Source organism: Rhinopithecus roxellana, chromosome 11 (genome assembly GCF_007565055.1).
Source record: "Rhinopithecus roxellana isolate Shanxi Qingling chromosome 11, ASM756505v1, whole genome shotgun sequence".
Taxonomy (NCBI): domain Eukaryota; kingdom Metazoa; phylum Chordata; class Mammalia; order Primates; family Cercopithecidae; genus Rhinopithecus; species Rhinopithecus roxellana.
Genome location: NC_044559.1, coordinates 2,422,159 through 2,555,752, shown reverse-complemented (window position 1 = coordinate 2,555,752; position 133,594 = coordinate 2,422,159). Strand labels below are relative to the sequence as shown.

The 133,594-nt window shown below is 46.3% G+C and overlaps 3 protein-coding genes across 7 annotated transcripts; all 3 read left to right on the top strand.

Annotated features, from left to right (window-relative positions):
• Positions 1–32,259: 32,259 nt before the first annotated feature.
• On the top strand, positions 32,260–89,850 carry CHAT (choline O-acetyltransferase). Of its 5 annotated transcripts, XM_030940949.1 has the most exons (16): positions 36,267–36,361; positions 37,481–37,652; positions 39,675–39,777; positions 42,886–43,077; positions 43,657–43,775; positions 45,236–45,289; positions 48,651–48,831; positions 50,786–50,963; positions 69,596–69,765; positions 72,892–72,992; positions 73,873–74,001; positions 76,279–76,401; positions 79,468–79,609; positions 79,750–79,812; positions 87,382–87,519; positions 89,525–89,850. In XM_030940949.1, the coding sequence occupies exons 3-16, from the start codon at positions 39,742–39,744 to the stop codon at positions 89,792–89,794; spliced, it is 1,896 nt and encodes a 631-aa protein (XP_030796809.1). In that variant the 5' UTR covers positions 36,267–36,361; positions 37,481–37,652; positions 39,675–39,741; the 3' UTR covers positions 89,795–89,850. The 5 variants fall into 5 exon arrangements, with proteins under 5 accessions (XP_030796808.1, XP_030796809.1, XP_030796806.1 ...); XM_030940948.1 differs by lacking the exons at positions 36,267–36,361; positions 37,481–37,652 and adding an exon at positions 32,260–32,358; XM_030940946.1 differs by lacking the exon at positions 37,481–37,652.
• SLC18A3 (solute carrier family 18 member A3) lies at positions 33,411–35,878 on the top strand. Its single transcript, XM_010382843.2, has one exon. The coding sequence runs from the start codon at positions 33,900–33,902 to the stop codon at positions 35,496–35,498; it is 1,599 nt and encodes a 532-aa protein (XP_010381145.2). The 5' UTR covers positions 33,411–33,899; the 3' UTR covers positions 35,499–35,878.
• A 19,436-nt stretch (positions 89,851–109,286) lies between the features above and the next one.
• On the top strand, positions 109,287–127,418 carry C11H10orf53 (chromosome 11 C10orf53 homolog). Its single transcript, XM_010382841.2, has 3 exons — positions 109,287–109,446; positions 123,643–123,762; positions 124,431–127,418. Exons 1-3 carry the CDS (start codon positions 109,350–109,352, stop codon positions 124,493–124,495), a joined length of 282 nt encoding a protein of 93 aa, XP_010381143.1. The 5' UTR covers positions 109,287–109,349; the 3' UTR covers positions 124,496–127,418.
• Positions 127,419–133,594: the final 6,176 nt, after the last annotated feature.

Below are 133,594 nucleotides of genomic sequence, written 5' to 3'. Positions count from 1 at the left end.
TGTAATTGATGAACGGCAGTGACACATCATTGTCACCCAAAGTCCACAGTTTACATCAGGGTTCACTCTTGGTGTTACATATTCTATGGGTTTTTGTAAGTGTATAATGGCATGTACCCATCATTACAGTGTCACACAGTGACACAGAGTCATATCACTACCCTGAAAATCCGCTGCGCTCTGCCTGTTCATCCTTCCCTGCCACCAACCCCTAGCAACCACCAATCTTTTTACTGTCTCCACAGTTTTGCCTTTTTCTGAACATCATATGACTGGAATCATACAGTATGTAGCCTTTTCAGAGTGGCTTCTTTCTCTTACTAATATGCATTTGAGGTTTCTGTATGTCTTTTCGTGGCTTGGTAGTTCATTTCTTCTTAGTGCTAAATAATATTCCGTTTTCTGGATGTACCACAGTTAATCCATCCACCTACTGAAGGACATCTTGATTGCTTCCAATTGTTGACAATTATAAATAAAACTGCTATGAACATCCATGTGGTAATGCTTTTTCAACTCCTCTGGGTGAATAGAAAACTAAGGAGCACAGTTACTGGGTTGTCTGGTATATTTAGCTTTGTGAGACACCACCAAGCTGGGCCTGGCACAGTGACTCATGCCTGTAACCCCAGCATTTGGGGAGGCTTAGGTGAGGGGAAGGCTCGAGGTCAGGAGTTTGAGAGCAGCCTGAAATCAATTTTTTTTTCAAAAAGGAAACCACCTGTATTAAACCATTCTTGTATTGCTGTAAAGAAATGCCTGAGGTTGGGTAATTTATAAAGAAAAGAGGTTTTAATTGACTCACAGTTCTGCAGGTTATACAGGAAGCACCACCTACTGGCACCAGCATTTGCTCAGTTTCTGGGGAGGCCTCAGGTAGCTTTTACTCATGGTCGAAAGCAAAGCTGGAGCAGGCCCTTCACATAGCCGGAGCAGGAGTAAGAGAGAGAGCGGGTGGGGGAGGTGCCACATACTTTTAAACAACCAGATCTCATGAGTGCTCACTTACTATCACTGAGGACACCACCGAGCCACGAGGGATTCACCCTCATGGTCCAAATACCTCCCACCAGGCCCCACCTCCAACACTGGGGGTTACAATTCAACATGAGATTAGGGTAGGTAGGACATATATCCAAACTATATTACAAACAAACTGCCTTCCAAAGTGCCTGTTTTGGCTGGGAATGGTGGTTTACACCTATAATCCCACCACTTTGGGAGGCCGAGGCGGGCGGATAACTTGAGGTCAGTTCGAGACCAGCCTGGCCAACATGGTGAAATCCTGTCTGTACTAAAAACACAAAAATTATCCTGGCATGGTGGCACAAGCCAGTGATCCCAGCTACTCAGGAGGCTGAGGCAGGAGAATTGCTTGAACCCGGCAGGCAGAGGTTGCAGTGAGCCGAGATCACGCCACTATACTCCAGCCTGGCAGACAAAGCAAGACTCCTTATCAAAAAAAAAAAAAAAAAAGAAAGAAAAACAAAGTACTTGTTCCATGTTGCATCCCCACCAGCAATGAATGAGAGTTCCTGTTGATCCACCTCCTCACCAGCATTTGGTGTTGCCATGTCCTGAAGATTTGCCATCCTAGTAGGTGCATAGTAGTCAAAACCAGATTTTGAAATGAAGTAACAAGGAACATATTTACCCTCCCATTTGGAACCATAAAAGATCCAGTCAAAATGTATGAAACCATGGACTTCAACACTTTGGACATCAGGCAATGAAGGACGGGAATTCCTGAGAGGCGGGAAAATGAGATGAGCACTAGGTTCCTTAGCTCAGCACCTTGAGAGAGTTTCTAGCCTGCCAGAGGTGGGGCGGGTTGGGGGTGGCGCCAAATAGAACTGGAAGACTGGTTTGAGAACATGGAGCTGAGAGCCTGGAACAACTAAGCTAGAGTTCAGAGGACAGGGAGCCAAAGAGAGACTGAAGAGAGCAAAGAGAGAGGTTTAGAGCATTTAGCAGAGTACTGATCAGCATGTGTGTGTAAGGAAATCACCCAGCTATGGGGAAGGAACTCTCCAAAATGATTAGAAGGAGCAATACGCCCCGCTCACACAGACAGCAATAGTGCCTTTTCCTACTAGACTGACTGGAAAACCTCAGAATTTCACAGTAGGAGACTCAGGAATGTCTTGCCTGAGTAGCGCAAAATTACTGCAAAATAATCAGTAGTGCAAAAAGATCAGAGACTAGGCACTGATACACACCCACCAAACAAATCATAAATCAAGACTTAAAAGATCAAGCTGTCTCTGAATAAATTAACTGCATTCCAGAACAAAGTTCTAGAAAATTTATAGGAATGGAAAATATTCAGCATCCAGTAAGGCAAACTCTCTCTTTTTTGACATCCAAAAAAGAAAAGAAAAGAAAGGATTACCAGGCATTCACAGAGGCAGGAAAACATGACCCATAATTAGAATAAGGAAGTTATTTTTTAAAAAGACTGAAGTCAAATTCCTGAGATGAAAACTACTTTCATGGGATTAATGGGTGGGATTAATGGCAGAATGGGCACTGCAGAAGAAAAGATTATTGAACTTAAAAACATTACAATTAAAACTACCAAAAATGAAGAGAAAAATAAATTTTAAAAATAAAAAGAATATCAGTGAGTTTTAGGGCAACTTTAAGCATCCTAATAAATGTGTAACTGGAGTCTCTGAAAGGGCAGGGTCAGGCAGAAAATATTTGAGAAATAATGGCTGAAAAAATTTCCAAAGTTGACGAAAACCATGAATGCACAGATTCATGAAGCTCGCCAAACCCCAAGCTTAAGAAACATGAAGAAAACTATACCAAGGCTTTTTGTAATTGAATTGATTGCAGTGAGCCATGGTTGCGCCACTGCACTCCAGCCTGAGTGACAGAGCGAGACTCCGTCTCAGCAACAACAACAACAACAACAACAAAAGCAGTGATAAAGAGAAGATCTTAAAAGCAACCAGAAGAAAAAGACATGGTATGTACAGAGGACAAAGATAAGGACAACTGTAGCTTTCTCTTTGGAAACAGTGCAAGCAGAAACACAGTGGAGATATCTTTAAGCACTGACAGAAAAAATAATAATAATTTTGATTTCTAAACGCCCCCCCCAAATCTTTCCAAAAGAAAAGTGAAATAAAGACTTTTCCAACATATGAAAGCTGAAAGAATTCATCATGAGTAGACACAAACTACAAGAAACAGTAATGGAAATTCGTCAAGCAGAAGTAAAATTATACCAAAGAGAAATCTGGATCTACACAAAGAACTGAAGAGCATCAGAAATAGTGACTACATGGGTAAATGTGTAAGACTTTTTTATTATTTAATTTGCTTTAAAATATAAATTGTTTAAACAAAATAATGGCAATGTATTGTGTAAAATGTGGCAACAGCATAAAGGCCAGGGGAGAGAGTACCGTAGAAGGTTCTTAGAGTTTCTGAAACACAGCATCATTGGCATATTGGGCCAGATAATTTTCCACTGTGAAAAACTATCCTGTGCATTGTATGATTTTAGCAGGATCCCTGGCTTCTACCCACTAAAGGCCCCTAGACTCTGCATATCATCAACAATCCTCTGGAAGACAAAATTGTTCCCAGCTGAAAATCAGTGCTATATGTGGAAAGGTTTAATATCACTTGATGATAGATGGCGATAAGTTAAAAATATACATTGTAAATTCTAGAGCAAGTACTAAAACAATGAAATAAAGAGATAATAGGCCAACAGATAAAACAAAATTGAGAATTAGAAAGCATTCCATCCAAAGAAGGCATAAAATGAGTTTAAAAGGAATAAAGAGCACATTAGATAGGATACACAGAAAACAAGGAAGGGTGACAGTCTTAAACCTAACCATGTTCAAAAAATCACATTAGATGTATATGGTTTAAATACCCAATTAAAACATAGAGAATGTCAAACTGAATAAAAAAATCAATACTAAATGACATGTTGCCTGAAACAAATGAACTTTAAATATGAAGACAGAAATAGATTAAGAGTCGGGATGGAGAAAAAGATATATAACACTAACACCAGTCAAAGAAAACTACAGTGGCTGTGTCAATATAAGATAAAGATTTCAGAGCAAAAAATAATATTAGGGATGAGGAAGGTCATTTCATAAAGACAAAAGGGTCAATTTCCCGAGAGGACATAATGATAATAAACATGTATGCCTGTAATAAGGGAGCTTCAGAATCATGAAGTCACAAAGTAAAAGCTGATAGAATTGTAATGAAAAATAGCCAGATCTACAGTTATGAATACTAATATTCTTCCTCAATAATTGATAGAATAAGCAGACAGGAAATCAGCAAAGAAATAGTAGAGTTGAATATTCTCAATCAACATGACCTGTTTGACATTTTATGGAATGCTCCATGGCAAAGTGTTCTTTCTTCTTCAGTGGCTGCAGAACACTTACTAAGATATTCTGGGAAACAAAATTGGTCTCAACAAATCTCAAAATATTCCAGTCATATAAAGTATGCTCTCTGAACAAAATGGAATTGAATTTGGAACCAATATCAGAAAGATGTCTGAAAACTCTCCAAATATTTGGAAATTATATAACAAACTTCTAAATAATCTGTGGGTCCAGAAGAAATCAAAGAGAAGGTAGAAAGTATCTTGAATTTAATAAAAATGAAGGCACAACATATCAGAATTTTGGGGATGCCAGTAAAACAGTACCTAGTGGGCAAGAAAGGTCTCAAATCAATGACCTCAGTTTTCATTTTAAGAAAGTAGAAAAGTTTAATATGGGTCAAATTAAATTCAAAGCCAAAGAAAAGGAAAGAAAAAGGATCAATGGAGAAATCAATTACCGCTGAAAACAGAAAAACAGAGAGAAAATAAAACCAAAAGCTGGTTCTCTGGGGAGATCCATAACCTTGGTAAACTTCTAGCTAAACTGATCCAGGAAAAATGAGAGAAGATGCAAATTACCAATGTTAGAAATAGGAATGCTGATATCATTGCAGATTATACAGGTATTAAAACAATAATAAGAGAATATTATGAACAATTTTATGTCAATAAATTCATGACTTAGATTAAGTGGACAAATTCTGGACAAATTTTGGCTACATTTCTGCTATTGCCTTATCATCTTTCAACTTCTAAATGTTGGAGCATACAAGATTGCCATGTTCTGTTTTCAGCCCAACCAGCAAATAGGTCCCCAAAAATCACAGGGAAATTTGAGATGAAAACATAAACACAACATATAAAAACTTATGGGATGCAAAAAACATAGTGCTCAGAGAGAAATGTACAACTGTACACACCTACACTAAAAGAGAAGAAAGATATCAAATCAACAACTTAACTGTGTGCATTAAATAACTAGAAAAATCAGAGCAAACCAAACCCAAAGCTAACAGAAGAAAGGAAATAATAAATACAGAGCAGATGAAACTGAAATGAAAAAACAACAGAGAGAATCAACAAAAGAAAAAGTTTCTTATTTGAAAGTAAAATATTAACAAACCTTTAGCTAGACCAAGCAAAAGAGACAATGCAAATACTTAAAATGAGAAATGAAAATGGGTACGTTACTACTGCTTTACAGAAATAGTAAGGATTACAAAATGATACTATGAACAGCTGTTGTATTAGTTCATTTTCACACTGCTATAAAGAATATCTGAGACTGGGTAATTTATAAAGGAAAGAGGTTCCACAGTTCCACATGGCTGGGGATGTCTCAGGAAATTTACAATCATGGCAGAAGAGAAAAGAGAAGCAAGTACCTTCTTAGAAAGGTGGCAGGAGAGAGAGCGGGTAAAGGGGGGAAGAGCCCCTTATGAAACCATCAGATCTCGTGAGAACACACTTACTATCATGAGAACAGCATGGGGGAAACTGCCCCCTACGATCCAATCACCTCCCACCAGGTCCCTCCCTCAACACGTGGGGATTACAGTTCGAGATGAGATTTGGATGGGGACACAGAGCCAAACCATATCAATTTTACACCAACAAATTTGATAACCCGAATGAATGGAACAGATTGAAATTACCAAACTATCAAAACGGGCTCAAGAAGATCTCACAACAACAATCTACATAACCAACAGACCTATAAGAAGAAAAGAGATTGAATCAGTAATCAAAAATCTCCCAAAAAAGAAAAGCCCAGGACCATCGCCATATACACTAGTGAATTCTATAAAACATTTTAGGAAGAATTAATACCATTTTTCAAAATCTGCCACCCAAAATAGAAAGGATACCTCCTAACTTCATTCTATGAGGTCATATTTATCCTGATACCAAAGTCAAACAGACACCACAAGAAGAGAAAACCACAGATCAATATTCCTTATGAATATAAATGCAAAACTCTCAACACTAGTAAACCAAACCCAAAAGCATGTTAAAAGAAATATACACCATGGGCCGGGCGCGGTGGCTCAAGCCTGTAATCCCAGCACTTTGGGAGGCCGAGACGGGCGGATCATGAGGTCAGGAGATCGAGACCATCCTGGCTAACACGGTGAAACCCCGTCTCTACTAAAAAATACAAAAAACTAGCCGGGCATGGTGGCGGGCGCCTGTAGTCCCAGCTACTCAGGAGGCTGAGGCAGGAGAATGGCGTGAACCTGGGAGGCGGAGCTTGCAGTGAGCTGAGATCTGGCCACTGCACTCCAGCCTGGGCGACAGAGCAAGACTCCGTCTCAAAAAAAAAGAAAAGAAAAGAAAAGAAAAGAAAAGAAATATACACCATGACCATGTGCAATATATCCAAGGAATGCAAGAATGTTTCAACAAGAAAATTAAGCAATGTAATAAACAACATTATGAGAATAAATGGGGGAAAAAAACCACATGATCATCTTAGTTGATGAAGAAAATGCATTTCACCAAATCTGACACCCTTGCATGATAACAACACTAAGAAAACTAGGAATAGAAGGGAGCTTCCTCAAAATAATAAAGGGCATTTATGAAAAAAAACAATGGCTAACATCATAATGATGATAAACTGAAAACTTCTCCCCTGCTGTGGTTTAAATGCATGTGTCACTTTCAAATATATATGTTGGAACTTAACACCCAAAGTGGTGATAATAAGAGGTGAGATCCTTGGGGTGATTAGGCCATAAGGGGTCCAGTCTCATGAATGGGATTAATGACCTTATGAAAGGGCTAGAGGGAAAGAGTTTCTCCCTTCAGCTCCTCCCACCATGTGGGGACACAGCAATTCTCCCCTCTGGACAGTGCAGCAACATGGCACCATCTTGGAAGCAGACAGTGAGCCCCTACCAGGCACAAAATTTGCTAGTGTCTTGATCTTGGACTTCTCAGCCTCCAGAAGTATAAGAAATAAATTTCTGTTCTTTATAAATTACTCCATCTAAATTGTTTTGTTATTCTAGCTTGAATGGACAAAGGTACCTTCCAAATCAGCAACAAGACAAGGAGCACCTTTTCGTCTCCCTCGTTTGCCACCTCCATTCAGCGTTGTCCTAGAATTTCTAGCCAGAGCAAATAGGCAAGAAAAAGAAATAAAAGTTATCCAAGTTGGAAAAGAAGAAGTAAAACTATACCTATTCATAGGTGACATATTCTATGTATAAGAAATCCCAAATAATCAATTTTTGAAACATACCAGAACTAATAAATGAATGCAGCAAAGTGTAGGATACAAGATCAACACGCAAAACTCAGTGGTATTTTCAACACCAGCAATGAACAATCTGAAAAGAAAATTAAGGAAACATTCTGCTATGATTAAATGTTTATCCCCTCCAACACTATGTTGAAACTTAATGCAACAGTACTAAGATGTGGGGCCTTTAAGAGGTGATTGTGTCATGAGGGCTCTGCCATTAACCACTAATAGGTAAATAGGTTAATGACCCACAGGGGTGGGTTATTTATGACGAGAGTGAGTCTGTTATAAAAGCCAGTTTGTCAGCTCTAGCTCCCTCTCCATGTGATGCCCAATGCTGCAGCAAAACTCTGCAGAGTCCACACCAGCAAGAAGACCCTCACCAGATGTAGCCTCCAGAACAGTAAGAAAATCCAGCAATCCTACTACTAAGTATATATCCAAGGGAGATGAAATCAGTGTATTGAAGAGGTATCTGCACTCTCATGTTTATTGCAGCACCATTCACAATAGCCAAGATACGGAATCAACCTAGGTGTCCATCAATTGATAAATGGATAAATAAAATGTGGTACAAATACACAATGGAATACGATTTAGCCATAAAAATGAATGATATTCTGTCATTTGTGATGACATGGAGGGACCTGGAGGACATTATATTAAGTGAAATAAGCCAGGCACAAAAAAAACAGTACTGCATGATCTCACTCAAGTGGAATCTACAAAATGTTGATCTCATAGAAATAGAGAGCAGAAAAGTGGTTACCAGAGGATGGGGAGGGCAATGGGTGGGGAGATGGAGAAGAAGGTACGAAGTTACAGTTAGATTGGAGGAATCAGTTCAGGTGTGCTATTGCACAATAGGGTGACTATAGTTAACAATCATATATTGTATATTTCAAAATAAGAGGATTTTTAATATCCTCATCACAAATAATAAATGTTTGAGGTAATAGATTTGCTAATCACCCTGATTTGATTATTGCACAATGTATACATGTATCAAAACAGCACATTGTGCCCCATAAATATGTGTGATTATTATATATCAATTAAAAATAAAATGCATCTTTTAAAAAGTACTATAAAAGGTCAGGCGTGGTGTCTCACACCTGTAATCCCAGCATTTTGGGACGCTGAGTCAGGGGGATCACCTGAGGCCAGGAGTTCAAGACCAGCCTGGCCAACATGGCAAAAACCCGTTGCTACTAAAAATACAAAAATTAGCTGGGCGTGGTGGTGCGTGCCTGTAATCCCAGCTACTCAGGAGGCTGAGGCAGGAGAATTGCGTGAACCCAGGAGGCAGAGATTGCAGTGAGCTGAGATTATACCACTGCACTCCAGCCTGGGCAGCAGAGTGAGATTGTCTCAAAAAACAAAAAGCAAACAAACAAACAAAAGTTCTATAAAATATAAATCTATTTTCTTTATAAATTACCCAGTCTCGGCCAGGCGTGGTGGCTCACGCCTGTAATCCCAGCACTTTGGGAGGCCAACACGGGTAGATGACCTGAGGTCAGGAGTTCCAGACCAGCCTGGCCAATATGGTGAAATCCTGTCTCTATTAAAAATACAAAACATTAGCCACATATGGTGGTAGGGGCCTGCAGTCCCAGCTACTCGGGAGGCTGAGGCAGGAGAATCGCTTGAACCCAGGAGGCAGAGGCTACAGTGAGCCAAGATTGGGCCACTGCACTCCAGTCTGGGCAGCAGAATGAAACTCCATCTCAAAAATAAATAAATAAACAAACAAATAAATAAATTACCCAGTCTCAATTATTCAGTTATAGCAACAGAAAACAGACTAAGACAAATTTACAATAGCATCAAAAAGAATAAAGTACCTAGGAATAAATCTAACCAAGAACGTGTACAACTTGTACACTGAAAACTACAAAAACATTTCTGAAAGAAATTAAAGAATACTTAAAGAAAAAAATTTCCATATTCAAGGATAATTCCTAAGATGGCAATAGTACTCAAAATTATCTACAGATTCAATATAATTCCTATCAAAATTCCAATGGCGTTTTTTGCAGAAATGGAAAACCTGATCCTAAATTCACATGGAATTAAGGAGCTCCAAATTGCCAAAGCAACCTTGAAAAAGAAGAATAAAGTTCAAGGACTCACACTTCCTGATTTGAAAACGTTCTACGAAACTACAGTAATCAAAGGATTGTGGTAATGCCAGAAGTGTAGACATTTATACCAGTGGAATACAATTGAGAATCTTAGAAATAAAGATATGTCTATGGCTAGCTAACTGATTTTTAACAAGAGTGCCAAGACTATTCAATGGGTAAAGAATAGTCTCTTCAACAAAATGTGCTGAGACAACTGGATATTCACATGCAAATGAATGACATTTGAGCCTTACTTCATATCATGTATAAAACTTAACACAAAAATGAATGAAAGACCTATAAGAGGCAAAACTATACAACTCTTTGAAGAAAACATAAGTTAAATCATCATGACGTTGGATTCACATTACTTTCTTAGATATGACACCCAAAGCATAACAACAAAAGAAAAAATTGACAAATTACATTTTATCAAAATTAAAAACATTCATGTTTCAAAGGACACCACCAAGAAAGTGAATACAGTCCACAGAAGGGGAGAAAATATTTGCAAATTGTATCTCTAATAAAACTCTAGTATCCAGAATATATAGAGAACTTCTACAGTTCAATAAGAAAAAGACAGACAACCCAATTTTCAAATGGACAAAGGATTTGAATACACATTTCTCCAAAGAATACATACAAAAAGTCAACATCATTAGTCATTAGGGAAATGCCAATCAAAACCACAAAATGGCACCACTTCACACCCATTACAATGAGTACAATTTTTTTAAAACTAGAAAATAATAAGTGTTGGTAAGGATGTGGAGAAACTGGAACACACATGCATTGCTGGCGGGAATGTAAAGGGTACAGCTGCTGTTGAAAGCAGTTTGGTAGTTGTGGACAAAAGTTAAATATTAAATTTAAACTCAGTTGAACACAGACACAAACAACGGTCACCAAGTCCCGGAACATGTTGTGTGAGCCCCTTGAGGCATTCGTTCAGCACTGTTTTGGAGAAATCTCTATTTCAATCTATTCCTATATGTTAGTTATTGAAAAACAACAGATGATCCCAAAAACAAGTTGACCTTTTTGTGTTCCTTAATCCCAGTCACCAAGGTCCCTCGTGACTGGACCTCACACCAAACAACTCGTTACAAAAAGAGCTGGGGTCCCAGACCATGCCGAAGCTTCATGAGACCTCTCCTCGTCTGTGAACGGACAAGTGGCTGACTCTGGAGCCCAGGCTCTTGCTTCCCAGTCTGGTGGTGAATCCTCCATAGTCTGGTGAGTGTAGTGGCTAACTCTGGAACCCAGGCTTTTGCTTCGCGATCTGGTGACGAATCCCTCATAGTCTGGTGAAGGTAAATATGTATATATCTTTTCCCTTCTCCCCTTACCATTGTAATTTGCTTATTATATCAATTTGCTTATTATATGATTTGTTTATTACATCTGCATTGCCATTTACATGGATTAAAGGTTGTTCACCCTTAAAGGTATTGTGTGTGTGTCTTTTCTTCTCCCCTTGCATGTTTCCCACACAGAACAGTAGTTCCTCAAAAATTCAAATACAGAATTTCATATGACCTAGTAATTCAAATTCTAGTTACATACCCTGAAGAATTGAAACTGGTACTTAAACAAATACTTGTACACTAATATTCATAGCAATACTACTTGCAATGGCAAAAGGTGGGAACAACCTAAATGTCCATCAATGGATGATGGATAAACAAGCAGTAGGGAGTGGGGATAGAAAGTGACAGTCTAATAGATACAAAGTTTTCTTTGGGGGTGATAAAAATATTTTGCCATATTATGGAGGTGTTGGTTTCATAATATTATGAACATACTAAATGTCACTTTTAAATGGGTTCTTTTATGTTATGTGGCTTGCACCTCAATAAAATATCTATCTGGCCACCAGTGGCTCACACCTGTAATCCCAGCACTTTGGGAGGCCAAGGCAGGTGGATCACCTCAGGTCAGGAGTTTGAGATCAGCCTGACCAACATGGTGAAACTCTGTCTTTACTGAAAATACAAAAATTAGCTGGCGTGGTGGCAGGCGACTGTAATTCCAGCTGCTTGGGAGACTGAGGCAGGAGAATCGCTTGAATCTGGGAGGTAGGGGTTGCAGTGAGATTGTGCCATTGCACTCCAGCCTGGGTGACAGAGTGAGACTTCCTCTCAAAAAATAAAATACAATATCTATTTAACATTTGATTATATATTTTCTAAAAGATCTACTCTTTTGCTGTGTGGAGAGTTGTATTAGTCAGGATAGGATAGGTTTGGTGCAGTGTGATCAAATAAATCAGGATATTACTTTTGGACATTCAAATGTGAAATGTTATAAGCTATCATAGTGTAGCTGTTGAATAAAAAACTGAATATACACTTGTTGGAGTTCAAGAGACAGGTCAGGCTGCAGAAAAAAATCAGGAATCACAGCATTTAGATAGTGTTTAAAGGTATAGGATTAGGTGAGATCACACTGATAGTGAAAATAGGTTGTTGTTATGAGGTCATCTTGAGTCAGTTTTGGTAATTTGTATGCATATTAGTCCATTCTCACACTGCTATAAAGACATACCTGAGACTGGTTAATTTATGGGAAAAAAAAAAGGTTTAATTGGCTCATTGTTCTGCAGGGCTGTACAGGCTTCTGCTTCTGGGGAGGCCTCAGTAAACTTACAATCATGGCAGAAGGCAAAGAAGAAGTAGACACATATTCACATGGCTGGCAGGAAAGAGAGAGCAACGGGGGAGGTGCTACACACTTTCAAACAATCAGATCTTGTGAGAACTGTATCACGAGGCAGCACTAGGGGGATGAGACTAAACCATTAGAAGCCACCCTCATGATCCCACCAGGCCCCACCTCCAACACTCAGGGTTACAATTCAATACGAGATTTGGGTGGGGACAGAGAGCCAAACCATATCAGTATGTGTTCCTTTCATATGGGTTATCTAATTTATTGGTGTGCAATTATTCATAGTATTCTCTTATAATCCTTTTTACTTCTGTAAAGCAGTAGTAATGTATCCATTTTCATTACTGATTTTAGTTATTTGCATCTTTTCCTTTTTTTCTTAGTCTAGCTAAAGGTCTGTCAATTTTGTTGTTCTTTTCAAATAATGTTTTTTGTTTTGTTGATTCGCTCTATTGTGTTTCCAGTCTCTATTTCATTTGTCTCTGCTCTATATTTATTATTTCATTCCTTCTGTTAGCTTGGGTTTGGTTTGCTCTGACTTTTCTAGTTATTTAATATATTACAGTTAAGTTGCTGATCTCTCTCTGAGTGCTGTTTTTGCTGTATCCACTACATTTTGGTAGGTTGTGTTGATATTTTCATCCATCTCTAAGTATTTTCTATTCCTCATACTTTAGACGTATCTATTGCTTAAGAGTACATTGTTTAGTTTACATGTATTTATGAACTTTTCAGTTTTCCTTCTGCTATTGAATTTTAGTTTTATTCCACTGTGGTCAAAAAAGATATTTTGTATGATTTCAAGCTTTTTAACTTATTGAGAGTTGCTTTATTACCTAACATGTTCTATTCTGGAGCACAGTCAAGTGCACTTGAAAAGAATGTGTATTCTTCTGTTGTTGGATACAGTGTTCTGTAGATGTATGTTAAGTCTAGTTAGATCTTTAGTGTTGCTGAAGTCCTCTATTTCCTTATAGTTTTCTATTCATTATTTAAAGTAGATATTCAAAGTCTCCAGCTATTATTATGGAAATATTTTGCTTTTTGATACTGTTAATGTCTGCTCCATTTAATTCAGCATTCTCTTGATTGATGTGTGTATGTTTATAATTGTTATATTAATTCTTCTTAATTAATTGACCCCTTTATCAATGCATAATGACTTTCTTTGTCCCTTGTGATGATTTTTGACTTAAAGACTGTTTTTTCTGATATTAGTGTAGCCACCCTAGTTTGTCTGGCTATTATTTGCATAGCATATCTTTCTCTATCTTCCCATGTTCAACTCACTTGTGTGTTTTGATCTAAAGTGAGTTTTCAATATATAGCTTTCAGTTGCATTGCGTTTTCTTAAATCACTCTGCCAATCTCTGCCTTTTGATTGGGGAGTTTAATCAATTTACATTTAAAGTTATTACTGATAAGAAAGGACTTATCTCGGCCGGGCGCGGTGGCTCAAGCCTGTAATCCCAGCACTTTGGGAGGCCGAGACGGGCGGATCACGAGGTCAGGAGATCGAGACCATCCTGGCTAACACGGTGAAACCCCGTCTCTACTAAAAACTACAAAAAACTAGCCGGGCGACGTGGCGGCGCCTGTAGTCCCAGCTACTCGGGAGGCTGAGACAGGAGAATGGCGTGAACCCGGGAGGTGGAGCTTGCAGTGAGCTGAGATCCGGCCACAGCACTCCAGCCTGGGTGACAGAGCGAGACTCCATCTCAACAACAAAAAAAAAAAAAAAAAAAAAAAAAAAAAAAAAAGAAAGGACTTATCTCAACCATTTTACCATTTTTTCTGTATGTTTTACACCTTTTTTGTTCCTTATTTCCTCCATTACTGATTTCTTCTGTTTAGTTTATTTTTTGGAGTGTACCTATTTGATTCCTTTCTCATTTTATTTTCTGTGATATATATTATATATATATTAATTTATGTAATATATATTCTGTAATATATATTACACATATATTACAGAAAAGTAAAGTGTATTATATATATTACAGAAAAGTAATATATATTATATATATTACAGAAAAGTAATATATATTATATATATTACAGAAAAGTAATATATATTATATATATTACTTTTGCACCAACTGGTGCTATTCCACTTCTGGATCTAGAAGTCCCATATAGTTCCAGAAGTGGAATAGCACCAGTTGGTGCAAGCTCATAGCAACGGCCGTGGGTTTGAGCAGGCACTGCATGATACAGATGGGAGCCTGTGGGGTCTAGGAAGTTGGGCTGCCGCGAGGCAGTTAGCAGGATAGCATTCATTCCTGACTGTTCCTGCCTGACCCCACCCGGCCCTTACCCATTGGGTGCTCATGACCCCACAAAAGGAGGAATGGCCAGAGGCAGATTACAAAAAGGGACATTTTTCAGGCTTTGAGTTTCAAAACCTAAGAAGGCCCTTAGATTCTGCCTGCCACCATCAGGTGGAGCTTCACAGGGGAGGGAGTCACTGAAAGATAATCTTTGACGGATTAATAAGATTTCATGTACAAGGAAAACATGGTGAATAAGAATAAGGATTCCACCACCTCTCCTTACTCCACCACCAGCCTCCCATCAATCAGGAACCCATTACCAAGGCTATAGGGAAAACGAGAATTTGGGGGAACAACGAGAGAATAGATTTGAGTGGATCCCAAAGAGGGGGTCTTAAAAGTTGCTCACGGGCTGAGACGGAGGGAAACATAAGAATACAGGTAAGTCTGTTGGGTCTATGAGCAGAGGCAAGCTAAGCCTGTATCCAGGTAAGACTCTGGAGATGTAGCAGGGGTGTTCTCAAGAGAAATGGTTGCATCAAGTCAGCCATCATGGCTCATGCCTGTAATCCCAGCACTTTGGGAGGCCGAGGCAGGCAGATCACTTGAGGTTAGGAGTTCGAGACCAGCCTGGCCAACATGGCAAAATGGCATCACTACTAAAAATACAAAAATTAGCTAGGCGTGGTGGTGTGCACCTGTAGTTCTAGTTACTTGGGAGGCTGAGGTATGAGAATTGCTTGAACCCAGGAGGCAGAGGTTGCAGTGAGCCAAGATTGTGCCACTGCACTCCAACCTGAGTGACAGAGTGAGACCCTGTCTAAAAAAAACAAAAAAACAAAAAAAGGAAGGAAGGAAAAAAAGGAAGAAAGAAAGAAAGAAAGGAAGGAAGGAAGAAAGAAAGGAAGAAAAAAGAAAGAAAGGAAGGAAGGAAGGAAGGAAGGAAGGAAGGAAGGAAGGAAGGAAGAAAGAAAGAAAGAAAGAAAGAAAGAAAGAAAGAAAGAAAGAAAGAAAGAAAGAAAGAAAGAAGAAAGGAAGGAAGGAAGGAAGGAAGGAAGGAAGGAAGGAAGGAAGGAAGGAAGGAAGGAAGGGAGGGAGGGAGGGAGGGAGGGAGGGAGGAAGAAAGAAAGAGGGAGGAAGGAAGGAAAGAAAGAGAGGGAGGAAGGGAGGAAGGGAGGGAGGGAAGGAAGGAAGGGAGGGGGAGGGAGGGGGGAGGGAGGGAGGGAGGGAAGGAAAAGTTGCACAGACATCTAAGCAGAGGGAATCTTAGGCAATCTCTCAATAGAAGAATTCTTGAGAGCCAAAATCAGCCCAGAAGGGGCAGGAAGGTAGCCAGCTAGACCTTAAAAGGTCACGAGGTCACACAACAGGGATGAAGGAAGCCACCCTCCCCACTCCATGACATGCACAGACAAATGACAACAAGAAGCAGAAGCCCTCTCTTCTCCAAATTCCAGCCTCAGCTGTAAGGGAAGAGAGAGGATCCTGTGTTGGCCAAGATTCCTGCACCTCATCAGATTTGGGGTTGGAATTAGAATTTAAAAAGATTTCTATTTCCTGCATCCCTGAGTAGTGACTGCAATTTCTGCTCATTGCTGTAGAGTGCAAGACAGGTGGTAGAGGCAGATGTGAGAGGGTGGAGGCAGGATGTGCACTGGAGAGAAAGACATGGTGGGGCAGACAGCACCAGATCTTTCAGACTCCGCGGTCAGTGCCTCTCCAGAGTTATGCACCTCTCAAGGTTCCCACAGCCTGTTGGGGTGGGGTGTGGCAGGAAGGGATGCTCTGAGCATCTGTTAGGCTGACATCTGGTCTCAGCTCTGAGTTGCAGAACGAGAGCGAGGCTGCCAAGACCTTTTTGTTTCTTTTTTCACATTTCCTTGACCTAACAGCAAATGAATGGATTAATGCAGTAAAATAACCAGGAAGTGACCACTCCTGGCTCATCTATCCATTCATTCAAGGAACGATGTCCCAGGCAGCAGTATAGGGAGGTGCTGATTCATCCTGGCACCACCAGGGGGAGCTTCACAGAGGAGTGATTCATTGAAAGGGGAACCTTGAAAGGTGAACAGGATTTCATGGACAAGACGGGGTAGGGTGAGTGGCTCTACATCCAGACACGTGAGGAAAGGCTGTTGGGTCTGGAATCTGGACAGAAGGGCCATAGCCCATTTTCCTCTGTGTTCCCATCACCCAGCAGAGAAATCGACCGAAGGAGGACAGATAGTCAGATAAATGGGTAAAGGAGTCAGTGGATGGATGGTTGCACTATGGTTATTTCAAGCAAGGTGGAGAAGAATCAAGAAACACAAAAAGCAAGTTCAAGTCTATAATACAGTCAGCCGAGGTGCCAACTCAACCTCATTTCAAGCTTGCCCTTCTGTGTGCAATGCCCCGCTCCATGGCTCAGTGTGATGAGCTCCAGCTGAGGCCGAGAGCCAGCATGGTGTGGTGGATGCACAGCCCTCAGCCCAGCCCAGCCTCCCCTCCACCCCTTGCACCATCACACCCAGCCCTGCTCAACTCCGCGTGGATCTTGAACTGGTGGACTCCTTTCATATGGGCCGTCCCTCCTCCTGGAAAATCACTGCCCTCTCCATGTCCACTGAAGTCTGATTTATTCTTAGATCCATTTGGGGACCCAAAAGGGAGTCTTCACTCTGTTGTATGGGTGCCCCCTCCCTACCACTGCCCAGCTGTTAAGGGATTGCTTCTCTGCCTTTGTAGCTGTTCTCTCCTCTCCCCTCCAGAACATGTGGGGTTATTCTACTTTTCCAGGGATATTCGGCTTAGCCATCATTCCTTGGGAAACCTTCCCTGATTCTCCCACACTAGAGGAGTTGCCACTTCCTGGGCGCTCAAAGAACAATCTGCATTTCTCACATTCAAGTGTCTGTCCCACCACACCCAAGTCATATCACTCTGAGTGGCATGGCCAGGATGTGGACAGCAGCTGGTCTGCGATGAGGGCCCAGGCACTCAGTTAGTCAGTGACAATGCTCTCTGCCTTATCTCCAAGGGCCAACAGGGAGCAGGCGCTGTATTGTCAGCTGCCCCACAGTCAGCCTGCACACAAACAACCCCCCGCCCAGTGGCTTACTGCAGGGTACAGTGAGCTGAGATCACGCCACTGTACTCCAGCCTGGGCGAAAGAGTGAGACTGCATTTCAAAAAAAAAAAGAAGAAAAAAGAAATAATCAATACAAAATACAGTAGGTAAATAATCACAGATAACATTTTTAATTGACTAAACCATGGATAAAGTAATAGTTCATAAAGAAAACTTGCAGAAGCAGAAGTTATATTGGCAAAATTTGACATGCATTTTTAAGGTCCAATGGATAAATCAAATCTTCACTGAGAGACCTATAAGAAAGATAATTTATCCTAGTGAAGATACTTTCAGTGAAATAAAAATTAAAATGAACAACCAGAAGAATGGACGCAATTGACGCAAACCCGAGAAAGAGCACGTCATTCTCAGGAATGACCAGATGGTGGCAGCAAAGACCAGTGATGGAATCAGCCCAGTCACGGTTCTGGAAGTGTGGTCTTCCCACCAGCACCGGAAAGTGTAGAATCATCCCAGGCAAGAACAAACAACAGCTGCTGCAAACGTGTTAGAAAGGCAAATCCCTAACCCACTGAATCAGTAACTGCTAGGAGTGAGGCCCAGCAATCTGCATTTTGAGAAGCTCCCTGGGTGATTCTGGTGCACACTCAGGTTTACCCAAGGGCAGTTAAACCCTGCAGCCAAGCTCGGGATTATGTTCTCCAACAGTAGCAGATGCTACTCCAGGAGTTGATTATGTGTTTATTTTACCAAACAGTTTCTGCCTAGCCACTAAACTGCTTTATTTGAAAGAAACAAAATACAGGCAGCTCTCTGTGAGACTCAGGTGCCTGCTGCAGTCAACCTTGAGTCCAGTCTGAAACAGGTACAGGCAGGGTCTAAGCCCCGTATCTGCAAGAACAGCCCTGAGGCTGGCCACCCTTGCCCAGCTGTCCTGCTGGCCTGGGCACTGTGGCCGCTGTCTCCACCTGTCTCCTTTCCTGCCTCTTGCTTCTCACATTGATTCCCTGGAGCTGCTAGTTTTCTGTTGGTCTTGGGTCTCCTTTTGGGAAGAGATCCCATAATCTACCCTGGGGAATGGGGTTTGCATTTCTGGCTCTTGGCTCCTCCCAGCCCCCCGCACTGGAGGTCAAACGTTATGCACCACAGAGCTCTCTTTCCATGGGTCCCTAGCTGATAAATTAGAGGAAAAACCCAAACTCGGCCCTCTTACTCCACCAGCTCTGTCCTGGTTCCTCCCACAACAGGGCGAGTACCCTCAGTCACACCCCATGAGGGTGTTCCACCTGGGATGCCTAGAGGTAGGTGAAGAGATGACGACATGACCCCAAAGCCTTAGAACAGAAGTCTGGATACAGCAGCTGACAGAGCATGGGCTGTGGAGAACAGATCTGGCCCAGTCTCCGTCTGTCACTTTCTGCAGGGTTCACCCAAGTCACCAAATGTCACCAAGACTCCATTGCTATTGAGGCCTCAGTTTGCAAATCTGTGAAATGAAGCCAAACCTACATTTCTCGCAGTTCACTAAATGAGCAAGCATGTAAATGCCCAGCACAGTGAGTCCCACATGGTAGGGCCCCAGCACATGGACATCCTTCGCTTCCCTCAGGAAGCAGTAAGTTTCCTGTGCCTCGCAGTTTAGAAACAGAAAGGGCCCCCCATTTTGTCAGAAACATTGTGGAGCATAGATTACAAACTCAAATGGCTACAGGATGCAGGAGAATCACAGAAACCAGTGCTGTAGCTGGATGGGGACTATGAGAAACGGGAGGGTGTGTGCCTGGTCTAAAGGGCTCAGTGGGGCTGCTACCAGGCTGGTATGGGGCCTAGAGTCACCAGACTTTCTTGTTTTTCAAGAGAAGCTGGAAATGTGGATGTGAGTGTGAAGCCTTGGCTACAGCCCGCCACTTCTGTTCTACTGGATTGTAGCAGAGGGGACCCAGGCCCAGGTCCCTCCTGCTGTGGCCTGTTGCAGCTGGCACCTGGGAGTCTCCTGGGCTTTGCAGCTTGACTCCAGCACCCACTTACAAGAGATCTAGGAGCCTCTTCTCCATCTGTAAAGGGAGCTACTCATCATACTGACTTCACCAGTGCAATGGCAGTTGTGAAAGGACTTTGAGACTGCATCCATAGTGGGGCCTTCCTGTCAACCAGGGAGAGCAAAGTGCATCTGATAAGGACCCCCAGCGAGGCACCATTAGAGCCCAACATGGTCAGGTTTGTTACCTTGATACAATGAGAGAGACTGCACACTGCACACCAGGGAGCATGGAGCATCCCCCAAGAGGAGTGACAGGCCACTACAGGATGGGGGGAAGGGCGGAGCCCAGGGGCAGATTTACATTAAACAGGGCTGTAGGGAAGGGCTCTGCTGAGAGATGGACCTTGGCCCCTGTGCCCCTGGAAGCTACAAAGTTAAGATCAGTGTGGAAGGTTGTGTCTGAGGCCCCTTACCTGGAGTTCTGCAGCAGGGTTGGAAATGGAGGCTGTTTCTCTGAGCCACAGTGATCCCCTGACTCGGGTCCTCCAGAGACGACTGGGAGGTCCCATTCTCACTTAGGATTCCAAGCAGCCCAGTCTCTGGCTGTCTAAGATTTCAGAGAAAAAAGTTTCTCAGCACCTCATCCTCTGTGGTTCTACAGATGTGAGGTCCTAACAACAGTAGGTGCCCCTCCAGCACCGTCCAGGTTTCCTCTCAAAGTTGCATGCAGCCGGCTCAGCCCACTCCCTCCTGCTCCTGCTGCTGTGAGCAGCCACCCATCTCTATTCCCCACCTCCTCAAATGTGCCCTCCACCTCTGTGCTTTCCTGGATCTCCTTTTCTGTGTTTGTTTGTTTTGTTTTGTTGCTTTCTGTTTTTCGGAGACAGGGTCTCTCTCTGTCACCTAGACTGGAGTGCAGTGGCGCGATCATAGCACACCACAGCCTCAACCTCCTGACCTCAAGTGATCTGCCCACCTCAGCCTCCCAAAGTACTGGGATTAAAGGCATGAGCCACCATGCCTGACCAGGATCCTGGCTTTCTCTGGGGACACCATCCCTTTCCTGCCCTCCCTCTGGGTTAATTCAATAGCCCCTCCAGGGTCTCTGAGTGCCAGCACCTGCCACCTCCAGGTCCCCATCAGAGGGGACCATGTATCCCGACTTGGCTACATATCATGGAGTGGATGGTCACCCAGCTCCAGTAGAGGCAGAGAACACCCAGAGACCTCCTCTGCATTAACGCGTGGGTCTGTGGGTGTGCTTCTCTCTCCTCTCCCCCTTCCTGAAACCAGCAGAGAGTCAGACCCAGGAAGCGTCCCCATCTCTTCTCTCATCCTCCTGCAGGGTCCTCAGGCCCTGCCCCACTCCAGCCAGCAGCAGGTGCTGGGCCCACATGGCCAGACTCCCCCTTCTTTCCAGCTGACATCCAGCTCTGTTTCCTTACCCACCCCCACTTTTTTACTTTCCCACTTGTACCTCGTGTGGCATCCATTCCAGGGAGGGGTTACAGAGAGTAAACATAGTCCATAACCTATGTCACACATCAGATGGCGACACACGCTGGAAAAAAGTAAAGCAGCCCAGAGGGCTAAGAACTGCTGGTTTGGGGTTTTAGACAAGGCCATCCTGGAAGCCTTCATTAACAAAGACAGATGGCAAGGAGGTGAGGGAAAGAGATAGCAGATGGGTTCCCTTCCGGGCGGAGGAAGGGCCCAGGCAAAGGACCTGAGGTGGATAGTGGGGTCTGCTGAGGAGCCACTCGGAGAGGTGAGGGCAGGGGAGGGCCCGGGAGGGAGGGACGACACTGCCAACCATCACCTGGCCGTCACTAAACGGGTTGGCTGGGATTCCACCTTAGCTTGTTGGTGTTTTAAAAGTGATTATCTTAAAGAAGCCCCATTCACAGTAGGTGAGGTGAAGCCCAGCGTCGTGCTTTTAGATGACATTTGGCTTTCTGCACTAAGAGGTATAACAATTGTTCTACCTCTACCTTTTGGACCAGTAATTACGTATCTGGTACTGTATCCTTAAGATAAGCCCAAACATCAGATCCCTCAGCTTGATCCCTTTCATTAGCCATGGGAAGGCAGGTGACTTCCTGGGCCTGGCACACTTCCCCTCCAGTCCCCAGGGCTCTGCAGTCCTACGTCCCCCTCCACATACCTGGTCTCCCATCTGGACCTGAACGCCTGTCTGGGGTGTGGCCTAGATCTGCCCCCACCAATGCAGGAAAAAGTCATCTTCCTCACCCTTCTTTTCTAAATGCCTTCAGTCCTGGGCCAGGTGCCTCTCTGACATCCCTTCTAATGGGCTCTAAAGATGGGCCTGTCTGACACAGGAGAGGGGACAATTTGGGCCAGCCTCTCCCTCCTGCCACAAGTAGCAGGTCTTATCTGGAAGTCCTCATGTGGGTATAACCTGGCCCCAATGCCTGGTCAGTGGGTCCCACCCCTCACCATAGATGGCTGAGCAAGGCTACTCAGGGCCAGGCCTGGCCCAGCTTGTTTCCCTCCAGCCACCAGGGGAAGGACAGTCTTTCTTTGAGACAGGGTCTCGTTATCACCTAGGCTGGAGTGCAGTAGTGGGATCATAGCTCACTGCAGCCTCCACCTCCTGGGCTTAAGGGGTCCTCCCACCTCAGCCTCCCAAGTAGCTGGGACCACAGGCACATGCCACCACACTTGGGTGATTTTGTAGTGATGGGGTCTTGCTTTGTTGCCCAGGCTGGTGTCAAACTCCTGGCCTGAAAGTAATCCTCCCACCTTCAGCCTCCCAAAGTGCTGGGATCAGGTATGAGCCACTGTGCCCGGCCTGAGGCTTTCTGAGTCGATCAACCACCGTGCAGACTAAACACTGCACAGGGAGTCTGGAATCTGCTCCTTATCTGGGGTCAGATGAGAAGAATGTCCCAGGTCATGCAGTCTGCATCCAGATGGCAACTGAGATGTTCAAATGAGGAATGGCTCCTGCCCGTTTATCACTCGGTCATTTACAACCATGGACGACCCGCTCTGTGCCTGCCTGGCAGCGAATGGAGCCCACCAATGCTCAAACACATCTCACTGGGGCCTCACAGCCCAGGGGAGGCAAGCGTACTCCTTTATGAAAGATACATGTATGTGTCATCAAGAATTAGTTTGAAACTAGCTTTAAATGCAGTTTAATTAATAGCATCTTAATTACCCAGGAAAACAATGCTCTGGTAATTCTTCTTGGCACTCAAAGCAGACCATGTTTTCAACTGGGTTGGAGTGCCTGGTTGATCGGCCCCACAGACATCCCCCTACACCTGTTCCCCACACACCTGTGGGATGCACACAGCTGAAGGCTACACCTGAATTCCTATCTCTAGCTACAAAGTCTCCAAGTCCCTACCATCTGGAGCTCCAGGCCTATCCAGAGGACACCCGTCCTCTGCTCAGACAGCCATGAGTCAGGCCTTCCTGCAGAACTTGACCAATATGGCCAGTGGGCCAGAGTTAGGGTCTGTCAGGGATGTCCGTCACACCTGTCCACAAGGAGCCAGTTCTTCCCAGCACGAAGTAGGCCTTTACCCAGGCCCCTTCCATGACATCACCAGGAGTCTGGGATCTTGTCCTCTCAGGCTGTCAAGTCAACAGCCCAGACTTTTTCTCTCATGGAGACCTCATCTTGCATGTGGATACTGTGTAGGCTACCAAGCTCCCTCAGATGTGTTTTAACATCCTGTATCTCAACAAGAGAGAATCAGAACTCTGGTCACTTAGCTTCCTGAGACATCCTTCAAACAGAGCCACCTTTTGTACGTTCCTTCTGCATGGGTCAGGCATGGAACTGGGTGCTGGGACACAGTGATGACACATCTGAGAGGGTCACAGACCATGTGTGTGATGCACTGTCGGAGTGTGATCACAGGTAATGATGGGGCTGCATTGTCTGGCGGCCCACTCTTCATGCCCCAGGACTGCCCACGTGACCACCATTCCTCCTGGATACTGCTCTGGTGTCCTCCCTGCTCTGTTGGGGTGCGACAAGCTACCTGTCCAGGTCCTAGCACAAATCACAAGTGAGGTAACGATCCCAATACCCCTCACCTCAGCACAAGCCCACTGTCCCCTGGCTCCTGCAGAGGTGAGAGGAGGGCTCTGGGCAGAGCCACCTGCAGCTGAGACTGGACCCTGCAAGGGAGGGTAAGTGTTCCAGCTCTTTCATCCTGCCGCTACTTCCCAAAGGTGGGGAGGAGCTTGAAGCCACCCCTGAAGCCACTCAGTATGGCCTCCTGTGCTATGAGTCACCCAGCCCCTGGAGCCCTGATCAATCATTAAAGCTACATTCATGGGGACTCAGCACACAGGCTCTGGGGCCACCTGCCTGGGTTCAGATCCTGGCTCTGTCACTTCCTAGTGGTGCAGTAAATTACTTCATCTCTCTGTGTCAGTTTCATCACATATAAAATGGGAGAGAATAATAGTATGAACATGATAAGGGTGTTGTGAGGAGCTTCAGGTTATAAAACCAAATTAGTGGGTTGTGAACAGCATTTAACAAATAAATGAATAAAAGAGCATGCCTCATTTCAGAGAGGTTGGTATGCATGTGTGGCGCAAACCATTCCAGGTGTTTTTCTGCCTGAGGTCCCATTGATTGGGCTTGGGAGATATGAGATGGATTCAACACAGGCCAATAGCCCTTCATGACAAGGCCGGGGTGGAGGCATGTGCATGGGGGCCAGCACTCGCCTATGTTGAGGACCCCACTCTGCTGGGAAAGGAGGAAAGAAAACACAGTCAGCAGTGGGACCAGGACAGCAGGACACATGTGTCCTGGGAAGGCACCCTTGTGTGTGGCAGAGAGTACAAGGACTACACACCCAGGGCCTCAAAAGCCAAGCTGCACTGGTACATTTGACCCCAGGCAATGAGAATGCAAAGCAGGAGAACGACCCATTAGACAACTATCTAATGAGTTCCTACTATGGGGAGGAGCTACGTTTCTAAAGGTTGACTCAGGGAGCAGTTTGGGGAATCAGAAGCTGGTGTCAACACTGGGTGAGGGGATTTGCCAACAGGTTACTGCAATAGCCCCAGCAAGAGCTCATAAGGACCCAGGTCAGAATGTCTGGAGAAAGAAAAGATAAAGGGTGCCCAACCCTCTGTACTTGGGGCTGAAAGGACCCCCTTACCCAAGGGAGGACACCTGCATTGACCCTGCACACAGGTCGGAGGGATTATGGAAAGAGAAGGCCACAGAGGAACCCCTCAGACCTCCAAGCACCAAAGCCATACAGCCAAGTGGATGAAGAACTCATGAGCGTGAGTCAGACGGCCTGTGTCTCGGCACATTACTCACTCGCCTGTGCTGCCAATTTTCAATTGATAAAATGGGGCCCAGAAGAGGACTGACCTCACAGGGGTGTTCTGAGAGCGAAAGCTAATGACAGTAAAAGGCTTCCGCTGCGTCTGGCACTGTGACATCTCCTGACCTCTCTCTCTCACATTAGACTTGCCTAGACACGGCAGTGGCTGACAGCCTGGGAAGACACACGTCATTGAAACTGGGGGACTCTGCAGGCGCTGCTGCTCCTCTCTGGACCCACCCTGCAGTGACCATGCAAGCACAGTGTGGGTGCTCCTCAGGGCTCAGCCTTCCCACCAGACGGGGCCTCCTCCTATGTCTCCCCTGTCTGCATCCAGGAGCCCCTCTCAGCAGGCGCCTGTTTACTTCAAGATAGATGATTTTGAACCCATGGCTTCATTAACCAAGCACACAAGGTAGATAGTTGCTATCTACCCATCCAGAACAATTGGCTCCTAAACAAGCTTGTCCACTGGATTTTCACTGAGCCCTCCTCTGCCACTGTGTGCCAGGCACTGGGATATAGAGCAGAGGCACAGCATGTGTCTCCATGGGCATCCTTCCGAGGCAGTCCCCAGTGCACGACCCCACCCTCCCTCTGCCCTGGTGTCCTAGGAGACCCCTGCACCAAACCTACACTTTTCCAGTCTGAAAAAGAAAGTGACCTGGCTGATCAGTGCTGACCTTTCCAATCATGACAAGCTTTGGAATTCAGGAGAGATGGCTGGCAGCCTTCATCTGTCTCCTTGGTTTTCCCAGCAAAGCTAACTGACTATAAAATGCAGTTTCCCTTAAACATCTGTTCTGCCTACCCAACTAGTCAACCAGGGTAGCTATTTCCTGGTCTCCCTAGGGTGTGTCTGGAGTGTTTGTCAAGAATACTTCGACTTCCTTCTAAGTGTCCCTCCATCCACTCAGAGCTCAGTAGAACTTTGACATAATGAGAAAGCCCTAATTCTTTTCAAAACTGACAAACAGGCTTGTTCCTCCATTCCACAGCTCTTGATTTAGGGTGTTCTGTACCAGGCAGTGAGCCTAGCCACCTCAGCCCCTACCCTCAGCGCTGCACTCAGGGCAAGGAAACCGCCATGTGAACACATCCCCACCATGCAGTGTGATGAGTACAGTAGTGGATGCGTGGTCATAACACAGAGGGGTTGGTGGGGGTGGGACACAGTTCAATTAGAACATAAAAGATGAATAGGAGTCATTCACATAGGCAGGAAGTGGTATAATTTACAACAGGATTATCTTACATTACAAGTAGTCTCATTCCATTCATACCAAACCCTACAAGGTATTGTCAATGCACCCATTTTATAGATGTGTAAGTAAGGTTTGAAGAGGTTAAGTAACTTGCACAAGGTCAGAGTTAGAAACTTGCAGAGAAGGGACAACTCTGTAAGATTTTTTAACTAACAGACCCTAGACCCAGAGCATGAAAGTAAATTTGTTCAAGGTTAGATAGATAGAAGCTGATGGAATCAGGAGTCAAATCCAGGCATCACATTGAGAGCATGGAGGTGGACAGATTATAGAGAATCTTTTATGTTGAGAATCTGGACTCTCTCATTGATGATGAAGAGGCTCTGAAGGGTTTTAATTGATGCAGCAACCTCACATCCACTCTAATTCATCCAGCCCAAGAAGTATTAGCCATAGAATCTATTAGTGAAGAAGTAGCAGTAATTTTCATCCACAATGTAAATATTTTGGGAAAAGACATTCTATTTTAAAATGTTGAGAAAAAGACTAATAGAGAAACGAGTAACAGGCAATTCTCAAAAGAGAAAATACAAATGGCCAATAAACATAAAAAGGTACTCAGCCAATTAAACAATTAAATGATTAAAATGATAATAAATACCATTTTTTCTCACGCTAGATTGACAAAATGGAAAAAGACAAAACCAAGTGTTGGCATGAGTATGGGGAATTGTGTACAAACATCCGCCACTTACACGTGGTGTGACATGATTTTTCAACTTTGCAGTGGTGCATTCAGTAGCAACCATACTTCAGATTTTGAATTTTCACATTTTCCAGTCTAGTGACATGCTGTACCACACTCTCAAGATGCTGGGGCAGAGGCCACGAGCCACAGCTCCCAGTCAGCCATGAGATTATGAGGGAAAACACCCAATACTCCATGATTTGTGACCAGATGATTTTGCCCAATTGTTAGCTAATGGAAGATTTTTGAGCATGTTTAGGGTGGGCTAACCCCAACCCCTTTGTGTAATCATGTTCCATACATTAGGTGTATTAAATGCATTTTCCACTTAACAATATTTTCAGCTTCCAGTGGGTTTATCAGGACATATCTCCATCATAAGTGGAGGAGGATCTGTACTTCCATATGCTGTTTGTGGGAGGACAAGGGAGATACATTTATACCGCCACTTTACAGGGCCATTTGGAGATTTAAACTTTAAAATGTGGAGACTGCTAGAATTGACCCAGCAGTCCCCATTGTTTTTGTATCACTTGGGGAAGCACCTCCATACAAGCACAAGGAAATCCACCTCAACACTGTTTAACACCTAGAAATCAGACCTGACCCAATGCCCATCCATAGCGGACAGCTGAAAACACTGGGGCATGTTCATAACCAGAAATACTCTGCAGCAGCAGCTGAGAAAATCCAACTATTTCTATGTAGGCTAAAGTGGATATAATGTTGAGTGGAAAAGGAGAGAAATACAGAATGATACACATATAACAACATTTATGTGAATATATACTTGTTTAAGTATAATGTCACTTATGTTAAATTTTATATGAGCTCATATGTATGTATGGAAACAAATTTAGAAAAGGTTTGGAAAACACACACCAACACAATAAGGGTGGTGGCATCTGAGAGGTGGCCACCACTCAGAACTTTCATGGTGCTCTGATTTCTATGAAAAGAATACATATATATATGAATTACATGATTTATTTTCATTCTAATAAATGTAGAGATGGATTTTAAAAACCACTGACACATCAGTTCCCATGCAAAATGCTATGGCCAGTGCTGTACAGAATGCCTAGCAAGCAGAATACAGATCTTGTCTGCAAGGGGCTCTGAGGTGTAGGGGAACACCTCCAACATGGTGTGGGATACATTTCAGAAGTGGAGTAGAAAATTTGTTTGGATGGGGGCATGTTCACAATGTATCAGGAATCAGGGAAGAATATGGCAACCAAGGAGATGCAAAGCTGGGCAGGAACCAAGGCAACACTGGTTGAAAGATGTGGAGGTAGGAGCTCCTGGGGCCTGTCAGGGAAGATGAAGATGGGAAGGGTGGGAGGCACTGTGGAAGGAAGGCCACCATGTGGGGAGATGATGCTGACTCCAGTCCCAGGCAGCAGGGGACCCTGAGAGGTCTGTGAACAGGCTGGAATCTTGCCTGAAACTTTGCAGAGGAAAGAAGCTTGGCATCCCTGCAGGGGTGGATTGTCAGGGTAGGGAGGCAAGAGACAAGTGAAGGGATTAACTGTCCCAGTGTGGGGGAAGATGTAGGATCTGGGCTGGGGACAGGTAGGGAGTGGTCTCAATGTAGGAGGGAAATGAATCTGAGACATTAATTGGATTGAGATGGAAAGAAAGTGGAGAGAACAGAAACCAAAGGGATTTGGAGGCCATGCTTTCAACAAATGATTCATAGTTAGTGTCAGGGAGCCAGAAAATAGCAAGTGAGCAAGGTCCTGTCCCTTGGGAGCTGTAGAGAGGAGCCGTGGGGCCCACTCACAAAGCAGCACCTGCAGTCTCTTTCCCTATCAAAGCCCAGCTATGTTGTACACAAAGCAAGTCTGGGTACCGAGGACGGGCTGGCCAAGGGCAGACAGGCAGGCACGTAGTCCTCTGGCTTCCAGCCACCAGACTCACAGGTTTCTGGGAAAGGCTGACTTGGGCCACTTTGTTCCTTTGAATCTGAGAATATATGACTGGGGAAGCCTAAATTAATTAAATGATGCTGAGGCCCTGAGACCCGCCTGAGCCAGTGCACAGGGGACAGGTTATGGAGGTCTGAGCAAACTGCACCCCCAGCCCCCAGTGCTGGAATCCAGAGAGGCTCATGAGCTTGATTGGAATGAAGCCTGTGCTTAAGTGCTTCCAGAGAGACAAAGAAATAATAAATCAAGAGCAGGTGCCCCACCCACACACTGCCATAACCAACACCAGCCTGCTTCTCCGCAGAAATACAGTGGTTTCACCTCTCTAGAACCAGATGTTTCAGGGAAGCAACAAATAGCAAATCCCTGGAACTGACATGGCCCCATGACCTTCTCAGAAATGAGGCCAGGTTGGGCTGGCACCTCCCTCCACAGCAGCACCCCCCCAACCCACCCAAGACCTCCAAACACCCCCTAGACCTCACCCAGGCACTGGTGCAGCATGGCTATCCTTCCACCCCTCCCAAACTCCCACACACCAGGACTCCCCCGTCCCCAGCAAGCCCCCCACCCCCAACATGGCACTGATCCAGCAAGGAAGAAATTTTAGTCCATCAGACTGTGGACAGAGTTGTATCTTGTGGATAAAATGAGAAGAAGGGTTGTCAGCTAGAAATCACCAATTTGTCCCGATCCATACAAAATAATAACAATTAAGCTTCTACTAGGTATCAAGCATTGGGCTAGACACTTTCAAGCGAGCTATCTCGCAGTCTTTAGCCATCCTGCAGCAGGGCCACATGGCGGCCGGGAGCAGGACGCTGGAACTAAATCACCTGCATGTGAATCCCATCTTTACCACTTGTGAGCTCTCTGACGGAATACATTACTTTACCTCAGAGTCTTTGCCTATAAGAAAGTAATATGAAGGTTGGTGAGAGAATTCAATGAGTTAATGCTTATCAAATGCTTAGAACGGTGCCTGATGCCTTATAAGCTCTTCTGTGTGTCTAGTAAACACGTTCCTTCCTTCCTCTGCTCATTCAACTTTCATTGAGTACCAGATATGAATGCTGCCCTAACAGCTGCTGTTTCTGGTTGAGAAAGGAGAGAAAAATGCTTCCATTTTCTCCTACAGGATTCGATGGGAAGTTCTCTGTTGCCTGCAAGTTATGCTCAGATAGAGGAGTCGGGAAAGGACTTTACCAAGCGTTCGAGTGAAGGGGACGCCAGAGGGGCGGGGTCTCCGTGTGAGGCTTCTTGGTTGTGGTGGGGCCAGGGCCAGCACCCTGGACAGCTCCCCGCAGCTGGCGGGGAGAGGCTTTTGCCAGCTCGTATCTCGGCTCAGACCCTCCGTAGCCTTTTGCTGCAGGGGGCCTCTAGCTTCCCTGCAACCCCAGCACCCCAGTATTTGGAGCCATGATGGACTGGGATGGTGGGGGCTGCCCTCTGATCTGGAAGTTAGAGAATGAGGGAGTTTCGTGTCTTTGGAGCCTCCTTAGGGAGCCAGCCCAGGACCTTCCTCCTCCCATGGGTCTTCATCTGCTCCTCACCCCTACACTGTCAGCGTGTGGCCACCTTGGAGATGGAGCAGCAGGAGCACAACGCAGTGCCAGGAATAGGGAAGTAGTGTAAGGACCACATAACAGGTCCCCCAGCCTGGATTTAATTCCAGGATCTGCTGCTGGAAGCTTGACCAAGCAACCCAGCATCTCCATGCCCAGCTTCCTCACCTGGTAAGACCAGGGGAATAGCACCTATACTGCATCAGGATTGCAGGAGAATGGAGTAAACAGCACACATAGTATTCCTGCCACAAAGCAAGTAATAAATGAGTGTGCCTCCTGCCACACAGGAACCGAGGACTGGAGAGCTAGTCATGAGCCCCGAGATAATTTGGCTTCATACTCAGGAACAGCCACGTGGGCCAGAGGGCTGGAGATGTGGTCTGCACCTTGAAGGCCCTGGGAAAATTTCTCTCCTCTAAGATTCCTCTGTTCTTCAGCCACTAGACATAAAAAAAAAAAAAAAAAAAAAAAAAAAAAAAAGTTATCCTTCAAGTCCTCCTCTCTTTAATCAGACAGGGAAAACAGCATGTGCATAAATAATAATTGTTTTGTAGGCTGGGAGACTGCCCCTTTAAGAGCCTCATAATGGGAGAGTCAGAAGAGCCCAGAGGTCTCAACCTCAAATGAATAGAGAACCAGCAAGTGGCATAAGTGTGTGAAGTCAGCTGGGGCAAGACTAGGATGCGCTGGAGAGTGTGCATGTACTGACTAAAGGCTATCAAATAAAATTTAAAATAATTAGCCCACTCCAAAGAGCCCTTCTGCAGCACACACTTCTGCTAAGGGCTGCAGTGAGTGGGCTCTCACCTTCAACCTGAACAAAGCGGAGCCTGAGGCTGGGCCCCACTGAGGGGCTGTGACTTGCCCAAGGTCATCCAGGGCCAGGCCTGTGCCCACATTAGGACTCTTTTCCTCCCTCAGACAGAGGGCACTTCAGCCACTGCAGAGCAGGTGCCAGCAGCCCTTCAGTGGATGAGTTTCTCCTCCTTTCCCAGGGTGACTGGGTGGGTGGAGGGATTGAGCAACAGGTGGCCAGGCTGCCCCCTCTCACCCTGACACAGTGGTCCCCATCCCCTCATCCCACAGCCATCTCAGGGACAGATGGAGACATTCCAATGTCTTCTGGGTCCTCCACCAACCCAGACAGAGCCTGGAATCACAATGCCCACCTAACCAGAGGGATCAGCCAACTAGCCAAGTGCCCCTCCCCACCGTGTCTTTCGTCTGTTCTTCACAAGACCCACAACTGAAAAATGAGGATAAACCGCATATTCTACACACTACAACAACATATCAAGTCCTTATACTGCTCTTAACTGTGTGCCCGGCCACCTTAGCAGTAAGTACTATTATTACTCCATTTTACAAAGAAAGTGAGGGACAGAGAGGCAAAGTAATTCCCTGCAGGTACGCTAATGAGTACATGACAGAGCTGGGAGCCATCCTGGTTGTCTGCCTCGAAAGCCCACACTCTTTGCACTGCATCGCGGCACTTCCTGCGGGTGAGGGGCACGATGGGAGAAGCATCTGCGTCTAATGCTGCTTTGCTTTTGAGGCCAGAAAAATGAGAAGGCTCCCCTCTGACTCTGGAAGAGAGAGGCAAACTGTAATCTCAACAACACAACCCCCACCTCCAACCTCAGCCACCCTGGAGCCTCTCTCCCGCCAGTCCGCCCACTGGAACACGGGCTCCATGTGCCATCCAGGGTCAACGCCGCTCTGGGGACGCGTCAGGCCCAGCGCACAGCCTGGGCAGCTCGGCCTACCAGCTGAGCACGGGTGCCTCAAGGGGTGCGGCCCTCCCAGAAGGAAGGTGAGTCTCCCTGGAGCCTCTGACGACAGCGAAGTGGCTGGGCGCTCTCCGGGGAGTGGGCGCGGCACCCAAGAAGGGTTTCTTACAGTTCCAAGAGAGGACCCCAGCCACAGTCACTCCAGAGCCCACTCGGGGCTTGGAGGAGGCTCTGGAAAAGGAGTGATGGGGAGTGTGCAGAACAGGGGGCGGAGGCTGGCAGGAGCCGGGGGAGGGCTCGGTCGGGTGCGAAGAGTGCCTGGGAGGAGTTAGAGTGGGGAGGGGGTGCGGCGGCGGGGAGAGAAGAGGCGGAGCTGGGGGACCCGACCGCTAAAGCGGAAAGGGGGATTCCAGGCAGGGGCAGTGTGGCCAGGCAGTGCGGGAGGGCGGCAGCGGCCAAGCTGATATTCGCGACCCCGGGTGGGGGCGAGGCAACTTCTGCCCTCAGTCCCCACAAGCTCCCGGCCGGGATTCGCTGCAGAGAAATTCTGCGGAGGGGCCGGTGGGTCAGAGCCAGGCCAGGCAGTTGCTGAGCCTTCCCCGCCCCTCCCGGCGGGTGTGTGTGTGTGCAATGGGCCAGGGGGCGGAGTCGGAGAAAGGGCTGGGGGTGTCCGTGTCCAGCGCTCCTCCGGACGCGGCTCCACAATCCAGCTGCGAGAACAGATGGACGCAGCGGCGGCTCACCTCGGGGGCTTCCTGCCCGCTGTGCGCCAAGGTCCAGGCTGAGGCGGAGATCGCCAGCCTCCGGCTCCCGCCTCTCTCGAGGGGCTGCGAGGAACAGGCTGCCGCGCCTCCCTCCCCAGGAGGAGAAGAGTGGGCGCTGACCCCGCGGGTCCTAGAACCGCGGACGGGGGGCAGGCAGGGGGAGGGCAGAGGGCCGGCTCCGGGCGCGGAACACCCATCCCAGGGGCTGGTTCAAGACTTCCGCACCGAGACCCCTTCCTGGGCCTTCAGCCCTGGAGCATCTGGGGAGCGGACCCCTGTCCTGCCACGCCCCGCCCCCGGCCCCCGCCCCGCCGACGTCGCATTAGCATGAGCGACGCAAGTGGCCGGGGCACCACTCGGGGGCTGGGACTCGCCGCGTCACAGCCCCGAGTGGAAGGGAAAAAAAAAAAGAGGAGGCGGCGGAGGAGGCAAGAGCCGACGCGAGGGGAGGGGAGCGCGGCGGCGGGGCTAACGGGCGGGCAACCGGGCGGGCGGCAACAGCATGCCCCTCAGCCAGCGCGGGCGGCCTCTCAGCGCGGCGGGGGCTGCTCTGGGCGCGCTCCCGGCACAGTGCGCCCAGTCTCCGGCCCCGGCCCCTCATCGCGCCCGCCTTCCCGGCCGCCCCTGAGCCCAGCAGCCGCGGGTCCCGGGAACAGCTAAGAGTAGCAGCAACGCCTCGCCGGACGGAGTCTTTTCCTTTGCCGGGACGCTGGGCCATGAGCCCCGCGGCCACCTGAGGCACTGGGGGTCTGTTCGGCCAGGACCGCCTCCCCGAAGTACCGTGCCCTCGCCTCCGCACTGCGGGACGCCAGCGCTCTGCCCTGGCGGAGGCGTCCTCGGAAGAGCATCCGGGTGGGGGCATGGAACCCGCGGAACCTGCGGGCCAGGCCCGGGCGGCGGCCACCAAGCTGTCGGAGGCGGTGGGCGCGGTGCTGCAGGAGCCCCGGCGGCAGAGGCGCCTGCTGCTGGTTATCGTGTGCGTGGCGCTGTTACTGGACAACATGCTGTACATGGTCATCGTGCCCATCGTGCCCGACTACATTGCCCACATGCGCGGGGGCGGAGAAGGCCCCACCCGGACCCCCGAGGTGTGGGAGCCCACCCTGCCGCTGACCACTCCGGCCAATGCCAGCGCCTACGCGGCCAACACCTCGGCGTCCCCGACGGCTGCGCGGCCAGCGGGCTCAGCCCTTCGTCCCCGCTACCCTACAGAGAGCGAAGACGTGAAGATCGGGGTGCTGTTTGCTTCCAAGGCCATCCTGCAGCTGCTAGTGAACCCCTTGAGCGGGCCCTTCATCGACCGCATGAGCTACGACGTGCCGCTGCTCATCGGCCTGGGCGTCATGTTCGCCTCTACGGTCATGTTCGCCTTCGCCGAGGACTACGCCACGCTGTTCGCCGCGCGCAGCCTGCAGGGCCTGGGCTCAGCCTTCGCCGACACGTCTGGCATAGCCATGATCGCCGACAAGTACCCCGAGGAGCCGGAGCGCAGTCGTGCACTGGGCGTGGCTCTGGCCTTCATTAGCTTCGGAAGCCTGGTGGCCCCGCCCTTCGGGGGCATCCTCTACGAGTTCGCCGGCAAGCGCGTGCCCTTCTTGGTGCTAGCTGCCGTGTCGTTCTTTGACGCATTGTTGCTGCTGGCGGTGGCCAAACCCTTCTCGGCGGCTGCACGGGCTCGGGCCAACCTGCCAGTGGGCACTCCCATCCACCGCCTCATGCTGGACCCCTACATTGCCGTGGTGGCCGGTGCGCTCACCACCTGTAATATTCCCCTCGCCTTCCTAGAGCCCACCATTGCCACGTGGATGAAGCATACGATGGCGGCTTCCGAGTGGGAGATGGGCATGGCCTGGCTGCCGGCCTTCGTGCCTCATGTGCTGGGCGTCTACCTCACCGTGCGCCTGGCGGCGCGCTACCCACACCTGCAGTGGCTATACGGCGCGCTGGGGCTGGCTGTGATCGGCGCCAGCTCGTGCATCGTGCCCGCCTGCCGCTCCTTCGCGCCGCTAGTGGTCTCGCTCTGCGGCCTCTGTTTTGGCATAGCCCTAGTCGACACAGCACTTCTGCCCACGCTCGCCTTCCTGGTGGACGTGCGCCACGTCTCAGTGTATGGCAGCGTCTATGCCATCGCCGACATCTCCTATTCGGTGGCCTACGCGCTCGGGCCCATAGTGGCCGGCCACATTGTGCACTCGCTGGGCTTTGAGCAGCTCAGCCTTGGCATGGGTCTGGCCAACCTGCTCTATGCTCCCGTCTTGCTGCTGCTCCGCAACGTGGGTCTCCTGACGCGCTCCCGTTCCGAGCGCGATGTGCTGCTTGATGAGCCACCGCAAGGTCTGTACGATGCGGTGCGACTGCGTGAGCGTCCTGTGTCTGGCCAGGACGACGAGCCTCGCAGCCCGCCTGGCCCTTTTGACGAGTGCGAGGACGACTACAATTACTACTACACCCGCAGCTAGCATCCCCACTCCTCCTCCAGCCCACCCACCCGCCTTGGGTCAACGCGGCTGCTCTGCAAGCCCACGGGCCAGCTCTGGCTCAGGGCCCACCTCCTCCAGCCAGTACCCCAGCCCCTCCTCAACCTTGACTTCTGCTCGAATCCCCTCCCTGTGACCCATTCCATATCCCTTTCTCTCTTGTCCAGTGGGGCTTGGAGCACCGCGCAAGCAAAGCCATCGCGCTCCTTGCAGAGGTGATGAGGACCCCGAGTCCCCACCTGTGTCTCCCCTGTGTAGAGCCTGCATCTGTCTGTCCTTCCTTCCATTGCTCTCAGTGCCAAACTTGGGCCGCTGCACAGCGGTGCCTCCGCCCAAATCAATAAACCGTGTCTGTCCCAGGAGGCCGAGTCTCTTTACTGGTGGGGGGTGCGTGGTGGGGCGCAGGGCCAGAGCAGAGGGGAGGGTGAACTGGGTCTCCAAGTCCCAAACCAGGCCTGAGCCAAACTAACACGCAGGTGCCTGTAGCTCTTTTTCTACCTGGAAAAGGGGATAGGAAGGAAGCAAACCCAACAAAGGCTGTCACCCACGATCACCAAGGAGCACCACGCTCCCGTGGGCCCAGGACAGATCCTCCTTTCCAGGCCCAGGGCAGAGCCCGGGGGTGCCACCTGGAGTAGCCTGAGGACCTGCTCCAGCTGGGCATGCCAGGCCCCGCCCTTTGAGGACACGCCTCAAACCATCCACAGAACTCTGAGGCGCCTGGGCTGAGCTTCCCTTCAGACCAGAATCCCCGCCCCGTTCAGGCTTTGAGAAAGGAGTAGGAGCCGAGCATTCCAGCAGAGGAAGAAAAACGGCCCATCTTTTAGAGTCTGACGGCTGGAAATGTGTGTATGATGTGATATGTGTGTGTTTATTAGAGAACTAGGCTCTGTCCTAGGAGGAGTTGAGGAGCCGTGGTCGGTGTTTGCTGTGTCCCTGTCAGTTCTGAGGGTCTGAGTCTTGAATGGAGAGATGCGAGTGTGCGACCTGGTGCCAACCCCCACTGCCACCCTATCCTGAGTGGGAGCAGCGGCCCAGGACTGTCAGGAAAGTTTCCCATCCTTAGTCCCAGCCCTGAGAGCCTCAGGCCAGCGTTTGCGCAACACTCCCTGTCCCGAAGACCGTAGTCTGATGATGGAGGCAGAGTCTTCCCATCCCAGCGTGAAGAAGCGGCTGGTCAGGGTCGCCTGTGTGTTTGCTGCCTCTGTGGGGGTCTGCTCTGCTGTTGTGCGCATGTCTGTCCTCGATCTGCGAGTCGGGCTGTGTGTGCCTGGGCGGAGTCTGCCTTTGTCAGTCTGTCTGTGCTGTTTGTGTGTGGGGGTCTCTATCTGGGGTGGGGGATGCTTTGGTCTGAGAGGAAAGTCTGCCTCTTGCTGCAGTCCTTAAGCATCCCCAAGTCTGCCATTAGGATTGTCCCAAGTCTGTAGCACCCACCTCTGCTCCCCACCCATAGTGCCAGCAGGAATTGGATGGTAACAGAAAGGGAAGTCCTGCGTGAACATTGAACCCAGTTATTGTTCCTTCTTATTATTTTGAAAGATGGTGTAGTAGGGTTTGAGACCGGCCTGGATGGTGGGGAGAGGAGGGCAGAGAGCAGAGACTTCCTCAGACCCAATCCTCTCCAGGACTCTGAGCAGCAGCACCCCACGGCTGGAATAATGGGGTTGGGGAAGTGCGGTGACTGGGAAATGGTGAGGTAGGGGCAGGGGGCGTGGGCGGGACAGTGTTCTGTGCTCCCTTCTAGAGCCTAAATTTGTTGCTCTAGTTCCTCCAGGCAGCCCTCCAGGTAGATTCTGGGGGCCGGGAGCTGGGATCCCTGGGCGGGAAGCGGGGGAAGGGATGGGGGACTGAGGACCGCGAAGAAGAGAGAAGAAGGGGGTCTTGGGGGAGGGAGGAAATGGAAGAGAGAGGAGGGAGGAGGAACAAGAGGAAGGAGAGAAGTGCAGCCAGCTTGCTTTCTCCAGTCGGGTGGCCGCGGGGTCCCGGGCGACGTCGGAGGCCCTGCCCGGAACCCAGGCGGCAGCCCCCACCCCCGCGCTGCGACACGCCCCCCACCCCTTCCGGCTCACACCCCCGCCCACACTCCTGAGTGGTGCGGTGCAGCGGCGGCCGAGGCAGCAGAGCCGAGGAGAGCAGGTGAGAAGCAGGGCTGGGCTGGGCTGGCGGAGCGCGGTGCCGGGAGCAAGGGCGGCGGTCGGGGGTTCTATCCAGGGACAGCACCGGGGCCGAGAGGCCCCAGGACTCGTGGAGTCCTCCGAGTCCTGCGCAGCAGCGGCCGTCGGGGGTCAGCTAGGAAGCTGCAGGATTGTGCTGCTTCTTTGCCTGGGCTTGGGGAGGCTTGACCATTAGGGCTTCGGGACTCCCAGCGCATGTTCTCACTTCACTTGGCCCAGCATCTGCTAAGCACTTTCTGTGTCTAGTCGGAGGGTCCGCGGGTCTGACCCGACTCGCCTGAATTGCTGGTTCGCAACCGCCTCTCCCGGGAGCAGGGGGTGGGGAAGAAGGATCAGCGGCTGGTGGCAAGTCTGAGCCAGGACATAGCCGATGACAGCCTGTGATGACCGGCCAGACTGGGGTTGGACCTTCCGGGCAGAGCAGGCAGCCCTTGGAAAGCCAGGCTGGCAGGATCATGGGTGGGAGGCACAAAACAGACAGACAAACAGACATATTCACACATACACCCTCTAGGCATCCGCCCAGTAGTGATGCAGGAAGAGGAGCTGGCAGGTGGGACCACCAGGAAACCATCCCACCCAGCTCTGCCCTCTTCTTCAAGCTCAAGGTCCCTGAGGCCTGACTAGTGTCTCCTGAATGTGGGGGTGGAAGGGTCCGGGCCAGAGCAAAAGGAGGCATTGGCTGCATTGTCTGCAGGTCCTTTTCCAACCTGAACTTGTCCTTGCTGTCCCCTCAAAAGACTGCCATGCTCTGGTGAATCCTCACTAGGATGCCACCTCTTTCACTTTGCAGTTGGGGGCAGTCCCTACGAATCCACAGCACTGGGAGGCCTGGGAACCAGCCAGTCGAGAGTGTCCCTGCACTGTGCCAGCAAGGGCTTTACATTCTCTGCCCAGCACTGCAAGGCAGCCCCAGGCTCCTCCATCTTTGGGCCTGGTTCATCCATCTTTCTCGACTCTCTGTTCCTGGCAACAACCCTGCCATGTGCCCATACGTGGGCCATGCTTGCCTCTGGGTAGGGGTGGTGGTGGGTGGGGAGAGGGGTGAGGAAATGAGCTAAACATCAGCTTTAGACTTGAGAGAGAATAGAGGGTGGGCTGGTGGAAAACATCAGTATGTGCCTGTGGAGGCTTAGGTTCAGGGGGATCTCAGAGGATAGCAACTGTGACCCACAGCCTAATACTAACAGTCTTTGCCCTCTTGGCCTGGCTCACTTCTACTGTACCTTCAAAATTAATCTGCCTCTCCCCAGACTAAGGCCGGTGACCCCTAGGGGCCCTGGCTGCCCAGCCTCCCTGCATACCTCCCTGGGCACTCCCTTGGCATCTACACTGGCAGCCTGCAGACCCGAGACTGCCTAGGTCACAGTCCCTCCAGCAGGCCCAGAGTCTCCCTGCCCTGGCCACAGGCCAGACTCCCAATTAGCCTAGATGCATCCTGGAGCACAGGGCCTTAAAGGCCTCCATTCACCCACACATGCATTCGTTTCCCTCAGCCCACCAACTGAGGAAATTCACCCTACTCCATACCAGAGATGTGGCCAGGCCCCAGAGATGAAGCCCTGAGCACAGTAGGTATGGTCTTACCCTTGAGAAGCTAGTGGGAAAGAGAGAGCTTGATCAGCAAAGCACTTATCTATTGGATTCCAGGCAGGAACAAAACCAGCACTCCGCCAGCAACCCCTGGTGGATTTGGATTGCCCTAGGGTGGTCAGCTGGCCTTGGGTGGCAACAGCCCCATGAGAGCAGACCCTCACTTTAGGAACCACTGTCTCCCATATGGGGGCCCGGAGAGAACACTGTGGTCAGCACATACAGCTGGAACTCGAGACTGGGGCCAGGCCTACAATGAGACCCCTATATACAGCTGTCAGGCTCTGGCCTCCTCATGGAGCTGGGGTAGGCGTCTGTTGGTGGGAGGTGGAGGGTTTGTGATAGGTCTATGTGGCTGCTGTGTTGATGCTTCTCACTTCGTGGTCCCCAGGTCCACACTCTGCATCCCTGGACCAGGACTCACCAAGACGCCCATCCTGGAAAAGGTCCCCCATAAGATGGCAGCAAAAACTCCCAGCAGTGAGGAGGAGTCTGTGAGTGACTTTTGGAGTCCTATCTCAACCCTGCTTTCCCCACCCACATGCCCTTGCTTCCAGAACAGTCCTGACTGGGACTGGCCCCCAGCATTTGCCTGGCCCCAGCCCTGCCCTCTACTGGCACGAGGCCCAGGCTACAGCCCTGCCCCCAGCTTGCTGAGGATCCCAGAAGGGCCTAGAGGGGCTGAGATGGGCCTCAGGGTACCAAGGGAATGCTAAGAGCTAAACTTCCAAATCCCTGGGCCAGCCTAGGCACTATCTTTCCTTTCAGGGCCTCTCTTCATCCCAGCTTCCACTTCTGATAGCTTTGAGCCCAGTGATTTTGCCTTAGGGTGGGGCTGAATTCCTACTCCAAGCCCCGCAAGTCCCAGCTCCAGCTGCTGTCACTAGTTCAGCCTGGGAGCCTTAGGCACCATGTTCTCCACTGGCCTGAGACAATGCCATCCTCCTTGGGCAGGCATCCTCCCTCCCACCCCAGCCAGCCTTCGGGAGGCAGAGCAGCACACCTGATTTCAGGTTGTTGCATGTTCTTCCCCTTTCCCACACTTGTCTTTTTGCCACCTTCTTTCCTGTTCCCCCTTCCCCAAGCCCTCATTTGAAACCCTGAACAGAATTTTCTGGCTTCTCCCCAAGAAGCTGCTCACTCCATTGCCCTGACCTCTGCAGCTGACAAACATCTATTGTCACCTCTGGTCCACTGGCATGCTTCTCCACCCACCCCATTGGGCTGTGGCTTCCTTAAGAGCAGGCTCTGTTTCTCCATCGTCTCTGAGTTCAGGCCAGGATCTGACTCACATGAACCGCACAGGAAATACGGAGTCTTGGAGTATTACCTGAGACTCCCAGGTCCAAAGACCCTCTTAGTACAGGGCTAGAAGTCTGGGAGAGTCTGGGGAGGATCCCTGGGGGAGCTGAGATGACTGAGCTGCGATTTCCTGCTTTATTCCTTTTTACCCACTGCTGATTCCCTGTTAGCCAGGCTAAGTCATAGCGCACTGTCAGAGCCTAGAAGAAGGCGGGCAGTGTCTGGTAGAGGCTCTAGCCAGACTTGTGGGCCCTTTTGGCCAGGCCATTAACTGGGCTGGGCTTTCTGTAGGTGCTCACCCACCCACCACCCATCACACAGACCACCCCCCACCGCAAGAGATGGAAGAACCAGAACAGCTGGGTTGGGGGCCCAGACCTGGCTCGCTGGGGTTGGGCAGGGCAGCCTAGGATGCTGCCCAGATCTGTCCTTGCATCATTCCCCAGGGCAGAAGCAGCCCATAGTTGGCATTGACACCCCACCCCTACCAGAGAAGTGAACCCTAGAGGCAGGATCAGACAGGCAGAGGGCCGCCATTCATCCATCAGCAGCAGGGGCAGAGAAGGAGGTGCTTTTAAGGGGCCCCTTCACTCTGCAGCCTACGGGGAGGAACCTTTACTGTCTCATGGAAACTCATCACTGCACAGAGGAGAAGCCCCTGAAGGAAGGTGCCTCACTGTCTACCAGCGTGTCCCAGGAACCATGTTGCAGAATTCTGGTCATTAGGGCAGCACTGAATTATGTCTCTCATCCAAAGCCATCTTTCATCCTTCCAAATCTCTCCAGGTCTGCCTCCCGCCCCTCAGGTCTGGAGATCAGTTAGATTCTGAAGCCCCAGCTGAGAACAGTTTATAAATTAAGAGTGACTAGCAGCCAACAATATCAATAACAGGACTATTTCATCTTAGATCCATCCTTCATGGCTTAAAAGCACTTTCACATGCATTAGGTTTTTAATCCTATGAGAGGGAGAGCTTACTACCCCCATTTTACAGGAGAAGAAATTGTACAATTTAAGCAATATTATTATAAGTTCTGCCTTCCTATTGTCACTGGCCAAGTGAGGGACAAGAAGAGGAAAGGAATGGGAAAGGGAGTGAAAGGGAAGGGAGAGAACGACCCAGGAGAAAGAAGCAGAGTGGACATGGAAGACTGATTTTAGCTCCTTGTCTGCCATCAGATTTGTATGTTACCTTGGACTAGCTGCTCCACTCTCTGGGACTCAGTTTCCTCATAAATAAATGGGAAGTCACAAAATTGAAGCCACACAGAAGCCTTCTGTGGTGAAAGCTGCTGGTAAACTGAGAGGCACAGCATGCGTATAGGAGGGCGGAGTCGGGGGGTTCTTCCCAGGCTCTAGCCACACTTTGGGGCCCCCAAAGAGTACGGGTTTCCTCTTGGGAATTCCTCTGGAAGTGTAAGACAGCAAGGTCGTAACATTTTAGATGTGCCTATCCGAGCCCAGTTGTTTCCCCCATTTAATTCTCTCTGTGTTCCTCTCAGGTAGGAATTATTATTTATGTCCTATGGATGAGGAGCAGAGGCTTGGAGAGATTCAGAGAGGAAGGACATTCACTGCATCCCCCCCACTGCCCCTAACACCCACATGAAACAGAATCCCCTGCCTGGATTTTATAAGTAGGAGGGACTTATAAGAAGCTCAGGGCATGAATCATCTTCCGAGGAAACCTCTTGTAGGATTCTAGTCGTTAGGGCAGCACTGAATTGTCTCTCATCCAAAACCATCTTTTATCCTTCCAAATCTCTCGGTAAGCGTGCCCGCTTCAGGTCCAGAGATCAATCAGATTCTGGAGCCCTAGCTGGGAACAATCTCTAAATTAAGAGTCACCAGTAGCCAACAATATCAATAACAGGACTATTTCATCTTAGATCCATCCTTTATGGCTTAAAAGCCCTTTCATATCTATTTGATCCTATGAGAGATAGGGGTTACTACTCCCATTCTACAGAGGAAGAAACTGAGGCACAGAGGGAGGGTGACTTGCCCAAGTTTGCAGGGCTGGTCAGTGGCAGGGTCAGGGTACAAACCCAGGTCTGTCTGGTGCCAATATCACCATATTTTACTTTACCCCTTGCTGGGGACAGAGCACAGTGAGGTCAGGGATGCCAAACTGAAACTTCCTAAATTCATAATTTTGCTGAGCTGAGCCCTAGAAATGGACAGGCCCCAGGGTAGAGAGCAACACAGGGGCAGAACGACACAGAGACTAGGGACCAGCCTGGGGACGGGTAGGGGCGCACATACGAGAGGCACAACGCCTATGAACCCTCTTCTCCAGGGGCTGCCCAAACTGCCCGTGCCCCCCCTGCCACAGACCCTGGCCACGTACCTGCAGTGCATGCGACACCTGGTGCCTGAGGAGCAGTTCAGGAAGAGCCAGGCCATTGTGCAGCAGTTCGGGGCCCCTGGTGGCCTCGGTGAGACCCTGCAGCAGAAACTGTTGGAGCGGCAGGAGAAGACAGCCAACTGGGTAAGAGGGGCAGACAAGGGACCCATAGAAGAGGGGCGGGAGGCAGACCTGGAGACAGAGGGATTTCGGTGAGAGGCAGGTAGGGGACAAAGACAGGGCAGAAGGAGAGACAAGGGACAAGGATGGGGGATAGGGGTGGGAACAGGCAGGTGGCATGGATTGGAGGACAGGAAGGGACAAGGATGGGAAACAAACAAGATGAGGAATGGGAAATATGGATAGAGAAAGAGGAGGACAAATCAGGGACAGGAATAGGGGACAGATGGGGACAGAGATCGCATCAGGAAAGAAGAGAGGGTGAAAGGCAGGAAGGAGACACCTATAAGGACAGGCAGAGGACAGTGATGTAGCACCAAGCCACCAGGATGGGGACTGGGAAAGAAGAAAGGAGACAGGAGGGCGCAAAGGTGAAGGACAGGCCCGGTGGACTGGGAAGCTCCTGGCACATACCTGGGGCTTAGCATATATTTGTGGAATGAATGAATTAATGCTCGAGTGAAGTGTCCTGATTTTCTCTCGGGGCTGTCAGGATAGGACTGTTTGGAGGGATGTGACAGCCTTTCCTGCCCTCCCTGGCAGGTGTCTGAGTACTGGCTGAATGACATGTATCTCAACAACCGCCTGGCCCTGCCCGTCAACTCCAGCCCCGCCGTGATCTTTGCTCGGCAGCACTTCCCTGGCACCGACGACCAGCTGAGGTGAGGCCTTGGTGCTCCTAGCTCATAACCTGGGGACCCACCCAAGGCAGGGGCCCTTACCCCAGCGCCAGCAAAGAAAGGCTGAAACTGGAGCCTCAGCTGAGCTTCCTGTGGCCAAATGCCCTGAGACAGTGGACGTCCAGGCCATCAGGTGGGGAGCAAGGTTAGGTGTGGCTGCACTCGAGTGACAATCACATGATCAGCCTTAGTCTATATTTATCTTGCAGTGGAATGGGCACTCATGGAGGTCATGGGTCCAAATATCCCCACAGTCTCCACCTGGCTGAGGCCCTGAGAGGAGGCGTGTGGCCCTGGACCACGCCAGTACTTGTCCCTGGGAAACACTGCCCCAGGCTGTCTGAGAGGCCTGTGCTTCCCTCCAGAGCCCGCAGCTCTAAACTGAGGCCCCAGAAGGCTGGAAACAATTCCTCCCTGCCAGCAGCCAGAGCCTGTGCCATCTGCTGTAATTTCAGAGCTCACTGAGCCGTTGGAAGGGCCTCTGGCCGCTGATGACGATGGAGGATGGGGGCAGGGAGAAAGGGTTTCCCTTCTGGAGTCTCTCAGAGTCTGATCTTAAGACCTGAGTGGGACAAATGGTGGGGACAGTTTAGAGGGAGGGCAGAGGGCAGGCCAAAGTGGCCCAAAGGCAAGAGGCAGGGCCCACCTCACCTCTGGGCAGGGCTTAGCCACGCTAGGAAGACCTCCCCATCCCACCCTACCAGCTGGCCAGCCTTCCCTCCCACTGTAGCTGGGGTCTCCCCAGGGAAGAGGGAAGGTGTGGACGGATGAATGACTTCTGAAAACAGTTCTCACAACTGCATCTGAGGAGTATTTTTGTCCCGGTGCAATTAAGCCAGGCCCAGCATCCCAGGATGACAGTTCCCGCTGCTTGTTTCTCCAGTGCCTTTCCCCAAGCACTCAATTTCCTTTTCCTTAGTACTGGAGGGTAGGGGGAAAGGACCAAATTACTGGTTTTTCCCAGGAGTCCTGCCCTGTCCAGCCCCAGGGCTGGCCTTTCCAAGGAAGAACTCCACCCTTCACCCTTTGCCCCTTCTGACTTGCTCTGTGGCCTCTCCTGGCTTCCGTCTCCCTCTCCGCTCCCTCTCCTCTTCAAGGTGATTCCAGCTTCCTCTCCTCTCCCCAAGAGCTGCTCCACCCCTAGTTCTCACCAAAGGACCATTTTGAATCCAAGGCTTGTGGTGGGCTCACGGCACTGGGCTGGAGGGCAGGAACCACATCTGATTAGTGTAGGAGCCACATCTGATTAGTGCACACAGGCCGGCATACAATGGGGGATCATAGAGTTTGGCAGTGGGGAGGAGGGAGAGAGAAGGGAGGGAAGAGGAAAGAGATGGAAGGGAAATGGAAGGAGGGAGGGGAGGCAGAATGGAAGGAGGGAGGGAGGGAGGGAGGAAGCTAGGCCCTGGGAGGAAAGGCTCAGGCCTCCCTTCTCCCTGCAGGTTTGCAGCCAGCCTCATCTCTGGTGTACTCAGCTACAAGGCCCTGCTGGACAGGTAGGACTGGGAGGGTGGTGCCCTGTTCCAGCACAGTCTGCCTATGCGTCCATCTCCCTTGCAGGGACCTTGTCTTTTTCCAACTCTGTATTCCCATTCCTGGCTCCTGGCACGGAGCAGGTGCCCCTGCCCTCACCCACTCCCCCACCATCAGGATGACCTTTAGCCCAGCTGGCCTGACTGTTAACTGTTCCTTTTCCTGGGGCAAGCACCATCCTTCCTTGATCTTTTAAAAATGCCCCCTCCCTCCACACATATGTGCACAGGTGGAGTGAATTCATTTGAAGCTGGTGAACACATAGGAAGGCGGGGAAGAAACAGTTGTTAGAGTAAGGTGATGGGAGTCCTGCTTTGCCACTTGGAGGAATGGTGTCTCCAGCCAGAGCCTCTGTGTCCTCAATCCCCCCAAGTTCAGTGGACACGAGGCTGTTCTGACAGATGGAGAGGGCTGCTAAAGCACCGCAGGCTCTCTTTGATTTTAGGAGGAAAGTCCCTCTCCTGGCCAAGCTTAGGAGAGCAGGAGGGTGTCTGAGAGCAGCAGGGAGAGTAAGAGGATCTGGAGGACCCAAGTCTCTCAATGTACAGACTATAAGGGCATTAGAAGCTGGAAGGAGACAGAGAGGCCCAAAGAAGCATCCCTTGCACAGATGAGGAAGCTGCAATGCAGAGAGGTTAAGTAACTCATCCATGGTCACACAGCTGGGTGGTGGCAGAGCAAGGAGGGGACAAGGGGCAAACTTCACTCTCTGTTCAACTTGACTCAACTCAGTCTTTACCTAGCCTTGGGACCGAGGCTCAGACCCACAGTCCCTCCAGGGTAGGGCTGCTCCCTCTGGAGAGGGGCAGGCAGGGCTCCCAGACTCTCAGGGTGGAGCAGCTCAGGCTGTCCAGGGCATTTCTGCACCACACGCTCTTGGGTGCTCTGCTCACTCCTCTCTAAATGCCATGGGTCACTAGGCCCCGGACTGCTGTCTCCTCATGGTGTGTCTTTGGTCTCTCCCTTCTTCGTGGACAGTGCTCCATTTCCTCCCAGAACTCGCCCCTCCAGCTCACTGTCCTGCCTATTTTCAAATAGCTTTGTCTCGCTGGGCCTGGGGACTTGGTGCCCATTCATCACTGACTGCCCCCCACAAGACTTCACTTTCCTTCTGATCCCAGACTTTCACATGTTTGTGTGCACACTCACACAAACACGAATACCCATGCATATCCACATGGAGGTTCCCATGTCCAATGACTAAAAAGGACTTAAGACTGGAACATTTTCCTGAGTGCCTGTTTTGAACCCTTAATTAATTAATTAATTAATTCACTTATTCACTTTGCAATGTAGTTATGCTGGGAAGATGAAGAGAAATAAGGCCTCATCCTCCCTTCAAAATGTCCTTAGGCTATTGGGCAAGATAGTCACATAAACAGACACAAAATACAGCTGTGTCCCTTCCCCTGAGTCCCACACTCGCTCATCCAAGCCTCAACCATCCCCACTGGGGTGTCTCTCAGTCATTACAAATGAGCCAGGAGAGCTTCGCCTCTCCCTCCCCGCTCCCCAACTCCTCCCATACCTTGTTGAGCCATCTCTGTAAGTGCACTGGCGCATGCCCTGTTGGTGAGTCTGGGAACCTAGAAGTCACCTGTGCGTGTTCTGCTTTCTCCCTTGCATCCTCATGTGACCCATGGTGCTCAGTTGTGGACATTCTCCCTCCCCACCGTGTCCCCAAGCTCCCTCCTCCCTCCCTGCTGCCCTCACTTGAGACATCACTTTCCTTCTCTGCCGTAGCCTCCTTCCTTGTTCTTCCTGTGACAACTTTCAGTCCATTCTCCCCATATAAGCAGGGTCAGTAAAACAACAAAATGGAAACCCAGTCGTGCCCCTGTGTGTTGAAGCCTCCCGAGGGCTTTCACTGCACCAAGAATAAGGTGATAGCTCCTCCCCACTGCCACTGGAGCCCCACAAGACCTTGCCTGCCCTCCTCTCTGGCCCTGTCTTCACTGGGCCTCAGCCCTACTGGCTTCTCTCTGCCTTTGACCAGTGCTTCTCAAGCTGCCTCTGGGGAAGAACCAATATATTTTCTTTCATTTTGTAAAATTTGTGTAAAACAACACAAAAATTGATTACTAGAAAAATGGTACAAAATATGAGACCAAATATTTTATTACAGGATTCAACAGACATAAAACTCCCATCACATTGCTGCAAACATTTCTGGGTTCAGGCATTACACCAAGTCATGGGTCAGTCACAGCATTTCAGTGCAATACTCATACTTTGAGTTGCAGTGCTGTGGGACATTTCACCCTTAGGGCTCAGCTCAATCAACCTGCCTCAGTGAGACTGCCCCTGGTCACCATCTCCTGCCCCTGCCAACACTCTGTCTCACTACCTGAAAGTCTTCTGTTCACTGGTTTGCTGCTTGTGGTCTACTCCCCACCTACACATCCCAGGAGCTGCACCCCCATAGAGCAGGAGCTGCAGTCTTATTTGCTGCCGTATCTCCATATCCCAGAATGGTGCCTGGCCTATACAGAGGATGTGCTTCACAAATATTTGTTGGCTGAAAGAGTGGAAGGATGGATGGATGGATGGATGGATGAATGGAAAGATGAATGGATGGTGGATAGATGGTTGGAAAGATGGGTGAATGGAAAGATGGATGGATGGTGGATAGATGAGTGGATGGTGGATGGATGGGTGGATGGTGGATGGAAGGATGGATGGATGCTTGGTGGATGGATGGGTGGATGGAAGAATGGATGGATGGTGGATAGATGGGTGGATGGTGGATGGATGAGTGGGTGGTAGGTGGAAGGAGGGATGGATGTTTAGTGGTGGATGTATGGTAGATGTATGGATGTATGGATGTATGATGGATAGATGGATGGGTGGATGGAGGGAAGAAAGGGAGGGAGAGAGGAAGGACAGGCAAAAGGCATACTCAGACCACAGGGAAAAAGAACTTCCTGCATTGGCCTCAGAAGAGCCTTCTAAAAGAGATGATAAAGGAGTAGGCTCTTGAAGGAGTTTTCTGAATAGAACAGTTGAGTTCTGGGGTTGGGGCAAACGCGTGCTGAGAGAAGATCAGCATAAGCAAAGATACAGAAGGCTAACTGGCAGGGTTTGTACATGCCATGCATGAGGCAGAGGTTTGGGGAAACTCTGAGGGTCTCCATGGGTTGTGGAAATGGGGCCCTCCACTACTTTAAACAGTGGAGAATTGAGCTCTGCATCTGCCACGGTGATGCAATTCTGGGTTCTGTGCCCCATTTTGGCTGATCGAGTTACAATAAAACCCATTCTCTGTCTCCCCTCAACCCCTGCCATCCCCTCATGGCTGCCTCCCTTCCTGCTCCTCTTCTTCAGCCACTCCATTCCCACTGACTATGCCAAAGGCCAGCTGTCAGGGCAGCCCCTTTGTATGAAGCAATACTATGGGCTCTTCTCCTCCTACCGGCTCCCCGGCCATACCCAGGACACACTGGTGGCCCAGAACAGCAGCATTATGCCGGAGCCTGAGCACGTCATTGTAGCCTGCTGCAATCAGGTAAGAAGTCCCTTGTCTTGGTGAGGGAAGGCACAGAGCATGCAGTGGCCATGCATTCACATCCATTACCTTCTCCGAGGGGGCTCAGTCTTCTTCCCTGAGTCACACAGGGAGCTGGGGCACCATGTCTCCAAAATGTGGTCCCCACTTCCAGTCAGTCCCATGTCTCTCCACCAGTTGGCTTCTAAGAATGAGAGCTGTCAGTTTGAGAATATCCTCACTGGACTCTCACTTCAGCCCTGATGCCCTGAGGGTCACGATCCAGACCTTCCACCTACACATCTATTCTTTTCCATGCAGTCACCCAGGCCCTGGCCTTTCTGGAGACCACACACAGGCAGACAGTGTTACAGACTGACAAATAGGACCTTTCATGTGCCAGCCTGTGGGCTCGGCACTTAACATGCATTCATCCCACTTAATCCTCACAGTGACCCTGCAGAGGGGGCCTTAGGATCTCCGTGAGACAGTTGAGGACATGAGACTCAGACAAGTTAAGTGGTCTGTTCAAGAATGGGAAGGACTCCTAGGTCTGGCCAGTACCCCAAGGTCAAGCTCTACCCCCTACAGCTCGGGTCCTCAGACTAGGTTCCACAGAGCCAACAAGGACCCATGGTTCCTGGGGGACAGGCTGAGCATGAGGGCTCCTGACCTCTTCCTTGGGCCCACTGCACTATATATTCCATATATTGAGCTTCACATAAATATTTCCTCTGACAAACAGTTTTTGTTTTTGCTTTGCTAAAACCCAGGTTTGGCAGCCATCCCAGGGACCCCTGTGGTACTTGCTCTACAATGTGATTTTGGGCTCACCTCACGTTTTCAGTAAGTTGGGAGCTCTGTGGAGCCCTGACATCTGAAGGCGGCTGTGACCTCTGTTCCTAGATTCGAAGGCCATCTAGGAGCTCTTGTAGCCCACTTGACACCCTGGCCATAGACCAAGGAAGTTTCCCCATCTTCATTCAAAAGTCAAGACAAATATTTCCCAGTTCCCACAGGCCACCATGTCCACCTCTTCCAGACATGCTCTGGGCCCCTGTACTGGACCAGGCCATACAGACACTGCTAGGGAGTTGGAGGGGAAGGGAAAACAAGGTACTCATGTCAGTCAGCTGAAAAGGGTATCTTGACCTGGATCTAGGAATAGACCCTTCACAAAGCCTGAGGCTCTAGCCTTCAAAGCTACAAAATGACAGAACCACAGGGCTGACATACAAAGCCCATGTAGGTACACATGTGAAGGTGCACACACACGCACACATGTGTAGGTGCACATGCACACATGGTGTGTGTTGGTGTTCCATTTTAATCTTCCTCTGCATATGATTGCTGGCTTGCTTTTTTCCTCCACTCGCCAGCATGTGTAAGGCCCATCACTGTGGCTCTATCTATTGCTAATTCACTCTTTTCGATGGCTGGGTAGACATGCCTCAAACATATACACCACAGTTCACTTAGCCATTCCCCTTCTGGAGAACAGTGAGGCTCTTGCTACCATTTTGCTGTTGCAAACAAGGTCGAGAGGCACATTCCTCGTGTCTTCCTGCACACACGGGTATGTTTCTCTAAACCTCAGGATAAAATATGCATTTATAAGTGCAATTGCTTAGTCATAGGTATGCACATTTTTAGTTTTGATAGACACTGCCCTCCAACAGTAGCTGTGCCAATTTATACTCCATTCCCCATAAACATAATGGATTCCGTGAACCATAAAAGCACATTTTCTTTCGGCTAAGTTTAATGTTGCCTTCTTTGATTGGGGGCAGCGAGGAATCCAGCACAGTCAACAGCCTTGGCTTGGTCCCTAAACTGAGACTGCTTAGAACCACCTAACACCTTAGGAACCTTGGGCCTGAGCATCCCTGTCCCAAGCTCAACTGTGAAGGCTGAGTGAAGGCCTGGTGCCACGGGTCACCCAACAAGTGACATGTTTGACCTGTTTACCCCACAGTTCTTTGTCTTGGATGTTGTCATTAATTTCCGCCGTCTCAGTGAGGGGGATCTGTTCACTCAGTTGAGAAAGATAGTCAAAATGGCTTCCAACGAGGACGAGCGCTTGCCTCCAATTGGCCTGCTGACATCTGACGGGAGGAGCGAGTGGGCCGAGGCCAGGACGGTCCTCGTGAAAGGTCAGCCGCAGTGCCCAGCACATCTCCATGCCCATCTCATGCTCGTGCCCATCGGCTTTTCCTCCTCCAGGGTTGGGCCAGGGCCTCATCCCCATCAGCCATAGTGCGGGAGCTCAGGGCCCACAGCATGTCCCGCAGCCAGCCACAGTGCCTTGCCACTGATGGCACCTTTTATGCCTTCATGTTCCATCTGACAGTATCTGGCTTTCTTGGTGGGACTAACTGGTGCTGGAACTAGGGGTGTCTGGGAATACTGGGCGGGGCAGGGGAGTTAGCAGGAGGAAGGCTGGCTGCAAGTCAGCAGGTGTGTTTTCCTGGTGGGCGGTGCTCACAGAGTGGCTGGGGGAGTCCTCAGATGGGGGTGTGGGATGGAGCCTGCCTCCGGGAAAGTGTCTTTCACCTGATCTTTCCATCCTGGGACTCTTTATCTTCAAGCTGCCCCTTATCTTGTGGCACTGTTCTTATGAAAGTCTCCAAGCATTCCCATAAGGAAGCCAGGAATATTCTTGAAAATTTTTCATCACCCTTCTGGAAACTACTTTTCAAATCCAAAGCTGGTCCTATTCCAGGAGCTGATGGAATGCCCTCCTTCCTTGCCCATGGTAGAGATACTGGAATGAGAAGCAAGACTTCTGTGAGTCTTTATTTGCCCCTCAGAATTTTACTGGGCCAGGTAATCTATTCAGACTCTCCACATCTGTTACTGAGGGCCCTGGGCTCGGGCTAGGGAGTATGGGAGACAAAGGAGATGAGGCCTCTACCCAGGAGCAGCCCCGTGATGGGAACAGGAAGAGAGGGCATGGGGAGGAGACTCACATCCAGGGGCATGCAGTGCTGACCCACTTCAGACAGGCGTCAAAAACGTGCTCCAGGACTTCAGAGAGGGAAGGGAGCCCTTCCGAGTGGGACTGTGAAAGGCTCTGTTAGAAGAGGTGGGAATGGAACAAAGCCCCATGGCATGAGAAAGGCTGGAGGGAAGGATGGTGCCCAGGCAGGCAGACCCACCCTGGGCAAAGCCCGCTGCCCAGCAGGGACACACCCACCTTACCCCCAGGGTGAGGAGGAGAGCAGCCGCCCAGTGAAGGTGGCCTGAGCCGGATGTACTGGGCCTAGCTGTCTGAAAACAGCCACTTGCATTTTCTGGTCTCTCTCTAGAAGGGTCTTCCCCCAGATCCAGCTGGCTCCTTGCCCCATGCAGTGCTCAGCCCAGGTGTCCAGCCTCAGGCCCTCCTTGGACATCCTTCCCACGCACTCTGTCCCTGTGGCCCGTTCTCTTATCCTGACTCTGTTGCTCACTCTCTGAGGACAACTTTGCATTTGTTTGACAGATGCTGATTATTTGCCTTTCCCCCCACCTCTCACCCCCTGCCTATAAGGTCAGAAGGACAGGGGCCTTGTCTGTTTGGTTTAATTTCTGAGAAACACAGTCGGGGCCCAGTTACATTTATTAAATAAAAGAGTGAAGGGTGATTAAAAATGCCAGGCCCCAGTCTTATTCCCCCACTTACCAATTAATTATTCTCTCATCCAATTATTGGGCACCTCCTGAATGCTGTCCTAAATAGGGGGCTGCAGGAACCAAAGAGGGGTGTGAGCGCTGACTGCCCTCCCGGACCTAACCTTGTGCTGAAGAATTAATAACTTAGCATTCCGAAGTGAGTTAATTCCCTCAGGAGACCGTGGTGTAATCAAATCCCACTCTTCTCCCCTCCAGGGACAGAGACAGGCATGAAAATAATCGCCTCTGCCTCCAGCATAGTTTCCACTTTATTAGCAGGCCAGGCCCAAGACACGCCCTTCAGGGCTGGCCGGATTGCCCCGAGGTCTGAGCGCTTGGACTGCGGATCAGAATTGATTTGTTAATGGCACTTGATCTGGCTTTCTGAATGGAAGTGCTGTTTCTGAGGGAAATGCGACAGAAAGGACGAAAGGACGGGACACACGCGCCTCCCCTTGGGTAATCTGATTAATCCAGTTAGCGTCAACTGTGTCATCTACACAACAGGAAACCGATTCTTCACAGATCCCCCCTCCCCAGAGCAGTCCTGCCTATGGAACAGAAACAGAGAGACCATTTACAAAATGATTTCGTTTTCCCAGTGAAAGAGTATGGCAGCTTGGGCCAGGGCTGAGAGTGAAGCTGGAGAGACCAGTGGGGTCAAGGCCATTGGAAGCGAGAACAATTCCTGGGCTTTTTATCCAAGCCATGAGTGGATGTTAGTGCCGTTTAGCAAGATGGGAAACAGGGTCGGGGAGTGGGTACAGGATGGAGAAATCATTGCCACACATGTTGGGTTCAAGGTGCTTGAGTCATCTGGGTGGAGACATCAAGCTTGATATATGTGTTTGGAACCCAAGGGAGAGGTCAGTACAGAGCTATAAATTTGAGAGCCATCAGCACATAAATGATCCTCAAAGTCATGGACCTGGGTGAGATAATCTAGAAACAGAAGAAGAGGGGGCCTGGAGGTCAGGTAGAGAAAGATGCAAAGGGGATTGAGAAAGAGCAGCCTGTGAAGTAAAGGAAAGCCAGAAGAGTCAGAGATTCAAGACAGAGGGAGCGGCCAGCCATGTGGAATGCTCTGGAGAGCTCGAGGAGTAACAGGATACAGAAGACCCGGCTTGGCAACCCTGAAGTTGTCACTGGGCTTACTGAGGGTCAGACTGGAGTAGCAGGAGAACAAATGGTTGCACACTAACAGAAGTGGTCCAACAGCAGAAAGAAATTGTCAATGAGGCAGTCAATGAGTTGAACCAGGGAGTATGGTTGACTTTTTCCAGACATTTTGATACTAAAAGGAACAGAAAAATGAGCGAGTTGCTGAAAGAGGATGAGGGTCAAGGGAGGTGTTTTTAGGAGGAGAGACAAATGTATGGAAGGAATTTAGTAAAAGAAATTGATGAAGAGATAGGACATAAATGGAGGGGTGGAATTCTTGCAAAGGCAAAAGGAGATGGAACTCAGAAAATAAGAGGCCTTTGGTTGGTACAGGGTGAAATGGAAAGCTTGCGCCTGAGGCTGCAGAGGTAGGAGCATGCAGAGGCTCCCAACTGGTACCTCCTGGTCTCAGATCACTACCTTGAGATAAGAGGCAGGGAGTTGGATTCTGAAGACAAAATCGAATGTGTGAAATAGCCTCTTGGAAAGTGGGAAAGAAAACTCGAAAAACTTGATAAGATTTATGGGCTATGTTGAGCTCATATATGAAGGTTCAAAGTGATACATTTTAGGAGAGGCTAATTAACATTGTTATGTGATCTTCCCCACCAATGCTCAGTTCCTCAGGTTAAGCCAGAGTTGGTGAGTGAAACTGGTGGGGATGGTGAAGGTGTGGCAGGGAACGGTCATGCTGGAATCTGAGCTGAGTAAGAAAGTGTGTTCAAGTCTGCTCAGGCAGCCATAACAAAGTACCACAGACCGGGAGACTTCAACAACAGACACTTGCTATCTTACAGTTTAGCAGGTGGGTTTCTCCTGACGCCTCTCTCCTTGGCTTGTGGATGCCACCTTCTCCCTGTGTCTTCCTGTGGTCTTCCCTCTGTGTGTATCTGCATCCTAATCTCTTCTTATAAGGTGACCAGTCATATGGGATTAGGCTTCACCCAAATGGCCTCATTTAACTTGTCTCTTTAAAGACAATTTGGGACAATCAAGACAATTCCATCTCCAAATACAATCACATTCTGAGCTTCTGGGAGTTAGGACTTCAACACAGGAATTTTGGAACGACACAATTCGGCCCATAAGAGAAATGAGGTGACAGACAGGGTAGATGACAGATGGTGAGAGTGTAGCAGGGCCAAGGGGTTTGGCTGTCTCAGTGACATGAGATGTGTTCAATGGGTATCAGAGGATGTGAACTAGAAAGTCAGGAATATGGTCAGAGTGTGAGATACTTGTAACTGAGACTTTAGAGGTGGTGGGCTCCTGGTAGGGAGAAGTTCCCAGATGTGATATTGGCCATGGGTGCAGGGGTGAAACTGTCAAAGGTGTGGAGGTGGTGGAGTTGGGAGAGGATGGAGTCTGGGTGTCCACATGAATGCTCATGTTACCATAACGATGATTCCAGTAGTATGGGGGAAGCAGGTGAACTGAGAGCCCAGACATTCATGATGGGGACCTAGGAAGAGACTGGCGCAGCACAGAAACAAGGGGGATGATGGTGATGGGGGGTAAAAGCCTAACAGCTCCAGCTCCAAAGCAAAGTGGGATGAGGGAGGGGGAGTTGTTTAGAAGCAGCAACAGGGAGAAGGAAACTGTCTACCCCACCTGGCCCTGGGGTGCATGAGTGTGAAGGAAAACAATAGCGTGCTTGAGAGGGTGGCAGGGGAGTGGGCACCTCAGGGGAGCAGCCCCTCGGTAAGTGTCACACTGCAGTTGAGGCAAAGTTGGGCGGGACACCTACAGAAGAGTTTAGCCATGCAGGGGAATGGCCTGTTTGAGACAGTCACGAAGGGCTCTAGAAGGAGGAAAGGAGAGGTGTGAGGACTGCGTGCACTTAGGGGACACATGGCCTGGGGAGTGGAGTGATGGGGGAGCCAGGGAGCCCCCAGGGTGGTTGCCCAGCTGTCGCTGTTGGGGCTTAGGTGCTTTCTGACCCACAGTAGTGTCCTAATTAACTCCATGGAATGGGTTGGTCTATTTTAGGGGAGCATAGCTCCCAACCCTCTCAGCTGAAGCCCTAAGATCCTGCCCCCACTTCCTGGAGCCTGGGTACAGGGACAGTGCCCATGGGCACAGAGTCCAGGCAAGCATTTGCTGGCAGGAGGCCTTGGCCAAGCTGAGCTCCTCTCAGCCTGTTGGGGGCCCAAAGCACCAGGATACACAGGCTAAACCAAAGCAGCAATTCAGACAGAGTCCTGAGGGGCTGGGAGGCCACGTCCACAGAGGAACTTGGGGCTAAAGCCAGGTGTGCTGAGGCCAGTGTGACTCAGCTCTGATTCCAGACTGGGGTTGGATGATGACATCAGGATTGTCTAGAGCATTCCTTAATAAAACAAAATAAAACAGATTCCCGGGCCCCAGTGATTTTCCAGAGGGACAGAGTGGGGCCAAGGAGTCTATTTTTATAGCACTCTGGTGTTTTCACGTGCAGCCCAGCCTGGGACCTGCTTATGCGGATATTAGCAGTGCATCCAGGTCCCCCTCTGTGCTTGCTCTGTCCTGGGCACCTTCTGTCTTTCGTTACACCTGTGAGATGGGATTTCATTCCCACTGAACCAAGGAAGAGGCTGCGTCTGTCTCCCTTAGGGGTGGCCGGTGGTGAAGCAGTGTCTGACACTGAAAGGGAGCGTCTGCCTAGACAGCCTGAGATCTGCAGTGCCAAGGAGGCTGGGTGGGATTCTGAAGACAGGCTTGGGGCCTCAGAGGGAGTCTACACACCCTATTAGGACCTCCCTCCCCACCGCCTTGAAGCTGTGGCCTTCCTGAACCCAGAAGGAGCCAACCCTTTATCCTGGTCTGGAAATTTAATTAGACATTCGGCCCCGAGTCTGGGAGACTACAGCACTTGTCAATTTGTAGGAAAAGGATGGCCGCTTGGAGAGCCCCCCAGCCCGCTAGCTTTCCCGGGTGCTGCTTTGAAGAGCCTGCGACCAGACCTCAGAGGCAGATGCTCTTCGTTTACACAGTCCCGTAAATATTTATCCCCGACAGTCAATTAGAGTTGAGCCACTGCTTGCAAGGAGGGAACTGACAGAAGGCGGCTACAGCTGCAGAAGGCCATGGTCATGGTTTACAAGAACCATTCAGGATGGGGGCATTTTGCTATTTACATATTGTCATCCAAAGCTAGGCATGTCTGCTGATTTTAAAACCAATTACACATTAGCACTAACAGCCTCTCTGATTTAATTGGCCCAGAAATACCTCCCGAGCTCTCAAGACTGAATGTGATTTTCTTGCTCTGGGAAGGGGCTGGGCCAATGCCTCCCTCCGTCAGTAGAAGAATGAAGGCCTTTGGGGACAAGAGCATCCAGGCAGGAAAGGCAAGTGGTCCAGGGCAAGAGGCCTGCATTTGACTTACCATGGCTGCTGTCTCCTGGGGCCTGGGGCCTGGGCTTCCTAGTCTATATGAAGATAGCAGTCTGCCCTGTGGGCAGGACCAAGGGGATGGGCTGTAAAGCAGATGGCCTGGCGCCTGGCACACAGAGGGTGTTGGCTAAATGGTAGCTCTTATTAAATTTGGGGATCACCCTGGGGATGCTTTGCCCAATGCCCACAAGCCCTCTGGAAAAATCTGGTGAACTTGAACATGAGTACTGTCCTTGTGGTCAGAGGCAGGGGCCCATGGGCCCTCAGGCTGCTTTGCTCTTTGCATGGAATCCTAATCCCTATGAACTCTGCAGTGCATTTTGCTTTTCCTGGGCCGTCCATGTACCACTCTCTGTGTGCACACACACTGGGCTCCTCTATCTTTACCTTCTCCCTGGTCACCATCTCTCTGGCCCTCGTTTTCCATTTTATGTGCAGTACAGTAATGTTTGGGGTACAAGACAGCTCGGAGGAGGGTTTTTTTTGTTTGTTTCTGTTTTTATATCTCCTGCCTTTGTCCCCCACCATCCTTTCTCCCAGTTCTGGAAGCATTACAGCTCTTTATATGCTCTGCCTTTGTGGGAAGAGTGGTTAGAACCCAGAAGAAAGAGCACTTCTTGTTTCTTAAGTTCTTTTTTTTAAATTAAATTATACTTGGCCGGGCATGATGGTTCACGCCTGTAATCCCAGCCCTTTGGGAGGCCGAGGTGGGTGGATCATGAGGTCAGGAGTTCAAGACCAGCCTGGCCAAGATGGTGAAACCCCATCTCTACTAAAAAATACAAAAATTAGCCAGGCGTGGTAGTGGGCACCTGTAATCCCAGCTACTCAGGAGGCTGAGGCAGGAGAATTGCTTGAACCCAGGAGGCGGAGTTTGCAGTGAGCCGAGATCGTGCCACTGCACTCTAGCCTGGGTGACAGAGTAAGACTCTGCCTCAAAAAAAAAAAAAAAATTAAATTATACTTATTTTGGGATAACTGTAGATTAGCATGCAGTTGTAAGAAGTAATACAGAGATCTCACATATACCCATCTTCCCCCAATGGTAGCATTTTCCAAAACTATAATACAATATCACAACCAGGATACTGACATTGATACAGTCAAGATATGGAACATTCCATCACCACCAGGATCCTCATGCTGCTCTTTTATAACCACAAGCACCTCACCCCCTTCTTAACTCCTGGGCAACCACAAATCTGTTCTCTATTTCAATAATTTTATTGCTTCTGGAATATTATATACACGAAATCATGTAGCATGTATGATGCAGGGACTGGCTTTTCTCAAACAGCATAATTCTCTGGATGGAGATTTATCCAAATTGTTGCATATATCAACAGTTTTCCTTTTTATTGCTGAGTGATATTCCATGGTTGCTAGGTATCACAGTTTCTTTCATTATTTACCTATCAAAGGACATCTGGGTTGTTTCCAGTTTTGAGCTATTAAAAATAAAGCTACTGTGAACATTTGTGTACAGGTTTTTGTGTGAACCTATGTTTTCACTTACTGGAAAAAAATGCCCAGGAATGAAATTTCTAGGTCACACCATAGTTGTATGTTTAGTTTTTTAAGAAACTGCTAAAATGTTTTCCAGAGTGACTGTACCATTTTACATTCCTGTCAGCAACATATGTATAATTCAGTTTCTATGCATCTTCACCAGCATTTGGTGTTGTCACTATTTTTTATTTTAATCATTTTGATAGGTGTGAAGACAATGTAATCCACCACATTAACAGACTAAAGAAAAAAATAACATGATTAATCAATACAGTAAAAGCATTTGGCAAAATTCAGCATCCATTCATGATAAAATCTCTTAGAGAACTAGGACCAGAAGGGAACTTCCTCAACCTGATATGGAACATCTACAAAAAGCTTATAGCTAACATCTTATTTAAAGGTGAAAGACTGAATGCTTTCCCCCTAAGATCAGGAATAAGAGGATACCTACTCTTACTACTCTATTTAACACAGTACTGGAGTTCTGGTCAGTGCAGTAAGGCAAGAAAAGGGAATAAAAGGGATACTGATCGGAAAGAAAAAAAATAAAATGATCCCTATTTTCATGACATGATTATGTATGTAGAAAATAGTAGCAAATCTACAACCCCAAAAACGCCTAGAATAAATGAATTCAGCAAGGTTGCAATATAAAAGATTAACGTACAAAACTCAGTTATAGTCTTTCACCTTTAAATATGATGTTAGCTATAAGCTTTTTGTAGATGTTCTTTATTAAGTCAAGGAAGTTCTCTTCTGGTACTAGTTCAATAAGAGATTTTATCATGAATGGATGTTGAATTTTGTCAAATGTTTTCACTATATCAGTTAATATAATCATGTTATTTTTTTCTTTAGTCTGTTAATGTGGTGGATTACATTGATTGATTTTCAGATATTGAACTAGCCTTGAATCCCTGAAATGAGCCCCAGTTGGTCATGGTGTATAATTCTTTTCATATATTGCTTAATTCTACTTGCTAATATGTTGTTCAGTATTTTCTGCATCTATATTTGTGAGGGCCACTAGTCTATAGTTGGTTTGGTTTTTTGTTTGTTTGTTGTACTGTATTTATCTTCTTTTGGTATCAGGATACCAGGTTCATAAAATAAATTGGGAAATGTTCCCTCCTCATAATTATATTTTTTGAAAGAGAGTGTATAAATGTGGTATCAATTCTTCCTTAAATGTTTGGTAGAATTCATCAGTGAAATTATTTGGGCTTGGAGATTTCTTTTTGGGGAATTTTAATGTTGCTAATTCAATATCCTTAACTCATTTATGCCTAGTGTTCCATTATTAGAACGCTAAGCTTGTGGGAATTATTTATATCCTACTGCTTAAGGTCATCACCAAGGTCTGATTTTTCACAAAAAAATTTGCAACCTCCAGCATAAATGGGTTAATAATTATAGGGCTATTCAAATAATCATAATAATCAATGCATTGTGGTAGCTTATACTTTTCAAGGGATTTCATGTAAGTTGTCAGATTTATGTGTATAGAATTGTTCATAGTATCCTCTTATTATACTTTTGATGTCTGCAGGATCTGTAGTGATATCCTGTTTCATTCCTGATATTGGTGGTTGTGTCTTTCTCTCTCTCTCTCTTTTTTTTTTTTTTTTTGTCAGTCTCTCTATAAATTTGATTGGCCTTTTAAAATAACTACCTTTCTTTTTGTTGATTTTTTTCCTGTTTTCAGTTGTATTGATTTCTGCTCTTTATTATTTCCCTCATCTTGCTTGCTTTGGGTTTTTTTCTGCTCTTCTCTTTCTAGGTTCTTCAGGTAAAAAATTATTGATTTGAGACTTTTCTGATGTAAGCATTTAATGCTATAAATTTTCCTCTCATCAATACTTTAGCTGTATCTCACAAATTTTCATTTGGTGTATTTTAGTTTTCATTCATTTCAGTGTGTTTTTTAAAATTTCCCTTAAAACTATGATATGGTTTGGCTCTAAATCTCCACCCAAATCTCATCTCGAATTGTAATCCCCACATGTCAAGGCAGGGACCCGGTGAGAGGTGATTGGATCATGGAAGCGGTTTTCCCCATGCTGTTCTCATGACAGTGAGTGAGTTCCCAGGAGATCTGATGGTTTAAAAGTGCTTGGCAGTTCCCCCCTTGTTCTCTGTCTCGCCTGCTGCCATGGAAAAAAGGTCCTTGCTTCCCCTTCTCGTTCTGCCATGATTGTAAGTTTCCTGATGCCTCCCCAGCCGTGCAAAACTGTGAGTAAATTAAACCTTTTCATTCATAAATTACCAGTCTCAGGTAGTTCTTTATAGCAGTGTGAAAACAGACTAATACAGACTCCCTCTTTGACCCATTAATTGTTTCGAAGCATGTTGTTTAGTTTCCAAATGTTTGGAACTTTTTACGTTATTTTTCTGTTACTGATTTCTACTTTGATTCCACTGTGGTCAGATGACACATTTTGAATGACTTTAATTCTTTTCAATTTGTTGAGGGTTGTTTTATGGCCCTGGATATAGTCTATCTTGGCATATGCTCCATGGGTATTTGAAGAGAATGATTGATGATATTGTTGATTTCTTGTACGTCCGTGCTGAATTTCTGTCTAGTTGTTCTAACAATTGTTGAGAGCAGTGTTATAGTCTCTAAGTACAATTGTGGATTTGTCTATTTCTCCTTTCAGTTCTGTTAGAGTTTGTTTAACATACTTTATGGTGTGCTTGGTACCGATGCATTTAGGGTTGCCATGTCTTCTTGGAGGATTTATCCTTTACTTCTATATAAATGCCCTTCTATGTCTCTGGTAAATTTTCTTTGCTCAAGTGTACTTTACCTGAAGTTAAGATAACCATTTCTGCTTTCTTTTGATTAATGTTTGCATGCTATATGTTTTTCCTTCCTTTTACTTATAACCAACCTATATCATTATATTTGATGTGCGTTTCTTGTAGACAGCATATAGCTGGGGCAATGTTTTATAATGTATTCCATCAATCTCTGTCTTCTAATTGGTGTATTTAGAACATTTACACTTTACATAATTATCAATGTGTTAGGGCTTAACTCTGACATTTTAGTTTTTGTTTTCCAATTATTGTTCTCTTTTTCTTGCCTTCCTGTGGGCTACATGAATATTTTTTAGAATTCAATTTTGATTTACCTGTAACTTGTTTAGTATTATCTGTTTGTATAGCTTTTTCTAACAGTTTCTATAGGTATTACCTTGTATATACATAACTTATCACAGTCTATTAGTGTTGAAATGTTACCAGTTCTAGTGAAGTGTAGAAAGCTTACCACCTTTTATTCTCCTTTGTTTATAATACACTTGTCTTAAATATTATCTCTGTATACATTTAGAACCACATCAGGCAATTTTATGATTTTTGCTTCAACACTGAAACATAGTTTAGAAGACTTGGAAGGAGAATGAAAATGAATTTATTTACTCAGATATTGACCCTTTCTATTGTTCTTTCTTTCTTCTTGATGTTCCAGTGTTTCTCTTTTTATCATTTCCTTTCTTTAAAAAAAAAACTTTCTTAGGGGCCAGCTGTGGCTGGCTCAGCGCCTGTAATCCCAGCACTTTGGGAGGCTGAAGTGGGTGGATCATGAGGTCAAGAGCTCAAGACCAGCCTGGCCAAGTAGAGACAAACCCTGTCTCTACTAATAACACAAAAATTAGCCTGGTGTGGTGGTGGGCACTTGTAATCCCAGCTACTCAGGAGGCTGAGGCAGAGAATTGCTTGAACCTGGGAGGCGGAGGTTGCAGTGAGCCGAGATTGGGCCACTGCACCCTCCAGCTTGGGCGACAGAGAGAGACTCCATCGCAAAAAAACAAAAACAAAAACAAACAAAGAAACCTACTTTCTTTAGCCATTCTTTCAGGATATGTCTGCTTGGGATAAATTCTCTTAGTTTTCTTCATATGAAAATGTTTTGATTTCCCCCTCTTCATTTCTGAAGGATATTTTTTCTTATAGAATTCTGGATTGATAGTTCTTTTTTTTTCAGTGCTTACAAAATATTACGGCAAGTCCTTCTGATCTTCATGGTTTCTGATAAGAAAAAAAAATCTGCTGTTGTCCTAGTTGTTTTCTCCTATAGTATATGTGTGTGTGTGTGTGTGTGTATACACATATATGGATGTGTGTGTATATATGTGTGTATATGTATATGTAATACACACACATATATGTGTGTGTGTGTGTATATATAATCATTTCTCTCTTGCTGCTTTCAAGATTTTTCCTTCGTCTTTAGTTTTCAAAAGTTTGACTATGATATGTTTTGGTGTATATTTCTTTGAATTAATCGTGTTTGAGGTTAACTTATCTTCCTGAATCTTTAGATGTGTGTCCTTTGCCAAATTTGGGGATGTGTTAGCCATTATTTCTCTGAGTCCTTTCTGCTCTGCCCTTTCTCCTGTCCTGGGAATTTGGTGACATAAACATCATCTTTTGTCTCAAAGGCGCTTACTCTGTTTCTTCTCCCCTAGTCTAATCAGTGTTGTTCTGTCTTCAGGTTCACTGATTCTTTTCTCTGCTCCCTAGGTTCTACTGCTGAGTCCATCCACTGTGCTTTTTCTATTGGTTATTCTATTATTCAGTCCTAACATTTCTATTTGGTTCTTCTTATATCTTCTATTTTCTTGCTGAGAATTTCTGTTTCTTTGTGGAGACCTCCTTTTTCTTTTATTTTTTTCATTTGTTTCAAATGTGTTAAAATTGCTTGTTGAGGCTTTTTTATGATAACTGCTTTTTATTTTTCTTTTAATTTTCATTTATTTATTTACTTACTTACTTACTTACTTATTTATTTGAGATGGAGTCTCACTCTGTTGCCCAGGCTGGAGTGCAGTGGCGTGCTCAATGCAGCCTCCACCTCCCATGTTCAAACTGAGATTATCCTAGTTCTTGGTAGAATGAGTGGTTTTCTGTTGAAACTTGGATATACTGTGTTATGAGAACTTGGGATCTAATTTAAGCATGTTTTAGCTGGCTTCCTCTGACACTGGTCCAGCAAGAGAATGGGGGAGGTTATAACCAGGTGGAGGTGGAAGCACAGGTTCCTCACTGGGTCTCTGTTGACACCCTGGGGGAGGGGGCTCCTTATTACTGCAGGGTTGGGGGGTGGGAGTTCAAGCTCCCTACATGGTCTCTATTAAAGCTGTGTGGGGAAAAGGAGGGAGGGCTGGTTATTGCCCAATGGAGATGGAAGTGCCAGCTTCCATCTGAGACCGTGCCTTCTCTGATACCCCCAGAAGTTGAGATGCCTCATTACTGACTGGTGATGGTAGACATCTGGGCTCTCCACTTGGCCTTTGCTGGTGAGGGTGCTGGGGGAGGGAGGGATGACACAGTTTTTCTCTATGGTGTTTGGCTGAAGTAGAACGGTTATTACCTAAAAGTTTTATGTCTTGCTGTTCTGATCCTTTGACTAGAGAGAGCAGGCTTTTGTTGATTGTTTGTTTTTAACTATACCCACTTGTGTTTTTACGTTGCTGGGTTCTTCAACTGCAAGTTGGATATTTTAGGTAAAAAACAAAACAAAACAAACAAAACCCCACAGTGTATTAGTTTGTACAGCTGGCATAACAATACCACAGAGTGGTGGTTTAAACAACAGACATGTATTTCTCACAGTTTTGGAGGCTGGAAGTCCAAGATGAAGGTGTCACAGGGTAGGCATCTACAAGCCACTTTCTCACTGTGTCCTCACATGGCCTTCTCTCTGTGCACACATGCTTGGTATCTCTTTCTCTTTTTATGAGGACACCAGTTCTATTAGATTAAGACCTTATTTAACTTTAATTATCTCTGTAAAGGCCCTCCCTCCAAACAGAATTACACTGAGAGCTGAAGCTTCAACATATGACTTTTCAGGGGACAAAATTCAGTCTGTAATACCCAGAGAATCTGCTGCTATGATGTTCCTTGGGTTCTGAGGTCTCTGGCTGGTCTGCCTTCTTCTCTCCATCTTAGAGTCTTCTTACTTTAGTTTGAAATAAAATGTCCAAGTTTTTAGCGGGAAGAATGGGGAAAAGTGTATGTTCCTGGAATCGGAAGACCCTCCATCCAGAGCTCTTGAAAGGGGCCTGATGTAACTCAAGTCAAAGCAGTTCTGTTTTGCAAGAGTGAGAAATAATTCTGTCTGAATTCTCACAGTCTCTGAGGACTGACAGCATAAAGATCACCCCCTAGGCCACAGAGTCGGGAAGAATATGAGCCGTGCGATGGCAGATTTACCTCCCAAAAGAAGAACGTACTCCTTCATCTGGGGAGGAAAGATGCTCAGATGGGATTGGGAAAGGTTAAGAAGGTCTAAGCCCCCGAGAAAGAGCCCAATTCATCCATCTCCTAGACTGTGAGAAGGAGGATGGCCATGGCATAGAAATCTGACTTGTGCTAACTCCTCAGGGAATAGATCACAGCAAGCAAAGGCAAGTGTCCCAGAGAGGGTGGTGTATGTCTGGGGGTACTTGTGCACAGTAGTGCACATTAAAGAACTGCACCTGAGTCTTGCAGCCCTGCACAGAGGTACCAGGTGCTGTTTTATCTGTGCTCACCAGAGTCTCAGCCCATAAGCTTCCAACCTCTAACGCTAGCCTCAGGGCTCCCCAAGGCCTCCTGGCCTCTGGAATTTCCACGCTACCAAAGCTGTCAACTCCCTCCTTGGGCGTGGGTGTCAGAGCGAGCTCCTCCTATTACTCAATCCCCATCTCTCACTGTTAAGCAGGGCTCCCTGAGGAAGATTGATTCACCACTTTAAAGGAGCCTCGATGTGCTCGATGAGGATGCCACAAGACAAATGGCTCCTGCCGTGCGCCTTCAGCCCGCTGTCCCGTGTTTCCATTACATTTGGGCCACAGTCATGGTGGATGAGCTTGGGTGTAGTGTTCATTTTCTGCCTTACATGGTAAACTTGTCAGCATTTGACTGATCAGCTACTTATATGCAGGGAGTTCATTTGCAAGGCCACCTGGCTTCCCTTTCTGCTGTCCTGCTCCCATTTCACCCTGTCTAATGAGCCAGGACCTGGTTCCTGTTGGGCAGCGCTGGGCTCCTGGGCCCTGCAGAGCCTGCACGTGATGGCAAGGCCTCAGTGCTTCCTCACAATCCGCCTCTCCTGCCTGGAGGTGACGAGGGCAGTGATGCCCAGGGAGCCATTCTTTCCTTGCATCACCCAGTTGAAAAGGAGTGTGCCAGGCCTCCACCCTCCTGCCTCGAGCCTGCATCAAGACCTGCTCCCAGCCACCTGGCTGAGCAGGCATGCTGTGGGCTGCCTCAGGAGCTGCAGTCTGCCCACTCCGCACTGGCTTTGGGGCTATTTTTAAGGAGCCCTTGGTGAAGGCAGCTACCAAGCCAGGGCTCTCAGAGTTCACCTGAGGTATGACCAACAGGGATGAAGTGTGCAGCATTCAGGCTGCCCATGGCCCCGGCTTGGCTGGCCTCCCAAGCTGCCAGGTATCCTAGACTCTGCTCTGACCAGATTGAGCTCTTCCACGATCCTTCAGTACTCCCTGTTGTTGCTGGCTGAAGTCACATGACTGAGCTGGGCATTCATAGTCCTTGTTGATGAACCTGAGCATTGGGGTTGGATGCCTGAGATCAAGTCCAGCTCCCTCCACTTAGTGGGTGATTATTATCATCCCTGTTTACAAGAGAAACCTTATAAATGGCCTAAGGTCAAGATATTTGGTTTTTCTGCTCCTGACCAATAAATGAAGCATGACAATGATACCTATCTCATATACATCAATATGCATGTTTAGATTGATACCTGGCACATAGTAGGTGCTCAACAAAGGTTAACTAATAACATCACCTCATTATGTTCTTCCAGCCCCACCTAAATCCTGCATGCCTTCACCCATAAGCTGGAGGTCAAGCTGATCACTCACAAGCTCTGCTTACAAGCCCAGGGATCTGTTCCCCGGCCATCCAAACCACTGTCCCATCCCCCACCTACCACCCTGCACTATTATACACCTCCTGGCATGCCTCTCCCTTCTTCTTTGCTGATCTGAACCTGACCCAGACCTGACCAAGGCCTCCTCAGGGCTCTGAAGGCACTGGCTAGCCTAGGAGCCTGCAGGGACCCCTAGCCCAGCACACAGTGCAGGGCTGAGCACCATGGCCATCTGCAGGGATGCCTAAGGAGGGGAGAAGGGCAGAGCAGGGAGTCTTGCAGAGAGGAAGAAGCCCTACCTTGTCCCAGTCTCACTCTACCCCCACTCCCCCATCAACCCATGAAGCTCAAAGCCTCAAAGTAGTTGGTTTTTGCCCTTCATAATGACATGGCCTTTCCCTTTCCCAATAACCAGCTGGGCACCTCCAGGCCCCCTCTCTGAACTGGGTCCACAGATCCCAACCCTACCTGGGCCAGGCCAAGGGAAGCACACTAAAGTCCATTACCCAGCATGGACTGTGCTTGCCTTGTGCAGAGGGACCAGGCTCCACCCTTGGTGAGTGCTGATATGGGGAAGGGGACCAGACCAGGGGTCCAGAGGCTGTAAGTGCTGACTGTCCAAAGCATGGTGGTCTGGGAATGGCAGTGGGGTCATGTGCTGTGCAGCAGGGAATGGTGGGAAGGGGTTGGGGGGCACCTCTGGGCTCAGGTGCTGTATAAGGCCAGCTTCACAAGAGTGCAGGTTCCACATCTGCACTGAGCAAGCTGTGGAGGCCACATGCTCTGCGTGTCAGGAGTCCTCCAGGGCAGGGCTGGCACTGCCAGAGGATGAGGGAGCTCAGGGAGGGCTTTCATCGGCAGAGGAGGAGAAGAAGGGCCTTGTCCTGGGCACAGCCTGCACGATGAGGAAGAGATAGGATGTGCACAGGATCAGGGAGGGGCAGGAGGTTGTCTGTGAGGTCCATGCAGGGATCTGGGGAGGGAAGGAGGTGGCCTTGAGGGACAGCAGAGGTAAGCCATGGAGCCCACGGTGCCGTGTTTAGAAATTTGGATTCTCCCTTGTGGGCAGTAGAAGCAGTTTTAGGTTCTGAGAGGGTAATGTGGTGACTGCACCCGCTTAAGGAGCTTACAAGAAGGGGAGTTTCCCCAGGGCCTGGGCTGGCTCTCAGTTGTGCTTAGATCCTCGGGGCATGGCCAGATCCTTGATGCTGATCAGACTGAGGCAGGGAAGTCCAAGACGCCATGCAGAGAGTGAGGAGGCATCCTGCCCATATAGGGACCAGGAGGGGTTCTGAAAGCACCGGGTTCCCAAAGCCTCATCCTCGACAGGAAGGAAGAGAGGATGTCCCAAGGCTAGGCTGGCTTCCCAGAGTGGAAGGTCTGCTGTGGGAGACATCTTGTTCCCCAGGATTTGCAAAAAGTGAGAGAAAGGGGATGCATGGGGCCTGGAGACTCCTTTCAGACAAAGGCATCTGTGGACACTCCTGGTGAACTTGGAGAATTCACCTGGGCAGAGCGAAGACCAGTGCAGTTAGCTTCTGTGTACCCAGCAGGCATTGAGAAGACCTAGGGGTTGGTCTTAAAGATTGACTTACCACCCTGGGAAGCGGAGCTGTCCATACACCTGAGGAAGGCAAAACGCAGGCGAGAGCTCCCACCGTCATATCCGCGATCCAGGCAGCAGGATGGAGGAAGGTGGGAAGCAGGACAAAGAACACATGCTAGTTATCTTTGAGGAGGTTCCCCGGAAGCTGCTGTGTAGTTTTTTGAGATCTTGCTCGTAGAATTTAGACACCTGGTTACCCCTAGCTGTAAGGGAGGCTGGCAAGTATAGCTCTAGTTGGTTATCCATGTACCAAGCTAAAAACCAGGGGTTCTGCAAGCAAGGAAAGGACATGTAGTGTGCAACTAGGAGTCTCTACCATGTAATGCACCTTTGCCTGCAAATGCCATGCACCCCATCTTCCCACACACAGAGCACTCTCACCCCTACTGCCTCATCCTGTCCCAGCATCCAGCCCCAAGGTCAGGCTCTCCTGGTGATATGCAGTCCTCACCATTGGGTCTTGAAGTGACTCCTTGGAATTTTAAACCAATATGTTAAACTTTGGGTGGATTTTTTAACTTTTGGTGAATTTGAAACCAAGAGGCAGGCTGTGCACTCCCACACCCAGTACCGAGCAGTGGAGAGAACATCGTCAGCACAATGGACTCCTGTTTGGAAGAAACAGGAACAGGCAGCGGGAGCAGGCCTGGCCCCAACAGGTCCTGCCAGGTGGGCTTGGTGAACCTCCCTCTGCTCCGTGGAGGAAGCTGCCAGGGAGGGCAGCTTCTGGTGCTCTCTGGGAGGAATGCGTGTGTCCTTGGTGAAGTCACGTCCTCTGTGCCTGACTCCGGCTCCTGAAGAGCCGTCCTTGTCTGTACTCTTCCAGTGCCACCGGGGAGGGGTATTCCCTTTTGAAATCTGCTTCCTGTAGGAGAATGTCTAGAGGAGCCTGGGAATTGGTAGAGGCTAACACAAAAGCCAGCTGTGGGCCAGGCTTGGAGCTCCTTTGGATCCATTAGTCCAACACTGTTCCTATGAGCTCATCCACATGCAGGCTGGGAGCAGCCTGGCCCTTCTGTCTGCAGCTCTGCCTCTGAACCAACCGCTGAGGGCAGGGAGGTGAGCAATACACTTCCTTCAGGTTTTAATGTGAAATTGCCTAATTTTAAAATTGCAACAATTTTGAAATTGCAGTTTAGATGTCTGAAAGTCATAGTTCAGCACAAACAAGCATGCCTACACACAGATGTGGCTCACAGGAGCCCAAGTGGAGGGTGCTGTTGGGTGGGGTATTAGGGGCCCCTCCACTGATGTGGGCTGACTTGAGGGTCTAAGCATCCCACTTCATCTTGGCATGCAGGACCAATAGCCCACACATCTGGGGAGAGAGCTGGTCACAACTGGAGGGCAGGGTTCCTGCAGGGACCATGCAAATAAGCTGGGATCCTGGGGTAGGACAGAGGCTCAGGACACTCTGGCTGACTTCACTGCCTACCCACAGTGGGGCAGGGTGGGGGCGTCAGGGCCACTCAAGACCTGGGTCTTGGTGTGATCCCAGAAGATGGGGCTTCCCTGTCCTGTGTGGGGCTCTGAGCGGGGAAGCCTGGCCTGGAGTGGGACAGGTGCTAGGGCTGTGCCTGCCTCCCCTGCAGACTCCACCAACCGGGACTCGCTGGACATGATTGAGCGCTGCATCTGCCTTGTGTGTCTGGATGCGCCAGGAGGCGTGGAGCTCAGTGACACCCACAGGGCACTTCAGCTCCTTCACGGCGGAGGGTACAGCAAGAACGGGGCCAATCGCTGGTACGACAAGTCCTTGCAGGTAAGCCGTCCAGGTGGCCCTGCAAGAGCACAGCCATGACCCCAGCAAGAGAGTGAGCAGGCAAGCGGGCACAGCCCGGTGCCCAGGCCCGCACATGCTTGCATCTGGCAGACACACTCACTGGCTTCTGCTGCCTGAGAGGCTGGGTCTGAAGGGTCAGGATTGCTGGAGGGGTCTGAGATGTGCTGTTGATGTCCATCTCTGGACCAGCCAGAACTCTTCTCAGGAACCAGTGGCTGAACCCAACTCAAACTCCCTAACTTTCCTGCCGCCTGTGCCAGGAAGGTCTGGGCCACACCTGAGGCCCATTTCCCATCACCCATCACACCTGTGAGGTGGGGGTATGCCAGGAGTAGAAGAGTACAACAGCCCCACTGAACAAATCCGTAATGCATTCTGAAAGAATAATTTCTGATGCCCAGAGCTGTTAGCTTTTTGGATGTCCACCCCCATGGCCTGGCGATTTCAACATACCTCCCTTAATCCCTGAGAAGTAGAACAGCCCAGCATCTCCATGGAAGAAAGATCGTAAGATGAGATAAAATAACTCATATATGTTCATTTACATGACGTCAGCCTAGAAGCAAGAAATTTATTTTGGCCTAGAGAAAAATACCCATGCAGACGGGATGAAGTCAAGGTCAAATCATTCATTCCCATTCTGCCATCTTCCTTTTATTCCCCCAACATGCCAATCCTGAACCTAGTCTTGTTTATTTTAAAGTCACTACACTTTTATGCTATGTGCCATATAGTATAAAACAGCAGGCAAAAACAAAACATCTCTCTACTTTGGGTTAGCAAAGCTCACATTGATAAGCATATCTAGACAACATCTCGTTTTCCTTTCTCTCTGTCCCTACATTCTGCAGGTTTTCCTTTTTATTGGTTTGCATACTGGTTCCGTGATTTCTGATACGCTCTCCGGCTGCTGGGCCAGCTGTTTTAGCCTCCACAGTGGTGCTAATGGCTTATCATCTTTCACGGAGCAGCTGTGGGGGTGAACCGATATGATACATGCACAGAATCTAGAGCTCAGCCTTGGTAGCAGTTTTTAAAAGACACTGCTTTCCTTCCTTCTTTCTTTCCTTCCTTTTAGTGACAGGCACAGATAAGTACTAATGTGGGGGTGGGCACAGCCCTCCCCACCGCCTCTCATGGGTTAGTCTATGCTGACCTCCAGGTTCTTTTTGTCAGCAGGACAGATTATCAAGCGAGCCGGAGAAGCCAGCAGGGCTGCATGGACCCGAATTCAAGATGATGGAGAGCTGGTCTCAGGACAGCAAGGCAGGGGACACTGGGGGTGGGAGGGGAGGGTCTGCAAGGGGTGAGTTTGGGGAGAAGCTCTGGAAGTGAGTTTCTCTGTAGAATGGGAGTAAAGATCCAGGCATCTGGTACACAAGGCGAGAGATTGGGAGGAGACCAGGAGAGAGGCAGCTCAGGACATGTGGAATGGTATGGTGCCCTGGTAGAGACTTTAGTAAAACTCCAAAGGTTGCTTGTTTTGTTCATTTAGGGATAAAGAATGAGTATCTCTTGGGTGTGATGGGCTACTAGGCAGCCTGCTTTATTTGCATTACACTTTAAATAAAATGAAAAAAAAAAAAAAGAAAGAAACGTGACAGAACATAAAACTTGAAAATAAATTTCCAAAACTTAAAAATCCTAAATTTTCTGTTAGATGTTTAAAATATTTCCTGATATAAGTTTTCTATTGTAAAATTTAATTATAAAATTATGAAAATAAATTATCTACATAGGTAAACAAGTCAAAATGAGTGTGTGCTGTTGGAAGAGACAATTAACTTCCTCATTATAAAAAAAATAATAATGACAAGAAGTCACATTCTCTGCATTTAATCCTTCATCTTGCTGCTTCTCCCTATGGAAAGGAAGCCACGGGACTTCCAGAGGAAAGAGTATTTTGATAAAGACAGCAAAAGCTCTGGATATTTTAACTTTTATCATGGACATTTTCAAGCATATTCAAAAGCAGCATGTACATATTGCCAACCTTGGTTCATTTGTTTCCTCCAGATTATTTATTATTTATTTACTGCTGAATCACATTAAAGCAAATAATTTCACCTACCAATACTTAAAAATAAAGCTCTCACAGATAACGATGCTTAAAAAAAAAAAAAACAAAAAAGAACCAAATTTTGTCCTTCTCATTATTTTCTCCCACTATTTTTGTGCACTAGGTATGTTCCTTTCTCAAGTCAGCTAAATAGAGTCTTTGTAAAGTCACAAAAAAAAAGTCGTAAGTAATCTCTACAGCTCCTATGGATCCTTCATACACCTCCTCTCCAATCCACTTCTTAATCCATGAGCTGGGCCTTACCGGGTCTGTTTTCAAGGACAGTAAACCGAAGTCCAGAGAGTTGAAGTGTCTCGTTTAGGCTCTCATGGCTGCAAAACTTCATGTGGGTCTCTGACTCGAAGCCCAGGCGGCAACTCGTGGAGCATCTTCCGTATCTCTTTCCTTCACTTCATCTTTCCTTCACTTCTTCATCCTTTCTTCGCACCTTCTTTACTTCCTCATCCTTCCTTCACTACTGTCAAGGGATATTTTATTTCTCCCTAGGAATCTGCTTACCATCCAAAACAGACTGTTATTTTTCATTGTCACTCATTCCACACAATTATTGACCACATACGATGGGGTGGACACTGGTGTAGATGCTGGGAACAAAATCAATGGTGGTCAAAACAAACAGGGTCCATCAGACAAATAGTCACATAAAGCACTGCAGGATGGTGCCTGCGACGCGAGCTATGACGGGAAACAGGGCTGAAGGGCCTTGCCCATCCCCCAAAGGCAGCTGCACAGATGTGGGATGAGCTCCTCAGGAATCCCCGGACTGCTCAGTCAGGGAACTTGGGGCTCCACCTTCACTGCCCAGAGCCTTTATGGGAAAGAGGTCGTGAGTGCAGAGCAGTCTTGGATTCTCATATTCTCAGGCCACTGCAATCATGTGCAGTGTTCTCTTCAGGAAATAATGTGCTCTGGTGTCCCTGGAGGAGAGGAGCCCTGAGAAGCCAGGGGCCTGACCTGGGGCCCAGGGGCTGCCTTGCAATGCTGACTCTCTCCCATGGTCGCCCACTCCCTGTTTCTTGTTGCAGTTTGTGGTGGGCCGAGACGGCACCTGTGGTGTGGTGTGTGAACACTCCCCATTCGATGGCATCGTCCTGGTGCAGTGCACTGAGCATCTGCTCAAGCACATGTGAGTCTGGAGCCCAGGGATGCCATGCTGGGCCGAAAAAAATGTGGGTGGTGGCTGGGGGCTGTGTCAGTCTGGAAAGTGTCTTAGCAAAAGATGAATTTGAAAAAAATTGTGTACTACACACACACACACACACACACACACACACACACAATGAATTTGAAACCCAGCTTTGAATGAGACATCAAGTGCTTCATGGGCCATGGATAGGAGGCAGCAGATTTACGGCAGTCAGGGAGAAGTGTGGCAAGGAATTCTCAGGAACCTCTGCGTTGAGAGAGGGGAAGCCTACATCGACACCTATTGCTTATCCTGAGTCAGGGCCAGGCCCACAGCTGCCCCAGCACACGGGGAGTTCTCTGAGCCTCACTGTTTCCAAATCCCAAGGCTGGGTCCCTCCTTAGCTTCCCAGCAGGGCTCCTCTGTGCCTTAAACACACGGTGTTCCTTCCTCCATTCCCAATTTTACCCATTCTCTCCTAGAATCTTCTCTCTGCATCCAAGTCTTCCATTTCTTCCACAAAACTCTAGGGTCACTGAAATCTAAACCAAGCCTAGTAGGCACAAACCTTGTAGAAGAGAACAACACAGCTTGCTCTTAAATTTCTCTCCAAGTCTTCTGGTCTAATAGGAAAACAATGAAAAGAAATAATGGGTTTTGGAGTCAGGTGAAACTGGATGGAACCCCGGCCCTGCCACTTAATGATTTTGGTGGAGGCCTCAGTTTATTCATCTGCACAGCGGTTCAGGGGCAGCTCGTACCCCCTGAAACTCCGTGGCCACAAACACTGACATCTAAGAGGATTGCAGAGAGCAAAGAAGCGATGCTTCCCACAGCTCTCTGGCCGCAGAGCCTCAGGAGGTTGCCTCTGTGCCCGCAGGACACAGAGCAGCAGGAAGTTGATCCGAGCAGACTCTGTCAGCGAGCTCCCCGCCCCCCGGAGGCTGCGGTGGAAATGTTCCCCGGAAATTCAAGGCCACTTAGCCTCCTCGGCAGAAAACCTTCAACGGTAAGGACAACCGAAGTCTCCTTCGAGGGGTCACCTAGGGACCACCCTGCCCATGCCCACTAGCTCCCAAGGCTCCCTGGAAGTTTCCAAAGACCCCGGCTCCTCTGCCTCCCATTGGGCTCCACCTCTTCCCCATCCCTCATGGAAATGTAGTCAAACTAAAGGAGAGATAAAACTCTGGGGAAATAACCTTGCTGAAATATCCATCATTTCCATAAAATGCAAACGCAGGGCTATTTTTTTTTTTTTTTTTTTTCGGTTTCACCTGACTGAGCAGAGTCAAGGCCGGGAGATCGTCCCCTGCTTTCGGGGGAGTAAAAAACAACTGGTTTGAATAGGTCATTTGAATTCAAGCTATTTCAATTTGCTTGAATTTACACTGCAACTTGACAAGGCAGTCTTTTTCCCCAAGGGGAGGGGGCCATTCAGGCCCTAACGGGACCCAGGGAGGAAGGCCTGGGGCAGCAGGGAGCAGTGGTGGCAGCCACATCCTGGCAACCATGTCTGCACTGTAGCTGTTGATTCTCCCATTCAGTAAGCAAACATCAGTGCATTCATTCACTGGTTTGCTCATTCATTCATCAAACATATGCAGAGCTCTAGTGTGCACCAGGCCTGTGGTAAGCCTCTGAGAACACAGAAAGTTAAGTACCATGGGACCTGCACTCCATATTGAAGTGGAATAAGTAGAATCCCAGGCCAAAACGTGTGATACAGTAAGATTAATGCCAAAAGAAGAAACAGCCATGCTGACCTGAACCCACAAAAATATAGAAGCTGAACTCTGTCAGGACTGTGAGGGAGGGCCTTGCAGAGATGGGCCTTGAAGGATGGATAGGAGTTCACGGTGCAAGCAGATGGGGAAGAGGCAGAAAGACAGCTTCTTCAAGCTTGTAAAGGTTCATAATGATGAAGGCTGGTTTGGAGACCAGCAAGTGAGAGAATGGCCAGAGCTGGGCCACAAAAAGGCAGTTGGGCCGCACTGTGATGAGTGTCACTGTCCTTCTGTTATGGGCCTAGAGCCTGCCCTGCCAATGGTAAGGAGCCGCTGGAGAGTTCTGTGCAGAGGGTATGGGGACGCCCCCAAGGAGGCTGTGGGAAGGGCACATGTGAGCAGGACAGAGTGTGACCAGGCTGGGAAGCTGAAGAGTGGGAAGGACCTCTCCACTGGGAGCTGCCGGAGAGGGCGCCTGGCTTCGGTGGGCATGGAGGGGCCTCAGGTGTTCTATAAAGTGGTGCTCACATTTCAGCTTTGCAGGGTTTTTCTGGAGCTAAGTCAGGGGCCAGGGCAGTGAGCTGGTGGGCTGCTGAGTCCTCAGCGGGTGAAGGAGTCCACTCACTTCCAGAGAACTGAGCAGACCCCACGTTCCCCAAAGCCCCCAGCTCCACCCTCCAGAGGCTGAAGAGAGCCAGGAGAGGCCCATGGATGGGGAAGCAGGAGGTTTCTCCCTGGGGGTCCTGAGGGGCCCATACAAGGGGGGGCCATACAAGGGAGTGAGGCCCGAGTGGGCACAGCTTGGGGGAGAGGTTTCCAGGTGGCCGTGGTGATAGTGAGCTCAGTCTGTCCCAGGAGTCTGTCAACAGGTGGGTCTAAGGGGTGAGTACTCGTGGGAACTGGGTCTCCTCCAAGTTCCCCTGTGTTCCCAGCACCCGGCCCCACCGAGAGCTGATCTGCTGTGAGCAGGAGGAATACTTCAAGGAGAGGCAGGAAGGGAGCATGGAGTCCTGACAGAAGCTGTGCATGTGGGCTCGGGTGCCCACTCAGGCTATGCGCTCTCCAGTGGGGAGGTGCATAGACCTTGCCAGACACTGCTCCAGTGGGCAGTCAGTCCGGACCCCAGACTCCTGAGGGAGGAGCAGCTTATTCAATATGGATGCCAGCCAGTGCTCAAGAGTCTCAGTGCAGACTTGGAAAATGTTCCTGTTACTCTGACAGTGAATTACAAAATCCTGGGCATGTCACCTGTGACACAGTGAGTCCCCACCTCACTAACACAGCCAGGCCCACCTCCCCACCCACTCTCCAGAGTAGAGTCGACACCCTGCTCAGCTGAGCTCACCTTGGGTCATAGTAGTCCTGGCATGGTGTGTCTTCTGACACTAGCATAGGTCAAGGTATGTCTCTGACACTTCAGTGCATTCCTGGAGGGCAGGGACTAAGTCCTCACCTTCCAGAATGCTAGGACACAGACCAGGCTCAAGAAGCCCAGGGAAGCCCCATGGTGCATGCATACTGTTTTGCATGCAATGAAAACGTCTTTTCTTTTCCTTTCTCAGAATAGTAAAGAACCTTGACTTCATTGTCTATAAGTTTGACAACTACGGGAAAACATTCATTAAGAAGCAGAAATGCAGCCCCGATGCCTTCATCCAGGTGGCTCTCCAGCTGGCCTTCTACAGGTGAGTGAAGGAGGAGTGAGTCTGTACCCGGGAGGGCTGACGAACACGGTGCTGTAGGATCTAGGGTCTAGAAGCATCCTGGAGGGAGTCTGGAAGACTGGAGAGTGACCGAGGCTGCCTGAAGGAGGAGCAGACTGAACTGAGTTACAAATCTAACCTCAGAACGAGAAGGATGTGCCATCAGGGAACTGCCTGGGTGATGGCACAGGGACACAGCGCTCCAGAAGGCTGGACTGTAGAGCTGAGAAGAGCCAGGAAGGGATACAGACCATGGTTGGAGTCAAGGGGCTACCCTCCATCCCAACTTCCCCCACCTCACCCAAGCTCTATTGCTGCAACCTGCTCCTCCCCAGTCTTCCCAGTCTTGCTAAGGAAATGGAACCAGCAGCCCCCCAGCTGAACAAGACAAAGATTTTGGACTCATCCTTGATTCCGTCCTTTCTCGTATCCCCACACACTGCCATATCCGTTCTCCTCCAAATGTCTCTCACCTACCCTCCACCTCCATCCACTGCTATCAGCCCCTCCCAGGCTGCCATCAGCTCATGCTTAGCCAACAGCAGCACTTCCCTAAGGTCACTGCTTCCACCATTACCCCTGGTAATACTGTCTTCATGAAGAGTGAACTTTGAAATATGCAAATTAGACTCGATTACTTTCCACATGAAACTTCCCAATGCCTTCACATCAGGCTTAGAACAAAAGCCTGGCTTAGAAGTGCCCCCTGTGGACTGGCCTCACCTGAGGCCCTCCCACACCCCCAGCTCTCTCCTGCCTCCTGACCTTTGCCCTGGCTGTACCTCTGCCACCCACGGAAGGTGTGCGTGTGGGCTCAGGGTCACCACCCTCTACACGCACCAGCCCTTTCCAGCCCAGGGTCCATCCCTCGAAGCCTTTCCCCACCCCCTTATCTAATGCAGCCCCCTCTGGCCCCCTTGCCACCCATTCTCTATCATACCACATTGAATTTTCTTTTTCTTTCAGGCAATTGTTACTCATGTGAATTATCTTGTTTGCAGATTTGCTGGCTTTGTTTTCTAGACTGTCCCCGCAACCCTGACACTTTGGGCACCTCGCATGCCTCTGAGTCCCTCGCACCCACACCATACCTGGCACAGAGTAGGTGCCAGAGACTGAATCACAGATGGGAGGTTTGGCCAGGAGTGGTTCGGCCAGGTCTGGGATTTAGACCTGGTGACCCAGGTAGCTGTGTGTCAGTGAAGGGGTGAAGAGTAGGGAAATTAGGAGTGAAGGCAGGGAGAGAGGTGAATTAGCCTTACAGGAGGCAAAGAAACCAAAATTCGAAATAGATCTTCCTGGAGATGGGGCCACTTCCTGACAGTTCCAGGGCTCCAGAAGCAGCGGCTCATCAATGCCTGCTATGAACGGTAAAGCTCTGCCCTCAAACCTGCTTTCAGTTTGCAACTTCCATGAAAGGCATAAAGTGACCCTGCAAGTAAAGCTAGGGCAAGGCATTCTCACTAACAAGCAGGCAGCACCCGTGTGGACATAGCAGCCCAGTGTCCCCCTGCGGGGCTGTAATTCTCAAGGAAGTGAGTGCAGTTGCTTTGGGTGTCTGTCCTGTCTGGACACCTTGGGGAAGGCCAATGTCATCCCATATGAGGACTGGGCTTGCCGCTGAGACTTGAAGAGGTAGAAACCTCACCAGCACTGAGATGCTGCAGGACCTACCTGGCATTTGGAATGGTGGTCAGTGCCTTCTGATACTCAGAGGGCATGGGGCCGAGACAGGCCATAAGGTCAGCATCCTGCCAGAGCCTCGACTGGGGATGCCACCAAGACCAGCTGCTCAGGACCTCTCTACTGTGAGCACTTCCAAGTTTCAGATCCAGAGCTGAGGGGGCCAGTGCAGCCTGCACAGTGCACCCCTCCTCCACCTGCCTGTTGGCTGTGCTATCACTGGATGAGGCCGGGAATGGACATAGCCAGAGGCTCCTGGGTTCATCGAATGCCCAAAGAGGATCTGCTTCCCATGAGCAGTGTTCTTCAGGCTCTAAGCTGTAATAATCACAATTGTTTTTATCTGCCCCTAGATTCAGCAGAAACTCAGAAGCTGCCTGAATTGGGGTTGGTCAATGACTGGCCAGTGATGGCTTTTGCCTCCAGGGACCAGGACAGGAGCTCCTTGCCAGAGTCTTGGGGAAATATGTCAGAGTGTACAGGAAGGTCATTCCCTTGCTCACCAAACAAGACAGTATCACACACCCTGCAGAACTGGACACGGCCTTCCCAAACCTCAAGGAGCCCAGCCAGGGAGGGAGAGACATGTCCTGAGAGGGCTGAGATGTGGGGCCATGACTTGCTGGGTGACACTGGAATGTCACTGCTTCTCTCCAAGCTCTGTGTCTTTTTTCCTCCCCAACTCCCAACACCAAAGACCTTACTGAGTGGTGAGAAAGGAAGTGTGCCCTGCCAGGGGTGCAAGCCCAGGGACACTGGCCCAGTTCCCATGCATAAGGAAAGAGGGGTCCCCTGGCTGGTGGGGAAGTGGCCACTGCTGCTTGGGTCATAGTCATCAGGGAGATGAGGCACAGCCATGGTGCCCATGGGTCTGTCAGAAGCCCAGCCGCCCCTGGAAGGCCTGGACAGCCGTTTATGCTCACCAGCACTAAGGCCCCTCCCCACCTCCCTCCAGAGGTCATGCTTGAATCAGTTTAAATAAAACAGGATTCCCTCATGGGTGGGAAAGATTAACTACACAATTATTCCATTCTGTGCTATTCCTCAGACACTCAGGTCTCACAGTAAACTCTAGGTTTTCCACCAGGTGGAGAATTATTTTTGAAGCGCTACCCATCACTTCTTTATTTTATGTCAGTGCAGCATCCCCGGGTGTATACAAGCAAATGTGGCTCTCCATGTGGAAGACTCCCCAGCGTCGTCTTTGGGAATTCCCTCTAGAATTCTAATAATATTAAAATGAAATATTCTGCCAAGTCAAGTCAGGGCTGTGAAAATAAAGCTTGCTGAGGCGGTTTTTCTTTCCGAGTTCATGATTTCCCAAGAATAAATTACCACGTGCCATTCATCCTTCATCCCACGCAGGCTCCACCGAAGACTGGTGCCCACCTACGAGAGTGCGTCCATCCGCCGATTCCAGGAGGGACGCGTGGACAACATCAGATCAGCCACTCCAGAGGCACTGGCTTTTGTGAGAGCCATGACTGACCACAAGGCTGCTGTGCTGGTAAGTCCTGCCCCATCCCATGGCCACAGGAAACCAGTGAGGCCGCTGTGGGTTGCCCTGGGCTCAGCCCTCTGACCACCAGACGCTTTGGCTCCGAGCAGCCTTTTAAACCCCACGCTGCCTCTGTGTTCTGTTAACAGGCTTCTGAGAAGCTTCTGCTCCTGAAGGATGCCATCCGTGCCCAGACTGCATACACAGTCATGGTGAGTGACGTCGCACCACCTCACAACACTGCACTTGAGCTGTGCCTGGGCCTGCCAGAATGGGCACCATGGCATGAGACCCTGTGTGAGGGCCCAGCCACCTGTTACTCAGGGACTTGGCAAGGCCACTTCACCACCCAGTCTCTTATTTCTTCGTTTTAGAACCTAAGTAACATAGCATTCCTGCTTTTGACATGGATTTTACAAGAATACAATGAGTTACCACTTTTCAAACCCTTTGAAACAACCATAATGATAATAATAGCACCTAATATGTATAGCATCTTGCAGTTTATACAAGAGGAGTCAACTGTGAGGGGAAGGGGCTCAAGCCTGGCAGGCGGTGGGGGTCACATACCTTCCCCAATCACAGGCAAGGCAGTATCTGTTCCCACCTAGGGCTGCTTTTGCCCCTTATTCTCTGTATATTCATTTATACTACCTGCGAATAAAAAGTCTTTGCTGAAAATTAATAGGGAAATCAAACTTGCAAGGGAAATGTTTCCCTAGTTTAGAGAAATAATTTATTTTCCGTTACTGCAAAGCTTTTGTTTGCAATAGCAAAATAGAGAATAAGCAGCGACTTGGACTACTCATTAATACCTTCATTGCAAGTCATTCTAATACAGTCCTTGAAGGATCATATAATCTATGAGAAGGAGCTGAACAAATTTCACTCTAGATACTTGAAAACAAAAACAATGCATTTCTGAATTTTAGAACCAGCCAATGTAGACTTCTCTCTAATTCAGTTGCTAGATCCCTAATTCATCTAAATAGTTAAGTGTTTGTTCTATTTGGGGAAAATGTAGCACCCACTCATGTATTTTTTTTTTTTTTTTTTTTTTTTTTTTTTTTGGTCTTCATGCTTTATGCCAGGCAAGGTGCTGGGTGCTAGGAAACAAAATATGAAGTCCATAAGCCCTGTCCTTAGGGAGGTTACCGTGTAGTTGGGAGAAGAGGCCCTTCAATGTGAGTACCAATCCCATGTGAAAAGAGCCCTCAGAAAGTAGCAGGGGACATGGAAGAGCCAACTGTTTCCTCTGCTTGGGAAAGCCAGGAAGAATTCCCAGGGGAAGTGGTGCTTCATGTGAGCCACAAAGGATGAAGAGAGGCTTGTCAGGCAGACACAGAAGGGAAAGATGGCTCAAGAAGGGCACCATGTGCAAAGGCTGAAAGCCTTAAGAGAATAAGACCCATTCGAGGAAAAGCAGAGCACAGCTTGCAAAGGACAGTGGAGCAGGGGAGATGTTGGATTTCCCTGTTACAAAGTGTGTTATGGTGACTGGGTGGAAGAAGGACTGGTTGGAATTGGGGATGGGAATGTTTGCTGAGAGGCAGAGCTGCTGGTTAAGAACCTTTCTAATATGGAGGGAGAGCTGGTGTTTGGACTGGAGTAGGACCAGGGGCAGGGTGAAGGGGAAGATGTAAACTCCTCCTCTTGGTGGAAGAAACTCCTCCTGCATGGTGGACTGCACACAGGGTTACTGTCACTCTCTCAGAAACCCTCCAAAAACAACAGCAAGGGATTTTTGAAAGCCATAAATACACCAGGGCAAAGAGAACTGGAAAGGAGTGGCAGCAATGTTTTAGAGCTGGAAAGTGGAACACATGGCGACTGACTCAGCAATCAGTGAGAGAAGCTTGGGAGACTGGGTAATTTATGAAGAACAGATAATTATTTTTTATTGTTGTGGAAGCTGGACGTCCAAGATCAAGGTGCCAGAAGGTTTAGTGTCTGGCAAAGCCTGCCCTGTGCTTCCAAGATGGCGCCATGTTGCTGCATTCTCCTGAGTGGTCAAGCACTGTGTCCTCACATAGTGGAAGGTGGAAAGGCCAAGGGCTGAACACTGTGTGCAGCCTCTTGTATGAGGGCCTTAAACCGGTTCATGACCTAATCACCTCCTGAAGGTCCCACCTCCTAATCCTATCATACCATTAAGCTTTAACACATGAAGTTTGGACAGGACCCAGACATCCAAACCATAGCAGTCGATGATCTATATAAAAAGCAGTTAGACCCTCAGTTCCTCTCTACCACCCCAGGCAGCCAGGCTACTAGCCCCTCTCCCCAGTGGTGGGCTAGAAGGTCATTCTCTGGAGAGACTGAAGCAGAAGGACTCTAGACTTCAGGACACTAGGCACGGCTGAGGGAGGGAATACTGTATGGAAATTAATTGGTTAATTAAAGTCTTCTTACTTACTACTAAGCCCTCCAGCCACTCAGCTCCATACACACTGGGAACTAGCTCTGTAACCACCCCTCACCAAGCAGGAAATTAGAAGATTTCTCTGTGGTAAAATTGACCAGGCCAAGAGAGAACACTCACAGAAACTGATGGTTGGGGCCCACAGTGAAAGAGCCTAGTCAGCAGACGAGGTAGTGGTTTGCCAAGAGGCAGAGCTGCTAGTTAAGAACCATTCTAATATTGAAGAAGAGCTACTGTAAGGACAGTGAAGCCCTCAGGTTAACAAATACATTATCACACATAAATCTTCTAATCATATTTTCAGTGCTTTATCCTTAAATACAAATAGCCATGGATCCTCAGACATTGAGGAGACATAAAAGAGTAAAACCAACACCAACAAACATTTTTGCTAATTAAAAAATATCTTCTTGGCCGGGCGCGGTGGCTCAAGCCTGTAATCCCAGCACTTTGGGAGGCTGAGACGGGCGGATCATGAGGTCAGGAGATCGAGACCATCCTGGCTAACTCGGTGAAACCCTGTCTCTACTAAAAATACAAAAAACTAGCCAAGCGAGGTGGCGGGCACCTGTAGTCCCAGCTACTCCGGAGGCTGAGGCAGGAGAATGGCGTGAACCCGGGAGGCGGAGCTTGCAGTGAGCTGAGATCCAGCCACTGCACTCCAGCCTGGGCGACAGAGCAAGACTCCGCCTCAGAAAAAAAAAAAAAAAAAAGTATCTTTTTAAAAAAACTTGAAATGGACCAGGCACAGTGGTTCATGCCTGTAATCCCAGCAATTTAGGAGGCCAAGGCGGGCAGATCACCTGAGGTCAGGAGTTCGAGACTAGCCAGGCCAAAATGGCAAAACCCTGTCTCTACTAAAAATACAAAAAAGGCCGGGTGCGGTGGCTCACACCTGTAATCCCAGCACTTTGGGAGGCCGAGGCAGGCGGATCACCTGAGGCCGGGAGTTTGAGTCCAGCCTGATCAACATGGAGAAACCTGTCTCTACTAAAAATATGAAAAATTAGCCAGGCATGGTTGTGCATGCCTGTAATCCCAGCTACTCAGGAAAGCTTAGGCAGGAGAATAGCTTGAACCTGGGAGGTGGAGGTTGCGCTGAGCCAAGATTATTGCATCATTGTACTTCAGCCTGGGCAACAAGAGCGAAACTCCATCTCAAAAAAAAAAAAAAAAAAAAAAACCACCACCACCACCAACAAAATTATCCCGGTGTGGTGGCACATGCCTGTAATCCCAGCTACTAGGGAGGCTGAGGCAGGAGAAATGCTTGAATCCAGGAGTAGGAGGTTGCAGTGAGCTGAGATTGCACCACTGCACTCCAGTCTGGGCGACAGAGAAAGACCCCTTCTCAAAAAACAACAAACAAAGAAAAACTTGAAATGAAAAAAGTACAAGAAAAAACTGAACAGTTTAAAAGTGATCATTGAGATTCTTTGAAAAGTAAAAGGAGTTACTTCATCTATATGTGATAGGAAACTAAAAGCATTTTTCAGGAAATAAAAATAACTCTGGGGGAAAATATGGTAGAAAAAAATTCAGTGGAAGAATTAGAAGATAATCTGAGACAATATCCCCAAAATATCAACACAATAAAGAGATGAAATACAAGAGAGAAAAGAGGCTTAGTCCAGGAGAACAATATTCCAAATAATTGTTGTTCAGAAAGAGAAAATGATGGAGGGGGTCCTCAACAAAATAATTTAAGAAATTTCCCCAGAACTGAAGAACATGAGTGTCCATATTTAGAATATTTAGAGAGTTCATCAAATACCTTGCTTAATAGATGGAAAATACTCATAGCAAAGGAAATTTCACAACACTAAACATGAAGATTCTAAAATCTATCAGAGGACAAAAAAAATCAAATACAAAGATCCATAAAAAAGATGTAATTAATTTCTGAACAGCATCGTTGGAATGTGGAAGATAAAAGAGCAGTGTCTTCAAATTCTGAGAGAAAGTGACCTTCAACACACATTTCATACCCAGCTAAACTATCATTAAATTTGAAGATAGATCAAAGACATTTTTAGACAGAGAAAGTCTCAAACATTTTACTTATTAAGCACCATTTCTCATAAAGCTACTGGAGAATGTAGACTTCTAAAGTGAGAAAATAAAACATAAAAGAGGAAATCATAGGCTCAAAAAAATCAGAAGATTTAACACAAGAAAAAGATAGAGGGATGTCCCCAGGATGATGGTAAAAGGAGATCACAAATCAACAGTTGTTGAGTAGACCTAGAGAGCAATCAGTCCATAAAGAAGCAAGAAGTGAAAGGATGAATGAAATTCTTGCTGCACATTTAGGAATCAATTAGAAATAGATACATGGGGCCTGGTGTGGTGGCTCACGCCTGTAATCCTAACACCTTGGGAGGCCGAGGCAGGTGGATCACCTGAGGTCAGGAGTTCAAGACCAGCCTGGCCAACATGGCGAAACCCCATCTCTACTAAAAATACAAAAAATAGCTGGGTGTGGTGGCACATACCTGTAATCCCAGCTACTCAGGAGGCTGAGGCAGGAGAATCACTTGAACCCAGGGGGTGGAAGTTGCAGTGAGCCGAGATCACGCCACTTCACTCCAGCCTGGGCGAAAGAGCAAAACTCCATCTCAAAAATAAATAAACAAATAAATAAAAGAAATAGATACATGGAAAGCAAAGGAAGTAAAAAAACAATTTATACATTGTCAATTCTAGGGGAAACAAAAAATTCAGTAAGAAAGGAAATCTAATCATAGTACACTACATGACCCAGCTGTGAATACTTGCTTAATTATATTTATGTATATTGTTCTGTATACATGATTATGCTGTATCTTGATCTAACTACTAAGAGTTAAAATGTAATCTTATTGGGAAGATGGGAGAGTAGAAGTGTGCTGGGGGAGCAGGGTCATAAAAGAGCTGAAATTGGCCAGGTGCAGTGGCTCACGCCTGTAATCCCAGCACTTTGGGAGTCCGAGGCAGGTGGATCACGAGGTCAGGAGATCGAAACCATCCTGGCTAACACAGTGAAACCCCGTCTCTACTAAAAGTACAAAAAAATTAGCCAAGCGTGGTGGTGGGCACCTGTAGTCCCAGCTACTCCAGAGGCTGAGGCAGGAGAATGGCATGAACCTGGGAGGCGGAGGTTGCAGTGAGCTGAGATCGCACCACTACACTCCAGCCTAGGCCACAGAGCGAGAGTCACTGTCTATAACAAGAAGATTATAGGTAAAACTGAGAAATTCAGTAGTGGTAACCTAAGCATATATTTGGAGGAAAGAAAGTATATACCCAAAAGAAATAGCTAAAAGACTGTAAGGAATTGCCTCCTTGGGGTAGGAATCCGTGCTGGCAAAATGACCTTGGCTTTTGGCTTATTTGGATTTCTAAACGATATAAATATATGACAATAACAACTTTAAATTTATTAAAATGTCTAGGAAAACACCCTCCAAAGCATTGCCATAGGGTTGTGTTAAAAATGTGAAGTTGATGAAAACAACCAAATCAAAGAGATGGGTTTGGGGAAAGGAGAGATACAAAGACGCTTACAAGGTGAATCTGGTGTGTGGTTGGACATGGAGGGTAAGGAAAGGGGAAAAGAAGCAAGGAAACCTAATAACTGGTAAGCATATTTGCCAGTGGTCATGGAGAAAGGAAGTTCCAATGGCAAGGTGGTCCAGAGCCCCCATCACTTACTCTCCCACTGTTCTGTAGTTTTCCTTCCTCACACTTGAGTTTATGATCATGTTTTTTTGCATGGTTGATGAAATCTGCCCCCCACTACACCATAAGTTCCACAAGGACTAAGTCTACAACTGTCTCGTTCTCTGTTGTGGCTCCAGGACCTGCGGCACTAGGCATATAGTAGGCACTCAATTAAGATTCCCTAAATGAATGAATGAAATACTGAATTATAAGTCATTTTACTCATTATTACTCATGGCTCTGAGCCAAAAAACCTGTGAACTCAGTCTCTCTTGCTACAGTTATTCCAAGGTGGTGAAAAGAGGGAGAGTTGACTGTTCACAGGGCAGCTGCTTCTATGAACCAACACAAATCAGGAATTAAATAGAGGAAACCAGAGAAATTAAAAGAGTAGTCTCCTTCACAGATAGGCCCACCATTCTTTCCTTCTGTTCTAACAGGGCACATCTAAAGTAAGCTGTGGTTGTGTAATGTTTGTCTTTTCAGCCTCTAATTAGGTGCGTTCAGAGAGAACAGAGCCTGTCATCTTTATGCATTCATTCGCAACCGAAAGAGAACAGCTGTCAAATCCCTAAACGTGCCTTGTAAACCTATACCAAGTTCATTGTGAATGGGAAGTTTCTTCCTGTGCAGGGCTTTGACAGATAAGTGGCCATCCTGCAGAACTGTGAAACCCCAAGAGTTACCCTGATGTTGACCCAAAAGTGATTGTTATGGGTGAGGGTGGTCCCCTGAGTCTCCATCAGCCCCTAGAATTGCTCCAAATAAACATGTAGTCCAAAAAAACCAGTGTACATACTACATACCCAGCCTCAAGTGGGGGAGCCATAGAATGAGTACCCAGCCCCACTTCCAGACACCCCACACTCCATGAACCCCTCCTACATTGACATCCTGGAGCTTTCTCTGTATTTCTATCCTTTGATGAAAGTTTAAATATATTGTGATAAAAAGAAAAAGAACTTTTATCATTCAACTGCCTCTTTCCCCTTGAAAATGTCAGCTGAGCCTGCTAAGGGATCTAGTTCCTGTCTCAAAACGATTTCTTAGATTATTGATCCAGTTTAAATGAATTGATCCTGAGCCATGAAATAGCAGCCAAGATTCAGGAACAGATCTCACAACCTCTATCCTCCATCTCTTGTTCCCTGGGCTCCTACTGGAGGAGACAGTGCTGGTTGTGGTGAGAGTCTGTTCAGGACAGCCTGGGATGCCTTCACAACGCTTGCACAGGATCCAGCAGTCCCCAAGCCCTGCACACAGCCTTCTTCCCAAACTCTCTCCCCTGCCCAAGTAGTTGGTAGTTGAGATGGACAGGCCAGCCCCATTCTTTCCACTTAAGAGAACCAGCCGGGTGTAGGTGTGTAGGGGATGCTCAGACTCACTAACCTTTAGCTCAGATATCTCAAGCTAGAACCCAACCTGCTCTGGACTCACTCAGTGCATGTGGAAATGTGCAAGGGCCCGGGAGCAGAGGCCGCATGGTATAGCGGTCAGTCCTGAGCAGCCACTCATACACATTGTTGGCAGCAGGCACCGGATAAGCATGAGCCGTGGCTGCTGGAGTCACCAGTAGTCCTGTGGACTAGAGAGGAGGGAACAAGGAGTTGCAGGGGGCCCACTTCTCATCTCCTATTCTTTGCCCCCAACTACCCAGGCCATAACAGGGATGGCCATTGACAACCACCTGCTGGCGCTACGGGAGCTGGCCCGAGCCATGTGCAAGGAGATGCCCGAGATGTTCATGGATGAAACCTACCTGATGAGCAACCGGTTTGTCCTCTCCACCAGCCAGGTATAGCCCTGTGCAGCCATTGCCCAAGAGTAGTGTAGTCAGTAAGCTTTCTAAAGAACAGTGACAACAAGCCCACTAGCTGGAGTCAGGCAAATCCTGCCTCTGCTTTTTCTGAACTATGTGATCATCAGCAAAATGATCTGAATGTTCATTAGAAGATGGTTTACTCACTAGGCTTGGTGGCTTACAACTATAATCCCAACACCTTGGGAGGCTGAGGCAGGAGGATTGCTCGAGCCCAGGAGTTTGAGACCAGCCTGGGCAAAATGGAGAGACCTCATCTCCCTATTTTAAAAAATTAGCTGGGCATGGTGGTGTGTGCCTGAAGTCCCAGCTACTAAAGAGGCTGAAATAAGAGGATTGCTTGAGCTGGGGAGGTGGAGGTTACAGTGAGCCTTGATTGCACCACTGCATTCCAGCCCAGGTGACAGAGTGAGACCCTGTCTCAAAAAACAGAAAAAAAGAAGAAGGTTTCCCATCTCCTAAACGGGAGTAATCAGCAGACCCTACTCAGCCGAGGTGGAGACAGTACAGGAACACACCCATTCTGGTGCCCTAACCGTTACATCTTACTACCTTTCAATCTATTACTGCGGTTTCCATGGGCTCTGACACCCAGCAGATCTGGAGTGAAGTCTTGGCTCGGCCAGATTCAATGATGTAGGGAGAAAGCCCAGTCCAGGGCCTGGCATGGACAGGGCCCTCTAAATAGGTCACAGATATTATTGTAAAGGGCCACGCGACCAACAGCAAAACATTCGTGGCCAGCCCAACATCTAACCAGTGCAGCACCGTGTCCTGTGTGAGGGCCACTGCCACAAAGACAGAATGCAATCCATTAGATAGAGGTCGTGGTTTAGGAGGGGAAATGCCCCACAGCCATCAATTTACTAAAATGCCACCTCATCTGTGAAAAGCTGGACGTGGGCAGTACTGGGGTTGATGAGCTGTGTTTGAGGACAGAAGCCCACTCAGTAATTGGATGTTGTCATTATGGCAGTAAGCATGCAGACGTGAATAAACGAGGACAGAACACAGTACCATAAATTTCTCAGGAAATCATCCATGGGCAAAAAGTGCTTTGGAATGGCTTTATGGCCTTCGGCTATTGCACGGCAAATTTATCTGACAATGCGGTGACTCTATTAGCAAGACTAATGGTTTGTTCTGCCCCATTAAAACAGCCAGTGTCACTTCCGAAGGCCTGAGCACACAACACCAGAAACCTGTAGGTTTAAAACAAACCAGGCCCTGCACCTGCCCAAGAATCCTTTCTACTTTTTTCCAAAGGACCAGCTAATAAAATTAATCTGGGGTGTGGGGGTTTTGTTGTTTTCCAACTGGAAAGTAGCATTTATGGCTTGAATGCTTTCAGAAACATACTTTCTTGGTTTGTGATCTGGATTATAAAATCTTGGCACTCTGAATTCAAAACACACTAGGTGCATAAGTAAAACTCCAGTTGATGGCAATCTTTGAAACACCCAATGCTGGGTAATTGGGCATGGCCAGGCCTGCAGGGAGAAATCAGAGCAGCCAAGCAATACTGACAGTAATTAAGGATCTGGGGAAAATCGACAGAGAGGATGGGCTAGATTTCCTCCAGTTCATAAATTCCTCCCTCCGGAAAGCATCTAACTGTGGGGTGCCACCAGGGGACCATTTAGTAAATTACCTGATTGCCTCCATGCCTCAAATGGCCCCCAGGTGAAGGGGAGACTCAGCCCAAGACCCAGCACCAGGTCACGATGGGAGCTTCCAACTCCACAAGTAGAGCAGATTGCACACCAGGGAGTGGGCTTGGGGCCCCTCGTCCTCTGATATCACGCAGTTAGATGGGTCTGTTTTTATGACTCTGGCTGTGTCCATCCATGCTGAAGCAATCACTTGATTTGGTTAATTCAGTCAAACCCCCAGGTGGAAAACAGTCAGAGAAGCCAAGCCCAGTTGACGCTGGCAGGCTGCATTCCAGAACAAGCAGCTCCTGACCTGTCCTCTCCTCCAGGTGCCCACAACCATGGAGATGTTCTGCTGCTATGGTCCTGTGGTCCCAAATGGGTATGGTGCCTGCTACAACCCCCAGCCAGAGACCATCCTTTTCTGCATCTCCAGCTTTCACAGCTGCAAAGAGACTTCTTCTAGCAAGTTTGCAAAAGCTGTGGAAGAAAGTCTCATTGACATAAGAGACCTCTGCAGTCTGCCGCCGCCTGCCAAGAGCAAGCCATTGGCAACAAAGGAAAAAGCCATGAGGCCCAGTCAGGAACACCAACCTTGACTGCTGCCACTAGGTTTCACCTCCCAAACTCAGCCTCTAGAGCAGCCAGACCCTGCCGATCCCTGCTCCCATCCCTTACCCCAGCTTACCACAGCTCCCTGTCCTCAGGGTCCAACCCACAGATCACACAGAGACATCACACAGAGTTGGAGTGTTAGGAGAAAAGGGTCCCCTCTTTATGCATGGGAATCATCATTTTCAAGGTGCCTTTGGGCCTGTGCACTGGGAAACAGGACCAGCCTGGCTCGGAGGCAGCCTGGATGCACTGGTGAGCCACAATGAGGACTCCTGTGGTCCTTGGAAGCTTAGTGTTCATGTCTCCTTCTCCAGCAGGACCTAGTGTGTCCAGGCGATACTTCTGCCCAATGAAAGGATGAGTCACCTTATTACATGCAATGTACCTAAATGGGTTAGGAAGGAAGAGGCTAACTCCAGGTCATTACCTTTTTTCTTTTTGTGGGGAGAGGAGGCTGTGTTTTGAGATTCAGAGCATTCCAATCGTGGCATTCCCAGTGCCTCCACTGAGCCGTACAGTCCTGTAAGCACCCGCTCCTCCTACACACATCACAGAGCCCAAGTCCATTTAAAATATAGTGACTTGGGCCCACAAACACATTTCTGCTTTCGTGCCCAGGGGCAGCCTTCTGTTGAGTCAGAAAATTGTGTCCAGCTATTGTGAAAGGAAAAAAAATGTACCTGTGACTGCCCTGGAGTTGCTGCCACTCTCTGCTTAGCAGACGGCATCAGGGCCAGTCCAAGAAAAGTAAACTGCACAGCCCCAAGCAGATGGCGCCTGGTGCCGGTGGTTTGCAAAGGACCTGGCCCCTTTCTGGGGTCCTGCCATTTGCATTTTTTCTGCATCCTTTCCCCTCTCCTCCCCTCCTACATGCTCCAGTAGGTGGAGAAGAGAGATGGTTACTTTGGGTTTTTCTGTTATCTGTTTTAGGACAGAGATTCTTAAGAAAACCACCCTGACATTAATTTCAGAAAATATTAGTGATTCAAGCAGGATCCTTAGGCAGCTGGGCTCCTTTGTTTGGAGCAGGCTATCCAGGGACTCTGACAAAAACCCATGTGGTAGAGCCTAGAGCAGGGCTCTCTTCTGGCCTCAGGGACTGAGGGGACAGCTGGCAGGGAGCAGGGCTGTTAGGAGGGCACAGCCTCATCCAGAATCAAACCCAGCCCCAGCTCCAGCTCCAGCTCCAGCTCCACCCCCAGTTCCAGCTCCATCATGGGCAGGATAGACAGGTCAGCCGAGGCAGAGTTAAGATGTCTCGAGAGACTGTGATCATAGAAGGGATGCAAGAGGCACTTCCCATTGGAGCACATTTTTATGGGAAGTCTAAAGGGCAGGGGAAGGGAGTGAGAAAGCAACCAAAGAAATCTGCAGCACAGAGCCTGTGTGTTCTGCTGCACTCCCTCCAATCCTGCTGCTTCCTGCTGAGCACTGCTCTAGCCCAGGAATCCTGTAGGTTTCCCTTCTTTGGGCCACTGTGAAGGCTCTCCATGCTTCGACCTGGACTGTCACAGGCCAGCAGAGGTGGGGTGGGCATTTGACCTTTGCTCAGCTCTTTGAAAACACAAGCAGCCTCAAGAAGTGAGTCCCTTGAACCCCTGGTTTTAGATGGAGGATCTCTATTACATGTTGTGAGAGATTTGGGCACCGCCCTTTGAACATACAAACTTAAGTCATTGGCCTGTAGATTTATGCTCCTTCCCTCCCACAGCCACCTTCCTGCTCTGCTTAGGAAGTCGTAGCACAAGGGTCCTGGGGTTTTCTGGGGAAAGGCAGCCCACTTGCTGTAAGTTGGCCCAAAGCTACTTGTCTGTTCTTACCAAATGACCACAGTGCAGATCTGAGTTCTCCTCTGGTTCCTTTCCCTCCATGGATCTCTGGGCAGACAGAGAGCTCCAGCTATGGGGCCAGGCAGCCCCACCAACCTTGGTCAAATGACACGCATGCCCAAAGACTCAATTCCCTCCACTGTAAAATGAGAACAAGAATGTCCCCACTTGCAAGACTATGAGGATTGGAGAGCACGTGTGTCGAGGACCTTGCTGGGTCAACAATTCATTTGTCTTTGTCTGGAGTCTGCCAGCAGCAGTAGCCAATGTTTAAAAGACACAGGGGCCAGGAGAGAAAAGGCAGGAAAGAATTAAGTCTCTCCTAGTCTATGGCATGCCATCATGGGGTCGAGTAGGGGCAGGGAGGCTTCATGGGGCCTACCTTTGGGATGACATTACCCCAGTGGACATTGTTTGGGTGGTTTTCCTTTAAACTATTTACACTGATATGACAGACCCAAACTCATATCTGCTCCAAGCACATGGAAAGGTAACTCACTCTGCACATTCGGATATCAAACTATGCACTGTGAGGGCTATGAGAAACGCAAACAGTAAATGCCTGGCAGGAGGGAACACTTCCTCTCTCTGAGGAAGAGGCTGGAAGCTGGTCTTCCCCCTCCAATAATACACAGGTGCACTGAGTCTTTATGCAACGGCAACACTGAGCCATGGCCAAGGGCATCTCTGCGGGGATCCTGGGAAAGGAGCCTGCTCCAGGTGTCCCCAAAGAGATGGAAAATACGATAGTCATTTGGAACAGTGATGCATATGTATGTGGCCACCTTACAATACTGCTAAGTTGCTAAAATATATAAAGTTAATATTTAAGTTATATTTTTATAAAATAGTTCTAGATTTATGGCAATATATACATGTATAGCCTTTCAATTTTAATTTCTAGTTTTGTGCTTTAAAGAAATATACGTATGATTAAAGAACTGTATATTGTAAGCATTATATTCAAATTATTTAAAGATTGTAAGCCTATATTCAATAAAAAGTAATGCCAAGAAAGATGATGTTAGCCATTGTTTCTACCCAGACTCGCTTTAAAATATAATGTCATAAATTCTCTCAGCTGGGTCAATAATTCATTTGCCTTTGTCTGGGGTCTGCCAGCAGCAGTAGCCAATATCTAAAAGACACAGGGGCCAGGAAAGAAAAGGGAGGAGAGAACTAAGTCTCTCCTATGGCATGCCATCATGGGGTGGGGTAAGGGGCAGGGAGGCTTCATGGGATGCTTGTGATCAGGTTGACAGAAACCTGGGTGTAGAAAGAAAGTGGGTGTCTCCAGTTAAGCCTGCACAAACATGTGTGGACAATGTGCAGCAGAGAAAAGAGCACAAGGCTCAGAGGTCAGATGCCTGGACAATAAACACAGCTCTGTTTCTAACTTACTGTGGACTTTGGGTAAGTCACTTTCCCTCTCTAGGCTTAGTTTCTGCATCTGTACAATGGGAATATTGATATCAGCATTACTCAGTTCCAGGGCTGTAGAGAGATGATATGAGATGGTCACTGTTTGAAAACTTCGGAAGTGGTGTAAAAGCCAAGCCTTCTTGTTGCAGGCTCACACAGACATATGCACACAGCTTCTTTTGCCCTGCACAGCTGACATACATTCCAAGCTGCAAGATGTCCTCATAGCCATGAAAATCCACAAAATCCGAACTGAAATTCCTCCAAATGGAAGCCCAAATGCCTTCCAATTGGACCCTAAAAAAGAACCTTGAAGTGTGTGGGTTTGTGGGATTCAGGATGCTGGAAAGGCACTATTCAAAGAGATAATGGCTAAGAGTAGTCCAGCAGGAGTGGAGGGGAAAGGAAAGAACAAGATCTGAGCAATGTGGGTTTTGCTCTTACCACAGATGTCACAGGCATCCTCAAAGTAACCAGATGCAGACACTGAGAGAAGGGCAAGAACAGGCAAGCCGACCCGCAGCATGCAAAACCATGCCACCCTCCTGCAGCCTCTGAAGCTCCCTGCAGGGAGGGTGTTGGTACAGAAGCAGGGAAGAGTCCCTCCCAGGTTCATAAGAGCAGCTAGAAGTTTCCAAATTACTCCTAAGCAGTTCTCCTTGGAGAGTAATGTGAGAAAGAGAGAGAGAGTGAGAGAGAGAGCACTAGGTGGAGGGAGGGAGATTGAGACAGTGTGCAGTGACTTGGGTTCCCTTTATAAATTCAGCCTATCTCCCTGTTTTTGTGCTTCTGAGTTTTCATTTCAAAGAAGCCTCTTGAGTCTGCAAGGTGAACAATATGCCACATCTGGGACAAGTTGGTCACACATCCCACAAAAGGACCTTTCTAAAAGCTGTTCTTTCTTGGCTCCCAGGGACCAGCTCTCTCCTTGTTCTTCTACTGTGTGCTCCTCCCAGCTCCTTCTGGGCTTTCTCTTCCTAGTTCTGCAGTGTACATCCCAATGGACCCCTTAGTCTCTGTTTCTTATATTAAGGTGCAGCAATATGGGCTGAGGTGATGCAGAAGGGTCTCTCCACCAGCAAAACCATATACAAAAAAAGGGAAATGTTTTAAAATATATAATCAAGTTCAAGAGAAAGAAAGCAAGTCCTCACATTCCAGAAGAAAGAAAGATGTCCAGAGCATGGCACTAAGCAGGAGCCCAAAGTGAAGCAGAACAGAGCCTCAGTGGCTCCAGCTGGGTTCACCATCCCTGCAAGCAGAGAAGACATAACAGCTCATGCAAGGCAGGAGAAGCAACTAAACTCCCTGCACAAACTGGGACCTCCCAGAGGAATGCTGACTATGTGACAAGAACTAGAAAAACGTTTCTCATCAGTGCAGGAGAGGAGAAAAAAAGCCTGCCATCCACAGGGCTGTAGATGGGGGAAAAGACATCCATGAGAAAGTCAAACTATAAACTCATGGCATATGTGGATGAGGAGCTTGAATTCATACCGCTTATATGTACAGCAGGCACTCCAAGCCGATAATTTTTTTTATTATTGCCAAACATATTTATTTATTTTTATTTCAATAGCTTTTGGGGTACATGTGGTTTCAGGTTATATGGATGAACTGTATAGTGGTGCAGTCTGAGATTTTAGTGCACCTGCCAGCTGAGTAGTGTACATTGCACCCAATACATAGTTGTTTTAAAATCCCTCACCACCCTCCCACACTCCCCCTTCTGAGTCTCCATAGTCCATATCAATCTGTGTGCCTTTAAATACCCATAGCTTAGCTTCCACTTATAAGTGAGAACATACATGTTTTTTGTTGTTGTTCCTGAGTTACTTCACTTAGAATAATGGCCTCCAGCTCCATTCAAGTTGCTGCAAAAGACATTTCCTTCTTTTTATGGCTGAGTATTATTCTATGGTATACATATTACATTTTCTTCACCATTGGTTTATGGGCACTTAGATTGGCTCCATATCTTTGCAATTGTAAATTGTGCTGTAATAAATACACTTATGCAGGTGTCTTTTTGATATAATGACTTCTTTTCCTTTGGACAGATGCCCAGTAGTGGGACTGCTGGATCAAATGGTAGATCTACTTTTAGTTCGTTAAGAAATCTCCCTGCTGTTGTCCACAAAGGTTGTACTAATTTACATTCCCACTAACGGTGTATAAGTGTTCCCTTTTCACCACATCCATGCCAACATCTATTGTTTTCTGACTTTTTAATAATGGCCATTCTTGCAGGAATAAGGTGGTATCTCATTGTGGTTTTAATTTGCATTTCCCTGAGGATTAGTGGTGTTGAGCATTTTTTCATATGTTTGTTGCCATTTGTATGTCTTCTTTTGACAAATGTATATTCATATCATTTTCCCACTTTTTGATGGAATTATTTGGTTTTTTTCTTGGTAATTTGAGTTCCTTGTATAATAGATTCTGGATATTAGTCCTTTGCTGAATGCATAGTTTCCAAATATTTTCTCCCATTTTGTGGGTTGTCTGTTTACTCTGTTTACTTTCTTTTGCTGCACAGAAGCTTTTTAGTTGAATTAGGTCTCATTTATTTATTTTTGTTTTAGTTGCATTTGCTTTTGGAGTCTTAGTCATTAATTCTTTGCCTAGGCCAATGTCCACAAGAGTTCTTCCTAGGTTATGTTCTAAAATTTTTATGGTTTCAGGTCTTAAGATTTAAGTCTTCGATCCACCTTGAGTTGATTTTTGTATAAGGTGAGAGATAGAGATCCAGTTTCATTCTTCTACATGTGGCTAGCCAGTTTTTCCAGTACCATTTGTTGAACAGGGTGTTCTTTCCCCAATTTATGTTTTTGTACACTTTGTCAAAGATCAGATAGTTTTAAGTATTTGCCTTTATTCCTGGGTTTGCTATTCTGTTCTATTGATCTATGTGTATACTTCTATGCCGATACCATGCTGTTTTGGTAACTATCACCTTGTAGTATAATTTGAAGTTCAGCAATATGATGCTTCCAGATTTGTTCTTTTTGCTTAGGATTGCTTTGGCTATTTGGGCTCTTTTTTGGTTCCATATGAATTTTAGGATCCTTTTTTCTAATTCTGGGAAAAATGATGTTGGTATTTTGATAGGAATAGCATTGAATCTGTAGATTGCTTTGGCCAGCATGGTCATGTTCACAATATTGATTCTACGAATCCAGGAGCATGGTATGTGTTTCCATTTGTTTTGTCATTTATTATTTCTTTCAGCAGTGTTTTGTATTGTAGTTCTTCTTTTAGAGTTCTTCCACCTCCTTGGTTAGGCATATTCCTAGGTATTTTATATTTTTTTGCCACTGTTATTAAAGGGATTGAGTTAACTTGATTCTCAGCTTGGTCATTGTGTGTGTATAGCAGTGCTACTGATTTGTATATATTGACTTTTTAACCTGAGGCTTTCCTGAAATTGTTTATCAAATCTAGGAGTCTTTTGGAGGAGTCTTTAGGGATTTTCTAGGTCTACAATAATATCATCAGTGAACAGTGATAGTTTGACTTCCTTGTTTCTAATTTGGATGTCCTTTATTTCTTCCTCTTACCTGATTGCTCTGACTAGGACTTCGAGTATTATGTTGAACAGAATTGGTGAAAATGGGTATCCCTGTCTTGTTCCATTCCTCGGGGAGACTGCTTTCAAATTTTCCCCACTCAGTATGAGGTTGGCTGTGGGTTTGTCATATATGGCTTTTATTATTTTGAGGTAAGTCCCTTTTATCATAAAGGGAAGCTGAATTTTATTGAATGCTTTTTCTGCATCTATTGAAATGATCATATCATTTTTGCTTTTAATTCTGTTTATGTGACGTATCATATTTCTTAACTTGCATATGTTAAACCATCCTGCATCCCTGGGATGAAACCCACTTGATCATGGTGAATTATCTCTTTGATGTGCTCTTGGATTCAGTTAGCTAGTATTTTGTTGAGGATTTTTGCGTCTGTGTTCACCAGGGATATTGGTTTGTAGTTTTCTTTTTTGTTATATCCTTTCCTGGTTCTGGCTTTAGGGTGACTTCATAGAATGAGTTAGGGAGAATTCTCTTTTTCTCAATATTTTCGAATACTTTCAGTAGGATTCTAACCCAATAATTTCAAAAAGCCAACTTGGCCCGGATCTGTAAGACCCAAAGGACCTCAGCAGACTCAAATACAAAACCACTTTCCACTCTGCACACACCAACACCCACATAGGAAAACATTCCATTAAAGATGAGCTTGCAGAAAACACAAACAACACAAGAAACAACTCATACTGAAGAAAAGCATCAGAAATTAATTAAAGCAAGGCCAGCCATGCATAAGACAGAATTACCACTCAAATGAGTCTCTCCAGAGGCTCAGAAGTTAAGGTTTTTCAAGGGAATGGGTGCTGCTGACTGGTTGGGGATGCAATCATAGGGGTGTGGAAAACATTACTTGTGCACTAAGTGTGCCCCTGGTAAAGAAATTATTAAAGAAACACAAGGAAGATAACATAAGGAGTTCCAACATACACACAGGAGTTCCAGAAAGAGAGATGACAGCAAATGGGGCTAAAAGACTATTCAAACAGAAAGTGAATAAGAATATTCCAGAATTGAAGAAACACATAATTCTAAAACTCATAGTCAAAGAAGAGATTACAATGGAAATTTTGAAATACTTAGAGCAGAGAGATAAGGGTACCTCATATTAAAATCTCTGGGATATAGCAAAAGTGTTTAGGGAAGATACATGGCTTTAAACACAACAGAAAAGAAGAAACATTGAAAATTGATGAGCCAAGTGTCACTTAAAAGGAAGATAAAGAACCAAATGGTAAACTTAAAGAAAGCAGAAGAAGATAATAAAGATAAAAACATCATGAAAGAGTAAACAAACAAACAAACAAAAAAAACAGAGAACCTAAACAGAACAAAAGTTAGCTGTCTGAAAAGACTAACAAAATAGACAAGTCTTATAAAACCAATAAAAAGAAAGTTAGAAATAAATAATATCAATAAAAAGTTGACATACTTCAATAAAGCAGATGTTAAAAAGATCAACTACTTTATGCCAGTAAATTTCAAAATGTAGACACAAATAGAAACATTCTTAGGGAAATATTATTTGTCAAAACTGGTGCAGGAAGAAATCAGATTCTGGATAGTCTTATAAATCATAAATAAACTGAAGCAAAGGTTTAAAATCCCTTTGGTTAAAAAAAAAAAAAAAGGAGTGCAAAGTTTTATAGACAAGTTCTACCAACCTTTCAAAGAAGTGATCATTTTAATTGTATCTAAGATAAATAAGGGGGTATTCTCTCTTCTTCTACACTCTCTCATTTATTCTCTGAGACTACTATAACTTTAATACCTAAACCAAACAAAGACATACAAGAAAGAAAAATTACAGACCCATTCCACTCATGCATATCTATGAAGAAATCCTAAACAAAATATAAGCAAACAAATGTTAAGATATTAAAAAGATAATACATCTATGACCAAATTCAGTTTCTCCAAGAATGTAAAATCGTTTAATATTAGAAAATAGCTAACTGTCATTTACTCATTGACAACATAAAGAATTAAAATAATGGGATCATTCTAATCATTAAAATGCATTCAACAAACTTCACCATCCCTAATTTAATTTTTTTAAAAAACCTCCATAGAAAGGGGACATCAAGGTCATTGATGACAGCCACCTTGTACTTGCCGCCTCCTTCACATAGAAGAACGCAAATAGCAAACAGATAATCACACTTCAAATAGAGCATCTAAGAGAATTCAACAGAGAAGTGACATAAAACACCAAGAGAGGGAAGCAAAAGAGCCTGCTCAGCTGCAATTGGCTAGGAGCCCAGAGAGGCTCCCCAGTGTGCTGAAGCAGTAAGTGAGAGATCCCCAGTAGTACATATTTCCAGCTTGGGCTCCAGTAATTCTAGCCAAGGAAGAGCCCCTTGACTCCCATGGGCCCTAAGACTACCATAGGGAGGTGCCTAAAGACAACACAACAGCATTGCTCCAAAGAGGGAGTTCATGCCAACTCCCATACACCTCTCCGAGTTCTAAGCAGCTATAACAAGGCACCATTTTGAGAGCCCAGTCCCTACCATATTGCATCCTGCTGAAGTCTCAACAGCCCCTGCATTTCCATATCCCCAGAGCCCCACTGACATCCCTTACCCATGGTCACCGCTGCTGCTGGCTGCTGCTGTCAGGGCCAAAGCATGAGTCATTAGCAGTAACCCTGTCTCCCCTAGTAGCGGGGCCACCATGCATTTTCATGGACCCTGAGGACATGCTACTTCACCCACAGCCACTGCCTCCCATGGCAGGCTGCTGTCACTGGGTGCTAAAGTGTGCCCAACTGGCAGCAACCCTATCTCCCCCAGCAGAGGGGTCCCATGCATTTTCACACACTACAAGGACAGGCTCCCCTGCCCACAGCCATCACCTGCAGGCAAAGTGCATGCCCCCCAGCCATCTGCCTATAACTGCTGCCACTGAAAGTGACCCTGCTCTCCCAGCAGCAGGACGACAGCATAGCCACTGCTGCCCAAACACAGGTACTCTACCGGGAACCTGAAGATCACCCCACCCCTGCCCACCACATCCACTGCCCCCACACACAACTGGAGGTCCTGAGGACAGGCCCACCCAGCTCCATACCACCCCACCAGTTCCCAAGCACACCATCTGGGGACCTGAGGATCACCCTGCCCAGTCCACCACCACTGACAACTAAGCACTCCTCCCAGGGACCTGTAAAGAGACCCACTGAACCTGCCACAAATACCACAGCTGGCACCCACCCACACCATGCCACCTGCAGGACTGGGGACTGGCTCACTCAGCCCATCATAGCCACTGCCAACATCAGTATGGATTGCCTGGGAGTCAAAGGGTTGTCCCACTACATGCTACAGCCATTTCCCACACCATGTTCACTGCCTGGGGACATGAGGATCCACTCACCTCTCCAACCTATCACAGCCAATACTGGCACCCAAGCAAGTCACCTTGCTTGGGAGGCCCCAAAATAGTCCTGCCTGTACCCACTAACACTGGTGCTAGGGTATGCCACCCTGGGACCCAAGGACAGGCCCATTTGACATTCCTGTCCCCAGAAAAACTTCACCATGGCCTCCATGAACAACTGCACACTAAGCCACTGAAGAAATCACAAGCATTACCGATACTGTGTACAGCTAAAGAACTTAAACAAAGACTATACTTCTGTACACACCTAACCAAGTGCCCTACCCAACACCATAGATACATCTTCAGGAAAAAGTCCTCTCCTACAAAAACAGACCCAAAATATTGGAAGAAGTGACTGCTAGAGAAGACGCACATATATCAATGTAAGGACAAAAAGAAAAAAAATACAGGAAAAAGCAAGAATATATGACATGTCCAAGGGACCACAGAAATAATTCTCCAGCAATAGGTTCCAATGAAAAAGAAATTTATAAAATACCAAAAAATATAATGATATCAAAGAAGTTCAGTGAGACACAAGAGAACACAGATAGACACACAAAGAAATCAGAGAGACATCGCAGGATTTGAACAAAAAAGTTACCAAAGAGATAGCTATCATAAAAAGGAAAAACCAGAAATCCTGGAACTGAATAATTCATTGAATGAAATTTAAAAATATGTATTTGAAAGCTTCAACAACAGATTATATCAAGAAGAAAAAAAAGAATTTCAGAACTTGAAGATAGGTCTTTTGAAATAACTCAGTCAGACAAAAACAAATTTTAAAAGAACTTAAAAGAATGAACAAAGCCTATGTGACATATGGGAGACCATAAAGTAACCAAGTATACGAATGCTTGGTGCCCCAGAAGGCAAAGAGAAAACCAAAAGGGAGGAATAGAAAATACATTTAATGAAATAATAGCTGAAAACTTCCCTAGTCTAGTAAGAGATTTAGACAGCTAGATACAGGAAACTCAGAGATCCCAAATAGATAAAATTCAAAAAGTCTTCTCAATGGCACATTATAATCAAACTGTTGAAAGTCAACGACAAAAAGAGAATCCTAAACACAATAAGAGAAAAGTATCCAGTCACTTATAAGGGATTTGCCATCAGACTAACAATGGATTTCTCTGCAGAAACCTTATAATCCAGGAGATAACGTAAAGATACATTCAAACTGCTAAAAGAAAAAACTATCAACCAAGGATCCTACATCCAGCAGTTATCCTTCATAAATGAAGGACAAACAAAAGCTGAGGGAATTTATCACCAGTAGACATGCCCTACAAGAAATGCTTATGGGAGCCCTATACTTGAAAACGAAAGAATGATATCTACTGTCATGATGAAAACACATGAAAGTATAAAATCCACTAGCAGAGCAAACACACAAGTAAGCAAAAAAAAGGACTCAAATGTTACTACTATGGAAAACCACCAAACCACAATGATAAACAATAAGAGAGAAAGAAAGGAAAAAAGAATATACAAAACAACCAGAAATCAATTAATAGAATGAAAAAATAAGCCCTTACATATCAACAATAACCTTGAATCTAAACATATTAAATTCCTACATATATCTTCCTGCTAAAAGATATAGACTAGCTGAATGAATTTTTTAAATTACTAACTACATATTACCTAAAAGAAACTCAACTCACTTATAAAGATACATGTGGACTGAAAGTAAAGGGGTAGAAAAGATATTCCATGTAACAGAAACAAAAAGTGAGCAGAAGTAGCATACTTATAGCAATAAAACAGACTTTAAGCCAAAAACAGTAAAAAGAGACAAAGGAGGTCATTAAATAATGATAAATGCATCAATTTAGCAAGAAGATATAACAATTGTAAATATATATGCACTCAACACTGCAGCACCCAGATATATAAAGCAAATATTATCAGATCTAAAGGGAGAGAAGACTCCAATACAATAATAGTGGGTGCTGAAGTCCCCCACACTCAGTATACAAAAAAAAATTGGATTTAAACTGCACTTTAGACCAAATGGACCTAACATTTACAGAACATTTCACTCAACAGCTACAGAATATATATATCATTCTCATTAGCACATGAAACATTCTCCAGGACAGACTATAAGTTAAAACACAAAACAAATCTCAAAAAATAATTAAACATTGAAATCATATCAAGTATCCTCTCGGACCACAGTAGCATAAAACTAGACATCAACAAGAAGAGAAACTTTGAAAACCGTATAAATACATAGAAATTAAACAACCCGCTCCTGAATGACCATTGGGTCAATGAAGAAATCAAGGAGGAAATAAAAAATTCTTGAAACAAGTGCAAATCAAGACAAAACATACCAAAATATAGAATACAGCAAAAGTAGTACTAAGAGGCAAATTTATAGTATTATAGTAACAAGTGTCTACATTTTTAAAAACAGTAGAAAGGTTTCAAATAAGCAATCTAATAGTACACCTCAAGGAACTGGAAAAGCAAGAACAAACCAAATCCAAAATTAATAAAAGGAAAGAACTAATAAAGATCAAGGCAGAAATAAATGAAATAGAGACATAAAAACAATACAAAAGGTCAACAACATGAAAAGTTGGTTTTTCAAAAAGATAAACAAAACTGATAAACTGCTAGCTATACTAACCAAGAAAAGAAGAGAGAAGACCCAAATAAAATCAGAAACAAAAAAGGAGACATTACAACTAATACCACAGAAATACAAAAGATCATCAGAGACTATTATGAACAACTATATGCTAACAAGCTGGAAAACCTAGAGGAAATGAATAAATTCATGGACACACACAACCAAGTTTGAATCAGGAAGCAACAGAAAACCTGAACAAACCAATAACTTGTAACGAGATTGAATCTGTAATCAAGTCTCCCAACAAAGAAAAGCCAAGGACTGGAAGGCTTCGCTGCCAAACTCTACCAAAACTACAAAGAAGAACCAATACCAACTATTCCAACTATTCCAAAAAATTGAAGAGGCAGAATTTCCTCCTAATTCATGCCACAAGGCAAGCATTACCCTAATACCAAAACCAGACAAGGACACACACCCAAAAGAGAAAACTACTGGTCAATATCCCTGATAAAAATAAATGCAAAAATCCTCAACATAATACTAGCAAATCAAATCCAACAACACATTAAAATGATAGTACACCATAATCAAGTGGGATTTATCCCAGGGTTGCAAGGATGGTTCAAACATGCAAATCAATAAACATGATACATCACATCAACTGAATAAAGGACAAAAACCACATGATCATCTCAATAGATGCAAATAAAGCATTTGACAAAATTCAACATCCCTCAACAAACTAGGTGTAGAAGGAACATACCTCAAAATAATAAAGCCCATATATGACAAATCCACAGCTAACATCATACTGAATGGGGAAAAGTTGAAAGCCTTTCTTCTTAGAACTAGAACAAGACAAGGATGTCCACTTTCACCTTTCACCATAATACTGGAAGTTGTAGCCAGAACAATCAGATCAGAGAAAAATAAAAGGCTTCAAACTTGGAAAAGAAGAAGTCAAATTGCTGCTCTTTGCAAATGACGTGATTTTACACCTAGAAAAACCTAAAGACTATATCAAAAAAACCTCTCAGATCTGATAAATGAATTCAGTAAAGTTGCAGGATACAAAAGCAACCTACAGAAATTAGTAGCATTTCTATATAACATTAATGAACTATCTGAGAAAGAAACAGAAAAGGCAATCCCACTTAAAATAGCTATGAGAAACCAAACTACCGAGGAATAAATTTAACCAAGGAAATGAAAGACCTGTACAAGGAAAACTACAAAATATGTAAGGAAGAAATCGAAGATGACACAAACAATGGAAAAACATCTTATGCTCACGGATCAGAATAATTAACATTGTTAAAATGTTCATAATACCCAAAGAAATCTGCAGATTCAATGCTATTCCTATCAAAATATTAGCATCTTTCCCAGAATTAGAAAAAATAATACTAAAATTCCTATGGAACCAAAAAGGAGCCCAAATAGCCAAAGCAATTTGATCAAAAAGAACAAAACAGGAGGCATTACTTTACCTAACTTCAAATATATTACAGAGCTATAGTAACAAAAACAGCATAGTATTGATATAAAAACAGACACACAAGCCAATGGAACAGAATAGATAACCCAGAAATAAATCCACATATTTACAGCCAAACTGATTTTCAACAAAGGCAGGAAGGACATACATTAGGAAAAAGACATCTTCTTCAATGAAGAGTGTTAGGAAAACTGGATATCCTTATCCAGAAGAATGAAACTGAACTCCTATCTCTCACTATATACAAAAACCAACTGAAGACGGGATTAAAGGCTTAAATGTAAGACTCAAAACTATAAATCTACTAGAAGAAAACATAGAGGAAACACTTTAGGACATTGGTCTAGGCAAAGATATGGTTAAGACCTCAAAAGCACAGGGAACAAAAACAAAAATATACGAATGAGACTATATTAAACTAAAAAGCTTCTGCACTACAAGGAAAGCAATCATCAGAGTGAAAATAGAACCTGTTGTATGGAAAAAAATGTTTGCAAACTATTCATCTGATAAGGGATTATTATCCAGAATATATAAGAAACTCAAACAACTCAATAGTTTAAAAATAATAATAATAATCCCATTTAAAAAGTAGGCAAAGGACATGAATAGACTTTTCTCAAAAGAAGACACACAAATGGCCAACCGGTACACACACAAAAAAATGCTCAACATCACTAATCATCATCACTAATCATTAGGGAAATACAAATCGAAACCACAATGAAATATCATCTTACCCTAATTAGAATGGCTATTATTAAAAAGACAAAAAATAACAGATGCTGGTGAGGATGCAGAGAAAAGGGAACTCATATTTCTTGGTGCGTGGGAATGCAAATTGTACAGCCATTATAGAAAACAGGATGGAGATTTCTCAAAAAACAAAAAATAGAAGTACCATATGATTCAGCAACCCCACTATTGAGTGTCTGCCCAAAGGAAACAAATCAGTATATCAAAAGGATACCTGCACTCTCATGTTTATTGCAGAGCTATTAGCAATAGCAAAGATATGAAATCAACCCAAGTTTCCATCGATGGATGAATGGATAAAGTGTGGCATATATACAAAATGGAATACTATCTGACCATAAAAAAAAAAAAAAGCATGTCATTTGCAGCAACATGGATGAAACTGGAAGTTCTTATGTTAAGTGAAATAAGCCAGGCATAGAAAGCCAAATATCACATGTTTTCACTCATATGTAAAAGTTTAAAAGTTCATGTCATGGAGGTAGAGAGCGAAATGATAGTCAACAGAGGCTGGGAAGGATGTGGAGGTGGGAGATGAAGAGAGGGTAGTTAATGGGTACAAACATATAGTTAGACACAAGGAATATGTTCTAATGTTCAATAGCAGAATAGGGTGACTACAATTAACAGCAATGTATTGTATATTTCAAAATAACTGAAAGAGAACTTGAAATGATCTTAACACATAGAAATTATAAATGCTTGAGGTGATGAATATCCTAAATACCCTGACTTGACCATTATATGTTCTGTGCACATTACAAAATACCACATGCACCCCACAAATAGATATATTATTTATCAACTAAAAACCTCATAGTAAAATGGAATTAGAAAAGAACTAACTTGGCCTGACAAAGAGCATCTACAAAAATCCTATACAACATATATCATACTAAAAGGGGAATGTTGGAAATGATTGGTTCCTATGAGAATCAGGATAAAGAAAAGATATGTACTGTCATCACTTTTATTCATTGTTGCGCTAGAGATTCTACCTGGTACAATAAAAAGGTGAAAAAAAAGAAAGGTTTATAAATAAAATAAAACTGGTCATTGTCTGCAGTCACTATGATTATTTATACAGAAAACCCCAAAGAGGCCGGGTGCGGTGGCTCACGCCTGTAATCCCAGCACTTTGGGAGGCCGAGGTGGGTGGATCATGGGGTCAGGAAATCGAGACCATCCTGGCTATCACAGTGAAACCCCGTCACTACTGAAAAATACAAAAAAAATACAAAAAAGAAAAAAATTAGCCGGGCGTGGAGATGGGCGTCTGTTGTCGCAGCTACTCGGAAGGCTGAGGCAGGAGAATGGCCTGAACCCGGGAGGCGGAGCTTGCAGTGAGCCGAGATCGCGCCACTGCACTCCAGCCTGGGCAACAGAGCGAGACTCTGTCTCAAAAAAAAAAAAAAAAAGAAAAGAAAAAGAAAAGAAAACCCCAAAGAATCTACAAATAAATTAATAGAAAACATTAAAAAGGTCAAGGTAGCTTTTATAAAATCAACACATAAAAGTCCATTTCATTTTACATACCAGCAACAAATAATAAATCACAATTAAAAAGATGTTTACAATAGTGCCCAGAGATAAATCTAACAAAAGACATGAAGAATATGCAGATCATTACAAACATATTGAAAGACACTGGAGAAGATCGAAATAAAGGAGAGGTATTCCAAGTTCACAAATAGGAGGGCCTCAGAAAGAAGTTGGTTCACTCAAATTGATCTATAGATTCAATGCAACTTAAGTCAAACTCTCAACAAGGAAACTTCTGCTTCTCATATGGCAGGCTGTTAATTCGAACTAAGCTTCTCGAAGACGAGATCTTTTAAAATCTGGCATACATCTTTTTAAAAAGCACAAAAGAGCTTACTGAATGAAAATGAGAGAGAGAGCAAGAGTAAGTAAGCATAGCATTGGGGCTTCTCTTACCCCAGGGCTATCTAGTGTTCTTGAATAGGCAGCCTAAAGAATGAGCTGCATTTTTTCAGTCCTTGCAGAAGTAGAGAGTACAAGAACTGGAGTCCAGCACCACCAAGGATGGGGAAACCCTGATAAGTCACCACCCTCCTTAAGCTAGGATCCCAAAGGACAGCACCACAGGAATTAGGATTAAATATCAATCAACCAATCTCCAAACGGACTGTAGCCCAGTTTTGAGCCATCTGGATGGCTCAGAAAAATCTCAAACTCTGGAATTGTAAGAAGATGATCCTGGGTTGGTGCAAGCAGGAGTTAACACGAAGTAAATTTTAAAATCTTCTATAGAGGAAGATACCATCTTAGGCCTCAAATTGTTTCTACAAATAATTTTTTCATACAATGCCCAGCACACAATTAAAATAAACCAGAACTCTAGGAGACAAGACAAAATGCGTAGAAAACAGAGGAAATAATAAACCACAGGAACAAACACATGGGTTCTCCAAACAATGGAATTCTCAAACACAGACTATAAAATACCTATCTTTACTACAATGAAGGAGATAAAGCCAAACCAAAAAACTTGGGAAGAAACTGAAAGTGGCACAGCAGATTTGAAAAGAGAACAAACTATAAAATTTTAGAATTGAAAAATACATAACTGGAATAAACAACCAAATTCCTGGCTTTTCTTCTCAGTTAAGAGCCAAAAAGAAAATTCGTAGACTGGATTACAGGTCAAAATGAATGAATGCGTGCATATCTACATGTATACACACAACCCCAAAAGAAGTATGGAAAAAGAAAAAAGAGAAAAGCACAGAGAAGACACTTGCAGATTACAATGAGAAGGTCTAACATATGTTTAGCTGGAGTCCCTGAGAATGAGAAAATGGAACAAAAGCAGTACATGAAGAAATAATGACTCAAACTTTTCCAAAAACTGATGAAGGACTTTAATTCAGTTTCAAGAATCTCAACAAATCACAAGAGAGGTAAAATACACAGTAGCATGTTAGGAGAATTAGTGGGAAAGGGTTTTTTAAATCCTTTACTGTTACAGTAAAACTACAGAAAGCAAGAGATAAAGAAACATAAGCAGTCTTGAAAATAGAACAGTAATGGAAAACAACTATTCATTACAAAACTTTTAGCAAAGTTAAAAAACAACGTTAAATTTCTAATTAATAAAAATACCACAGTGAGTAGAGGATTTTTGCCTTTTAAGACGTGTACAAAGTTTACGGAGAACCAGAAAGTAAATCCTTCTAAGATAGGACAGGTAACCATACAGAGCCAAGAGGATGAATAATGACATCATATACAGTCCTGACTTCCTCCATAGTCTGCTGGGTTCAGCTGTGTTGGTGAATTCAGTGGTTCTTGTCCGATGATGCAAAACTCTTAAGTGTTGGAGGAAATTATTTATGACCCATAATAATGTCAAACTTCTACTGATATCATTCCTCTATTTACCAATCGTGTATAAACCAATTCTCATCAAAGAAATATGTATCATGGAACATACTGTACACGTGGAGAGAATTAAAATACACAGTAGCATACGTTGGGAGAATTAGTGAGAAAGGGTTTTTAAAACCCTTTACTGTTCAAAAGGAGGGTAAAAATATCAACTACAATTGAATATTTAGAAAATAAAGAAGTGCTGTAATTACAAGGGTATTGCGATTGTTAGACTGGGCTAATTGCTGTAATAATCTCAGTGGTTATGGAATAAATATTTCCTTCTCGCCTCGGTCACCAACAAATGCAGATGGGTGGGGCTCTATTCGGCTCAGCTACTCAGTGGTCCAGGTTCCTCCCACGTTTTGGGTCTGTCTCCCCGGGAGCCTCCGGTCCTCCCTGGGATCCTGTATCTGGCTACCGATAAGAAGAAGGCGACAGCAGGTGTGGAGGAGACTTTTAAGGAGCCATGCCTAGAAGTGGTGGATGTCTTTTATGTCCAAATTCCAATCAGCAGAGCTGAGCAAATAAAAGGGAATTGGACGAATTCACAGTTTTGGCCCCACCAAATAGCCTCACTGGTGACAGAATGGGAAGGGGGAAAAGAGGTGGGGGAAGACGAATGATGAACAAATACTCCCAATCAATCAAAAACAGGCAAGAAAATAGAAGAAATGCAAGGGTTTCCAATCCATACTACACCGCTGTCACTCTTGGGACCGCAACTTGCCCTCCCTGAACCTCGGTTTTGTAAACAGAAAACATAAAATACTGACGAGGATGGTAAATTGATTCAACCAGACAACGCAGGGAAAGTGCTTAGCACGCTGCCTGACACGAACTTACTGTGCCTGGCTGCTGCTGTTATTTATCACTAACACTTGCCGCAGCAGGTCGAACGCGAGCGTTTGCGGACCAGGCGCTGAGGGTCACGTGAGCAGCTTGGGGCTGGGAAGATCCCCTAGCACCACCCCGGCCCCGCCCCGCGCGTAGCCACGCCCACCCGCCAGGGCCGGAAGAGAGGTTGCTTAGCAGCGTGTGTTTCTCCTTGGCCTTGGCTGCGGCGGCGGAGGCCTGGCGATGCCCAAGAACGCAGTGGTCATCCTGCGCTATGGACCCTACAGCGCAGCAGGCTTGCCGGTGGAGCACCACACCTTCCGCCTGCAGGGCCTGCAAGGTGGGCCTCCCCGCCCGCCGCGTTCGCCCCTGAGCGCCCCAGCCTCTGAGCATCCGTGCGGGTGGTGCCCCGTGCCTAGGCTTTCCTGCCTCAGACTCCGACGAAGCGCCACCTCTCCAGGAAGTCTTCCGCAGGATGATGTAGCAACCTATGGCTTCCAGGGCTGGGCTAAAAGCGTGGGAACGCTCTTCTATCCAAGAGTGAGCTGCGGGCCCACCCAGTGCCCAGCAAATTACAGAAATTACCTCCCTAGAAAAAATTACATAACCCTGCTTTAAGAATTGGGAAACTGAGGATCAAGAATATTAAGTGACTTTAACAAGTCAAATGGCTGGGAAGTAGCATTGCTGGGATTCCATCTCTTAATCGTTCATGCAACAGACTTTTATTAAGCACCCAGTGTGTGTTGGACACCCTTCCAGGGACTGAGGACACACTGTTAAACAGTGATGAATGTCTTTGAAGTAATCTCCTTGTTAACTGCTAAATGACAGTTGTGCCTAAGCTCTAACTGAGGCTAGGGTGGTGCCATGGGAACTAACCATAGTGGGACCTGTGACTAGCCATAATGGGAGGGGAGAGGGAGAGGTCTGGAAAGGCTCATTTAAGTGGAGCCTTAAATGAGCCCACATTTGAGCAGACCTTTAAAGAATGAATAGAAACTAACCAGGTACAGAGAGGAATGTCTTCCAGGCAGAGGGGACTAATAATGTAAGCAATGGCTGGAGGCATTCAACAAATGATGTATTAATATTTGTTAAACTGATGGGGGATGAGGCTGGAGTGGTAGTCAGGGGCCAGATCCTGCAGGGCCACAGACAAGTTTTAGGCAGGGGATGAAGCTGTTACCACTCTGAGAACAGATTACAGTGGGACAAGAGTGGAAACAAGGAAAACAAGACTGTTGGGGGTGGTCCAGGGCTGAGATGAGAGTAGCTTGGACCATAAAGGAGACTATAGATCAAAGTGAAAGCAATGGTACTTCCTGAGAGGATGGATATGTGAGGTAAGGGTAAAAAGAATGTTATCCGGATCTAGTCAGTGTCTGGCTTGAAACAGTGCTGATGGATGGACGTACTGTCCACTAAAATCGAAGACACCAAAGATGGACCACAATTTGGAGGAATATGTGGAACAGTTCCAGAGGAACAGTCTATTTTGGACATACAGATAGTCCCCGACTTAGACTTTTTGACTTTAGGATGGGTTTACTGGGAGGTAACCCTATCGTAAGTCGAGGCAAATCTGAACTTACAATGGTTCTACTTAATGATTTTTCACTTCATGATGGGCTTATCCAGGTATTAAGCCCACTTTCCATTTACAGTGCGTTTATTGGGACCTAACCCCATCATAAGTCAAGGAGCATCTGAATTAAGCTTCATGTGCTTTCAGTTACCTTGACAGAGGTGCTGAATCAGCTCTGTTGTTCTGGAGTTCAGAGAAAAAGTCTGAAATGGAGATAGAAAGACATGAGTCATTGACTTGGAGGGAACATATAGAATGAGATGACAGCCCAGGAATCAGCATTGATGAACTCCCATCATATGACCCAAACTAAGAATCTTTCAGGCAAAATACCCTGAAGTCGAAGGACACAAAAATTAGTTTTAGCTGAGCAATCAGGGAAAGCCTCCTGGAGGAGATAGCATTTGAGTTTGAGTTTGAAGGATGGGTAGGATTTCAATCAGCAGAGGAAGTTGCTTTCTGTGAGAGAACAGTTGATAGAGAAATTTGTGTTGCAAATACTTCCATGTTTGTATTCATCTATTGGGACTGCCATAACAAAATATTATAGACTATGGGACTTAAACAATAGAAATACATTTTTTCAGTCTAAAGGCTAAAAGTCCCTGATCAAGGTCTGGCAAGGTTAGCTTCTGGTGAGGGCTCTGGGTGCTCTTCCTGGATTGCTGACAGCCACCTTCTCTCTTGTCCTCACCTGGTGGGATTTTTTAGGGAGAGCGAGGAGCAAGCTCTCTGGTGTCTGTTCTTATAAGAAGAAATACACTAATCCTATCAGATTAGGTCCTCACCCTTATAACCTCATTTAACCTTAATTACTTCTTTAAGGACCTATCTCCAAATACAGTCACATTGGGAGTTAGGGCTTCCATATATGAAGTTGGGGGAAGGGGGCAACAATTCAATTCATAGCAGTGTTGCATGGTGATGTTTAAAATGTTTTGAAGTTTTGGCTAAGAGCACAGCCTAAATAAGTGACTTTTCTCTTCCTTCCTCTCTGATGAGCCACACCTACTCACCCTCACTTCATAATCCACCTTTAGTTTATGTTCACTTTCTCTAAAGATAACGTGGATAAAATATGTATTTAAAATTTTGCCATTTTAACCATGTTAAGCATACAATTCAGTGACATTAATTATCTTTACAATGTTGTGGAACCATCACTGTTCTCTCTTTTTAAAATTTTTCAACACCCCAGACAGAAACTGTATTCATGAAGCAGTAACACTCTGTCCCTCTATGTCCGGAATGTGTTCCTTCTGGTGGGTTCTTGGTCTTGCTGACTTCAAGAATGAAGCCACAGACCTTGCGGTGAGTGTTACAGCTCACAAAGTGGCGTGTCCAGAGTTGTTTGTTCCTCCCAATGGGTTCGTGGTCTGGCTGACTTCAGGAATGAAGTTGCAGACCCTGGCAGTGAGTATTACAGCTCTTAGAGGTGGTGCAGACCCAAGGAGTGAGCAGCAGCAAGACTTATTATGAATAGCAAAAGAACAAAGCTTCCATAGCGTGGAAGGGGATGCGAGCAGGTTGCTGCTGCTGGCTCGAGAGGCCAGCTTTTATTTCCTTATTTGGCCCCACTCATGTCCTGCTGATTGGTCCATTTTTACAGAATGCTGATTGGTGCATTTACAATCCTCTAGCTAGACACAGAGCGCCGATTGGTGCATTTACAATCCTCTAGTTAGAAAAGTTCTCCAAGTCCCTACGCAAACCAGAAGCCCAGCTGGTTTCACCTCTCACTTCCATCCCCAGGCCCTGGTAACCTGCAATCTACTTTGTAGTTTATTTCAGTTAGCATAATATTTCAAGGTTTATCCGTGCTACAGCATGTATTATAGTACTTTATTCCTTTTTGTGGCAGACATACCATATTTTGTTTATCCATTCATCTGTGGATAGACACTTGGGTTGTTTCCACCTTTCCGCTACTGTGAATAGTGCTGTTAGGAACATTAGTAAACAAATATCTATTTGAATCCCTATGTTTCAAGGGAGTGAAATTGCTGAGTCATATGGTAATTCTATATTTAACTTTTTGAGGAATGACCAAACTGTTTTCTGAAGCTGCTGCACCATTTTACATTCCCACTAGCAATGCACAAGGATTTCAATTTTCTTTGGTTTTAATTATAGCCATCCCAGTAGGTGTGAAATGGTAACTTGTGGTTTTCACTTAAATTTCCCTAATGATTGGTGATGTTGAACATCTTTTCATGTGCTTATTGACCATTTGTATGTCTTTGGAGAAATGTCTGTTCTTTGCCCATTTTTTAAATTTGGTTGTGCTTTTTTTGTTACTGAGTTGGAAAATTTATTTAGATATTCTGAATATGAGACCCTTAATAGATAAATGATTTGCAAATATTTTCTCCCACTGTGTAAATTAGCTTTTCACTTTCTTGATAGTGTCCTTTGCTGCACAAAAGTTTTAATTTTAATGAAGTCCAATTTATCTGTGTTTTTCTTATGTTACCTGTGATATGTTGTTTAAGAAACCATTGTCTGCTGGGCACAGTGGCTCACACCTGTAATGCCTGCACTTTGGGAGGCTGAGGCAGGTGGATCACTTCAACCCAGGAGTTCAAGACCAACCTGGTTTGAAGTTCAAAACCAGCCTTTTTTTTGTAGAAACCAGCCATCTCTATAGAAAAGACAAAAATTAGGTGGGTGTAATGGCACGCACCTGTAGTCCCAGCTACTCAGTAGGCTGAGGTGGGAGGATCGCTTGAGCCCTGGAGGCCGAGGTTGCAGTGAATCAAGGTTGTGCCACTGCACTCCAGACTGGGTGACAGAGCAAGAAACTCTGTCTAAAAAAAAGAAAGAAAACGTTGTCAAATCTAAGATTATGCAGTTTTGCCCCTATGTTTTCTTCTAAGAGTTTTATAATTCCTAAATTTAGATCTTTGACCCATTTTGAGTTAATTTTTGTATATAGTGTAATGTAAGGGTCCAAATTCATTCAAAAGATATTCATGTGGATATCCAATTATCCAAGACCTTTTGTTAAAGAAACTGTTCTTTACCCATTGAATGGTCTTCGCACCCATGTCAAGAATCAACTATTCATTCCTATCAGTCATTGTGAACATTTATTTCTAGGCTCTCAATTCTATTCCATTGCTCTATATGTCTATCCTTATGTCTGTATCACATGATTTTGATTACTGTAGCTTTCTAGTAAGTTTTGAAATCAGGAAATGTGAGTCTTCCAACTTAGTTTTTTCTCAAGATTGTTTTATCTGTTTTAGGTACCTTGCAATTCCCTATGAATTTTAGGATAGGTTTTTCCACTTCTGCAAAAAACACCATTGGGAATGTGATAGGTATTGCATAGAATCTGTATAATCCTTTGGGTAGTATTGTTATTTTAACAATATTAAGCCTTTTAGTCCATGCACACAGGATGCATTTTCATTTATTTAGATCTTCCTTAATTTCTTTTAGCAACTTTTATAGTTTTCAGTGTATAAGACTTGCACCTGATTGTTTGCATATATTCCTAAGTGTTTTGTTCTTTTAAATACTATTATAAATGGAATCATCTTCTTTATCTCCGTTTCAGATCAATCATTGCTAGTGTGTAGAAATACAACTGCTTTTTGTGTGTTAATTTTGTTAATTTCTTCAACTTTGCCAATTTCATTTATTAGCACTAACAACTTTTTTTTTAGGAACACTAGCAGTTTTGGGATATAAGATCATGCAATCTGCAAATAGAGGTAGTCTTCTTCCTTTCCAATTTAGATGACTTTTATTTCTTTTTCTTGCCTAATTTATCTTTCTGGTACTCCTAATACTATGTTAAATAGAAGTGGCAAAGGTGGGGCATCCTTGCCTTGTTCTTGATCTTAGGGGGAAAACGTTTAGCGGGTCTTCTTCAATCAGTTGAAGGCCTTGAGAGAACAAATGTTGATGTTTTTCAAAGAACAAGGGACTCTCCCCAAGACTGCGACATAGAAACTCTACTTCTATCTGTAGCCTAGCCTGTGAACCAATTCCTCAAAATCTCTCTTTCTCTCTCTCTCTATAGATAGATAGATAGACAGATAGATTTATAATTAAAATTATATGAACAAAATGAGAATATCAATAAAGAAAAATTCTAAAAAGGAACCAAACAAGTCATATAGGTCATATAGTATGTTTGTGTATATACACACACACACACACACACGCACACACACACAGATGGTCCCTGACTTACAATTGTTTGACTTACGATTTTTGACTATATGCTGATGCTTTCAGCTGTGTACATTAATGGTGAGTACCCATACAACCCCATTCTGTTTTTCACTTTCAGTGTAGTATTCAATAAGTTATGTAAAATATTCAACACTTTATTGTAAAATAGGCTTTGTATTAGATAATGTTGCCCAACTGTAGGCTAATGTAAGTGTTCTGAGCATGTTTAAAGTAGACTAGGCTAAGCTATGATGTTCAGTATGTTACGTGCCCTAAATGCATTTTTAACTTACAATATTTTCAACTTACGATGAGTTCATCAAGACTTAAGTTCATTGTGAGTTAAGGAACATGTGTATATATGTATAATATATATATATTTGTGTATGTGTATGTACACACACACACACACACACAGTCACACACATATATATTTTATTGGTTCTCTTTCTCTGGAGAATTCTGACCAATACAACAGGTTCTTGTTTTTTCCTTTCTGCACTTTAAATATGTATCCCACTGCCTTCTGGCCTCCATGGCTTCTGATGAGAAAGCTGATAATCTTACGGAGAATCTGTGTGTGATGAGTCATTTCTTTCTCACTGCTTTCAAGATTCTCTCTCTGTATTTTGACAATTTGTTTCTAATATGTCTTAATATAATACTCTTTGAGTTTATCCTGCTTGGAGTTGGTTGAGCTTCTTGGGTAGGTATTTTCATGTCTTTCATCAAATTTGGGATGTTTTCAGCCATTATTTCTTCAGATATTCTTTCTGTCCCTTTATCTATTTCCTTTTCTCCTGGTACTTCCACTAGGTATATGTTGTTATACTTGAGGGCATCCCACAGGTCTCCAGGGCTGTTCATTTTTCTTCATTCTTTTTCCTTTCCACTCCTCAGACTGAGTAGTCTCAATTGCCCTGTCTTCAAATTTGCTGATTTCTTCTGCTTACTCAAATCTGCTGTTGAATCCGTGTAGTACATTTTTCATTTTAGTTGTTATACTTTTCAACTCCAGGACTTGTTTGGTTCCTTTTTAGAATTTCTCTTTATTGATATTCTCAGTTTGTTCATACATCATTTTTCTAATTTCTTTTAGTTCTTTGTCTCTGGCTTGCTTTGGCTCTTTGAGCATATTTAATGTAGTTGATTTAATGTAAGTCCAATGCCTGGGCTTCCTCAGGAACAGTTTCTGTTAATTAATTTTTTCCTTTGCATGGCCCATACTTTCCTAGTTTTTTGTATGCTTTGTGATTCCTTTTGTTGAAAACTGGACATTCAAATATTATAATGTATAATTTCTGGAAATCAGATTCCCCTCCTTCCCCAGAGCTTGCCATTCCTAACTGTTGAAGGCTTAGCTTGTGGTCAGTGTTTTGACTAAAGGTTTCTTGAATGCAAGGAGCTTTAAAATCAAACAAACAAAAATCCTCTCCCATTATTTGCGTATTTGCTCCATTTTGAGACACTCCTATAAAACTTGGCCAGGCTGTTTACAATTTTGCCTCAGCCTTTACTTCCTGCTTTCACGAACCTATAGATCAGCCAGTGATGAAATTGCAGGATCTTCATGGTCTTTTTTGAGCGTGCATCCTGATCTGAGCCTGTACTGACTTTCCAAATTCCCCAGTATACATGGGTGCTTTTGAATGTCCTAATTTTTCAAAGAAACTCTGTCTAGATTTTCTCTTAGGCTTTATGAGATCTGTTGTGTGTCTCAACTGTAATCTTTTACCCTGACAGTTGCAGGTTTTTCATTTGCCTTACAATGTTTGTGAGCACTGCCCACAGTTTTTCCACCCTGTGTGAATTCCAAGTTAGGCAAACGAACACAAGTGCCTTGATTCAGTTCTTCAGGAAGCCCGCAGATGGGTTAGAACAGACAAACACAGTAATCTGTAAATAAGGTCCACTCTGCTCCCTCTGGAATCAAGAACCAGAGTCCCATACTGGGAACCCAGGCTGCTATCTTCAAGACTGCCACCAGGTCGGGGAAGTGGTGCGGCAAGGGCAGGCAAATATGCCACAAAGCTTTCCTACCATTTTAAAGCTACCTTTTCTTTGATTCAGTATTCACTTGGTTGCTGTAGACCTTTGACCATTTTCTAGAGTTTTGACAATGTTGGTTCTGACCATTTCTGGGTTTGTTTGTTTGTTTGTTTGTTTGTTTTTATGTATCTGCAGAGGAATGGGAGTTTGGAGCTGTCTGCTCCTCTGTTTTGTGGAAGTTTTATGTTCCTTGCTCCTGCCACAACCAGGATGATTGTAGGAGTTCCATTAGATCATTTATATACCAAAATTTTTATTAAAGCAGAATGCATAAGTGAACGTTTTGTTATAATATACAACTTAACAGTATTGGGGGAAACTCCCCACCTAGTTTGTCCACAAATCCTGTCAGCTTTACTTGTCACCTCTCCCTCGTCACTTATCTCCTGCCTACATTCTTGGCACTTCTGGCAGAGAGATGGCATGAGCAGAGGATAAGCACAGGGACTCTGAAGTCAACACCTACAGTTTCAATTGGGCTCCACCATTTAGTAGCTTTGTAGTCAAGGTGAAAATCAAGTGGTTTTACCTTTATGAGCCTCAGTTTCCTTGTTTGTAAAAGAGGAATGTGAATCCCTGCCTCACCGATGTGAGATTCTGATGAGCAAGTGCACGTAAAGTAATGAACTCCATGACTGCACACAGTAAGGGCTCTGCAAGCATTAATTCTTATTGTTCCTGAGGAAGGTTCATTGAGAAGGGGGGGTGCAGGCAGCCTGGGCACTTCTGGGGAGCAGCAGGCTATTGGGTCTGGTTGGAGGAGGATGTGCAACAAGGGAGTCCAGCCTGTCTCATCCTTGGCAACAGGAAGCCAGCGAAGGTTCTTGAGCTAAAGGATGATGAAATCAGGGATGTACCTAAAGAGTCCAATTTTGGAAGAAGAAATTTAAGGAGGAGAAGTGGCAGGGTGGGAGGTGGAAAGAGCTATTAAGAAATATTAAGCCAGTGGCTAGAAATTACGTTCTGGAGTTTGGAAGAAAGATGAAGGCAGGAGATTTGAGTCAAGAATAGCTTTGACTTTAAATGACATCTCTATGCTGATGAACTTCCAAATTTATGTCTTTAATCAGGACCTGTCGTTGCCACTGGCATGTTGAGTAGGCATCTCAGACTTAGTATGCCCCAAATTTCCAACTAGACTCCTAGCACTCACCCCCACCAGCAGCTCTGCCCACTTCCCCTCTCCACTGCTCACAGCAGCTCCATCTTGCAGTTACTCAGGCCTGACACCCTGCAGGCACCTCTCACTCTTCTCTTTCCCTCACACTCCCTGTTTAGTCTGTCAACACAATTTGTCAGCTTTGCCCTCGAAGTACACCCAGAATTAATCCCTCTTAGGCCTCCTGACTACCCCCTCTGCATTTTTTGTCCACCCGCCAACATCTCCTGCCTGGATTACTGCCATGGCCTCCTGACTCCATTCCCTGCGACCCTCATCTGCTTGCAGTCTGTTCTCAACACCACAGCCAGCTGATACTGGTAAACCTGAATCACAGCACGGCCTTTACACCTGAGAACATTCCAGGCCCCCCCCACCAGCTCACTCAGGGGAGAAGCCAAAGGCTCACATGGCCCCCTAGGCTCCTCATGGCCCCCCAGGTTCCTCATGGCCCCTCTGATCTCACCCCCTCCTGCTTCTGCCTATCCTCTCCCTGGCCCGCTGCTGCAGCCACAGCCACCTCCTGCAGTCCTTCAGTGCTCCTAGCCAGCTCCCACCTTGGGGCTTCACAGCCGCTCTGCCTGGAACGCTCTTTCCCACGTGGTTTTCAGCTTCATTCTCTCAGTCTCAGGATATTCTTCAAAAGCCACCTTCATGGGCAGGCCTTCCTTGGACATCCCACCAAAAACGTCAGCACTTCCCTCTGCCTCCCTCTTCCTGCTCTCCCTTCCCTCCTTATTTCTTCTTCATGCTCTTGATTACGTACCTCAGCACGCACTCACCTGTATACCTTGTTACCCTTCTCCCCCACATGCTTTGAGGAGGGAAGGGGCAGGGGTTCTTGTCTGGTGCTGTTCTCTGCTGGGTCCCAGCCCAGAGCTGTGCCTGGCATATTGTAAGAATAAACCTTAGTTAAAATCAACCTGCATAAAGCCGAATGCTAGAACCACAGGAGGTAAGACTGCAGAGGAAGCAAGGAAAGACAGGACTGGAGATGGCAGGACGAGACAGCCCCGCTGAGGGCAAGGTGTGTTAAGAGGAGCAGCCTGTGGAGGAGCAGGCGCAGACTGAGGAGAGAACTGGAGGCATAAGGGAGCAGGTGATGGCATTTCGAGAAGCAAATGACCAGTGGGCTCCAAACTATTGAGCAGAGGTGATTTCTAGGGAGAGAAGAATTCATGGCTGATTAAAGACTGAGAAAAAGAGTATTTTCCTAATTTACCCTCAGCAGGAGAGCAAATTGAACTGTCATCGTAGAGGACAACTTGTCAGTGTCTGTTAAAATGTGATCATATACTGTAGAATCCAGCTGTTCCATTTCTCAATATCTTCCTTATAAAAGAAAAAACAAACCTCATGCACGCACAAGGATGCATGCTGTGAATGTTTTCCACAACATTCTCAGTGATAACGAAAAATTGGAAACAACCAGAAAAAGGAATGACTAAATAAATTGTAGTGCATACATCATGTAAAATGCTACACAGCACTGAAGAAGAACGCAGCCACTCTATGTGTGTGACAGGACTGGGGCACACGATGCAGTGCGAAGGGAACAAAGCATGGTCTTGAATGCCATGGTCTTACTGCTACTGAAAAAGACAGAGGGAGAGAAGAATTAGGGGTGATTTTTAAAATTTTGTCCTTTTCTGTAATTTTAAGGTTTTTTTTTAAAAAAACTAATTATGAATCTGCATTACATTGATAACTTGATTTTTTAAATTTAGAGTTCAAAAAACATATTTGTTTTTACCATCAAAAGTATTTTAAAGAACCAAGAAAGGAGGTGGGTCTGAGAGGGGTCGGGAGCTCTGGGAAGCCATTGAATTGCGATAGTTTCCTGACCTCTGAGAGGGCGGGCTGTGGACCTGGTGAGCTGAAGGTTTCCCTGCAGGAGGTGGGCGGGTAGAAACACAGCAAAAAGGAAGGCAGCAGGCGCAGGCGGCACTTCCCACAGTAGGGGAGGGGAAGAGTATTTGGAGAAGAGCAAGAGGAGCATTTTTGTGGCTGAAGGAGACTTGAGGGTTGCAAGGTATCAGTAGGTGGTTGATTTGTAAAGTCAGTTCTGTATATCGATGAATGATAAGTCATGTAATACCAGCAGCCAACAAGGGCCAGGGTGTTCACCACAGCAAAGCAGGGAGCATCTGCACCCCCCACAACTTTAGACCCAGCAGGCAGAGAGTGGTACCTTTGCAGGCCCTCCTCTGTAAAATCTGCATCTGAATTCTGTGTTTCTTTTAAAATTACAGCTCTTTATCATTTCCCGAAGCCCTGCTGGCTTTAGAAATAGGCCTGATCTTTTCTGAACTTACCATGCCTTTAGCAATCTGAAAATTTTTGTTCTCTCTTTATTATCCATGAATTATAATAACTCAGCAAAATGTTTCCACTATGACCTCAATGCTGGTGAAGCTAAACTAATGCTTAACAAAAAGTTCTAAGTAATTTCCCTGGCCACGCTTGCCCCTTGCATGCTGTACTTAAGTTTGCCAAATGACCCCCTCAGAGGGCTTGGAAGGAATTGAAACCAATCCAGAAAATAGAATCCACCCTACGTAGCTGAGACACCCTGTGTGCCATTCTCCTGTGCTAGCTATGCATCGGCGGCCCTCGCTCGTGGGCATAGGTATGCCTCTGTGCTGAGTAGAGGAGGGAGAGAGGTCTGTTTACCTTTACTTCCTGACCAGTGGCATTTAAATCATTCGCAGATGGTGCACAATTCCACCAGCACCGGCAAGAAGGGAGGCTTTTGCATGTCCCTTTCGTTTATTTAGATCCCCCTTGAAGAATGAGGTGCCACTTCAAAGAGGCAGGCGGGCTGCAGGTGGCCTTATAGCTTCTGGTTGATTTATGCTGGAGTTTACCCACTGCCTTTGCACAGGCTTTGTTTCAGGGAGTATATTTATCTGACCTTTCTTTGACTAGACAACCCCACAGCAGCTCATGGAAGGAAATGGGTGCTCCATTTAGAGAGGTGGCATTTGGATGAGCTGCAGGAATTCCGGGGTGTCTAGTGTTTGATCCCTTAAGCCTGCACTGGCCACCTTAGAGCCAGCTCAACACCTCCCAAAGTGATGGGAAGGGAGTGTCCTGGGGCTGAATATTCAATGTAGACTCTGAGGCAGCTTGTCGCTTTAGCAAGAATCAGACTTAGGTCACTCTGTGGGTCAAAAAGTGTCATGGGCAGTGCCCAGGGCCATTCTATGTTTGCTTCTTCAGTGAGCCTGTATTAAAACCAGGCACTTGGAGAGAATTCTGGTCAGTGAGGAAGACACGTGCCCTTTAAGACCATGAGAGCCTGTACTTCGTGCCCCTGTAGAGGGCAGAGTGAGGAGTGGTGTGTCTCTTAAGAGGGTTTCTTCCTGTTGGACTTAATTTGCCCGAAGATGAGGTGGACCCCCACTATTCAGCACCCCTCAACTCTATAGGGTGAGTGATTCGGTGGATCAAATACTGTTTCTGAGCTACATCATGCTGTGTAAGTGCCACTGTCCTCTTAAAACAAACTCCAAGCTCAGATGTCACATGAGGCTCAGTCACCAGGTCCTGCAGGAGGGCCGGGGCAGGTTACAGCGTGCTTGCCTCCTGGGGCCTCCTCCCATAGGGCTGCTCCTCGCTCACAGTCCATGCACCCTCGCTTCTCCAGGCCTTAGAGAGCTGGCACTGGATTTTAACCGCAGAGTGGCAGCACCTTGCCTCACAGGTGGGGGTGGAGGGCTGGTGTAAGGTGGGAATGGAGAAGCTGTTTTGCTCCTGATTTCTTCCTGTCAAATTGAAGTCCATCTTCCAGGAGTGTCGTCAGACAAATGCAGCTCCCCCGTCCTGAGGGGTTGCTGCTGAGGGAGCATGGGATCCCAGAAATCTCTGCGCATGGACTGCCTTTATGTCTCCCTAGATGATCAGCTGCCTTTCCACACGAGCTGGACCACTTCATTTAAACAAGTCACGGGTCCAAGCTGAGTGTCTTCTTCAAAGACGTTTAAGAACAAAACACTTAAACAGGATACAATAAGTATGCCAACGAAAAAGATGCAACCATTTTTTAGAGACGCATTAGCTGACACGGGTCAATTAGGGCCACCTCTGGGTACCCAGGGAGTGCTGTCTTGTTAATGGAGATCCTTGCTGAGTCTTTTTCTGAAGTTCCTTTCCAGAAGTGAAATTAAAATCGCAGAATTAAAATGTTCACAGTTGGGGCTGGATGTTCTTGAACTGATTGAAAGATGAAGAAGTGGACACACCAACATTTTGAAACAGCAATTGTCTCTGTAATTAAGTACAATTAACTGGCATAACTGTTTGCTTTACTCCGTGTAAAACTAACTGAAATGGCAAGACTTTAAAGAGTATGCCCCCGTCTGTTTTCTCTTTCCATCCTAACTAAAATTCTCACCAACATATGAAGACCAACAAAGGTAATGATTGGCACACTCACTCTAATATTGATGTTATGGGGTAAATATATCCAGGAAACTGGGGAGAAATACATTGGAAAAAATAGAGCTCTAGGCTGTCTAATGTACATCATTTCTTCTAAGCCACACACCTTTGCATTTCCACAATAAAAAGATTAAATCCAACAATTATTCCATGACTGATCTCTGGGGAAGGAGCCATTGAATGTAAATGGTAACCAAAATGCAGATTCCAAAGGTAAGAATAAAAGTTACTTCATTAGCTTTTCTAAAAAACTTTTTTTTCAGATTATTATAGGCAATCTGGAAAATGCTGAAAGAATAAAGAGAAAAACATTTCCCAAAATCTCACCACAGACAGATATTCAATGGGTATTTTCTTCATCCTTATATACATATTTGAATTCATATTGACTGTATATTTTAAACATGTATTATACATATTTGTATCCTAAGTTTTTGCTTATATTGCAAGTATTTTTCTTGCCATTAAAAAAGTTCATAAACATTTTTATAAATGTCCAAATGGATATTCCACCATTTATTTGGCCATCCTCTCATTATTAGATGTATAAGTTATTCACAGTATTTTGCTATCATAATAATAGAGAAAAGACATCTTGTTGCAAAAATCTGCCTGTATTGTTTTATTTTTTTCTTTGGGAAGCTTTCTTTTAAGTGTAATTTCCTGGACTAAAGATTAGAATCATTTTTTGAGGCTTTTGGTAGGTACTGCCAGATTTACCTTCAGAAGGTGCTCAATGTGTACTTCCATCAGCAGGGTAAGAAGCTGCCTATTCCCCCGAGTCTTCTCCAGCACTGAGTGTGGTCTCTATGAGATTGAGCCTCTGGAAAGCCCAATAGCCCTTTACTAGAGAAAGCTCATTGTTTAACAGATCACTTTGGTGTGAGACAAATAGCAACTGAAACCTGAATTACTCAGGCCTCTGGCTGTGCTTCCCAGCAAAGGTGAGGGCACCTGGGACCAGCACCCAGAAAGTGCCTACCAGGGCATTTAAGTGATACCCATGAGCAGCTAGATGGCAGACAAGCTACTGTCATCATGAGGACTGCTACCAATCAGGTTAGTTTGAAGTCTGACCCCATGTCACTCACCTCCTTTTCTGTCCTTCCCAGCTGTGTTGGCTAGAGATGGACACGAGGTAATCCTAGAGAAGATAGAAGACTGGAATGTGGTGGAACTCATGGTGAATGAAGAAGTCGTTTTCCACTGCAACATTAAGGACTTGGAGTTTGGTAAGCCCTTTGGCGACATTTCCAGCCAGGACTTTGCCTCCTCTGAGGAGTCCCTCAATTTCTAGTTGAAATGATCAGTATGTCATGCCTGGATTCAAATTGGGTTTCTTTCTGAGACTGAAACTTCTACTGAAAGCCCTGTGCTTTCAGTGGCACACACAGGAGAACATCCAAAACCACACAGTAAAGTGTGTGATGCTTCAAGTCTTCCCAAACATTGGAAACAGAAGAGGAAGGAAAATGAAGTGAAGCCCTGGACTTCAAGGGATGTGATGGAATTAAGGGATAACAGTTTTTTTTGTACTTTAATAATATACATTCTATTATTGTTTGCTTTTGAAGCTGCTTTTGTTTCACTTGTTTATTCTATCCTGACTTGCTAAGATAATTTGAGTTGATATGCCAGCAGTGCATGACACTATCAGCAACATTCATGTGATGTCTTTGTCCTGGAGAGCTTATGGCCTGGCAGGCTGGCACCGTGCATGCCTCTCTGTGCTCAGAAGTTAAAGCTTTGCAATCCACTAACACTCTATTAAAAACTAGTTAACATTTTACCAGCCCGTGGCCTTTGAAAATGCACTCTGAGTGGAACCCACAGGTATGTCTGATATGATAACAAATTGTATATAAAGCTGACCAAAAGACAATTATATCTATTTCCCTAGGAGGCGATGGTAAACTAGACCCATTGTGTGAAAAGGCCAGGATAGCCGTGCTGAACTCCTACTGATCTCCTCATGGAACAGGCATCTCAAGTCAGCAGAACAGCAGCTGCCCCAGCCATTCTATGATACAGGGAGAAGTGGCTGTGCTGCAGTGTGGACACTGGGCTCTACTAGTCAGAGCAGGGCAACTCGGGCCTGACCTCCAGCTTACACAGCCTCAGGAATCTCACCCGGCTGCACAGGAGCTCACAGAAATAATAAAAACCACATCATTTGTAACATCTCTCAATCCCAACCCACAGGGAGAGCCCTCCAATATCAGGTACACATTGAGCTGAAGGAAACAATAAAATGCAATCAAATAACAAGGTGCCATTCCTGACTAATAACACATAGTTGCCAGAAGCATCTGAGATTCCGTTGTTTAGTCCTCAAAGAGCTCAGAACAGGTAAAATTAAAGAGAGGTTGGGGGAAGGGTGGGAATAAAGGCTTTTGAAAGTCTGAACCAAAAGCAAATGTTAATATTTGGAAACCTTGTTATTCCTACAGATTTATTTCGACTCCTGAGGGAATAAATATTTTAAATTGCTAATATAAAATTAGCTGAAATCAAATCTTCAGTTACTCTCATCTAAAACAAGAAAATGACCTGCCTTCTTTTGCATTAAGATTGTCTAAGGAGGGCACGAAGAGTCCTTGGCAGAATGTGAGATGGTTCCCTGGTCCCTCTGGAGTAGAACACCACCCCACAGAGTTAAAGAGGGTTTTCGCTGTGTTCAGTGTGAAAATCAGTCTTGTCAAAATGATATTTTTACTTTCCAGTCTTACTCACCAATGTGTGGATACATTCTTAACTATAGAGTAACGGAGAGGGGGAAATGTGGATATTGATCGAAAGACGTCAAATGGGAGGTCATGGTAAGAAGGCCTCACACCTATGAGAGAAAACCAGATTCGCTAACAGAAGACTCTGGACCCAGGGCACCTGTGCTGAAGGAGCAGGGCCTTCAGGATCGCTCAGAGAGCTACAGCCTTGCCCCCTCTGAGAGCAGTCCTAACCATTGCCCCAGGCAACCTCAAACCCTCCTGCACCCCAGAACTTCAAAGGCCACCGGGGACCATAAAACTGCTTTCACAAGTTCTTTCTCATACAGGACAAAGTAAGGGATATAATTTTTAAAACCCCAGCCCAAGCTTCACTTGTCAGCGTTGATTCAGGGATTGTGAATGACTTAGAACTCTATGGAACTATTTAAGCATCTCCTTACTGAGAAACTGGGGCTCAAAAAAGATTCTTCCTCCCAGTGTCTGGTGCCGGTTTTCACGTATCTTTTGTAACCCTAGATTTAGTCCCTTTTTGTCAAAGACCAGTTTAAGTTACTATAGATGTAGCATTCAATCTTTGTTTCAGTATAACATTTTGCTACAAGAGAAATCCATTCTCATTAAAGAAAAATGGAAAAATACAGGTAAAAATAAAGTACAACTTTAGGAACATTTTTATGTATTTCAGTTTGGGTTTCTTCTATTTATGTCTGAATATTCATAAAGCGATAGACATGTAGAAATCGACTTCATCCATTTGAGATTTGTGCACAATTTTGTAAGTTTTTAAAATTTTTTCAACTTTTAGATATAGGGGGTACATGGGCAGGTATGTTGAATCTTTTCTTAAACGTAACATTTTACGTAGAGCCTCTTCCCGCATGATTTGTTGATTGTCTGAGCATTTTGTCTTGAATCAGGAAATCCCTCCCTTGAGCAGTGATTTCTACTTTCATGGCCAAAACTTTTTCAATGCTGAGAACTGAAATTGCTAGCTTCCGCTGTCTGCATTTGGAGTGGGAACTTCATCTCCAAAGGCTATGGAATCCTGTCTCTTCTAGCCCTGCAACTCCAGCATTAAACTGGTACCAAGTGCTTCCCTCGGCAGCCCCATGCCCTCCTCCAGCATCCCTCTCAACACCCCAGGTTGTATTTGTGCCTTCAGGGTAGCACCACAAGCGAAGAGGACCTGCCCTCCTTCGCTTCATGACCGGAGCTGAAGGGCAGGTAAGGCGAGTTAGTACATGGATTCTAAGAAAAACCAGAGAAGCTTCTGGGAGATGCCTGTGCCCACAGCCCTGTCTTTCAGTTCGGACTAGAGGCAAATGATGCCTGAATCAGCATTGCTGGGAAAAATCACTGAGGTTTCCTCTGAGCCATGGGATTGGGGAGTGTGGGGGACAGGTGAGGTACAGCGAGGAGATTATAGGGTTATTCTGCCTTCCATATTGTAAATGTTTTTAGTGGTGGAATTGATTTTTACTTTGTATGTAAGTGTGTGTTAGGGGTACTTTTCAAACAAAAACTTAAAATAAAATCAAGGCCGGACACTGTGGCTTTTGCCTGTAATCCCAGCACTTTGGGACTCCAAGGTGGGTGGATTTGCTTGAACACAGGAGTTCGAGACCAGCCTGGCCAACACGGTGAAGCCTCATCTCTACAAAAAATACAAAAATTAGCCAGGCTTGGTGGCATGCATCTGTAGTCCCAGCTACCTGAGAGGCTGAGGCAGGAGGATCACCTGAGCCAGGAGCTAGAGGCTGCAGTGAGCCTAGATCACACCACTGCACTCCAGCCTGGGTGACAAAGTGAGACCCTGTCTCAGAAAATAAAGATTTTGACATAGAAGCCACCTGTCTATGTGGCCTTATCCTCCTCTGTCACTGATTAAGAAGAACTTTCTCTTTGGAAATGTCTGAAGAATGTACTGTCATCCTCCTCCTTTGCCTCCCTCTCTCTTGAGCACGCACCTCCCGGCCCAGAAGCAGGAGACACAGCTTGCTCCCCATCAAAGGCAAAAGTGCCCTGTGCTTCAACGTGCTAGACATTTAGGTGCCTTCATGCTTTTAAAATACCACTGATTAAATCACATTTTAAGTTTTATAAGATGCCAAGTCAATGTCATTATTATTAACATGTAAAGAAAGTGTCTTTTAGAATAAAGTTAGAAGCATAGCTGTGTCTTAATTGTTTGTTTTTGTTTTTGAGACAGAGTCTTGCTCTGTTACCGAGGCTAGAGTGCAGTGGCGCGACCATGGTTCACTGCAACCTCTGCCTCCTGGGTTCAAACGATCCTCCTGCCTCAGCCTCCTGAATAGCTGGGGTTACAGGCACTTGCCACCAAGCCCAGCTAATTTTTGTATTTTTAGTAGAGATAGGGTTTCTCCATGTTGGCCAGGCTGGTCTCCTGACCTCAAGTGATCCACCCACCTCGGCGTCCCAAAGTGCTGGGATTATAGGCATGAGCCACACTGAGCCTGGCCCTTAACTGTCTTTAAATGAAATTTGGAATGTCTAAACTTTTTCCATTTACTTCTAAAATTTAAAAAGAACAGATTTTCAAGGGGTCTTCCTGGGTTCCTGCCTGGGGCCTTATTGGCTATATCTGCTCCCTTGGTAGGATTGCCCTTAAAATCTGACGATTGGCTGGAGGCTGTGGCTCACACCTGTAATCCCAGTGTTTTGGGAGGCCAAGATAGGACATTTGCTTGAGGCCAGGAGTTCCAGACCAGCCTGGGCAACATAGTGAGACCTCATCTCTACAAAAAGTAAAAAATTAGCTGAGCGCAGTGGCATGCTCTTATAGTCCCAGCTACTTGGGAGGCTGAAGTGGGAGAATGGCTTGAACCCAAGAGTTCAGGACTTCAGTGAGCTACAATCACACCACTGCACTCCAGCCTGGGTGACAGTGCGACCCTGTCTCAAAAAACAAACAAAAAAACCTGATAATCCTTGCAAGAGGGCCATATATAAGGGAACTGTGTGAAAAATTGGCTCCCCAGGTAGGTTGCTGGGACGTCTCAGTGGTGTGGAGACCAAGGGAGGACTGAACACATGTCCTGAACAAAATCACACTGGGATTTGTTACTCTGGTCCCCTGCTTCGGACATTCATTCCCAGCCCTGCAAGCATTACAGTTAGAGAAAGAGAACATCTCAACTGGTGACAACCGACAAACGCCCTGGGGGTGTAAGATTTCCACTAAAAAACACAACAGTTGGCCAAATCCAGGTAAAAAACAAGAAAATGCTAGCCCAGGTCTCGGACATAAGGCATGGAGAACTATTCTTCCCAAACTGTCTGAACATTGAAAAGGCTGGTAGAAGGGAGCTTCCTATGAGACAGTGGTGTAATCAGGCACTCTAGTGGCAGCTGTGAGTGGATGCTCCCACTCATAGGACGGGTACTGCACTTCTCCCCCGTGCAAATCAGAGCACCCACACGAGGCCTCCAGAGTCAGGCAGCAGCAGACTGAGGGCACCACACTGGTGTAAGACAACAAGAGGGTGGACAGCATAGTGAGTGCCAGGGACGTGGGGAGCAGGCAGCTAGGCTAACAGCGGTAGTGACAGCTCAGCTCTAGGGATGCTGCTGTGCAGGGTATCAATCTTCTGAATTGTTCCAGAAAAGCTGGAAATCTGGATTTTTATTAGAAACTTTTGGTTTTAAAGTGTTGTTCAATTTTTCTTTTTAGCCAACAGTAAAATTTTACTGAAAGGCATTTTTAAAACAGCCCAATAATATGTCAAGATTTATAATTTTTTTCTCTTGTTAACTTTCTATTTTGGTGGCTTGATTTTTTTTTTTTTTTTTTTTTTTTTTTTTTTTTGACAAGGCCTTGCTCTATTGCCCAGGCTGGAGTGAGTAGCACAGTCATAGCTCACGGCAGTCTCAAACTCCTGGGCTCAAGCACTCCTCCTGCCTCAGCCTTCCGAATAGCTGGGACTACAGGTGCATGCCACCATTCCTGGATTTTTTTCTTATTTTTTGGTAGAGATGGCTTCTCCTATGTCACCCAGGCTGGTCTCAAATTCTCAAATTCCTGGGCTCAAGCAATCCTCCTGCCTCAGCCTCCCAAAGTGCCAGGATTACAGGCACAAGCCACCACACCCAGTATGGTGGCTCAATTTAAAAAAAAATGATGCCAACTGAAAAAGCAGAACAACCACATTTGTAGCCCGTTACTATGATGATCACCTGCTCCTGATCAAGGAGCATGGGACACCCCTTGCATGGGACACTCCAGTTTACACCTTTGGTCTGAAAGTCATTTTCCACATGAATTCCACCGTCAGTCACCCTTCCGAGAAGGTCCCTGGCTCTCCTGTCCACAGCTGTAGTATGTGCAGACTTGTTTTAAGGAAACCACTTGACCCAACCATTTGGTTATGCAAATGAAAAAGCAAAGACTCTTTGCAGATCTATGAAATAAAGACATTTGAGAAGCTGAGACCTAAAAAGCCTGATTGTTCCTGTGATCAGGTACAAGGTGGCCCAGCTGTAGGCAGAGCTCATCCCCCAGATCAGGTTGCCTGAGGGGGAGAGCCTCCAGGAAGATGTGAGCCTACTTTGCCTGCATGGTCACAGGTCTTTGTGAGCGTTCGTGTCCCTGTTTTGTGGATGTTCTGTTTAGAGGAAGTCAAGAGCTGAGACCCAGCAGATTCAAGAAGGGTGAGTTAGCCCCTCCTCACATGGGAGGAACCTGGCAGGTGAGGCTCAGTCCAGACTGCACCACTGATATCTCCATAAGAAATACTGAACACCAAAGCTTCTGACTCCAAGGAATGCACTGGCATGGCAGTCTCTTATCAGCAAACTCCAGGCCCCATTCCCATGTTCTGATTTAATGGGTCTGGGAGCAAGCCAGGAATCTGCTTCTTTCACATGTGAGCCACCTGATTCCAGTGCACACAAGCCAAATGCACGGAAAGAAGTGGCATCAGGGTGTCAGGACAGGATATGTTGTCCCTCTAGGTAGCGGTGGGCATTTTCCCCCAAGGGGAATGGGGCTACCCTCTGTCAGTCATTCTGGGGAAAGCTAGGAAGGTTATCCCCCACCCAGACCAGGGAAATGGGATGTTTCTTCCCTCTGGGCCTCATGTTCTTGGGCCTGGATTCCAGGGACACTAGAAGGGCTTGGAAATATTCTGGGTTGGTGGTTTTGAGAGAAGCTGGTCTCTAGAGCATGGCCAGTGCCCCATGGGCATATCCACTTCTCCCTGATTCTCATATCTTGCTAACAGTCACAGCACCACTGGAGCTGTGATGTGGAGAGATCGACTCTTCTACTAGAGCTGCACCTACTCCTAGGGTGGAGGAAGGCCTGGCTGAAGAGAATATACTCCCAGGGTGAGCACAGCAGCAGCAGCAATGGCCTTCAGAGTCTCACCCTGGAACCTGCTGGAAGTGAATACAGGCAGTGTGGACTCCTAGAGCCCAGAACTATGAGGGAAACCACTGGGCATGCAGCCCCCACCACTCCTGTCCAGAGTGAAAGCACGTTAGATGATGCAGGCTGGTCCTTTGACCACACAGGAGCACTCTTGAGCAAACTTGGGGTTTTATTGCTAATCTGCCACTTGTACCCTGAACCAAGAAGAATCAGGCTGCATTTGGGATATACATATGTATATATATGCACATAAATGATGTGCCTTTATTGACATATCTATTTATTAAAATATGCATTTACATTAGTGGGTCTTTTTCTTTGGATACAAAGCAATACAGGTACTCCTCACTTTACAGATAGCTACGCTCCAGCGGAGGGCAGCAGTCAAACGCGACTCTTGAGAGAGAGGAGGGGAATTGAGAAAAAGGGCACAGCTCCCTAAGGGTGTATCAGGTTTCGGCTCATTCAATCTGCAGACACTTTCAGCAGAGGCTGATATGGTCACCCGGGGAGGGAACCTGCAGCTAACTGCACCTCTATCACTGATGTGAGTGTGTGTTAAATGGTGGGATGTTTCTTCCCTCTGGGCCTCATGTTCTTGGGCCTGGATTCCAGGGACACTAGAAGGGCTTGGAAATATTCTGGGTTGGTGGTTTTGAGAGAAGCTGGTCTCTAGAGCATGGCCAGTGCCCCATGGGCATATCCACTTCTCCCTGATTCTCATATCTTGCTAGGTTGAGAACCAGAGCTATATGTTTTGTACAAATTGCTGCGTTTTTCATTAACTTTTATTTTACACTTAGAAGTATATTTCTGAGTTGCTATAACTATTGTACTACAAATTGTTCCCCAAGTCATTGTGATTTTTCATACCTTTTAAGTCTGACCACTGACCCAGACCTTATTCTACACACACACAATCAGGGTACCCCAAATTTCTCATAGTTCCTCAAAGTAAACCAGTTTCTTCTCTGCCTTCCTCGTGCTGCTTCCTCCTCATGGAAGGCCATGCTGTGTTCTCTGGTTGACAAACTCTTACCCAGCCTTCAGGTCCCTTCTCACCTATCAGGCCCTCCTTGAAGCCTGCACTGCCCTCCCACCACTCCTACCACCGTGGCACCACGGACAACCTTGGTGGAGCATCACATGCCGGCAACACTGGCTTGCTGGTCTCTCCAGTGACTCTGTGTGATGAACCCATCAATGACGATCTCTTCTCTTTGCCTTTGTGCTCTGGATGAGAAGGGTCAAAATCAGCAGCACGTTGAATAACGGTGGAAGAAATAACAGTAGTCGGCCGGGTGTGGTGGCTCACACCTGTAATTCCAGCACTTGGGAGGCTGAGATGGGTGGATCACTTGAGGTAGGGAGTTTGAGACCAGCCTGGCTAACATGGTGAAACCCCATCTCTGCTAACAAAAATTAGCCAGGCATGGTGGTGGACACCTGTAATCTCAGCTACTCAGGAGGCTGAGGTGGGAGAATCACTTGAATCCAGGAGGCAGAGATTGCAGTGAGCCGAGATTGCACCACTGCACTCCACCCTGGGCCACAGAGTGAGACTCTGTCTCAAAAGAAAAGAAAGAAAAGGAAGCAAAGGAGGGAGGGAGGGAGGGAGGAAGAAAGGAAGTAAGGGAGGGAGGGAGGGAGGGAGGGACGGTGGTCAAAACCAGTCCGAAGTTGGGGTGGTTAATTGTATGTATCCAGTTGACTGGGCCATGGGGTGCCTAGGTATTTGATCAAACATTATTCTGGGAGTTTCTGTGAGGATGTTTCTGACTGAGATTACCATTTGAATCACTAGACTGAGTAAAGCAGATTCCACCCCCACTCAAGGTGGGAGCCTCATCCAGCCCATACCTCATCCTAATCTGAATAGAGCAAAAGGTGAGATTTGGGGAAATTTGCTTTCTCTGCCTGACTGGCCTCAAGCTGGGATGTTGGTCTTCTCCTGCACTTGAACTGGAACTTACACCACTGGCTCTCCTGGTTCTCAGGTCTTCATATTTGGACTTAAACTACCACCTACTCTTGGGTCTCCAGCTTTCAACCAGCAGGTAGCAAGACTTCTCAGCCTCCATAATTGTGACAATTCCATACAGATATAGGTTTAGCTATAGATGCAGATATAGACTATATAGATATACATATAGATCTCCTATTGGTTCTGTTTCTCTAGAGAACTCTGACTAATACAGAAGTCAAGAATTAAGGCCGCTCCTCAGTCCCAGAGACTCTGACCCCAACTACCTCTGCTAACCACCATCTAAGCATGGAGTGTTCTGGTCCATGATGTCTACCAAGTTCCAGCCACCAGATACATGTTGCAGGTATCTGGAAGGAGGAAGGGACAAAAAGAGGGGTTTGCCCCGCTCCCCATTTCTTTCTTTTTTCATCAGAGGCCTACAAGGACAGTGTACCCCACCCCACTCCCTTGAGGGGAGGGGGAATGCCGGGGGCCTCCCACTTACTCTACACCTCTGATGTCTCTTCACCATGCCAGACTAGAGTCAAGCTCAACAAGGTCTTCTTTCCCCGCTGATTCCGCCAAGCCCCTTCCCTTGGCTGTGGTTTCACTGGAGAGTAGGTAGGGACCATGAGAATCTCCACTTCATTAATTCATGCACATCACTAATTAGATGACAAGGCATTCAGCTACTTAAGAGAGTCATAGTTACTCCTTTACCTGCATTTCATTGAATTTCTTCACTTTGGCATTCAGAGCACTGGGCAGAAATTATATCATGTCAACATCCACCATGGGCCTGTGCAACACCCACTCCCTTTTAAGAAGAATTCTCAGAATCCTCACACGAGCCTCCATTTGCATGACCAAACCTAGCTATGAAAAGGACTGAAAATTGGAGCTGTTTAGCCAAGCAGCAGCATTCTGCTAGAATATCTTGTTAGTAAAGAGATGGGAGGAGCCCATGCAAGGTGGCCAGC

What these genes read in the sequence shown, in the direction of transcription:
- SLC18A3 (XM_010382843.2), top strand. Translation starts at nt 33,900, where the DNA reads ATGGAACCCGCGGAACCTGCGGGCCAGGCCCGGGCGGCGGCCACCAAG.
- CHAT (XM_030940946.1), top strand. An exon ending in GGCACCGACGACCAGCTGAG is followed by an intron (nt 43,776 to 45,235) that starts GTGAGGCCTTGG and finishes TTCTCCCTGCAG; the next exon opens with GTTTGCAGCCAGCCTCATCT. An exon ending in CAGGACGGTCCTCGTGAAAG is followed by an intron (nt 50,964 to 69,595) that starts GTCAGCCGCAGT and finishes CCTCCCCTGCAG; the next exon opens with ACTCCACCAACCGGGACTCG.
- C11H10orf53 (XM_010382841.2), top strand. Translation starts at nt 109,350, where the DNA reads ATGCCCAAGAACGCAGTGGTCATCCTGCGCTATGGACCCTACAGCGCA. An exon ending in CCGCCTGCAGGGCCTGCAAG is followed by an intron (nt 109,447 to 123,642) that starts GTGGGCCTCCCC and finishes TGTCCTTCCCAG; the next exon opens with CTGTGTTGGCTAGAGATGGA. An exon ending in CATTAAGGACTTGGAGTTTG is followed by an intron (nt 123,763 to 124,430) that starts GTAAGCCCTTTG and finishes CTATTTCCCTAG; the next exon opens with GAGGCGATGGTAAACTAGAC.